At 34.1% G+C, this 142,710-nt stretch overlaps 15 protein-coding genes and 1 pseudogene across 21 annotated transcripts in view; 12 read left to right on the forward strand and 4 right to left on the reverse strand.

The window, feature by feature from the left end:
• Positions 1–1,469: 1,469 nt before the first annotated feature.
• Positions 1,470–9,302, forward strand: LOC120262497 (protein TPX2-like). Its single transcript, XM_039270629.1, has 18 exons — positions 1,470–1,788; positions 2,181–2,336; positions 2,993–3,161; positions 3,338–3,446; positions 4,220–4,270; positions 4,618–4,703; positions 4,785–4,863; positions 4,979–5,028; positions 5,094–5,145; positions 5,202–5,261; positions 5,814–5,911; positions 7,070–7,133; positions 7,411–7,476; positions 7,550–7,612; positions 7,818–7,895; positions 8,012–8,056; positions 8,210–8,298; positions 8,824–9,302. Exons 1-18 carry the CDS (start codon positions 1,605–1,607, stop codon positions 8,840–8,842), a joined length of 1,518 nt encoding a protein of 505 aa, XP_039126563.1. The 5' UTR covers positions 1,470–1,604; the 3' UTR covers positions 8,843–9,302.
• Positions 9,303–9,483: 181 nt separating this feature from the next.
• On the reverse strand, positions 9,484–14,958 carry LOC120264886 (LRR receptor-like serine/threonine-protein kinase SIK1). The gene is made up of 26 exons (XM_039272771.1): positions 14,498–14,958; positions 14,339–14,410; positions 14,175–14,246; positions 14,032–14,103; positions 13,883–13,954; positions 13,735–13,806; positions 13,569–13,640; positions 13,405–13,476; positions 13,242–13,310; positions 13,089–13,160; positions 12,936–13,007; positions 12,775–12,846; positions 12,622–12,693; positions 12,462–12,533; positions 12,321–12,392; positions 12,183–12,254; positions 12,027–12,098; positions 11,874–11,945; positions 11,713–11,784; positions 11,559–11,630; positions 11,404–11,475; positions 11,265–11,335; positions 11,053–11,184; positions 10,650–10,988; positions 10,203–10,573; positions 9,484–10,112 (listed from the first exon to the last, which is right to left on the reverse strand). Exons 1-26 carry the CDS (start codon positions 14,731–14,733, stop codon positions 9,738–9,740), a joined length of 2,961 nt encoding a protein of 986 aa, XP_039128705.1. The 5' UTR covers positions 14,734–14,958; the 3' UTR covers positions 9,484–9,737.
• Positions 14,959–28,863: 13,905 nt separating this feature from the next.
• LOC120262506 lies at positions 28,864–29,256 on the forward strand. The gene has a single exon (XM_039270642.1). The coding sequence runs from the start codon at positions 28,864–28,866 to the stop codon at positions 29,254–29,256; it is 393 nt and encodes a 130-aa protein (XP_039126576.1).
• Positions 29,257–32,295: 3,039 nt separating this feature from the next.
• Positions 32,296–34,049, forward strand: LOC120265720 (probable sugar phosphate/phosphate translocator At1g12500). Its single transcript, XM_039273677.1, has one exon. It carries the CDS (start codon positions 32,369–32,371, stop codon positions 33,482–33,484), a length of 1,116 nt encoding a protein of 371 aa, XP_039129611.1. The 5' UTR covers positions 32,296–32,368; the 3' UTR covers positions 33,485–34,049.
• Positions 34,050–41,107: 7,058 nt separating this feature from the next.
• LOC120264076 (triacylglycerol lipase 2-like) lies at positions 41,108–43,511 on the forward strand. Its single transcript, XM_039272011.1, has 8 exons — positions 41,108–41,351; positions 41,836–41,952; positions 42,034–42,174; positions 42,279–42,392; positions 42,471–42,617; positions 42,709–42,749; positions 42,833–43,008; positions 43,097–43,511. Exons 1-8 carry the CDS (start codon positions 41,139–41,141, stop codon positions 43,414–43,416), a joined length of 1,269 nt encoding a protein of 422 aa, XP_039127945.1. The 5' UTR covers positions 41,108–41,138; the 3' UTR covers positions 43,417–43,511.
• A 1,318-nt stretch (positions 43,512–44,829) lies between these two features.
• LOC120260844 (DEAD-box ATP-dependent RNA helicase 7) lies at positions 44,830–49,487 on the forward strand. Its single transcript, XM_039268422.1, has 14 exons — positions 44,830–45,415; positions 46,039–46,173; positions 46,251–46,391; positions 46,474–46,585; positions 47,139–47,209; positions 47,316–47,470; positions 47,555–47,666; positions 47,853–47,954; positions 48,059–48,119; positions 48,202–48,373; positions 48,455–48,551; positions 48,631–48,725; positions 48,833–48,966; positions 49,043–49,487. Exons 1-14 carry the CDS (start codon positions 44,894–44,896, stop codon positions 49,279–49,281), a joined length of 2,148 nt encoding a protein of 715 aa, XP_039124356.1. The 5' UTR covers positions 44,830–44,893; the 3' UTR covers positions 49,282–49,487.
• A 1,215-nt stretch (positions 49,488–50,702) lies between these two features.
• LOC120267073 lies at positions 50,703–53,953 on the forward strand. Its single transcript, XM_039274797.1, is given in 5 exon segments — positions 50,703–52,269; positions 52,332–52,482; positions 52,586–52,733; positions 52,814–53,059; positions 53,660–53,953. Coding segments are annotated over 5 exon segments (2,361 nt in total). The 5' UTR covers positions 50,703–50,708; the 3' UTR covers positions 53,915–53,953.
• An 18-nt stretch (positions 53,954–53,971) lies between these two features.
• On the reverse strand, positions 53,972–59,675 carry LOC120266989 (spastin). The gene is made up of 13 exons (XM_039274696.1): positions 59,219–59,675; positions 59,048–59,139; positions 58,884–58,903; positions 58,137–58,377; positions 57,961–58,056; positions 57,756–57,871; positions 57,569–57,649; positions 56,832–56,955; positions 56,613–56,662; positions 55,561–55,651; positions 54,926–54,961; positions 54,754–54,854; positions 53,972–54,527 (listed from the first exon to the last, which is right to left on the reverse strand). The coding sequence occupies exons 1-13, from the start codon at positions 59,527–59,529 to the stop codon at positions 54,411–54,413; spliced, it is 1,476 nt and encodes a 491-aa protein (XP_039130630.1). The 5' UTR covers positions 59,530–59,675; the 3' UTR covers positions 53,972–54,410.
• Positions 59,676–63,947: 4,272 nt separating this feature from the next.
• On the forward strand, positions 63,948–66,050 carry LOC120275819 (cytochrome P450 704C1-like). Its single transcript, XM_039282564.1, has 5 exons — positions 63,948–64,271; positions 64,381–64,878; positions 64,989–65,330; positions 65,409–65,609; positions 65,699–66,050. The coding sequence occupies exons 1-5, from the start codon at positions 63,951–63,953 to the stop codon at positions 65,876–65,878; spliced, it is 1,542 nt and encodes a 513-aa protein (XP_039138498.1). The 5' UTR covers positions 63,948–63,950; the 3' UTR covers positions 65,879–66,050.
• Positions 66,051–66,426: 376 nt separating this feature from the next.
• Positions 66,427–67,623, forward strand: LOC120259567 (cytochrome P450 704C1-like). The gene is made up of 2 exons (XM_039267203.1): positions 66,427–66,863; positions 67,407–67,623. The coding sequence occupies exons 1-2, from the start codon at positions 66,528–66,530 to the stop codon at positions 67,530–67,532; spliced, it is 462 nt and encodes a 153-aa protein (XP_039123137.1). The 5' UTR covers positions 66,427–66,527; the 3' UTR covers positions 67,533–67,623.
• A 144-nt stretch (positions 67,624–67,767) lies between these two features.
• Positions 67,768–93,243, forward strand: LOC120259528 (cytochrome P450 704C1-like). The gene is made up of 6 exons (XM_039267149.1): positions 67,768–68,123; positions 68,199–68,255; positions 91,343–91,567; positions 91,923–92,258; positions 92,648–92,848; positions 92,959–93,243. Exons 1-6 carry the CDS (start codon positions 68,109–68,111, stop codon positions 93,145–93,147), a joined length of 1,023 nt encoding a protein of 340 aa, XP_039123083.1. The 5' UTR covers positions 67,768–68,108; the 3' UTR covers positions 93,148–93,243.
• Positions 74,014–76,318, forward strand: LOC120259507 (cytochrome P450 704C1-like). Of its 3 annotated transcripts, none has more exons than XM_039267136.1 (6): positions 74,014–74,357; positions 74,455–74,670; positions 74,800–75,090; positions 75,188–75,523; positions 75,621–75,837; positions 75,920–76,318. In XM_039267136.1, exons 1-6 carry the CDS (start codon positions 74,040–74,042, stop codon positions 76,000–76,002), a joined length of 1,461 nt encoding a protein of 486 aa, XP_039123070.1. In that variant the 5' UTR covers positions 74,014–74,039; the 3' UTR covers positions 76,003–76,318. The 3 variants fall into 3 exon arrangements, with proteins under 3 accessions (XP_039123070.1, XP_039123056.1, XP_039123062.1); XM_039267122.1 differs by having other exon boundaries at positions 75,621–75,824; positions 75,920–76,166; XM_039267128.1 differs by having other exon boundaries at positions 75,699–75,824; positions 75,920–76,166.
• Positions 84,913–88,650, forward strand: LOC120259536 (VAMP-like protein YKT61). 5 transcript variants are annotated; one of them, XM_039267184.1, is made up of 6 exons: positions 84,913–85,390; positions 85,512–85,542; positions 86,891–86,940; positions 87,941–88,006; positions 88,212–88,334; positions 88,417–88,650. In XM_039267184.1, the coding sequence occupies exons 1-6, from the start codon at positions 85,373–85,375 to the stop codon at positions 88,426–88,428; spliced, it is 300 nt and encodes a 99-aa protein (XP_039123118.1). In that variant the 5' UTR covers positions 84,913–85,372; the 3' UTR covers positions 88,429–88,650. The 5 variants fall into 5 exon arrangements, with proteins under 5 accessions (XP_039123118.1, XP_039123125.1, XP_039123095.1 ...); XM_039267191.1 differs by having other exon boundaries at positions 88,248–88,334; XM_039267161.1 differs by having other exon boundaries at positions 88,212–88,650.
• Positions 93,244–115,086: 21,843 nt separating the features above from the next.
• LOC120262525 lies at positions 115,087–122,756 on the forward strand (annotated as a pseudogene).
• Positions 122,757–122,790: 34 nt separating this feature from the next.
• On the reverse strand, positions 122,791–126,213 carry LOC120263487 (subtilisin-like protease SBT4.3). The gene is made up of 10 exons (XM_039271445.1): positions 126,123–126,213; positions 125,935–126,029; positions 125,748–125,845; positions 125,514–125,657; positions 125,331–125,436; positions 124,575–125,082; positions 124,163–124,488; positions 123,967–124,078; positions 123,667–123,880; positions 122,791–123,584 (listed from the first exon to the last, which is right to left on the reverse strand). Exons 1-10 carry the CDS (start codon positions 126,210–126,212, stop codon positions 122,962–122,964), a joined length of 2,316 nt encoding a protein of 771 aa, XP_039127379.1. The 5' UTR covers position 126,213; the 3' UTR covers positions 122,791–122,961.
• Positions 126,214–141,641: 15,428 nt separating this feature from the next.
• The window catches only part of LOC120263247 (cucumisin-like), a 4,660-nt gene continuing 3,591 nt past the window's right edge, over positions 141,642–142,710 (reverse strand). Inside the window, exons 10-11 of the mRNA XM_039271118.1 lie at positions 142,501–142,605; positions 141,642–142,419 (exon numbers count right to left, since the gene is read on the reverse strand). Of these exons, the coding sequence (XP_039127052.1) occupies positions 141,797–142,419; positions 142,501–142,605 (728 nt within the window). The 3' untranslated portion in view covers positions 141,642–141,796. The remainder of the gene's footprint in view (positions 142,420–142,500; positions 142,606–142,710) is intronic.

Raw genomic sequence — 142,710 nt, forward strand, 5'->3', positions numbered from 1 at the left:
GCAAGAGAGTGACTTCATGAGAAGCCTATCTTTTTTATACAAAGTTTCTACTGCTCATTCTGAAAAATGTTGATGGGTAAAAACAGAACACACGTACACTTCATTTGTTATGACCAAACTCAGAGTCTCAAAGTAAAACAAAATGATGGAAAACCATCTAATCTAAGCATATGATGTTATTCACCAACTTTTTTTAAGCATTTTTGCAAGATCTCTCAATAGAGAAAAAAGAAAAAGAGCAACATAAGTCTTTGAGTCAGTGAGTGTGTCAGTGAGACTTGTTCAACAAAGTTAGGCAAGAACCTTAAATTTATGGTAAGATGAAACTAGACTAGACATGTGGGGGAGCCACTTAAGTACAAGCAAAGTAATAAAACTGGTAATAATAATCATAAATGAGTACTATTGTCTTGTTTCTATTTAAATTTAGAGACAAGGTGGGTTGCTTTTGATTCATTTCTCTGCCGACTTGTCTTAAAACTTGCTCATTGGTTCAGATATAATCTTGTCTTTAATATAAATTTCTATATATATATATATATATATATGTTTATTTATTTATTTGCCAACTTTTGAGAATGTTTAGATTATGATGTAAATATATATATATATGTGTGTGTGTGTGTGTGTGTGTGTGTGTGTGTGTGTGAAAAGATTAGGTTATGATGAAATGAGGTGCAAGCCTTTATATCACTTGATATTTTAAATTTTTAAATAAGGGCCTGCCACATATTCAAATATTATCATATGTGGATCATTTGTTATATTAAAAATAAATAAAATATTTGAAATTTGAATTCAAAATAATTCCTTAAAGAAATAAATAAATAAATAAATCACTTTGTTTTATTATAACATGGATTTTTATTTTTTTATATGAGATTGATATAATTATCTTCACATTGATTTTTTCTTAATTTTATCAATATTCCCATTTATGTTTAATAACTATTCCTTATATATATATATATATACATAAATCCAACTCAAACAAAATCTCATTTGATTAACTGAGCATAATTGCATTCAAGATACTTTGTCTGCATCTTCTTGCCATCTGATTCAAAATTTTTCAAAAATAAAAATAAAAAATATATATATATAATAATAAATCTCGGGGAAATTGCCAATTAAAATTTTTTAAAATTTCAAAAACTTAAAATAATATTAATAGAAAAATCATTATTCGAATTTTTTTTAAAAAAAATTAAGGAAATTCATAGGAAAACCCCCAAATTAATTCAAAATTCATGGGCAGTCCCTTTCAACGTCTCAAATCCATCACAACGCTCTCATCCGCAGCCCGAAACCAAAGCTCCAACGCCCCAAAAGAACAAACCCTTCTTTTTTACTATTATACCCTTCATTGTCTTTCAAATGACCATCGTGACCATCATACTGACCATCCCAGGTACAAAAATCCAAAAGGGTAATCTTGTCTTTTCACTCTTCCCATCCCGACCCCGCATTCAAATTTTCAGCGCTCTCTTCGCTCCGCTGCGAAGCCGCCCTAAATCCTAAATCCCTCGCTCACTCTCTCGCCGGTGAGTTCGCCGTCGCCGGAGTGGAGGGGGTGTCGGCGTTGCTTGGTGCTGAGATCGGAGATGGACTTTGAGATGGGGGAGGCTGATGGCGGAGCCGTCGAGGTTGATTTCCTTTGCGTGGAGGTCGATCTTGATTACGAGTTCGATGCCGCGCGGTTCTTTGATTTCTGCCGAGCTGAGTCCGATATGGAGTTTCGTGAGGCTGAACTCTGGTTTGAGTCCGCCGGGAGCTATCCTCCTTCTCGTACGTTCGCCTTGATTTCCATTCCCTTGTCGAAAACCCTAGCCTTTTTCTTGATTTGGTGTAGAATAGATCAAGAAAGGGAGCGAATCACGATTGATCACCTGATTTTGATTTGAAGGATGAAATTATTTTAATATCATTAAATGTTTATTTCTGTTTCTGATAATTCGGTTCAAAAATTTTTAGTTTCTTGAAGATAACACTTGTTGTTTTATGATAAATTCTTGTGGCAAAATTCCATATTTCTTGTTTAATATATTGCATTATCAAATGCCATCGCATTAATGCTCTTGTTTCTTATAATTGTAGAATTTGTTTTTGATTTGTTTGTAGTCTTTTTAGTATTTCAACCATGGCAATAATTAACTTGGCTATCAAACATTTTTCTCCAGCTTTTATTGCGACGATGAAGGCATGGACTGATGTGGCTGGGGAGAATGTAAATACTCTTCCGAAGTATAAAGATGAGGACAAGAGTAATACTCTAATTATTCAGGGAGAGTTCAATATGGGTGTTGAGTATTCTGAGCTAGACAAAAAAGATAAAGGTACTTATTCCTAAGTGCCTGTTTTCTGATGATCACTTTTCTGGTTAGTATTGAATTCTAATAATGCGGTGTGCTTGGATTACATCAAAGAATTTTCATATGAATTAAGCATTATGTTTGGTTTATATTTTATTTTTTTCAAGTGATGTGAACTTCAAAGTTAATCAAGCAAACAACTTCATATTAACAAATGTTGCTGGTGTTGGATATGTATATAATTTCTCATCCCTAACAATGTGGATTGTTTATCCTCAAAAGTTCAAGAATGAAGCAGGTATAAAAAAAATTGATTAAAAAGGTTTGGGTTTTTCAGGATCACAATTCAACTAAAAAAAAGATCCTGTATGCAGTATGCCTGGACTTTTTAAACTTGTCTAAGATTGTTAGATGCTAATACCAAGTCGAAAATGTGCCAGATATTGTGTCATAGTTAAAAAAAATATCAGGTGTCAGCCTTGGAGCATGAAACACTTGCTTTTATTCTTGGAAATTTAATGGTTTTATGTTTTTGGTATTTTAGTGTCCCTGCATAACAAGTTTATTCATTAGTGTGCCCTTTCAGGTGGCCCTTAGTTTGGTTATTTACCAAATGAATGAGATGAGGTTGATTTTCTACTGTTTTGTGCTGGATGCCTAACAACAATTTCAATCCACAGGCTTGGGAGTTCATCGTCATACTTCTCAAAGTATGCGAAAAGGCATGAAAAAGTCATTTGCTGCAGGACCTTTCTTAAGAGGCTCTACTTTGATGAAACCTACTGCAAGTCAATTGGCTAAGCAAAATAAACCACAGGAAGTCAAGAATAGCTCTGAGAGTTTTCTTAGGTAATATTTATGGTTCTGTATTTTTATTTTCTTTGTCTTCTATTTTTCCCCCAAAGATTTATCATTAGTGGAGTTTGAGATGTCTTATTTGCATTTCTTTCTTAAGATAATTATTATGGGCATTTGTTGATACTATTTTTATTTTTCTTTTGGTTGTGTCTTATTTACGTTGCAAGGCATCAAAAACTTTTGGTTGGGAAGAGTGAGAAATCTTCTGAGGATCCATTTGGTAATGTTTATCAGGCTGCCAAAAGACAAAAGTTGGAGGGTGGTCATTTGTTCAAGGTGCTTTTTGATCTTTCTTGTACATGCTCAAGTGCATGTATGTGATACTAAAATCAGAAAAAATAATATCCTGGATAACATGAATATGCCAATCGATTTTATATTTTGATGTGTTAATTTTTTATTTCTTTATTAGCTTGTATAAATATGAAATGTCAAACTACTTTACATGATTAAATTTGAGCGGAGGGAATGATTTTATATTTGAAAATGGTTGTAGGTTTTTAAAATGAGACAATATTAAAATGATTAACATGAGATATGAGTCTTACAGATGAGAGATTAAGGTGGTTACATGTCATGGAATGAATGGCTTAGTGAGTTTGATAAATGCCACTCCAAATTTTGGCAGTAGTTACTGGAGTGACATGAGGTATATATATTTGTGTTTCCTAATCATTGTTGATGTAGACAAGCTTGGGTAAAATATGAACACCAGTTGTTTACAGCAATTAAAACCTAGTGTTTTGAAAATGATAAAATGCACTAGTTGCTAGTTCATTTGATATTCCCCATTAGTTTTTGTGATGCTTGATTATTCTATAAGTTTTCATACCTCAGGTCCGAATTTGCTCTTTAGTGTTAAGTTCATTGAGATAGTGCTTTTGATCACATTCAGTTTTATTCTTGTTGACTTTTTCTGTCCTTTGTGTGTGTGTCTGTGTGTACGTGTGTCATGGGTTATGAATTTGGTTTGGTGTATAACTGCTAAGACTTAATGTAATTAGGAGTCAAGTCCCTTGTTATTCTAAAGTAGGTGTTTTGTAATGCAGGTTGCTGACTCTAAGCAACAAATGGATTTGATACACAAAGTTCCACAAAAGGTATCATTTGCCACAAGAACATCATTTTAATCTTTGAGTAAATATCTGTTCCTGTTGGTTATGCATTGCTGTGAAATGTATCCTGGTGTTTATGTCACTTTGGATTGCTCTGATGGTATATTTGGTTAATCAGAGTTCTGTATATTTTTTTCTTCTCTTGCTTGATCTTTATGATTTGCCTTTGACTACTTTGTTCATAAAATATTTCCACTTTTATGGAAGATTTTCCTTTATTTGTTTGTTAATTTTGTTTGCAATTAACACTTGTTCTTGAGTTTTAAATATCCCTGCCAATAGCCAAATTTATGGGTAATTGAAAGTATTTAATTGTTTATTGTGGTTCCCAGAATTCAAGGTTGAAACTGACAATTCCTAGAGAACCTGAGCTGGAAACAGCACAAAGGGCACAAAGAGTGAGGATCCAAGTTCACAGGTATAGTTGCTCATATTTGAATAAGGAATGTGTGTTTTGATGATGTAGAATCAGTCGCCAATCTCCTCTTCTATGATGCAGGACCAAAACTGCCAATCCTACACAAGATGGAATGACACCTGCATCATCCGCATTTAAAGCACGCCCTTTGAACAGAAAGGTAATATTTTTGCCATATCAGAACTAGTTTTATGAGGATGATAATTTTAGGATCTATGGATTTCTACTTTTTATTTTTATTTTTATTTTTTATTTTTTTCCTGTTCCTTCTGCAGATTCTTGAGGCTCCTTCTCTGCCCCTGCACCAGAAGAGCAAGCCACAATTGCCCTGAATTTCAAGTATATATTCTCAAGTTTCTTCTTGTTCTTTTTCTTTCTCTTTTAAGGAAGGGGTGTGGATAATAGCAGCAGCCACATCATGCAACACAGTTGCATATATGATGTAGAACAGTGAAGCAATTAACTGTTTCTTTTTGTTTTGATTTTATTGTATATTAGGAATTTAAACTAATGACATCAGAGAGGGCTATTCAGCATTCTTTGGCTGCGCCATCATCGGTATGCTTTAGTCCTTTTGTTTTTGTAGCTTGTTTTCAACTTTTCATTAAGAATTAAAGCCATTAATGTCACCTTAAGTTTGAGTCATTATATATTTTTGGCTTGTGAAAGTAATTAAAAAATAAAATAAAATAATTAAAAAAAAAAAACAAACCAAAAGAAAAAAGTGTTCATTTTAACCCCTGAACTACATGAATTTGTTCATTTTGGCCCCCACTATTTAACATGCCAACTGATGTGGTTAGACATTATGTACGGTACATTTGCGCAAGTACAAGTTGATGGGTCAAAACAAATAAATTTGTGTAGTTTATGGGCCTTTTTTTTTTTTTTAATTTTTTACTTGAAGGGCATGCAAATGATTACACTAACTTTTGCCTCCACTAGTGGATTTAACCCTTTTATTGTTCATCATGCAAGTTAGCATTGCAGTTTAGTCATGATAAAGATGAATATTGGCTTCTCATATGATAAGAGTTAATATGTAATTCTTCAAATGTGATTTTGTTTTAGTAACTTTCTTGGGTCTCAATTGGTGGCATTATGATGCAGATTGCAAACAGTTGTGCTTCCAATTGTGCTTCAGAGATTTGTTCTGTGGGTTCCAGGAGGTTGCCATGTCAGCATTCCAGCACTTTACAATTGCAGAAGTAGGCTAATTAAACGTGATGCAATGACGGCTTTTTTGTTCATGCATTGCAATTTTATTGTTTTATTAAGAAATATTTTACTTAATTAGGACCACTAATTTAATTTGCATTTAACCATAACTCATAGATGAAGATGTTACCTATATCTAAACCTTCTTTTTGTAATCGATTTGCATGATTATTGATTCATCATCAAGTGTTTCTTCTAAATCTCAATTTAATTAGAGATTTTGTGGGGATATGCAAGCTATGGTCAGTGCCCCTCATGGGTTTTCCTTTCTTTATTCTCAGTGTCATACTGTATTACCAGTTTTTACTTGCTAATAAATTGAATGAAGTATGAGATTATTTGTTTTTGGTGGAATGAAGCATTTAAGAGAAAACAATTTGTTACAGTTTTTCACTTCTCATATCTTGGAAGAGAAACCTTCTTATAATCATTGAAAATGCAATATTTTTAAATATACAATGAGATTGCATCACTGCATTCTGTTACAGGCAATTCATTTCATTTCTTAAACTAAACTAGGATAACAGGCTTCCCCTCTCAATTTGAGCATGAAGGATAATGGCTAACTTATACAATAGAGCAACTAAGTAGATAACATCCCAGATTGATAGAGTAGATAGCCACCACAACTAGCAAAGTAGATACCAGTTGAATATGTGAAATAGACGACACCCTAATAGGCAGAGTAGGTAGCAACCAAATAGGCAGACTAGATAGTGATGTTCAACATCAACTGCCAGAATGAAAATTATCACAGATGATATTGTTGAAATAATCCTGTTGGACTGATCAATGAGAACCTACTAATTATCTCATTAGGCAGGGAAATACTAAGAAAGTGATCCAGAGGTGTCCAAAAAGTACTCTTGTCAAGGCTGGGAAATGGTACGAAATAATCCTGAGTTGCCCAAAAGAAATACTGGGGAGTGCCTAAGTTAGACATTAGAATGTTTTGAAAAGCATAAAAAGTGACCAAGGCTATTGATTGCATTTTTTAGGATGTGATATATGCCGTTTACGATGTTAATATTGATGGCTGAACATAATCCAAATGGACTAAGGCTTTTATGACAAATTTCGATTTTTTTAATTTTAATTTTTATTATTATAACAAATTCCTCCTTGTTTGATCTGGTTGGTTTGCTTAGAAGTGCAAAACTGGATGGAAGTGGTGTGGTTGCCAAATTTAAAGCTCGTCCACTTGAGAAAAAGGTAAAAATTGTAGTTATCAGCTGAACGTTTTAATTTCCATGCAGGGTCATTTAAAATGCAAGGTATAATTTTGTATAATGTATCCCTTCTTAGAGATTTGTTATGCATCAACAGTGCATTTTGTCCAAGTTGATGAACAACTTCTAGTTGTCCTGTTTGTTCCTTCATTTTTGTTCAGAAAAACTGTTTCCTTGTGCCAAACTTTTTATTTTGCAGTTATTTTGGATACTTCACATAGCAATAGCAACACTCACATTGAGTATGTGCTCCATTGCAGATATTTTCTAGTAAAGGAGACATAGGTGTCTTTCGTAGCATCAAGCAGGAAACAACAACACCTAAGGTATTTGGAGTAGGTGGATTTTCTCAGTGCATGTGTGTTCCTTTATGGGGTCCCTTATATTTATTCTTTTCAGGAGTTCAACTTTGAAACAAACAAAAGGCTTCAGCAGAATCCACCAATAGATTTGTTTAGCAAGGTGGGCTTAATGTTTGGTTGCATTGTTCTTTCTCATTGATTACTCCCTCCGCAAGTTTTGCTATACTTATTTACAACATATTTAATATTTCTGATAGTCAAGTCTAAATCATTTGAATTAAAAAAAGAAAAAGAACAAGAAAAAGGGCCCTTTTGGTGTCACTAATTTTTTTTATCCATTGGTTTATCTTGTTTTAATGCTGCAGTTATCTTTGAATTCTGAGGCACAGCAGAGTAATGCATCTCTGGTGATCATTTCTCAGTCCATTCCTGTTATTAATAAGGTTTCTTTAGCTTCTTTTATTTTCTTGTAGTTTTCTATTTATTCCATAGATGTTTTTCATTATTTTATATTGGAAGTTTTTGAAAAACTTTTCAAGTTTTTACTATTGGATGCAAGGGTTCCAAAGAGAATATAATCAAACTGCCACGGCAAGAACCCAAGGTAAGCCACACAAGTGTTCATATAATTGCAACCTATGTTGTTTTCGTAACATCAGACTACAGTTGTTAGACTTAAAGTTGTTAGGTGCCTTCCTTTATGTTTGTTTATTTTGGAATTACATACATTGATCACTTTTGAATTATTATTGTGAAGAGGGAAACATTTCGAAATTTTGAGGGTCAGTGCACTCAAGCTGGAAGTGCGGTGTCTTCTAGTTTCAGAACGCAAGCAAATACATTCAGGTAGTTATAGTGGGCACTTACAATAAAAGTATGTCATTGAATCTGCTCAGTGTTATAACCTAATTACTATTATTAAACATGCTGGTCAGCTAATTTGCTGGAATCAATTTGCATGTCATGAATTGCTCGTCTCACCGGCCTAACTGTTCTAGCTTGGAAAGAAAATTTCCTTTTTTGCCCGTTCCTGCATTTGCAGTCATTCAGCATTTCTTTGCATACCCTGTTCTTCTGCTATGGTTCATGGAACCCAATATTTGATCTCCATATTCTTTGTTTTGGATGCTACCACATTCTGAATTATTTCTAATTTGCAAATTTTTTTTAAGTTCTCTGCATGTACAACTGCCAGTACACATCTCTGATAAGCTCTTCTACTACTTTATTTTAATGGTCACCGAAGTTACTAAAGAAAAGTTGACTTTAATGATCTTCTAATGCTATTGGTTTCATGTCATGAATACCCAAATTTTGCATGATTGAGACCATCCGCGCGCATCTTACCAAATGTTTATCGGATTGTAACAGGAGCTTGGGAATCCGTTGATAGGTGTGAAGATAACAGAGCTGCGTCAAAGGGCGATTAGTACTAATCTTCAGCATTTGTATACCCACAACAAAATCAAACCTTCATTCAATATCAATATTTTCACTCTTGGTATGGATGAAATCATCCTGATTTTCAAAGGATGATGCATATGAAATTTTCATTTGTACAGTTTTGTCATTCCTGGTTCTCCTGGAGCTTGAGCTTGTTTTGATGATCGCTTTACTGCAATCAAAGTAATTGCTGCTGTGAAGCTTGGATAAATAATAATGTTCCAGTGAAGTTATATGTGTGAAACCAGACAAGTCTTTGTGATATACAAGTCACCGAAAGTTGCATAGGAATGTAGCATGATATCATTGTACAGTGTTTCAACCCCAGAGCATATATTTTGTTGATCTGGTTTTTGTTATTCTGGTCAATCAATACATTCAATCTTGCAATATAGATGGCTTATTTTCTTTTGAGTTGTCTCTATTATTTATTTGATGTCTTGTCAATTATTTCAGATGCTTTGTTTGATATAACTTCACATTATCCATAATTTAGACTAAAACAATTTGTCAGTTTCACAACAAAGCACTACCACTTCCAAAGTTGGAGACAGAACTATTCATTCCATCAGAATGTACTATGCAACAGCCAAAGAAAATAAAGTTATACCAATGCAAAATATGACAAAGAATCAGAGCCACAAAGATTAGCTCCACCATCACCACCTTCACAACATTCAATTTCACATGGTGTGTTGGAATGGGGACCATTTAATTCATTTAAACCATTCACAAGTTTCACACAATGTCCCAAGAAAAAAGCCAAATCATCAGTGTCATTTCTCCAATCTTAGTTTGTCTATGTGTCACAAAACTTGGCAGCAGGCACAACACTTCAAACTTCACAGTGTGTTGTTAGATATGACTTCTCCAAATCTCACAAACCACTGACCATCTGATGAGCTGTTGCTGTTGTCATCATCGTTTTTGTCGTCATCTTGGTGGGAATTAGCAGTTACATTTTGATCAGTTAGGAGATGAGTGTAAGCGATTTTCTTCGAGGATATGAAGCCTGACTTTGTAGTCAAAGGGGCCGGCAGCAGCGAAACCAGGACTCGAACAACCTCATGCATGTTCGGTCTCTCGGCCGGGTGTTTCTTGGTACATAGCAATGCAAGCTGGAATGCTTTTCTGATAAGGCTTGAATCCATGCATGTTACTGACACTTCTGTGTCCACTGCTTCCATCACTGTGTTGCTATCTGCTTTGGACAGTATCTGATCATAAACAACATAACTATATCAGATCAATACATTAAGATTTATTAAAATTTAATTGAAAGAATTAATCTGAGTTTGAGGACAAACCAGTTGGTGCAAGTTTGATTCATTCTCGACGGCTTTCTTTCCTGTGAGAAGCTCCAAAAGAACGACACCGAAACTATATACATCAGACTTTTCACTGAGTCTCGAGGTCCTTGCATATTCTGGATCAATGTAGCCAATCGTGCCGAGCACGTAAGTTGAAGCATGTGTTTTGGCTGATGAAATGCATTTGGCAATGCCAAAATCTGAGACACGAGCTTCAAAGTTCTCGTCGAGAAGTATGTTTGATGATTTTACATCGCGGTGTATGATCCTTGGATCACAGTCATGGTGAAGATAGGTGAGTCCTTGTGCAGCACCGATTGCTATTTTCAGTCTCGCATCCCAATCAAGCTTTACTTTCTTCGAAGGTCCTGAGAAAGAAGATATAAGTATTGACAAGTAGTTGTTTATTATCTAGAGTCGATAAAAAATTAATGCTTAACCAACCATGTAGAAGATCCCAAAGTGATCCATTTTCCATGTAGTCATAGAAGAGCAGGTTTCCATGAGGGGAAAGAGAATAGCCATATAAAGTGACCAGGTTTCGGTGTCTAATGCTGCCAATTGTTTCGAGCTCTGTTTCGAATTCACGCAAATTATGAGCATATTGATTGTAGAGTCTTTTGACTGCAATTGCCTTTGAGTTCTTGAGCACACACTTGTAAACTGTGCTCGAGGAGCCGTAGCCAATAATGTATTTTTCGTTCAAGTTCTCTGTAATTCTCATTATGTCTTCATATGTGTGAATTGCCATTTCCATTCTAAGAACTACTAGTTTTGGAGGACCTGAGATGTAACAAATGATCAGAGCATATCACCATACGAGTGACGATGAATAATCTGGTTTTACCTTTGACAGTTTTGCTCGGTTCTTTAATAAATGATTTTGGTTGATTGGCTCGGTATACAGCCACCGATAAAACAGAAATTAGTGCAATGCAGCCTAATGCAATGCAGATAATTGCAACCCGAGAAATGGTAACTGAAACACAAGCAAAATCCAATTAGTTATTTTCTACATTAGTGAAAGACTAATTGTAAATCATCTTGTTATATGCATACCTCTTGACTTTTTACCATCTTGTTGACAAGAATCCAACCAATTACCACACAACATTGGATTTCCCATGAAACTGAATTCAATAAAATGAACATGTTAGTATACAAAATAAACAAGAGTTGTTAAGTGTTTATCACATACCTCTCAGGGGGGAACCTCGAAAAATTCTTAGACGATGGAATATCTCCTGATAAGTTGTTGAATGAGAGGTTCCTGAATGAAAATAACACCTGATAATGACCAAAAAATAAATGGCTTGAGGTAACTTGAATTCGAAACAAGTGTTGTAAACTCACAGGGAAGTAAGGCTATAACAATTGGTTAATTGCGCGGGAATTGTTCCATACAAATTGTTGTTATTTAAAATCCTACATAAAACACCACATCGTCAACAGACTTATCAATGTAAACAAGCTCAAGCAATGGAATATTTCAGAAAATGAAGCTTACAAAGCATCGATGTTTTGCAATTGCCCCAGTTCTTCCGGAATGAATCCAGATAGTTTGTTGTGTGACATATCACTAGTACAAGTTCAGATTGAATGTGTTATCAAGAAGAAGAAACCATGCAAAGACATGGAATTGTATCACTTAATTACTGAGTTACTTACACTATTTGAACACTTCTTAGATTTCCGAATTCCGATGGCACTGGTCCACTGAGACTGTTTCTGCTCAAATTCCTACACCAAAGAAAAACTATAACACAATTAAATATATCATTTCATCAGAAAATAAGGTTAATGAACAGTGATTTCACTCACAGTTCAAGGAGGTGCTCGAGATCTCCAATAGATTCTGGGATTGTGCCTGAGAAGTCATTATGGGAGAGATCCCTAGAAGACAATGCGGTTGAAATATTAACATGTAGAAATGACAAGTTTATCATGAACATACTAAAAGGTATACAGTACACTCACAATGTATCGAGATTGACAATCCGGCCTAACTCGACAGGTATTTCTCCCTTGAAAAGGTTCGATGAAAAGTTCCTGAAACATTAGAACTTGAATAAAGTTTTCATTTATAGTAACATCATAGAAGTTTCCCATACTTACAAATAAGTCAAGCTCTCTAACTTCTGAAACTCCAAAGGAATGGAACCACTCAGGTGATTACCGTGAACATTGCTGAAAACGGACACTAGAAAGTCAAAATCTTATGTCTGTTTTGCAGAGAATAGTAAGGAGAAAACTTACAGTTTGTTCAGAGCTGTGCAGGAGCTGATATTTTGTGGAATAGGGCCTTCAAGATTATTATTTGCAAGGTTTCTGCATATAAGAATTCGAATCAGACAAAAATACGAACTTATGAAACAGTCAATGTTCACTCAAAGACCACAAATAGTAAAAAGCTCACAACTCAAACAGCTCTCCTAGTTTTCCAAGTTCTGCAGGGATTTTTCCTACTAATTGGTTGTCATTCAGTTGCCTGTGATTAAAGATCAAGAAGATAAGTTACACTCAGAGAAAGAAACTATAAGTTGAGTGCTTGGATAATGAAACTACTTACAAGTAGCTAAGTTTTGACATGTTCCCCAACTCTGGTGGAATTGGACCTGTTAGCTTGTTACCATGCAGATAACTGATAGGCATCAAAGAAAGAGACATCAGTAAATATAGAACACAAGCATCAGAAAATAAGCAGGCAAAAATTAAGTGAATGAAACTCACAGCTTGCCAGTGTAGGAAAGATTCCCAAGTATCGGCGGGATTGTTCCCACAAGTTCATTTTCACTTAGATCCCTGAAAACAAAGCAAATGTGCGCTTCATGCAACTGCATTTTGCTTACTAATGTAAAAAATTTAAAGGCTGTAGAAACTCACAAAACTGCAAGAGCCTGCATTAGACCAATCACCTCTGGGATCTTCCCAGTCAGTCTATTCCCTTGTAGTGATCTAAACCATATAAAAAATACAACACGTCTTATAAATTCATTCGATTAGAAACTTTGACATTCATATAAGAGAGTCCCATACAGAGTTGCTACTTGTAGGAAGCCAATATTGTAAGGAATTTCTCCAGTGATTTGGTTATATGAAATATCCCTGAAACTCAACATTCAAAGAAATCAATCCATATTGCCAAAAATTAATCTCAGTCAAGTATATATATATATATATATATTAATATCAAACATACAGGATCTCAAAACTAGTACAGTTTCCAATGCTATCAGGAATAGTCCCTGTGAGGTTATTCCCCCTCACATCACTGCAAGAACAATGACAAAACAAGAACAAGGATTCAGAATCATAACTTTGTTAGAGAGTTTGAAGCTAAGGAGGAGGAAAAGAAACACTCACAAGTACCAGAGACCAGTCAACTGGCACATATCAGGAGACAAGGTCCCTGTAAGAGAGTTGCCTCTCAAGCCACTGTTCATATTCCATGAAGAGTTTCTTAGATAAAGGAAAAAAGAGCATTGAACGAAGAATGGATTACTGAAAACGAAGTTGGAATTATGCTTACAGGTATTGCAGCACTTCATTCCAGTAAATGATTCTGGGAATTTCACCAACAAGTTGGTTTTGTGCCAAATCCCTGTTCCACAGCATGATAACAAAATCAAAAACAGCAAAAGAGGACAGAAAAGGAGAAGCAGAAGAAGAAATCTCACAGAGTCTTCAGGTTTGGAATCTGGGACAATGTTGAAGGAATGGGACCAGTTAGCTGGTTGTTCTTCAGATTCCTGAACAAAAAGTACATATTTGAGTACATGAAGTTGAAACTATCTGGAAAGAAGAGAAGAGTTTGGATTCATCTCACAGTTCCTCCAACTGCTTCAGCTTGGAAATGGAGAATGGTATGTCTCCAGTGAGTGAGTTCCCAGATAAGTCTCTGCAATTATTTTAAACAACTCGCATCAATTAAAAACCTGCAAAAATCGATTGAATAAAGAAGATATTTACAAGAATGTCAGAGAAGTGCATTCTCCAATCTCATCCGGAATTTGTCCTGTGAGCTTGTTTCCTTTCAAATCTCTACACAAACACAAAAGAAAACTCAACAGAGTGTAGTGTTCACAAAATCAGAGGAAAAAACAGAAGCAAATTGGACAACAACAAAGGCTAACATGAACTGCAAGCTTTTGAGCAGACCAACAGCAGGAGAAATCTCTCCACCAAGATTCAAGTTTGATAAATTCCTACATTTCCAAACCAACAAAAGCAATCAAATCAAACAAGCAAAGCAAAACCCAAGCTCAAGATTCAAGTTTGAACGTGAAACCAACAGGGAAACAACAGAAGAAGTGAGATTGTCACAAAGAACTCCTCTCCATGAGCAGTAATCAAAAGAAACCGTATCCCAGTTGAGAAGCTCATTAGCAGAGTTAGTGAAAGCAGCCTTAATGGCAGCCAATGCCTGAGCCTCCCTCTGCTCAACTGGTTGGGAAACAACACAGAGAAACACAAAGGTGGTACTGGTACTAGCTAGCAAGAAGAAGATGAAGCTCCAAGCCACCTCCATGGCTGGTTTTTGAGAGAGATACTGAGAAAACTAGTAGTAAAAGTGGTTCATTTGGATGGAGAAGGAGATGGTGAAGTAGAGAAGAAGGTGATAGGTGCGATAAGAAGCGAAGAAGAAGAAGAAGAAGAAGAAGAAGAGAAAGAGAGAAAGAGAGGACAGCGACGTGACTGTTGCTTTTGGTATGGTACGCAGAGGTTGCAAAGAAGCAGAGCAGTAGTGGTAGTATCACAGTTACAGCTTAGACATCATACAGGGTGGTTGTGTGTTTTCTTTTTTTATTTGTTTATTTATTTATTTATTTATTTATTTTCAGATTATTGAGTTCTTTTTATTTTTTATTTTTATTTTTGTTTTTATGGGGTTTTTTAAAAAAAAAAAATGTAGGGAGATATTGGAAATAGGAATAAAGACAAGTTGGTTTTCTTTTGAGGTTAATTGAGTTTCTTAAAATTTAATGGAAAGAGGATTTTGTTTTATGGATTTTCCTTTTTGGGTGTATACATTGGAAATAGGAATAAAAAAAAAAAAATCTTTTTGTTATCATCTGGTTGACCAATGTAATATAAATATATATAATGTAGTGAAAAGGTTGATGTATTTGTGGTATTTAACAATATATATATTTATATAATTTCTTTGTCGTATTTAAATTTCATATTACCCATAAGGTGATTCAAACGCTATGCTTATAAACAATAACACGATAAAAAATGTGATGTACAGTATTTTAATCGAAAATCATTTTCAGTATAATAACCTGATCTAAAACTAATCAATCCCTTAATGAATTTATCTCTTTCAAATTTGGTCAATGTGCTTAATTATGAACATCACGGTTTACATTTTCCCGTATATATACATATATATCTTATAATTACAGATGAATTTACAAATTTGTGGACTTATACAACCTAGATTTTTATTTATTTATTTATTTTTTTTGCTTATAGTTTATTATTCACAAATTTTTACTTCATTTTAAAAAATATATAAATACAACCCTTACAAATACAATAGTTAGTATTTCATTCTTTTTATTATTTAAAGTTTTAGGGCTCAAATCCTATTCATAGTTTGCCCACAATTATATATATATATATGAGAATAATTTTTTAATTATATAAATAAATATTATATTTTGGTATGATTGTCTATATTTTGATTATTTTTCAATGTTTGTGAAAAACCCAACCTTCTGTTAGTGGTGCTAATTAAAGCAACAAACGCTTATTGAGGAAAAATAATGTCAATGCATGTTTTGGATTTTGTAACTTTATTTAATTTTATTATATTGTTATTTCACTATGTATTGATTCAAATTTGATGTTTTTTTAAGTGAGATGAAAATGAAATGTCATTTATTCTCTTGCACTTCATTGTTATCTACACAGCCATTATGTAAAATAAAACCCTTTAAAATTAAATAGAAAGAAATTAATATAATGAAAAATGGCAATTTAAATGAATCCAACCATGTATAAATAAAATACAGGGAAAGGAACCACCACCTGGTTTTTAAAACCTACCTCCTCATCAACTAATTTTCTTTTACAATTACTATTAATCCTTATTACTTTTTATTTATTTTTATTTTATTTTATTCATCTCCTCAATTTCAATTAATAGACATATGTGAAAAACTACAGCAATTAAACTTGCCTAACTCTAACAATAAAATATGAGAGAATAAATTTTTTGATTAAGCATCAAATTATAACCCTTTTTATATTTTTGGGGTTCAAACTTCAATTTGAATCAAAATAGTTATTTTATTTCAATTTTATTTCACCGAGTGGTCGAAATTTTAGCTTTATCTTTTATGATGTACATACTAAAAAATATTCGTCTTTATATATATAGCACGCTATCCATTCAGCTAATAATTTTATCTCACCTACTAATAAAAAATTTTTGACATTACATCATCAAAAATAGGATGAAATCTTGATGATCTCTATTAAAACAAAATTAAAATTGAATAATCATTTTAATTCAATTTTAAAATATATATATATATAAATATGTCAAATCCTATGGTTATACGGCTGGTAGCAGCGGTGCACTGATAAAAAAGCTGTAGGGTTTTTATCTCCCAACGACCTTAACAAAAGAATTTTATCTTTCTTCTTTCTCATAGTAACAAACAATGAATGTGATATCTAATCAATGCAGGGACTAAAATGAATAAAATCAAAATTAATAAAATAAATATTAAATACATCAATTCATGAACATCCTTTTTCCGTGAAAACCCTCATTAAGACCAGAATTTCCTATTAACGCCTCCTGACACTGTGGTCAACGTCATCCATTCATATCACTCTTTGACCCGCCACGTGTCTTCTCTCGCACGAATTTCAAAGCTCCTTTTCTATCTTTAGGATCTATAATTAATTGGATTTTTCTTTTTAGTTTTATTTTAAAAAATGAGATATCTATGCACTCATATTCAAATAGACCAAGTTTAATTTTAATTAAAACCAATGATTTCATAGATAAATCTAAAAAAAATTTCTTTTGCATGAAAGGCATGCTTTCGTAACCTAGTTGTTTATCTCAGTAAAAATGGTGAATCAGTATTCCAACCATTAAAATCTTTTGACTTCAGTATTACATTAAAAATACATTACAATATTATTTATTAGGTTTTTGTAAGTGAAGTTATATCTTCTACTCTTTTTAGGATGACATAGTACAGATATTTATCATCATGGAGATATAATATTAGTATTTATCATTATAAAACTATAATTTATGATATATTATTGTGGTTTTATATGGTAAATTTTTATTGTTTTATGTATTAACTCGTCATATATGGTAAATTTTTATGTCATTAAATTACTATAGCTGGTGTATCTTTATATATATTTATCCATTTAATTTAATTAATACATTTTTTATCTATATATGTCTTTTATTGTCAATTTGTAAAAAAAAATATTTATTCCACCTCGACACTATTTTATATTTTTGGGAATTAAACAAATTAAATTAAATAATCTGGCTTTGTTGTCACAGCAATAATTATCATTTTAGAAACAAAAAATCTATTTATACACATATACATAATAAATCCATATAAATGTGAGACTATGAGCAACACAACATAGTAGGGGTATTTATGTAACTTCAACACTGCAGCCGTACTCACAAATCAGATCGGGTGTATTACCGGAATTCCGGAAAAAGTATAGTTTCGCTTGGCGTGCCCGGTCTTCCCATTATATCCCTGCAAGTCGGCGGATCAATAAAGCCTTCTTTGACACGTGTCAGTTAACCACGACCATAAGTGGGCCCCCCTATCCTTCACAGTCATTCAAACGCCGTTACTGAGCCATGAACTCCGTTCCGTTAGGCCGACGGCAGACTGCTCCTAAAATTATTTAATTTATTTATTTAGAATTATTATGATTAATGCATCTCTTGGATTTTAGTGTCTATTATTAAAGTTATAATAAATTAATAAATGAATAATAAATTTTATATTGTGAAAAAAAGTTAATGATATGGGTGGTGATTATGGGATGGACCCACCACTAATCTCACTTTTATCATTGCTAGGTATACAAAGGGATTCGTAGCCAATGATTGAAATGGAGATCTTTCTATGGTTCTTTTAGTCCTATCTATTTAAAATAGATTTCATGGATTAAGTTCAAGTATAAACATAATAAAATAAAATAAAGATGACACAAATGGCGATGGTTCAAAACCCTACTTATGTGATACTATTTATCAAAACTATTTATATATTACTATTTATTTTACTCTATATTGAGTTTGAGTATGGCTCTTATGTGAAAAGAGTCGTAATTTTTGTATCTCTAAAATTTAATGTATGTAGCATATTTTTATTATCAGGTGTGTTAATTCATTCCATACAGTAAATCTTTTAAAAAAAATTAAGTCATTGTAATTGGTGCATCTTCATACCTGCATATCACTTTGACTTTGATTGTGCTTGTCACCCTTTATAAAAATAATGGAGAGAAAACTTTGCCTTTATTTTCATAACAACGATTTTCTTATATTGTTAAAAAATGGTATGTTTTCACTTATAAAATGCTCAATGAATTTTTTTCGATTTTAAGAGGGTGAGGACATGTGGTAATTCCCCTGTATATACCTTTGAGGATTGATGTTTGTTGCCCTATCTAAAAAAACAAAACAAAACAGAAACAAAATGTTTGATGATTGAAATTGTGAAAACTAGTGCATTATAAGGCAAAATATTAATAGCTTGGCAATCAGTCTTTGCATTAGATTAATTCGTATCTTAGGCTTTCACCAAGGTTTTAAATAAAAAAAATCTTAATCTTAATACTATTATAACAATTTATTTATATTTTTTTATGCAAACCAAATGATTGAGACAACATGTATAACTATCAAGCAGACATCAAATAAAAGTTTTATCTTTTTAATTCACAAGTCTAATTTTCCTCAAAACCCTAAATTATATGATTAATTGGAACTAGTTATTATATTATCCATCTCTAAATTTTACAATTATAAATATTGTTTTAATAAAAAATATAGATATTAAAATTTCACTTTTCTTTTTTATACCCTATTTTTAATTTTGATTGTGATTAGAACTATATACAAATGATCCACTAAACAATAATCCCATATCAAAATCAAACAAGAGGAAAAACAAATCATGAATATATATATATATATAACTTAAAAATAAGTGTATTTGAGAGAGCGGAATCACAAAACATGGAAAATGATGAAGATACATATACACACATACATACAAGAAAGAAAGAGTACTCATTCTTGTACCAACCCAATATATATCTACAACATTAAAACAACCTTGGAACATTAAGAGAGCTTGTCCAACCCCAAAAATAAAACCAAGAAAATAAAAAACCAACACCTTCTTGAACAATTAGTACTAGATTGTTTACAGAGAGTATTTATCTTAGGATAAATTTGAGATTGAATTTTAAAACTCACATGAGATGAAAATACAAATATTTATTAAATTTACTTCACATTCATATCTATATTTAACCCTATTTTATAAAATAAATAAATAAATAAAAGGGAAAAAAAAACATGAGGAAGGCACCACCGACAAAGTACTGCAACAACAACTGGGAACATTCTTCGGTGGCCCCATCCACTTCCCAAGGCCAGATAATAAGCCATATATATATATATATATATATATGCATAGGTTCTTGTTTAGCATTTATTATTAATATATAATAATAAATATTGAAGGAAATAGGAAGCCATGAGGGGGAAGAGGACCTACAACATAAATGGGAGGCATGAAGAGGAGGAGATTGATTGAACACATCATAGAATCCGTGACTCTCAAAAACCTCTTTGTTATTGTGTAATAAAGAGGAAAGAAAGAGAGTGTAAATGAGTTAATGAGTTACACCCATAATGGATTATGGTATTGTCCAACTTGTAATTGTGGGATGAGTTAGTGGTGGCCACTTTGATGCTATATATCCTTGGGCAACAACAAATATGTGTAAGGACTTGTCTCCTCCTGCCCCTTGAAGTAGTGTCTTGTCACACTATTTTTCATGTTCTTTGTGCATACTATTCTATTTTATTTTATTCAATATAATTAGATTTTTTTTTTTTAAGCCATTGACCAATTTAATTATATCCTCTTTTACTTAAGAGAGTTTAAATTAAGCATATGTTCGAAAACTTATGTTAATAGTATTGTAATAAGTCAACCATCAGATAGCCTAATGGTACGACATCAAAGTATAAATGGAAGGTCATACGTTCAAATCCATTTCCCGACAGTACTGTTCACTGTACTGTTTATACACTGTTCACCCGAGATTTTTATACTATTCTCATACTATATATATACTGTGCATCCGGGTTCCAGTATTGTTTAGTATTAATTATATTCATATAAAAAAGACGTTTATCGTCTATTATTCAAAAAAATAATATTATAATAATATTATTTATTTATTATTTTTTAAGTGAATCACAAATGAGTGTGTCGTGAGAAGAATCTAATCTCTCTCCTTCAAGAGGGAATTTTATTTCTTGACAAACCCTTAATCCGGGGAGGTTAGTATTTATATTGTAAAAAAAAATTAATCCACTTATTTTTTGAAAGTGTTTTTTAAATACAATTCAAACTCGAATAACCACATATTTAAAATTTTATGTTTTTACTATTTGAATACACCCGTGATTGATAAGTAAGATTTAAAATAAAAAATATACTTATATTCTAATAAAAATCTATATTTATGTGCATATATTTTGGTGAGAAATATAACTTTGTATACAAAATTTTATTTGAATAAATGTTTTGTTTTATTTCTATCCATTTTTAATTTAACTTTAAATATAGAGATATACAAGTAAAAATATGGAATTTATCCGAGGAGATATGTAACATGCTTAATTATCATGTAATTTAGTTTAATGGATCATTAAAGCTTTCATTAATTATATTGGGCTGGAAGAATTAAATATTTAATTGCAGTAAATGAATGTTTTTTTCATTGAGCTTTTCTTATAATAATAATAATAATAATAATAATATAAACACAGGATTTCATCTCATTCATACGGAAAGATAAAAAGCCACCTTTCTTTTCTTTGTCGATCAGTTTGACTGCATCTTGGAATACATTTTTGGTGGTCTTGGAACTATTTATTGCTAATAAATAATTAATCAAAATGCAAGACTATCTTGTCACACATAACTCTTGCTGTTCAATTCACTGAAAGTGATTTTCTTCTTTTAAAATTAAATAATATTAAAAATATAAAAAATCTATATATTAAGCACCAATATTATATATATATATATAAACAAATTAAGAGAAAAGAAACTATTATGTCTTTATTATTCATCAATTTTTTGAATTTTTCTAATAAATCTTTAAATAACTTGAACAAAAATATTAAAAACTGATTATTAACTAAAAAATAAATATTTAATCTTAAAATATCTAATTTTAATTAATATAAATTAAAATTATTAGCTCACCCATGATTTAAGAGAAAAAAATCTCTCTCAATCCTAACAAATTTTATTCAACCTACATGGGCGCCAAAAGGTTGCACCGCATAAAATATTATTGGTGCAAAAAAAATATATATATATTTTTATTATTATTATTATTTTTACTAAGATGAGCTACTAAGCTGCGTAGGGGCGTGTATATGTTTCGCCAGAGTAAATAGAGGTGGACCAGTGTATATACATAAACGCTTGAACCACCCAACACAATCACTATTCACACTCCCAAAATTATACCCCTCACTTGTGATTCAAATTCTCACCATTTATAAAGGGTTTTAATAAGACTCGGATTCTAATATACCACTAAGGCAATGATTAGTGTAGAGATTTAAGATCTCAATTTTAAAACCTATTGGATGTAGTGGTGATAATATATCTCTGTTTGTGAATGCAAATATACTATTTAAAACTTGTGTTTTTAGGTGAGGCACATTGGTAAAATGATCAAATTTTCCGTACTTGTGTGCATTCTGTAACTGTGTATATGATTGCATATTTGTTAAAGAAAAAAAAAAAGAGAAAGTGTTCATATCATCCCTCCAACTTTGTCACTTGATCAAAAAATGCTCCTCAATGATTTTAAACTTGAATACAAAATAATAAACAACAAACTAAAATATTAAACACCAACAACAAATATTAAACAAAAACATTATATTTTGAATGAAAACTTATGTAGTTACACATAAACACCAAATGCCAAATAAAGAATATAATTAATAAACGAGAAGTACATTTTATAAGAGGGGTAAAATTAAATTTTTAAATAAAATAAAATGATGTAGGAACTGAAAAATAAATAAACTGCAAAAAAAATAACAATTGAGAAAATTAAAATACCAAAAGTAGCGTAGGAGATATTTGAGAAGTTACAAGTAATAATAAATAATTTTCCCAAAAAAAATGCATGGGTATTATAGTAAATTCACTAATGAGAGTGATACTTACCAAAATAGTATCCATGCGAGTAGAGATGGAACGAGGGTATTATGGGAAACCCAAAAAGAGTATAGTTTTGGCTGCTGTGCACTGTCTTCCCATTATAGCCCTGCACGCCGAGGCTGCCTCCACCTGCCAAGCTACGCCGGCGGAACATCAGAGACCTTTTTCGTGACACGTGTCACTTAATCACGTGCGTTACTTCTCATGTGGGCCCCACGTAACTCTTTCACCGCTTTTCTAAACGCCGTTTTCCGTTCCGTTTTATTTTTTTTTTAAAAGATTTAATTTAAATAAAATTATCATTGGTATTATTAATGCAAGTGTTGTTGGACTTTGTGTTTATAATTTAAATTTTTAATAAATTATTAAATGAATGAATAATAAATATTTATGATATGGGTGGTGATTGTGGTATGGACCAATCTCACCTTTATGATTGCTATATATATATACAATGGCTTTTTAAGGACTTCATGACCAATGATTGATATGGAGATTTTTTTTTTTTTTTTAATTCCTAGTCAACACAATCTAATTATAATATTTCTTACATTTCTTTGAATATAGAAAAAGTGCAAACAAAAGAGGGAAAACTTTGCTTTTTTTAAAAAAATATATGTATAAAATAACAAATAAAAAATAAAAAATAACAATAATTCATAATATTTATCTTAAAGAAAATCATCAATCTATTATAGTCAAATCTTTAATTTTTAACTTTTAATTGTGCTATCAGGACATAATTGAGTGATGAATAAAAATTAATTAGAATTTATAAAGTTATCCATAAAATCAAGTTAATAAACAAACATCTTACATTTGATTGTGTATTTGTTTATATTGGAATTTTTTTTCCTTAAATAACGCACATTTGGTCTACATTTGCATATTAAACGTTAAACAAATAAATAATTTGAGAATTTTGTATCAAACTTAAATATTTAGTTCGATGTGAATACTTAAACTAAAGGATGAGAGACCAAAACCGAAACTTATATATTTTTATGTATATTTAGTTATTATTATTATTATTAATATTATTATTATTATTATTATTATTATTATTATTATTATTTTGATAAGATGTGGATAAGCCATGGGCTAGGAACGTACATAAAAAAACAATTAATTCCTTAAGCCTGTGCAAGAATGAAAACCTTATGTTAATAGATCAGGAAATCATTAGTTTTTTGACAAAAGCAACAAGTGGGCTTTGGATGTCGAAAATATAAATAGGTACAAAAGTACATCAATTATTGTGTTTAATAACTTTCTAGCGAAGAATTCCCTGTCATGCAACCATAGAAGGGAGTAATGTACAACTTTCATTGAAACCCACTGCGCATTTGCGAGTTGGGGGCTCAAACCCGAGGCTCCTCTAATGGCAAGGCACATGCGAACCGCTGGATTGCACCCCATTTTTGTTAACTAATTATTGTAATGTAAGAAAAATAAATAAATAAATAAAATGATTTTTTTTTATGAAATAAAAAATCATTGTTATCCAAGATATCCGTAACATTTAACAGACTTGAAAACAATAGAGAGAGATTGTTCCAATGCAAGAAAACTTTGGAGAAAGCACCACCGACCAAGTCATGCAACACCGAACATTCCTTTCACATTGGCCCCCAAACAAAATGCCTCCTCACTTTTAACCCATGGCTCTCTTCAACACTCACAACTCACTCATATAATAATAATAATAATAATAATAATAATAATAATAATAATGACAATAAATATTTTATATATACCGTATACGTTCTTCTTCACTTTTTAATTAATTAATATATGTATATATATATATATATATATAGTCTAAATAAAACAAGGGAAAATAAAGATGGTTGATTGAAGACATGAAAGAGTCCGTGACACAAAGGTGTGTCTGTTTTTGTGTATTAAAGAGGAAAGAAAAAGAGTTATTGTGGGTGAATTGTGAGTGGGTACTTTGGTGGCAGTGTCTTGTCACTGGATTTCATGCATTATTTCTGCATTTTTTGGGGCAGCTTATTGCAAATTTGGATAAGTTAATTAAACTTTTATTGGAAATTTATGAAACACTAGACGAGCTGAAATTGTAGTTTTTCAGAAAAATAGTCTGATATCTATCTGGACCATCATCATATCCAACTATGAACAAAGCCCAAACTAACAAAATAACTTTATATATATATATATATATTTTTTTAAATAATGTTTGACAAGTTATTCAATAACAACCTTTGGTAAGCATGCCCACCATCGGATAATCCAGTGATAAGTTATCTGATTAGTGGATGATTAATATATGGTCGAATCTGTTGTGACGCGATAATTTATAAATATTATAGTAGTACAGTTTATCCATTATTTACTGGGTCTTTTATAAGAGTGATATTCTCCACCCTTAAAAAGTTGCAATGTAGAGATTTACCATTTTAGGATTATGGTTTTTGATATATCATTTTGGGTATATGTGTTAAGGTACCATTATCCCATGTGTTAGGACGTCCCACAAGATAAATCTTTAGGGGGTCATCAAACCATCACAATTGGTTCATTATCGTATCTGCATGTCTCTTCGACAATCCCAAATTTGGAGCAGTACTTGTCGTCTTTGTAATATAAAAAGAAATCTTAGATAAGTATTTTCTTTTATAGGATTTATCCTTTTTATCATATTCAATCTTGTGTTATTTATTATTAAGTTTTTTACGATAGGCCGATAAGGAATCCAACATGGCGAGGAATGAAATACCAACTACTCTATTATAGGGCACTCATATATACTATACTATACTAGTGTTTTATTTTATTATTATTATTTTTAATTTATGGTTACATATTTTATTAAACACAACTATTTTACAAAAAAAAATCTTTAATATATATACTTGGATCTAGCTATTGGGATCAATATTTCAAGTGTTTACTTTGTGGATTTTTTTTTTAAAAAAAAACTTTAGAATTAGTTTTGGTATCTTTTGACTTACAAATATAATATATATATATATATATAACAACTAAAAATACAACATTTATTTGTACCTCACATAGACACTCAAATCATTTTCGTGAACCTGGCCCTTCATTTTGGGCCTAGTAATTTCAAGTCCATAATTGTTTCTTTATTGGGCTTTTCTTGCAACTGGGCCATACATATATATTATTGACGTGTAAGAAGTTTTTAAAGTTGAATGATTTTTTCCCCTTATTTTAAACAATCTAGAATGAGTTCGGATATGAAAATTTTAAACACATTTAAAAATTATCTCTTTCTCTAATGCTCACCAAATTACCATCTTTATCAATAATCAATAATGTTACGTGTTGACTGCTAAGATGGCCATAATACCTAATGTCATATATTACTATTTTGAATGCTAATGCTCATCCAGGATCAACCCTATAATGGGGGGTAGTGATGTGGAAAAGAATAACTTATGTTCTGAATTTTAAGTATTGTGTTACTTTGAGTTAATATCAAATTCTTAGATTAGTGTGATAAATTGAGACTATAGTCAAAATATTTAAGTACTTGAGGAATTTCCAAATTGAGTAGAAGTAGGAGTTTGAATAAGAGTTTGTCTAGAAGAAGGCTGTGAAACTTGTGAGCCCTATTTTATATATATATATATATGTGTGTGTGTGTGTGTGTGTAAATATCCTTTGAGTCTCTTGTTTCTATAGTCTATGTTCTTCATCTTTTGGAATACAAGGTAACAACCTCATTTTGTATGTTCTTATTAATCAGATATTTTTTTAATATATATATATATTGTTTTAATTCTTTTAAAAAGGGCAACAAGCGCATGTGTTGAATGGGATATGCACAGAGTTAATATCTCACACATCCTCACTTTGGCTTAATAGAGTTTGTGTGAGAAGTCTAAACTCTTGCGTAGAAAAACTTTGAAATAGTGCCATTAATCACACCAACTGCATGGCTTTGCCATTGTTTTGATATTTTTAAAACAAACATAATACATAATACGTAGATGAGTTAAGTGTTATATAAATTGTCTTGTAATTGATTTAAAAACCCTTTTCTTGCGTTCAAAAAATTTTATCTTTAACTAAATTTAATTAAGGACAAGGAATAGATACATTATTTTACCAACACTCATTGAAAGCAGTCAAACAATTAATACAAACTATGTGAGCTTTTATTTGGCCCTTTAGACCAAACTAATAAAATAACTTAAGCTTGAGTTATTTATTGTTAACTTTCATATATATATATACACACAAATTTTTTTTTTTATGGTTGTGTAATTTACTATTTTATTAATTCATATAAAATATAACTTTCAAAAACTATTACACATCATAAATTTCAATAAAAAAATATTTTCATAAGCACAACCCAAAATATTTTACAACAGAATGTTTTACATAGATGCATTTTGATCAAGGTCTTGGAATCTCTATTAGTTCAATCGTTTAATTTGTGGTATTTATTTTATTTATTTTTATAAAATTTTAGAATGAGATTTGGTGTCTTGACTTACAAATATATATATATATATATAGGAATACAACATATTTATTTGCCAAAGAAAAACATTGACCTCGCATAGACACATAATAATTTTTCTCGAACTTGGGCCGAAGTTTTTGTGGACCAAGTAATTTGAAGTACATAAATGTTTATTCATTTGGGCTGTTTTTTTTTTTTAACTTGGGCCATATATTTTATCAATGTGTATTAAATTTTTAAAGTTGAAATTAATATATATTTTTTGTTTTTAAAAAATAAGAATTAGTTCAGATTTAAAAATTTTAAACATATTTGAAATTTATGCTCTTTCTTGGTACTCTATAAATTATCGTCTAAAATATGGTGAAGAATAATCTTTGTTTGGCGTTTGTTACTTTGAGTTAAAATTGAATTAAAAAATTAGTGATAAATTAAATATTTAGAGAAAATTATCTCCCACTGTTGGGGTTTCGAGGAAGCCCGTTGTTTCCTCGTTTGATGTTGTATCTTTGTTTTTTGTTTGATTTGGTCTTTTGTAGTTGTTCCACATCTAGTGGACTGGTGTTTTGTTCTTTATTGTTCTTATGCCTTCTCCTTTCTTGGGTAGTGGAGGGTTGTTGTTATTTTTACTTGTTTTAATTGATGTGGTTTATCCACCTTTAAAAGAACATAAAAAAATAAATAAAAATAATTGAGGAATTCCTAGATTGATTAGTAGTGGGAGTTTGAGTGAAAAGTTTGTTTAGGAGATGGCTGTGAAACTTGTGAACCAATATATTAAGTCTTTTGGTCTCTCTTATCCTCTAATTTATGTTCTATAGATTTTGGCTTCAAAGGTAGCATCCCTGTTTTATGTGTTCATATATATAAGTGAGGTATCGTTTAAATTATATTGCATACTAATCTAATGTATAATGATCCATCCCTTTAACTTTATTTTGTGATCTTTGTAGTGTGCCATGATATTTTACTCTTCCAATTATCTTCTTGATTGAATTGAGCAATTATAAGTTACATTATATTATTTGCTGTCAGAAAACAAATAAACCAATTCTCCAGCCAACAATGCAAGCAATGACCAGTTTGAAATTGGCTTCCTCTATTTTGAACAACAATGTGCTGCTAAGAAGAAGCCCAAATCATAATTCCGTATTTTTGTCGTTGTCACACAGGATAGTTACCTTTCAGAAAAAGCCCATCAGGAATCTATCATTGCGTTGTACAGCAGCAATCCCATTGAATGCAACCTCACCATTTTTACCCAAAAATCATCACCAAAGCACCATGAAACGGTGCAATGATCCTTTTCCTTTGGATGTGCAAGAGAATGTTGCACTAGCACCGGACGATAATGCACCAAATGTAGGTGAGTTTGGCTCACAAGCACCTTCTAATTCTAGAGACGAAGAGGAAGAAGAGCCTTTCCGGCTATATAAATGGCCAATGCAGCTTATGGCACCTTCTGTTTTACTAATGACCGCGATGGCTCCTACATTGTGGCTACCATTACCTTCTGTATTCAAAGTGGTGGATCTCGCCGGATTTTTTTCACTACTCGGACTTGATTGCGTCTTCAACACAGGTGCTACATTGTTCTTTCTCGTCGCCGATGCCTATGGACGACCGAAGAGAAACTCGGAAGTAATTGAAACTCAAATACCATTTAAGCAATAAGGTGTGGAACATGATTGCTAACACGGCCGGCTTTGTGCTTCCTTTGATAATGCTATTGGCCTCATCGACGTACAATGTTCGACCACCATTACCGTTTATCTCATTTGTAGTGATGCTCGGACCTTATCTTTTAATGTTGGCTGTGCAAATTGCTGCTGAGGTGATGACATGGATGCAGAAATCTCCAACTTGGCTGGTTGTTCCTGTAGTTTATGAGATTTATAGGTTGTTTCAACTAAGGAGGGCAATAAGGTTGGCTGCTTTACTTGGAGCACCAGTATGGTCAATTGAAGGCCTTCTAGTTTTGATCTCAATGTGGCTCTTTGTTCTTGTTGTTCAGCTTCTCAGAGTTGCTTGGTTTTCTGGTTATGCTGCAAAGAGTCAGCAAAGACTTCCCTTTTGAAAGTTTTGTTAATTTATTTTTTATTTGTTATTTTTTTTTAAAAAAAAAATTGGCATGTCACCTGTTGAATAGCCCAATGGTATGACATCGAAGTATAAGAGGGAGGTTATGGGTTCAAATCCATCCTCAAATAGTACTGTTCATCGCACTGTTCATACACAGTTCACATGAGATTTTTATACTATTCTCATATTATATATATTCTATACATCCGGGGTACAGTACTGTTCCGTATTGTTTATATTCATATAAAAAAAAGGTGTTGTTGTCTATTATTAAAAAAAAAATTGGCTTCTAATTAAGACTGATACTAGTTATGTACATGTTTTATCTCTTGTTTTATTAAAGTATATGTCATAATTAATGGATAGTGTTCATTCCTTAATTCGGACTTTGCTGGATCAGTGCACGTGAAAATTATTGAATTTCATAAAATAAAAAATAATTACTGAATTACAGCTGAAGAAAACCAAGAACTAAAAAAAAAAATTATTATTAGTTAGAAAAATTAAATATGAAAAATTATAAATATTTAAATGAATATCTTTAAGGACTAGAAATCGTTTTTAGCTTACTGTTTCTTAAACGAGCATGTATTGGTTTTCGGATGGAGTATTTTTTTTCATTTAGCTTAAACATAAGATTACGGATTTGATGGTTAACTGCACTAATTTGAGCAATTTTGGAAATGAAAGAATTGAAAGTTTGAAATTCACATAAAAATATTGATTCTGTCAAAGTTTAGATTTTTGTATGGATTTTAAAAATCGGAACTGAGGATATATGAGGCATTAACTCCGGGACCAGGGCACATTTCTCAGGGCACTTTTCTCAGACAAAAAAACTCATTCTCTTGTATAAAAAAAAATCTTTCACACAGAGTCATTTTTGTTTTATTTATTTATTTATTTATTTATTTCAAACAACTTATTTTGACAATCCTGTTTTGCAATTAATATGATTGCTATGTCTCACTTGTCATCCTTCTGCTTTACCTCATGAAATACAAACAAATGTCATCTAACAACCAATTAATTAATGTATTTATTTAAGAAATGGAAAATTGATGTGATAACTCAAATTTAATAAAGGACTTGCCGACTTGGTGTTGATACTAAATCCATGTTAACTCTTATTTAAAGGTGATAAATCATGATAAAAATAAGTGTAATTTAATATAACAAAAAATTCTTCTTATTTTTTTAGAAAACAAGGTATGACAATTGACAAACAACAAACTTTAAATGTTCAGATAAATAAAGAGTTATTTTAAAGCACAAAAAAAACTTAAATAATAAAATATATGGAAATTATTTATTGAGGGAGAAAATATGTGAAGACCAAATTGAGTAGTATACATGTAATGTAGGGCTCACAAGTCACAATGAGGACCAGATTTGATTGGAATAAGTGCATACACGTACTTATGTCACTCTTTGGATCCACATCTACCATCAATTCCCATCCAATGTTTATTTCTCATTTATATATTATAAAAACTCATCTCATATTAAAAGGCCTTGAATGGCAGCTAATATCCTTAAATTATTATAAAATTAGTTATTTTATTTTTTGTTTAAAAATTATGTCATATATATTTTTTAATGCTAATAATCATTCAATATGGGTTGGTGACGAGGGGGAAAAAACTAAATTATGTTTTCATTTTTTTAATAAATTACTAATTTATTGAAAATATCACATGACTTAGACAGTAGGCCAAATAAATTGAATAAAATAAATAAAAAATAAACTATACAAATAAAGTAAAATAAAGAAAAATAATACAACAAAAACATAAATACAAAAAAAATCACCACGGGTGGATGAAAAATACAGATAAAATAGTTTAGATATTTATTATTTGAGATATACAAATTACCCAACACAGAGGTCATAGGTTCCACAAAAGTTGAGGCAAAAAAAAAAGTCATATAGATATCAGTTAAATATTTTGAATTTTAAGTGTTGTATTAGTTTTGACTTAAAAATTAAATGTGAAGAATTGACAAGATAAATTGAGATTATAATTAAAATATTTAAATACCAATTTTTTAAAGAATAAATCAGGAGAATCTATAGATTAAGTAACAACAGACATCTCAAAATAATATTCCCATTTTGTGTGTTTTGTATAAGTGAGGTATTGTTTCATTTATGTACATACTGTCTTATTATTTTTAAAGCAATCACAGAGAAACTGAAATTTATATTTTAGCTTCGATATACAGATAAGTCAACTTTTATATAAATTATTCAAAAGACCTCTTGTGACCCTTTACTAGTATATGTTTTCTCTCTTCTTTTATTAACGTATATGTCACAATGGAACAAATAAATAAAAGTATTTGTTAATGCTATAAAAGCAAACGTGACTTTCTAGAGGACATGCAAGCTATTTTGTCAATAATAAATAATTATTTAAATAATAAACAATTATACCATTCCATGATCAAATAAATTTTTTTCCAAAATCATAAAAAAAATCAAAATTAAATAATAAATTTTTTTATTATTTAAATTATTATCTCCAAAACGATCACTCGTTACTATTATTATTTCTAATAAATTTTAAAATCAAAATATTTTAATTATTTTACTGTCAAATACAGTTAAACCTTTTAGTATAACACTCATTTACCCTGTAAACTAAAAAAAACGATCACCAAGATTAATTTGAGTTTTTTATTTTTTATTTTCAAAATAATAAAATAAAATTTATCCAAACAAATAATCTAAACAAATAAAATAGTTACTCAAAATTTAAAATAAAAAACTTGCAAAAAAGTCCAAAAACAAAAACAAAAAGAAGTCAAGCACTTACAGTGAAAGAACACAAGACGTCCGTCCATTCGAATCTGGGACCTCTTTCGCTCGTTGTCAACACTACTACGCCGACACCTTTCCTTTTTTTCCCTTTTTTTTTTTAAAATTCAAATAATTCATTATTTATCTCTCAATCTAACGGTTCATCTCCACCGACCCCCATCTCCACCGTCCGATCAGATCTCTACTTATCCCTCAATAAAACCATAGCAACCCTCGAGATCTCTCTTCTCCTCCGAGCTCGATCTCGTCTCCGGCGACGTCGGTGGCGGAGACGGCGGCGGCAATGGTGGAGGGCAACTGGGCTACTCGCAGGGGAAGCAACCCTCGGCTGGATCCGATCATCGACATCCCGGCGACGCCACCCGGCGATGCACGACCTTCATCGAAGACCTCATTCCTCTCGCTCGTGATCCCGACGACGACGATCTCCTCCTCTCCGACCCTCACCACTGCGGCCATTATCGCATCCTGGTACTTCTCCAACATCGGCGTTCTCCTTCTCAACAAGTACCTTCTCAGCATCCATGGCTATCGGTACCCTATCTTCTTGACGATGCTCCATATGCTCGCCTGCGCGATCTACAGCACGGTGTTCGTCCACTGGTTCCGGATCGTCCCGCCTCAACCCCTCTCATCTCGGCGCCAGATCTTGAAGATCGCTCTTCTCTCCGCCATCTTCTGCTTCTCCGTCGTCTGCGGCAATACCTCGCTTCGTTACCTCCCGGTCTCGTTCAACCAGGCGATCGGCGCCACGACCCCGTTCTTCACCGCGGTGTTCGCTCTCCTCATCACCTGCCGTCGTGAATCAGCCGGCGTGTACCTCTCTCTTCTCCCCGTCGTCCTCGGCATCGTCGTCGCAAGCAACAGCGAACCCCTCTTCCACGCCTTCGGATTCCTCGTTTGCCTCGGCTCCACCGCCGCCCGCGCGCTCAAATCCGTCGTCCAGAGCATTCTCCTCACCTCCGAAGCCGAGAAGCTCAATTCTATGAATCTCTTGATGTACATGGCTCCCATGGCCGCCGCGATGCTTCTCCCCATCACCGTCTGGATGGAAGGCGACATCGCCGGCCTCACCGTCAATAAGGTACGCGACGATCCCCGCTTAGGTCTTCTTCTTCTCGGCAACGCCACCGTCGCCTATCTCGTCAATCTCACCAACTTCCTGGTAACCAAGCACACCAGCGCACTCACTCTCCAAGTCCTCGGCAACGCCAAGGCCGCCGTCGCCGCCGTCGTCTCCGTCCTGATCTTCCGGAATCCAGTGACGGTGATGGGCATGACCGGCTTCGGAATCACCATCATGGGCGTAGTCTTATACAGTGAAGCCAAGAAGAGGTCCAAAATCTCATCTTCTTCCTCCCTCTCCTCCTCTTCTTCTACAACCTCTTCCTCTTCGTGATTTTTTATTTATTTTTGTTGTGATTTTTGTAACCTCTTTTGATCCGTTGTTTTTTATTTTGTTTGTTGTTTCCGTGAATTCAATTTGGGGATTATAAAAAAAAAAAAACACTAAAATATCATGAAATATATTGAGAATAATTCAAGTAATTTGACATCTTGAAACTGAAGAGTTTCAAGTATAATTTCCTTTATATATAAATATAAATATATATATATATATTCTCCTGTGTGTTACTTTGTTTTTAAGTTTTAAAGTTTGATTGGTTTCTAAGAAATAAACAAACTTTGAGCTTTATTAGATCATTATTATTATTTTAAATAAATATTTTTAATTTCAGTGTTTTTATTGGATTATTATTGGTTGATTTTTAAATCATATATACAATAAATTTTAAATTTCGTGTTGGATTTGATTCATCTGGTGAGATTTATACAAATACGAGTGTACCACCCACACGCTATTTGTTCATTGGACAAAAATTCCGAATTCTATGGAAATACTAGATTTTGTACTTTACTAACAAATGTGCTTGATTTGGAATTTTATTTTTATTTTTATTTTTTATGGAAAGGGTGAAGTGTTATATGTATCACATGGGTCAGGAATTGATTATTAAGCTCAGCGCTCGCGCGCACACACACCCCGTCAATCTAGATGAGAGTTTTGGATTGTGATCTACACCCATTGTTGGTGTAACTGATGATTCGTTATCATTAATAGTTCTAATGAGTTTTAAATTTGAGACTTTTTAAATGTCACATTTCCAATTCACCTTTATTTTTTTATATGACATTAAATAATGTTAAGTTATTAGTCCTTTCTGAGTTATTTGGAAATCCATTCTACACTTGAGGTTATCCAAACATTTGAATTTAAACAGAGCCTAGTGGTTTTTTACCATATTTGTGTTTGAAAAAAATTTGAGTTTATTCAAATATTTGAATCTTGATAAACTAAGACAAAACCTAGTTGTTTTTTAATTTATTTGTGATTGAGAGATATTGAGTTCGAAATCTTTCAAACAATGTAAAAAAAAAAGTTTTAAAAAATTGCTTATTGCCAATTTTATTATAAAAGAAAAATTGGATTTTTTTCAAATAAAATTTATTGGTATAATAAAGAGAGACTAAACTGAATGAGTTACAAATGTGTACAACTTGGTTGTTTAAAAGTTACTAAATAGAAAATTAACGGAGAGATAGTATATTAAACATGGGATTATTCTTATATTTAATTTATTTTTCTAATTTAGTTATGTTTCTTAAATTATCTCTTTAACCCCTTTTAATTTGCTTATGACTCACATGTGTTAAAACAAAATCTAATTTGAAATTTAAATTTGCAAAGATTTTAGTAATTAAGAATTATCAGGGAGAGTTTCTCTGGATTTTTTTTATAATTATTTTGAAATAACAATGTCGTATATTTGAAAGTAATTTTTGTGGTTTGTTCTTCTAAGTAAAACTGTTTTTGTTAATTATAGTTAATGGGTTTAATTGCCGTACAGGTATTGTGTACTTTCTGCTTTTAAGTCCTCATATTTGATCGAGTTAGATCGTTTTAATCCACTCCACTGTAATATTTTTAGGAACAATTAAGTCCTTGCAATTTACATTTATCTATCTACACCGCAGACTAGAATGACCCAATTTAACTAAATATGAGGACTTAATTATATCTAAAAATATTACAAGGACTAAAAGGTCAAAAAATACATAATTACAAGGATTTGTATAGCAATTAAACCTAGTTAATGAGATGAGTAAGATTCATTATAAGAGTTTTGTTTTTGATAATTCTAGTTTATGTTGGATTTAGTTTGTTAATTTTTTTAAGTATATATATTTTTTATATTTTAAGAGATAATTGCTTATAAAAATAAATTAATATGCTAAATCCATATTTATCTACATAAATTTATTTGATTTATAGATCTTTTGGCAAAATAAAACTTTTAAGAATATCCAAAGTGGGTTAAATTTCTTTTTTCTTTTATTTATGAAGTGGTTCAGTGATTTAGTGTAATAAGTAATAACTCATTTATAGGTAATTTTTATAAAGTGTGTGTATATATATATATATCATATATGAATGTCCCTAAATATAAATTTTACTAACTTCTATCGGTCCTCCTCCCACCTTTGTCATTCTCTCTAAATTCTAACCCATCCGCAGCTATATATTTTTTTTTTTTATGTGGTAGTCCGTAAACATCCGTACATAGTGTTTAGTACATACATCCGCACATAATGTTTAGTAGATATGCGTATATATAAAGTTTTCATATATGATTTTGGTTAGTGTAATATCTATGCTTTGTTTGGATTGATTTATCAAAAAAGTGTTTTTTTTAGTTTAATAGAAGTGTTTCTGAAAAAAAGTGCTTCTCCATAGTAAGTTAAGCACTTTTTGTATTTTCTGTTTGGATTAGCTTTTATGCAAGGTTGTCAGACCCGGCCCGGGTAATAACCCGGCTAAGCCCGAGGGGTCAATAGATTCGACCGGGTCGAACCGGGGTTGAATCGGGGTCAATAATTAAATATAAAAATATTATAATAATTAATAATGAGCAAATATAATATTAAACCCATAATTATAATATAAAAACCTACTCAAATTTGATGTTTAAATTGATAAATGACTTTATATACAGTAGAGTTTTCTAATTATGTCATTTATTTATATATTTTTAAAATATTTATAAATTTAATATATTAATATATAATTATCAAACTTCTCTCGGTGTTATTTATTTATATATTTATTTATTTGTTTATTGGTTGATTTTATTAAAATAGATAAGAAATTTAATTCACTCATTCTTATAGTTTTTATTTTGTTTTAAATTTTCTTATATTTTTTATTTAATTAGAATACTTTAATTTTATATTTTTATAATAAAATTACACTCTTGTTTTATTTTCTTAATAAATTAAATTTTTAGAAAGTATTTACATAACACATTAATAGATTTTATTTTTAAATGTTAATTTTTGTTGGTATGTTTATGATATATATATATATATATATATATATTGTAATTCTATTTATTGTCTAATGAGAAAATAATAATAAATTATTAAATATTGTAAAAAAAATTAAACATTGTTACCCGATTGACCCGGCCGGGTCAATCGATTCCCGGTTGAACCACCCGATTCACCGGGTTAACACCGGGTTTTTTAATACCCGGTTCAATAGGGTATATCCGGGCCAGCCACATGGCAGGTTCCCTGTTTTTCCTGTTGAACTGACCGGGCCAGTCCGGGTCTAACAACCTTACTTTTTATGAGCAGGTTCGTAAAAATAGTTTAAAAATGCTTTTTTTCATGTTCGGTCATGACTACTTTTGAAAAAAACTGCTTTTCGCTTTTTACAAACTGCTTTTTTAAAAAAGCCAAAATAAACAACATTTTTGGAACTCAGAAGTGCTTAACTTATAAAAAAGCACTTCTGGGTTTTCCAAAAGTCAATCCAAACAAGGCCCTAATATGAGCTAACTTCGATTTGAGTTTCTCAAAACCTTTCATTTGAATTGGACCATTAAAAAAATTATCTTTAAAAATGAGGTTATATCTAAAAATACCAATAAATTTCTTGTATAATAATGTAAAAAAACTCAAATTATACGATTATATTTGCACTAATTATTTATCTATTTTTAATTTTTTTTTATTTTTTTATATAGTTTTAAGGGTTGAAATGAATAGCTTTTCAGAACAAATTACATTAGATTTTGGCAGTTTTATTATATATTTTTTAATTCTAATTACTTAACCCATTTTTTTATTTATTAGTTTTTACATGAGATTTTTCATAATTTGTTTTTAGTGTCCGCCTCTCAACGGTGGCCAACCGCTCTTGTTAACTTCTAATATCAGTTATTATAAACATATCATTTTACTATTTTAGGATGGAAAATAATAATAATTAGAACAAATAAGATATCACCAAATCAGATATGAACAAAAATGTCATAGTTTGGACCACATATTCCTTTAACACAAGGGAGAATTTTTTTTAAAAAAAAATTGCAATGCATAATAATAATTTTTTTTTTTTGAGGTAACATAATAATAATAAATAAAATTATATAAAATTATATATATATATATATGATAAATACAACAAACGCAATACCATTAGGAGCTTGAGCATAGGCAGAGAATTGATCGTCTGATCTGTACTCCTTTACCAAGTGACACGGTTTTTGATCTGCAAATCCATGCCTATAATTAAAGAGTAATTATCACCATTGTGCCAAGTGACATTTAAGTTTTATATACTAACTTTTTATAGTGGGGCCAATGTAGGTAGGATATGAACCTTTAGTTAAATAAATAATATTTTTCAAGTTAATATGATTATGTATATACTTATAAACAAATAACTTTTTTTTATTGTAATTCTTTTTAGGAAAGATCATCTAAGTCCCTACCAAATTTCAACAAGACTTTTAGGTCTCTTTAAATTTTCCATACTCATTTAATCCTTAAGCTTTTCAAAACAACTTGATCATCCCCTTTTGTTTTTTATCCCAATTCCGCCGAAAACATTTTTTTTTTTCAAAGTACCATACTGTCATATGCATAATGTACAAGAGCTTATGGGTCATTTCCCTTTTTTTTTAAAAAAAAATAAAAATATGAAATATAATATTAATGAATTGCTTAACTTAAATACATATGAATAAGAACATCTATGCATGATTTAAACAAACTTTTCTTCACACATCAAGTGTGAGGATCCTATGTATGTCACAAAGTGTAGTCCTCTTGCTTTTAACAAAAATTTCCCCCAATTCCTCCCATTATCTATGTGTACCATAAACCTTTTTCAATAAAACTTTTCCTCATCTTCTTGGTGCTGTATAATGTGTTAAAAATTCAATTTAAAAATTTAAACTAATAATGTTGCATGATATTTATTTAATTATTCAATATAAAACTATTATCTTTAATAATACCAATAGAAATAAAGAGAAAAAGTTAGCCGTTTTTAAATAAATTTCAAAAGAAATTACATCTATGTAACTTTAGACCATCTCCAACCTTACACCCAAATCCCACCCCAAATTTGGGATCACACTATTGCAACCCCAAATTTGGAGTCCCACATTATTTTTTATTTTTTAATTATATTTTTATATTTTTATTGTTTTTATTATTATAATGAAATATATAAAATTATTATTTCATTAATATAATTATAAGTATTTATTTATAATATTAATTTGTGTGTAATTAATTAATAATCAATAATAATTATTATTTAATTAATAACTAAAATTGATAATTATTAATATATAATAAATTAAATAATAAATTAAACAATATAGTTGTACAATATTCAAATTTTAAGTTATATTTTTAATAAATTATTTATAAATTGTAATTAATGTTTAGTTAATTTATTGTTAAAATGATTAATTTCAAATATCTTCATTAAATAATAATAAAATAATATATGAAAAAAATATCATAAGAATATTCTTTTTTGGGATAAAATTTGAGATTTGTGGTTGAAGTAAAATTTCCTGTAGTAAGACCAAATTTGGGATTTGGGATAGAAATTTGGGATTGTGGGTTGAGATGGTCTTATAGATATCTTAATTTTTTTTATCAAAATATACATGACAAATTTTAATTTTTAAAATTATTATTTTATTTTTTCATCAATTTTTTCCATGTGAGATCATTAATGAGCTCAATGAATCAACACAATGTTACCAGTCTAGAGGTGGGCACGGGCCGTCCGGCAACCCGGCCCGGCCCGTGCCCGGCCCGCCGGGTCACTGAACCGGCGGGCCGGTTCATTGACCCGTAACCGGCCCGTATTCTAGACGGGCCGATTACGGGTTGGGCTTCTGTCAACCCGTGGCCCGCCGGTCCAACCCGCCGGGCCAAGCCCATGTAAGAACCGGCGGGCCAACCCGCCGGCCAAGCCCATGTAAGAAATAAGCACTGTGCAACATGGTTTATTATTATTATTTAGTAAATGCATGTTGGTCATGGGATTTGAACCCATGACCTTAAACTTGGACAACAAAAACAAACCACTTGAGCTACTCTTTATTTTTGACATCAATTAGAAAATTATATATAGATAGATGTAGGATATGGATCAAAATATTTTACATATATATTTAATTTATAAAAAATTAAGAGACCATATAATAAATTAAAAAACTATATAAATCAATATGAAAATATCAAAGTATCAAAAAATAAATTTTTATAAATATTTTTCTTTAAAAAAATAATTATTTTTGTTAATCGTCTTTTGACTCATAAGCACTAATTCCTACACACTGCACACTCTTAAATTCTCTTAAATAGAGCACTCTTTATTTGTCACATATATATTAGATTATTTTGTTTCAATTTATAAAATAAAAAAATTAAATTACAAAAAAATTATTTTTTTAAATTATGTATATTAATTTATAAAAAAATATATTAGTAAAAAAAGGAATATCTTTGAATAATAGTTAACACCATATTATTTTTGATTAAGTAACTTTTTTTCAATGACAACATGAGGGAGCACAATAATAATCCCTATAGTTAAAAACCAAATTGAAATCTAGAGGCAACCTAAACTATAATAAATAAGTAAGTTGATGATAACTTTAATTTAAAATAAGAATACTACTTGATATGTAATTTTTTTGTTGAACTTAAAAAGGTGTGCTAATAATTTAATTTGATAGATAAACAAATAAAAATGTAACTTATTTTATCCTTTTTGAAATTATTTTGATATTTCTTAAAAAAAATTTAGTTATTATAAATTATTTTAATTTTTTTGTTGCTTGGAATTAAATTTTTTAAAAAAAATTTGTAAATTCTTTATATTTATTTATTGTGTTTATATTTAAACATGAAAGATGTGTAGATCAATTGGGTAATGTGATAATTCCTATGGTGATGGTCTGAATCTCATCTTTGGCATTATTTTTTAAAGTTTATTCATTTCATTTGTAAATAAAATATTATAATTTAGTAATAAAATATTATTTAATATAATAAAAATGATAAAAACCCGCCGGGTCAAACGGGCCTGGCCCGGACCCGGCGTTACTGTCATAAAACGGGCCGGGTCCGGTTCATTCTTTGAGTGAACCGGACCCGCGGTTCGCTGGTCAATCCGGCCCGGCGGGCCTTTACTGTAGCACGGGCCGGTTCCGGGTCCGATTTTCACCGAACCGGACCCGGCGGGCCCGGTTAACCGGCCCGTGCCCACCTCTAGTTACCACTCATGTGATTGAGCTTATCGAAGCTCAACCGACCCGCATGTGAGCTCATATACATCCACTCACGTAAAACATATTTTGATTTCGACCAATGCTAGTCTAATAGACAACATTTTTAGCGGACCAATATCATTGGACCAAAAGTTTTATAGCACAACTTAGCAAGTTGGCCGATTTGTAAAAAAAATGATGATTAAAAAAAATGATAATTATAAAAAAATAATATATATATATATCTTTTGGAAATATTGGAACTCTTAAATGAATATAAACACTTTTAAAAAAAAATGCCAGAAGCGTGAGTACGTTGCTTTTATATCAAGCATGGAGAGGAAAAGAGACATGATATCATTCACTGCCACAGGTTTGAATGAAAGAACCAAACAAAGAAAAGAAATGGCTACAAACTCATCCTTCATGTTTAAATGGCTGATTTGTTGTGCATTAGTGATCAATGTTGGTCTAATTAGTGCAAGAGAAGATGATGAATCAAGAGAAGGGAACATCACTTCCATGTCCTCTCCATCCCAATCCCCAACCCTTCCTGATGCCCCTTACATTTGTGAATTAAGAGTTAAAATTTTCGGCTATAAGTGCGAAGAACACGAGGTGCATTTTCCAATTTTACCCTTTCCGAGGATTTGTAAATAATATTTTGCATTGATATTCAAGTATTGTCTAGAAGGCGAATTAATTCCTGAGTTTTTTTTTCGATTTTCTTAAGTTGTTTTATCTAGTTTTATATTCTACTTCAAGTATAGTATTCAATAAAAAAAAACTTATTCATATATTCAATATGCTATAAGTAGCCGTTTCTGCAATAGCATAGTTGGTATTTTATTTTCTTTTTAAAGTCAAAAGTCGAGCGTTCAAATCTGTAGTATGTTCATATTTATAAAAAAAAAATTATGAATGACAAATAAAAACGTTTATTTGATTGTTATGTATATCTTTACAATAAGGAATAATAATAAAATTTCTTGCTTGCGCCATAATGTTCATGTTTTGCTAAGAATTCGAATTGTTTTTATTCGGTTGTATTTTTAGCATATATCTTTTTTAACAAAAATAGTAAGAATGAATAATTTCATAGGTGACAACCAAAGATGGTTACATTCTAAGCATTCAGAGAATCCCACAAGGCCTTTCAAGTTCAAAAATTGAAGGGGAAAAGAGGGAACCAGTTTTGTTAATACATGGACTTTTAATGGTAATCATTGAAAATTATCACAATCAGACAATGTTAATCTCATGTTTTTTCAAGCTTGTCACTGTGTTTCACTTTCATTAGGATGGAGTCATTTGGTTGATTAATCATCCAAATGAATCCTTAGGATTCATACTTGCAGATAAAGGATATGATGTATGGATTGCCAACACCCGCGGAACTTGGTCAAGTCGACGCCACACCTTTTTGTCGGCTTCTCATCGGGTTTTTAATTATTCTAGTTTTTTCTGCAAATAATGAGCTCAATTTTGTATTCTTTTCTGTTTTTCTTTTCTGCAATTCATTTCGATGACATTGTGTTTTTGTAGGACTATTGGGAATGGTCATGGGATGAACTTGTTTCCTTTGATCTCCCGGCGATTTTCAATTATATATACACAAATACTACTCAGCAGAAATTTCACTATGTCGGACATTCTCTGGTCATAATTTTCTTCATGTTCAGTTAATAGTCTTAATTTTTTTCGTATCGATTAATTAAACAATATCTAATCTTTCAGGGATCATTGATTGCCTTTGCATTGTTTAGTCAAAACAATTTACCAGCAAAAATGGTAAGATCCGCAGTCATGTTATGCCCAATTGCTTATATGAATCTCGAGAGATCGATACTTGTTCAATTCGCAGCCGCAACATTCACAGCTGAAGTACATTCTTCTCTTTGATTTGATTTGTCATATCTCGCCTTTAATTCATTTAAAAAACAATGTTAATCTTGCAATCTTTTATGTTTTGCAGACACATTACTGGTTAGGCCTCAAAGAGTTTATTCCAACTGGGTGAGTATTATCTTGCTTAAAATTCATCAATCTACACAAAACTCGACACGGTAAAATATATTTCAAACAACCGAACATTACAGGAAAAATGTGCTGAAGTTTCTCAAGAAGATTTGCAACGAACCCGGAGTCGATTGCTCTAATCTTCTAACTGCTTTAACCGGGAAAAACTGCTGCCTCAATATTTCTTCGATCCATGTTTTCACGAAATTCGAGCCTCAATCGACTTCTACAAAACTCATGATCCATTTATCACAAAGTAAATTTCTTACTTTGTCATCCATCTAACATGGTATCAGAGCTAATATTATCTTCTTCAATTTTTGTTTATTGTTTATGATGGTAAGTGATACGAAGAGGGACGGTTGCAAAATACGATTACAATGACGTGAAGAAGAACAGGGATCACTATGGACAACCAACTCCTCCGGCGTATAATTTATCGGCTATTCCTTTAGATTTACCTTTGTTTCTCGTCTACGGAGGCATGGATTGGCTAGCGGATGTTGGTGACCTTGATGAGCTCTTGTTTGAACTTAGATTTCACAAAAGTGACAAGTTGAAACTTCATTTTCAACCTGATTATTCACATGTTGATTTCATCATGGGTTTCAATGCAAAAGAAGAGATCTATGACCATGTACTTGAATTCATGAGTCTTCAATGATTGATTTCTTGTAAGTGAATATGAATTTCTTTGGTAAGTAAGAGCATAAGGTTGGTTTGTGTAGGTTCAATTGAAATATGTGAAAGTTTTATGCTAAGTTTTGGTTCGTCATTTTTGCGTCTCTTGTTCTATCTTGTGTTTGAAATGCACATTTGTGCAATTTCCTTAAGTTTATTTTTATATATATATATATATATATTTATCTTTCTAAAGCACAGGAATTTTAAAGGCAGGGGATTCTATAACAACAATCAAAAGTAATTAACTTTTTATGCACCTATACTAGTGATGATGGGAGTTCTTCTCCAACTAAAAACCTAATTAAAGATTTCTGACAAAATGGATTGATAAAGACGCCATACGGTGAATGATTCTTTTTAATGGTTATTTTTTGAAAATTTTGTCATATTTTTATTATTTTTTTATTGTAGAGTTATCTAATCATTTTTTGTGGTTCTATGTGTATTTGGTTTTTGTGCATTACATTGTTCTTATTCGGTTTTCTTATATTACATTATGTTTATTGAACATGTACTCCAACTCTTTATGTATTTATATTATATGTCTATGTTTCTGTACATGTGCATCTAATTTGCATGTCCAAGTTCATGTATTTATTGTTTTTTTTCTCTTTAATTAATTTTCAATGATTTATCCACTAGATCTAATGCTTTTTTTTTTCTTCATATAATTATAGTAATAAAAAATCCCAAGTTTTATTAGTTTTTTTAATATATATTTCATAGTGTTTTCCATCACTTTAAATTTATATTTTCAACTCATGCAGAATTTTTTTTTTGGAGCCTTGTGAATCTCAAACCATATTATTATTTTTAATTATTTATGTATTGATCATGAATTGGTGGTCATGTTCTCTTCGGGGAATTAGTAATTTTTTATTGTTAATATTTAATATTTATTTTTAACTTATATATATTTTGATAAATAATAAATAAACACTTTTTATTTGAGAAAAATCAGAAATATGTACAGATGTGATACACATGCCAATAAATTGAGGAGTCATTGTTGGTGATATATATTAACAATTATATTTATAAAATAAATTAAATTTATAATCTATAAATATATATAGATAAAAGCTAGAATTCGAGCAAACAAAGGGTTGATCCCTTTTAATTAAATTTATTAAAATAAACGGGTCGGATCTTAACCCGAATAGAGACAAACCCGTTAACACAAAACCACCCTCACTATAAATCTCAAAACCCTAGTGCATAAAATGTATACAATATTTTAATAAAACCTGGAAATATTCTAAAAAAAAAGGGTTATTATCTTTTAATTAAATTTATTAAAATAAACGGGTCGGATCTTTTGGATCCTAACCCGAATAGAAACAAACCCGTTAATACTCAACCCATTCACTATAAAGCTCAAAACCCTAGCTTTCTTTTTCCTTCTCTTCTCTCCTGCCGCGCTTCATCGATCCATAGCTCTCGCAGGAGCAGCCGCCATGCCTTCTCTTCCCCTCCTCTCTGACGCTGAGGAAGCCAAGGTTTTGCAGCTTAAGAAGCCCAAGAAGGTCGATTCCATGGCTGTCGACCTCCCCTTCGCCGCCTCTGCTGATGATGAGAAGAAGAGCGAGAAAAAGAAGAAGAAGAAGAAGCATAAGGAGATCGAATCTGATGAGCTGGAGATTGACGATATTGAGAAGAAGGTGATGAAGAAGAAGAGGAAGGCGAGTGATGAGGAGACGAGCGACACCAGTTTCGATGCTGGAGTGCCCGTCGTTGAGGATTCGAAGAAGAAAAAGAAGAAACTGAAGGTTGTGGAGGGTGATGATGGTGAGGTGAGTGGGAGTGGGGAAGAGGATAGCGGGAAGAACCCAAACGCTGTGTCGAATTTCAGAATTTCTGAGCCGTTGAGGGAGAAATTGAAATCTAAGGGCATTGGATCGCTGTTCCCGATCCAGGCTATGACCTTTGATGTTATCCTTGATGGGTCTGATTTGGTTGGTAGGGCACGAACGGGACAGGTAAAAACGATTTCCCCTTCTTTCTTTTCATGGTTGTATTGTTTTCAGTAAATATAATGGCACAGTCTGAATTTGAGCAGTTAAAGAAGGAAAAATCAGAGTAAAGTTCCAAACTTTGAGCTTCATTACTTGGGATTTTTTTCCCTTTGATTTTTCCAATGATTGCTTCAACCTGTGTTGTTTCTCGTGACATGTTTTCTTAAAAAAAAAAGAAAAAAAAGGTGACCAATTGCATGAACTCCTTGCAGTCTTGTTTCATGATATTTATGTTATTATAATTTATAGACACTCTTTCAAGTGATCCCGACGTTGGCCAATAGTTGGTTTGCTTAGGTGCATAGGTGATATATTGTCTGTTGAGTTCCTTTTAATGTTTAGACTGCTTATCCATTTTGATAGCCAGATCTGAATGCTGTAAATTAGCAGTGGTGGTAACTCTTTTTGTTAATAATACAATTTCTACTTGCATTATTGTCTTTTTGGGTAAGGACAATTTGTGATCTGGTGCTTTTATGAATATATAAAATCAAACCATAATTTCTTAAGTCATAGTTGCTTCCTCAGGTTAAGGAAATTGGTATAAGTTTTGTCACTTCCTCATAATCCAATTTTATTTCGGGCAGGGTAAAACCTTGGCTTTTGTGTTGCCTATTCTGGAGTCTTTAATAAATGGAAAACACAAAGCAACAAGGAAGACTGGTTATGGAAGGCCTCCAAGTGTTCTTGTACTGCTACCAACAAGGGAACTCGCAAAGCAGGTGGGATGAATACTAGAGTTTCCAACTTTACAATTATTTATTTATTTATTTATTAACACTTGGAGATGATCTTTTAGGTATCTTCAGACTTTGAAGTTTATGGTGGTGCTGTTGGCTTATCTGCATGTTGTGTATATGGAGGTGATCCTTTTCGAGGCCAAGAATTTGCCCTGAAAAAAGGGGTTGACATTGTAGTTGGGACGCCTGGACGAGTCAAGGTAATTTTTTGGTCTTGGATAAGTTACATTGTCTTCTTTGTAGTGGTTGCCATCTTAATTGTTTCATGACCCCTTTGTGTAGGATCACATCGAGCGAGGAACCATTGACCTGAAATCATTAAAGTTTCGTGTCCTTGATGAAGCTGATGAAATGCTGAATATGGGATTTGTTGATGATGTTGAACTTATTCTTGGTGAGTTTTCTCTTCAAACTTTATTGTGTCAGTTATAAACTAAATTATATAATGCCTCTTTTTGATTGCCAGCAAGATGAAATTTCAGTGTCATTGATTAACAAACATGTGTAACTTGAGGCATGCATTTTGTGCGATTGTTTTTTTAAAAGCCAGTTTGATCTTAATAAGCACATCTTTGATCAGCAAGATTAAGCTAGTAAAGTATGTGTAAATTCTTTTTCGGTAAAAAAAATCGCATCTGTTTTGGCAGACGTCAAACACAGCTGCAACCATTGTGCTAGTGTCAGATGTTCATGTTAGCTTACACTTGTAACCATGATCCATCTTATATAACCTGCTCTTAGATTTCCTGCTTCATTATGTGTAATGCTTGGAGTAGATTTGACAGAGAAAATATAATTTGACCCTGGGTATATAACTCATTTTTCAAAGAAATAGCTGTGAAGTCCAACTAGTGTAAGGGGATGCTGGTGCATTTTTAAGTAATGATTTTAAGTAAAAGGCTTGCTTTGAATTTTTAGATTCCTTATCTTTGACTTATTATGTGCAGGGAAAGTCGAGGACGTAAACAAAGTGCAAACACTTCTCTTTAGTGCCACCCTCCCTGATTGGGTTAAGAAGGTCTGCTTCAGAGTCTCTGAAAGTTGTAGATTTTTTGTTCATTGTGTTTATGGGAATCCTCTTGTATGGATTATCTAGATTTTTTTTTCTTATATTTCCATGTCAGATATCTGCAAGGTTTCTGAAACCTGATAAGAAGACTGCTGATCTTGTGGGAAATGAGAAACTGAAGGCTAGTGCCAATGTTCGACATCTTGTTCTTCCTTGTTCTCGTGCTGCAAGGCCACAACTCATTCCAGATATAGTTCGTTGTTACAGCCAGTATGTAGCTTTTGTTGAGACATCTTTTTTCTTATTATTCTTTACAGTTTTGGATTGATTTTTCTTTGTGCATTTCTTTTCTAGTGGGGGCCGCACCATTATATTCACTGAGACGAAGGAATCTGCATCTGAACTTGCTGGCTTGTTACCTGGAGCAAGGGCTTTGCATGGAGATATTATGCAGGCTCAACGTGAGGTAAGCAAACTGTCATTATATAAAATTGTGCTACTTTTATTGAGTATGTGTATATTTAAAAACTGGGTTCTTTTCTAAACTCTATCATGTTGCTCCTTATTTCCACCACACTCACCCTTTTTTTATTTTTTATTTTTTATGTTTTTTTATCATTTCCCCTGATATTTAGGAGCTGATTCTTTGCAGGTCATACTTGCTGGATTCCGATCTGGTCGATTTTTGCTTCTTGTGGCCACAAATGTAGCAGCACGAGGTTTGGACATTAATGATGTTCAATTAATTATCCAAGTATGAATTCTTTTGTTAGTCTGTGATTGTAATATTTGACGCTGTGTTTGTTCTTGCCAAACATTGGTGGTTTGAATTTACCCTTGTCTCTTTGCATTTGTTAGTGTGAGCCACCACGTGATGTTGAAGCTTATATTCATCGTTCGGGTCGCACTGGCAGGGCGGGTATGTACAAATAATTATTTTGTTGGTCTATCCTTTGACCAAGTGAGGTTTGATGAGTAATTAATAATGAATCCATATTCAGGCAATAGTGGAGTTGCTATCCTACTCTATGAACCAAAATTTAAGCACTGCATAACCAGAATAGAGAGAGAATCTGGTGTGAAGTTCGAGCATATTTCTGCACCCCAGCCTGCTGACATTGCTGAATCTGCTGGTTTTGAAGCTGCTGAAGCTATCACAACTGTCTCTGACAGGTACATTCACATTTCTCTTTCCTCAAATGCTCATAGTAAATTGCTTATTCTTTTAATGCCTTTACTTCATTATTAATGCAGTGTGATTCCTGTGTTCCGGTCCCAAGCAGAACAACTCTTAAATTCCTCTGGTTTGCCAGTGGTTGATCTTCTTGCAAAAGCACTTGCCAAGGCTGCTGTAAGACTTCTTATTACTCTCTGTGAAGTCACATTGAAGTATATCTTGCCAGCATCTCTGAGCTCTCTTTGTTTCACAGGGGTACACTGATATAAAGAAGAGGTCATTGCTATCTTCTTTGGAAAATTACGTGACTCTCCTTCTTCAAGCTGGAAAACCAATATACTCGCCATCGTAAGCACTCACAAATGCATGATCCCTCGGTTTTGAACTTGTTCCAATTATCACACTACTGGATTTGTCCCCAAATGTTAATGTTAAGCAAATGTTTATTTTCTCAGATTTGCTTTTAGTGCTCTGCGGAGATTCTTACCTGATGAAAAGATCGAAGGTGTTAAGGGTCTTGCTCTCACTGCTGATGGCATGGGGGCAGTATTTGATGTGCCTGCGGATGAGGTCTCCAACTTCATTGAAGGTAGTGTATTTGTTGAGTCATGTTACTAAATTGCTTATTATTTCATTAGCGTTCCCCTAATAATTCGTACATGCAGGCCAAGAAAATGCCAGTATGGTGACTATAGAGGTTTTGGAGAAGCTACCGGCCTTGCAAGAAAATGAACATTCTCGAGGCAATGGTGGAGGGCGAGGAAGGTTCGGAGGCGGAGGTGGTGGCCGGAGATTTTCTGGAGGCAGAGGTGGTGGAGGCGGAGGTGGTGGTCGGAGATTTTCTGGAGGCTCATCTGGTGGGGGACGCCGTGGTGGTGGTAATCGATTTAATAGGAGAAACTAATCTTCTATTTGATGATATTCTATGTTTTCAAAGTAACTTAAATTTACTGAGTTTGTCAAATGTGAGATTTTTGCAACCTTAGTAGAGAGAAATTATAGGTTGTATCATCCGGCAAAGGATCACTTAAACAAATACTCTGTTTCCTGAACCTTATTTTGTATTTTCTTTTATTAATTTGAATGAAGTTTTGGTTTTGATTGATAATATCTTTAATAAGAGAACAATTTTGGTTTGATGAGATTGTGCTTTTGGTTTCACAACTCTATACCACCATATTTATTTTAGCTATTTGGAATGGGTAATCAATGACCTTTAGAAAGGATGAATCTTTGGCTTTTAATTTCAAAATAGGTGGAATCTAGTTCTCAATTTTCTTTATGTTTTAAGAAATACATGTGCAATCCTTAAAATGTGAAAATAATTATAATTTTAATTTTTATTCAAATAATTGTTTTATTCTATACATCAAAAACATTTTTTTTTCTTTTTTTTCATTTTTGGTTTAAGAGAGCAACCATGCTTAAATCAAATTATTTTTTCATACCGGCCTTGACATGGACTCCTCAGTCCCTACTCCCTACAAGTTTATAATTATTTTTTATATATAGTCAGATGTGAAGTCCGTAGAAAAAAAACAATGGGTAGCAATGGGGGTAAATTTTTTATTAGGTCATTAAACTTTAGTTCATTTTTATTTTGATTATTGAACTTCAATTTGTATCAATTTTGTCACTCAATTTTAATTTGATTTCACCGGATAATAAATTAAGGATTTCAACCGCCAATTGATTACATAGTTGTCTAAAAGTCCAACTCAGTTTTCGCAATGACACATTATTAAGTTTATTGAAAGTGTCTATGCCATTGAAAAAAAAATCACATCATTTATTTTGGGTTGAAATTATTTGATTTACTATTCGATGAAATCAAATTAAAGTTGAGTGACTAAATTGATATAAATTGAATTTCAATGATTAAAGTAAAAATTAGCTAAAATTTAGTGACTTAGTAAAAAATTTTACCTTTTAGATTGAATTGGATTTAGAGAGAAAGAACATAAGAGCTTTTGGATAGTGATTTAATTGTCATGGGGACATATTTACAATTTGCAGACCTCTTAGATAATAAGGCCTTATATGTATATGTATATATATATATATATAGAGTTCATATGGATACTATACAATGGCTATTGCGCATGTAGATACTGTGAATATTTATTATGTAATACTATATAACACTATTTAGACTGTTTAAAACTGTTTATAAATAGATTATATCTATTTAATTAAAATCCAACGGCTGCGATTGATATATTTAAGATATTCATGGTTATATATTTATATATATTAACAAATTATTCATAAAATTAAAATAAATATATATATATTTCAAAAAGCACAAAATTTGCTCTACCCCAAAACCCCATGGCCGGAGTTCCAACCCCAACCGTCTTCCTAGAAGACCTTCTCCGCTCCTCCTCCTCGTCGTCGCCGTCGTCTCCATCCCCATCTCCGGCGCCACCATCTGCCCACTCGATCCTCCAAGCCTGGTCAGAGCTCCGCCACCCTTCCTCTTCCTCCACCCTCCTCTCTTCTCTCCTCACCCTCTCCTCCGTCCCCCGCCCTTCTCTCCATCTCTCCGATCCCCAAGCCAAGATCCTCCTTTCCCTTCTCTCCTCCTCCCCTTCCACCCCTCTCCTCCTCTCCCTCCTCTCCATCTGGCCTCGCAAATCCCTCCGCCCCTCCTCCTCTCTCCTCCTCTCCTCTCTCCCCCTTATCCCCTCCTCCCTTTCCCCTCAATCCCTCCTCTTCCTCGGCTCTCTCTCCCTCCATGCCTCCTCCCGCCCCGAAGCCCTCTCCCTCCTCTCCCGCCTCCTCGATTCCCCTGTTGCCGCTCCTCCCCCTGACCTCCTCCCCGACTTCCTCGCCGGCCTTGGTTATGCCCTATCTCGCTCTGATCCCAGTTTTTTCAAGAAAGGTTTCACCTTTCTCCTCTGACTTTGGAGTTTTTCCCCTGGTTCCAGCTTCAGCACTTCTCTCTCCAATGGCCTTATGGTTCTCAAACTCGTGGAGTGGCTTGTTGCTGGCTTCTTGAATTCTCGTTCTTTTGATATGGTTCAGATTCTCTGCAATGAGGTTTCGCCAGAGATGTGTGGAGAGAGGATGGAGAGTGGTGGTTTCCGGTTTGCTGTGGTGATGACTTGCGCTGGTGTTCTGAGGGCTTTTCGGATGGTTGGTTCAAGCAGCAAGCTTGGGATCAATCCTCAGATGAGGAGTTCAGTTGAAGGGTCTATTGCCCTTGTCGCTAAATCCCTGGTTACAGGTAGTAGTGATTCGGAGAAGCATCTCCTTCTGCAATGCTTAGCCATTGGTCTGACAAGATGCGGTCCGATCTCATTCAATGCCGATGTTTTTCGATGTCTATGCATTTCTTTGCTGGATGTGATCTTTCCTATAATGTATCTATGTAGAAGAGCGCTTGAGGTCCAAGATGGAAATTCAGAGGTGAAACAACACTTGGAGAGTATTCTTTTCAAAGAGGCTGGTGTTATAACTGGTGTTTTTTGCAACCAGTATGCATTGGCTGATGAGAAGAGTCGGGTTTTGATAGAGAGTGATATGTGGAGATACACGCAAGAGGTTTATTTGAATCTCCGCTTGGCCGTGTTTGTGCTTCGAGGAGTGAAGGATGAGCTACTTGGTGATTTGGAGAAGATTGCAGAGGCTGCATTTCTCATGGTTGTAGTGTTTGCAGCTGAGGTTACAAAACATAAGCTGAATGCTAAAGCTTCTTGTGAGACCCGGTCTGAGGTATCGGTTCATGTTCTTGTCTCATTTTCATGTGTCGAATACCTTAGGCGTGTTCGGCTATCAGAATATACAGATGCAATTCGGCAAGCCGTTCTGACTATTCAGGAGAATGCTTCCACTTGTGCATCCTTTATTGGTTCAATGCCGTCTTATGTTGAGCTAACAGAACAGCAAGGTGAATACTTTAACTGCACTATGCATGGTTGGTTTTGTATTCTGAAAATTTGTAATGCATAGGTCTGCCTCATTTGGAGGGGAAGAGATATGTATGGTGTAACGATGAGGTGCAAACTGCTCGCATTTTGTTTTACCTCAGAGTTATGCCAACTTGTATCGGCCTTGTACCTGGTTCTTTGTTTGCAAAAGTCGCAGCTCCCACTGTATTCCTGTATCCTTATGATAGTTACTACTTATATTGTGCTTGATTTGAATTTGGTTTGTTTGTAGATCTTTGTGATATCAGTAATTGTTCCTTAACTTGTTTTCCACAGTTATATGCAACATCCAAACGGAAAAGTAGCTCGAGCAGCACATTCTGTGTTTGTGGCTTTTATATCGTCTGGCCATGACTCTGAACAGGATGATCGATCAGCTCTAAAGGAACAGCTTACTTTCTATTACATCCAGAGAGCTTTGGAGGTTTCTTATCATGTTCTTGTTGATAAAATCTTTCCTTGTATCTCAGGATTTCATATTGTCGATATTTGAACTTAATGCAGGCATTTCCTGGGGTTACTCCCTTTGAAGGTTTGGCATCTGGAGTTGCAGCTTTAGTTCGGTATCTCCCTGCCGGAAGTCCAGCATTATTCTATTGTGTTCACAGCCTTGTTGAGAAAACTCATGATCTTTGCACAAAAGCAATGAGTCGGGATGCAAATATTTGGAAGAACTGGGAAAAGGACTCTGAACCATGTAAAAAGGTTGCCGAGTTGCTTCTGCGACTCATCTCTCTTGTAGATATACAGGTATTGTTACTCATCCCTTTTTACAGTAGTCCTTTTTATGCAAATTAACAGTTTTATCGACCTTATGCCTAGTGCATATAACTAGAGAACCTTTGGCAACTCAAATCAAATATAGATCTGTCTTTAATACTAGACAAAGCAAGCATGCTTTTCAAGAACAAGAAAAATGTCAGCAATTATTAGGAAACAAGTAGCAGAATAGTCTTGTTTGATTTTCTTGGATGTTTACTGGTTTAAATACAATACCAACTAGGTATGCTTCATTCTTATGAGGAAGTTCATCTTCATGGAAACTATAAACAAATTTCAAGTAATAACTCAATACTTAAGTTGCTGAACATCTGTCATAGAATAGGATATTAAGTATCTAGTGCTAGTTCAGGTGAATATGATGGTCTGTGTTTTCTTTGTCTACAGTTCACTGACATTTTAAGGATTTCGGTCCCTTTCTGGTTTTGGCTTCCATCATGATCTGTTATGACATGAACTAGATTGCTGGTGCCGAGGATGAACTTAAATATATATATATATATATTCAATTTTTACACGCAATCACTTGGCCAAAGACTGAATTGTTGGTTCTTATTCTTCATGCACCAGGTATTACCATATACTCTGAAGCAGCTAGCAGAGTTAATCACCGGGTTGCCGAAAGAAGGCCAGAATGTGCTACTTGGTCAACTGTATTCCCAAATTGCAGAATCTGATGATGTTGTGAGGAAACCGATTTTGGTGTCATGGTTGCAATCACTTTCTTATCTCTGCTCACAGAAAAAACCATTTGGTAGTTCTTCCTATGGTTCTTCGAGTACCAGTGACACTTTGAGCATGAATGCAACCATGTCGCGTCTCTGAGTATTTTTGTTCATTATAAGGTGAAGGAACATTTGAATGTATAAAATACACAATGTCTTAAAAAAAACTTTTATACCATACAAATGCCACCACGAAATAAGTTGAGATAAATAAACTCATCGAGTCCCAGCATTAAACATCATGTTCATTCCAAAGGGTAAAACTGTGATAGCACAACAGCTTATTGAGTTTTTTTGAAAAGAAAAACATTGAAATGAATGTGGCTTGTAAGCATGGAAACATATACAAATATCCTATGTTTTATAATAACTGGATACTAAGTGTATAGATATATATATACAGATCATCTCGAAGGCGTAACAGATTTGCAATTCTCATGTAAGTGCATGACCTTCCCAACTCTTGCAAAATTGTGCAGGATGAACAGGGAGCTTTTTTTTTCAACCAATTTTGGCTATTCATATTGTTTGGAGTGCACCAATTCGGCAGTCTAGGTTCATTTTACAACTGATGTGCTGAGGAACTTGGAATACCCTCAATTTGAACCAAATTCTCTATTCCATTCCTCGAGTTCTTCCCATTTGCTTTTCTGTAAGCTTGGTCGAATAACTGCCATCGCTTTTTGGAAATCTCCAAATCTCAAGGGTCTTAACTGGAAAGCCAGAACACATGTTATCATCAGAAGCATTGTTCAGAGACTGCAATGGTTATAGAAATGCCAAGTCTCTTTCAATTATGCATAGTGATTGTATTAAATAATGAATCGTGTATTCTGCATATTAGTTCAACTGCTTCAGCAAATAAAACAATTTTGGAAGAAACTTCTAAGATTTAATGCTTTGTAAGATTTCATCAAAATACAAACTTTTAAGTCTAACCTGATTAGCCTTTATGGTGAGAATGTTTTGTGGACCTAATTCTCTGATTGGCATCATGGCAGCTTCTTCACATAAGGCTTGCAAATCACTCCCAGAATACCCTAAGAATTAAAAGTTTAAAAAAAAGTTGAGGACCCAACAAGCATAGTTCGTGTCCAAAAAGTTAGCATACCTTCAGTCTCCTTGACAAGCCATTCTAAATCACCACCTGTTTAATTAAAAATACATATGTTTAGAGATGGGAAGGCTTACTGAAATAACCATTACATCAAGAATATCAGCAGTCCATTCACTCATTGAAAAAAGACACTAGTATTATGACAACTTCCATTCTTTACTTAGTGACAAAAGTAGATCTAGTGCTTGCTATCCTTTGCTAGGTTATGACCATGAAGGCAATAATCTATCTTATACTATTCCCACTACCAAGCAAAAGGTTCTAATAACAAGGAAATGAGAATAAATATCAATTGGATTGACTCAACAGACTGTTCATTACTATTTTGTGAGCATACACCAAACCACACCAACTTCTTAAAGTAGGGAAACTTTCTTTCAAGAACATGCGAAAACCAATGATCAGGTAAGTTCCAGGACATCATCAGATCAGCCCTAACTGAGCACAATTTTTTTCTCAAGTTGCATATAATCACACTAGATGATTACTGGAGCCAATGATCCAGGTCAAAATGATGTGGAATTCAAGAGTCAAAATCCCTGCCCTCTCAACATTTTCCCTTAAATAGTATGTGAGAAATTAATTTTGTGTAAAAAATTCTTAATAAGAGAAAATTCAATCAAACTTACCAGGCAACGAAAAAGCTTGACCTTTAAGCTGATTTTTGAGAAGCAACCTCCGAACATTGTGATCTGGTAAAGGGATATATATTCTCTTTACCTGGTTTAAGTGTATAATTTCTAATTGTTATTGACTGGTATGAAGTCCAAGCAAAATGGAAGGAAATATTAAGCAAAACATTAACCTATGTGATAATCATAGGCATCTCTGGAAGAAGAGAGGCTCTTATTATAAAAGACATGCTGGATTTTGAGTTAACATGGCATGTCCACAACTATGCACCGAAGCATGCGGCGCTAGGTAGTAAAATGACCATTCTATATATGCATTATGGAACAATCAATAAAACTAAATAAATGCTCCCATATCATGGTACAGACATTTACACTGAATTGCCACACTGCTAGCAAGGTAGAAAAGATGAAATTTCCATCACTCCTTATGATCTCAATGGGACAGATTCACATAATAGACACATAATAATGGGCATTATCCTTCAACGGGTCGTTATGCTTTAAATAATCCCTAATTTCAGTTCTCAGATACCCATGTCTCTACACTTGATTTTATCTAATCTATACCGTAACCATGGAACTTCAGCAACTTTAATTATATAGTATGAAACAATAAATTGAAATGGACAGTTAACAATTTGAGAACTGACAAAAATAGTGGAAAACAGAAGTATATTTGACTTCAAATGAAGAAAAATACAGCCTACTTACAATAAAATTTGGTCACCATGACAATTATATGGCTATCAAATATTAAAATATAATGCTTCTGTTTCAAGGTAAGTATAGGTCTCAATTACTAACTCCCAGAGATAATTTATCATTTTCATCGACTTTTTTTATCTAACAAAGACAAAGCAGTTTGTTTCAGAAATTTGTCTATTTCATGACTGAGATAAAAGTTTAAGGCTCAAAGAAAACTTTCATGTGAATTCAGAGGTTGGTTGTTGAGTTTATTTAATTTTTGGGTGCTTAAGGAGAAATAATTTTTGAATTTACAATTTGTCATCAGCCTACAGAATGTCAATATGTGGGTAGAAACACACCAATCTCCGGAGAACAGCATCATCTATTTCCTGTGGCTTATTGGTTGCACCTGCAGTAAAATGAGATCAACCATAAGGTATCAACAAATCAATGATATTTGCCAGCCCACAATATGCTAAGGAACCCAAGAGTTTTAAATACAACATAAGACCTAGAATGGCACAAACGTGATCTGAACTGGACAGGTAAGTGAATACAAATACACAAGAATAACACACCAATAACAATCACCAAGTCATTTGGATTAGAGGTCACCCCATCAAATTGCACCAAGAACTCTGACTTTAGCCTTCTACTTGCATCATTCTCATTAGCCATTCTTGTAGACATGATGCTATCAATCTGTTGAATACGGTTAAGGTAACGTTAACTACAAGGAAGAAATAAGTGTATTATATAGAATATACAAAGCAAGGATTATAACAATGACATTTATTGTAAGAATATAACTGCCAGTATCATGGTGGAAAATATGAAGCATGGCTTCATATAAAACAAACTACATGGAATTTGCTTCTTACTCCCAAAATGACTTATTAATGCTAGGTAAATATAACTAACGGTTTTCGTAGGTGAATCAAGAAATCCTATTGGACCCACTAAAGTCTGAGCCAACATAATGCTCAACCAAAATTGCAGTGTTATCAGAAGGGCATTTTCAGTGGATTTTAAATTGCATCTGCTAGTACTCTCGCAATGAAATTCTAAACTCTAACAAGCAACAAATATAACATAAGAAAGAAATAATCACTAAAAAAAATGTACGTATGCTAATTTTGGCCACGCAAGACACAGAGGTTCTCAACAAGAGAAGTATTAATCAGATTCAACAGAAACCAGATTTGAACAAGATGATAGCTGGAACTTGAAGAAGTCTATGTACACCAGAGATGCTAAGAATATGACATAAATTAAAGTGAATATAGGACAAATGGGATGGGTCAAAGTAGCAGACCTCGTCAATAAAAATTACGGATGGCTGTTTTGAAATGGCAACCATGAAAAGAGTTCGAACAAGCTTCTCAGCCTCTCCCACCTTTGTCATCGAAGGTAACAACAAACAAAAATGTCATAATTAAATTACCGATTTCACCATCTTAAATAGTAGCATTCGGTAACATGAATATACAACAAAAGCATACCCATTTAGATGTTAGAGAAGAGGCAGAAAGGTTAAAAAATGTGGCATCTGATTCAGATGCAACAGCTTTTGCGAGCATTGTTTTTCCATTACCAGGAGGACCAAATAGAAGCAATCCTGAAGAAAACATATAATGGCTCAAAAATAAAGAATATTTCATTAAAGTACATAACTTACCTAATAATAACAGTTCTCACAAAACCTACCTCTAGCTGGTTTCCGAAGTCCAGTAAATAAGTCTCTTCTTTTAGTTGGTAGGATAACCATTTCCAATAGAGCTTGTTTTGCTTTCTCCAGACCAGCTACAAAGATAAAAAGGAGACTTGCATCATACAACCTGGTCACTGAAATGTAATGATGCAAAATCTAATAAAATAATTACCAACATCATCCCATTTAACAGCAGGGCTTCTGTCTACGATGGCTGTATTTATAGTTTCAATTAATTTGCTGTCATAGTTATTAGCAGCAACTTCAGTGGGTCTTGAGAACCCATTACTGTTCTTTTGGTTCCCTGACACTGAGGTAGTACTTCTCTTTGAGCTGGGCAAACTCTGGAGAGGGGCTTTTGTTGTAGCACGGATAGATGAAGATGCTCTATCTAGGCTCTGGCCAAGAGTAGTCTATTAAAACAAGTCAAAAAGACATTGAGTAGAAAAGATTCAGTCTATTATTTATGATGAAGTAATATCACATTCAAACAATTATATTCTCACCTTAATATGATGAAGTACAGGAATGACTAACCATTTCGATAAACAAGGGTATAACCAGTGAAATAAAAATACGGAACCGAATTCATAACAAATTTAGTTGTAAAATATGGAAACATGATAGAAGGAAAGTATATAAAGAACCCCTAATTGTTAAACTTAATTTATCATACTGGAATAAAGAATGACTACTACAAATTAATTTTGTAAAGATACGGAGATATGCTCTATGCAATACCGATACTTAATATAAATCACTAAGTTCTCAAAGATTAAAACAAATCTAGTTGTAAAAAATAATTAAAAAAAAAAGGAATAACAATCATATGAAATGGAAAAAAACTAGGTTACATTTGGATATTGTCACTCGAAATCTAGAAGTGAAACACTTACTCCTGAGACAAATTACTTAGTACCTTCTTTGGCGGAACACCACCTAAGCAGCATAGAAAATAAAAAATGAAAAAAAAAAATTAACATCCTTCATTACAGAACAAATAACATAATTTTTGTCAATATAGAAGTGAAACTCATATCACCGTGAAAAAATCATGAAAAATTAAAAAAATAAAAATCATACCCGTTCTCTTGCTCAGCACCTGCAATCTCTCTGTAACATTCTCCTGCCATTTAGATATCTTCTGCTGATAAATTCTCACCTTTTCTTGATCACTGTCAAAAGAATCAATCCAAATAAACATTAAATTCATAAATTTTAACCCTAACTCCACAATCGCATTCAAGATGTGACCTAGAAGGCATCGCGGAAGGAACTCTGGCAGCCTTGGCTTCAAGCATGACTCTATGAGCGTTCTTATAGTGCGCAATGGCATCATCAGTAAGGCCCCATTCTTCAGCCCGGACAGCCTTATCGATCTCCTCCTTGGCCAAATCGAAGTAGCCTTTGAGCTTGTTGACGACCCTCTCGCTGACGACCGACGGCCCAGCGGCGGCGGAGGCGGAGGCGTCCATCAATTGGGGATCGTGATGGCGAGCCGAAGATGGATCAGAGACGGAGAAGAACTGAGAAAAGGAATCGATGAGGTTCCTGAAGAAGCTCATTCATGGAGGAGGGATTCAAGATCTAGAATGGATTGAAGAAGAACAAGATTGCATCTCATCATCGAGGGTTTCAGGATCGGCAAGAGGAATGCGAAAATGAGAAGAACTCCCCCGAATTTGATGAATTTAGGGTTTTATATTTTTTTGCTTCTTATTATCAAAATTTTCATTTGTGTTTGTGTATAATGTGTGTATAATATTAATTATATTAACCTTGATAGGGTTAATATTTTGATTTATCATGATAATTAATGTCATGAACCACATGGAATTACGGCTTTCGTTTATTGGTACATGATCTCCATTTAAAGTGTTCATTTTCGAAAAGATCCAAAATTGAAATATTTGTGGTTGTGCTTTATGCATATCCCTGACTTTTTCTAAAAGAGTACGGTACTTATCATTTAGTATTTATAGAGATTGATTTAGATGTAGTACAATAGATGTAGTTCGTGTAGTGTTTAATGAATTTTTGACATACATAACAAAAATATATTAAAATATAATAGTTTTTTCATAATATTCTTATTTTTTTTATTATTTATCCCAAAATAAGTGTCAAAAATCTAAAAAATTGAATATATTGCACTTCACTTAAATTCCCTCTTTTATTTATGGAAAAAAATAAACCACATGGGATAATAAAAAAAAAAATAGGGATGCGTATGAAAGGATTATATTACAGCTTCTATTTTAATAAAAAAATTATTATTTACTTAAATAAAAATTATAAATTAAAATAAATAATAACTTATATTAATTATATAATTTAAATATTTAATCATAATAATTAAAAATGAATAATGCTATTTAAAATATATTATAAATGAAATAGTTTATTTATTGTTTAATATATCTCACTATTTATACGTTAATACTAATACTAATACTAATTTTTTTATATTAACAGCATGAAAATAATATTTTATCATACTCTTTCATAATTTCTTCTTAATCTTTTCCATTAAACACTTTGGTTTTTATTCCCACTCCCATTTTGCGAACAAAGTGTGAGTTCCGATCATATCTAAATTGACTTCTAAGCCAAACAATCAACGAGTTATCAACAATAATATTCCAGTGCAACCTCCATAGCAACAATCTCAGATGGTAAGTAAAATTCAGCCATGATAGCTACAGAGTCTACAACCTCCATAGCAACAATCTCAGATGGTAAGTAAAATTCAGCCATGATAGCTACAGAGTCTATTAGGTATAATATTTTAATTGATCCTTTACTTTTCTCTCTCTTCCCTTTTAGTCTTTCTACTTAGAAATGCTCCCGACTAGTCCTTTTACTTTTGAAAATGTGCCCAATTAATTAAACTCTTTCCGGGAATTCTCTACTTTTAAAAACGCTCCCACTTAGCCTCTGGTTGGGCAGTTTTTTTAAAAATAGAGGGACTAGTTGGAGATTTTTTAACTAATTGGCAGCATTTTCAAAGTGAGAGGACTAATCGGAGCATTTCACAATAGAGGGATCAAAAAGAGAGAAAGATCTGACTATTTTGGTGATTATACCATTCTACTCATATAATAGTTTTCAAGCCAACAACAATGACAAGTCCAAGGATACTTAAAGCAAAGATTTATGTGTTCGGCTCTAGTCCATTACACCTCTTATTTATTACTTTCTAATACATATTTAGATATTTGACACATGTCATTTATGCTTTCAATGACCAGGATTTAAACTTCATTATTATCCCTCTTCACACTATTATTTAATTATTAATTTTTTATTATGTTTTAATAATATGCTCTTCCTTTGATTATTTGACAAAAATAAATCATATATATAATGATAGAAATTTTGATAAAGAAAAATTAAAGTTTGTTGCCATTGTTTTGATAAGAAAAAAAATAATAGAGTTTATTTTTTTATATGTAAAATCGATGTTAAAAATAATACAATTTATTTTTAAAAATCTCAAAAAAATAAAGAAAAGATAAATATAAAACACTATTTTTTTTTTGAAAAAAATTTGTTCAATATTTAGTTTAGATTTTAACACATGAAATGAGGATATTAATTATGTTTAAATCATGGCTATTGAAAGCATAAATGACATGTGTCAAACAGTTAAATATGTTTTGGATAGTAATGGATGGGAGGTGTAATGGACTGAAACTGGACTCATATTCCTTATCTAAAGGCTTTTAATAAAGTAGTACTGGTCTCATTTCAAAAAATATTTTATGGAGACTTTCATTATCTTGAGTTCGAAATGCACCAAGCGCAATGATGCCCAAAAAGATCTTCAGTTATGGGAATAGATTTGCAAACCAATCCCTATTTTCATCGGGTGAGTGCATTCAAGGTTGACAATTAGTTCTCAATTGTACACACACCTCTTACATTTAACTTGTCACTTTGTTAAGAAATAAAATAAAATAAGAGGAGTTTGTGAAAGGGACTCATATTTCTCCATATTTTAAGCGAGTTTTTTTTCATTGAGTATTTCATAACTTGTTAGAATCTCTCTTGAAAATAACATCTCTTATCTTATAATTAAGGCATTAACTTTATATTTATTTCTAAGTTAATTTAAAAATTATTATTATTATTATTATTAAACAAGGTTTGGTCAAAATAATAAAAATTTGGATTAAATCAAGTAGTTTTGAATTTAAATTTTTATATATGAAAAAATATACGTTTAAAAAAGTCTCCATTTTATAAGATGTGGTTTTAAATTTGAAATTTTACATATATAAAAAACAGGAAGTCTACTTTACAAGGTGTGGCCCAAAAAAATAAATAATATATATATATATATTATTTTTTTAAAATTTCCATATTTATTAAATATTTTATTATCTCATTTACTATTCAACAAGTAATTTTATAAAAGAAATAATTTGAACAAGTACCAATATATATATATATATATATTATTTTTTTAAAATTTCCATATTTATTAAATATTTTATTATCTCATTTACTATTCAACAAGTAATTTTATAAAAGAAATAATTTGAACAAGTACCAATATCTTGATTGATAAGTTCAACCAATCTAGAATCTCTTTTCAAATTTTATTGTTTAAGTAGACTTTGTCTACATTAGCCGTAAATATACACTACAACTTGATGGTGTGTTGGCATAATAATGTCATTTTGTCATATAACAATTTATTTTTCAAGGAAACTTTAAATTGACAATCAGACTAAGGCACAATAGAAAAAGTTAATGATAAAAAAAAAAAGTCTTTTAGGAAGTGTTTGGTTATATATAAGTGAAATTACAGTGTATCTAAAAAATGTTGTATTTCAATTTACTATTACTGCTATTTGGTTTGCTATAACTGAAAATGCTATAATAATAATAATAATAATAATAATAATAATAATAATAATAATAATAATAATAATAATAATTATTATTATTATTTTGTTTAGTTTCATATAAGTTTAAAGGTATAATTATCATGTAAGTGAATGGTGAGACTACCCCAATTATCTATTATTATTAATTATTTAATACTCTTCATAAAAATTTATTTAAAAAAATAATTAATTATATTAATAAAGTATTTATTAAATTTAAAATACTTAATATTTATTTAATTTTATTACTTGAAAAAATTATAATTAAATTTTAAAAACATTACTTTATTAATTATTTGTATAATATTTTCAATTATAAAAATATATTATGATAAAATTAATTAATTATATAAATATTTACGCTATAAAAATATAATTTTTATTTAATTTTATTACTAAAAAAATTATAATTATTTTTTTTAAATATAATATTTTTAATTTAAAAATATTTTTTAATAAAGTAAATTGTCTTTAAATTTAAATATGAGATGAATATGATGGTGAGTGGATACCACTTAAATTCCATTTCAACTTATAATAAATTTTACCATATAAGTTGAAATGATACAAAAATAACATAAACTATAAAATATTTTACATGAAAAACTCATTTTCAACAGAATTAAACAATATTTTACATATAAAACCAGTTATATTACAACTATTTACACTAAACAACCTTTTTATTTAGTGATACTGTCTCTATTGTGAAAAGTGTCTTAGAGAGATTTGTATTATCAAAGATTCAAAATGTGGCAGACATGATGTTAAAAAGAATTCCCTACTTTGGGAGTAGGCTTTGTAATTTAATCCTTGTATCCACCACTGTAATACATGAGCCAGACTATCTATAAAGTGGTGCACTCCCCTTCCACATGGTTTGTTATATATAAATAAAAGCAATTAATAAACCATGAAAACCACTCCATCAAACCAATTCAAATAGTGCTTAATTAAGGGGGTGGTTGGTCATATGTCATCCACATGATAGTGATTTTAATGCATTAAATAAAAATAAAGGGACAGTTTTCAAACATGGCTATAAAAAGAAATGCCAAGATAGCAGCCATCTTTGAAGAAACATTACTCCAATGGCCTCAATCTTCACATCCTTCATACTCTTCATGCTACTGCTCATCTTTGCAATGTTTTGTCTCTATGTCGTTCTTCCAATTCTCTCTTTGCTCATTTTTTACCTTAAAGAATCGATGAATAAGTCCGGTGGGCCACCGATCGCCGGCACCATCTTCCACCAACTCATGCACTTTGACACTCTTCTCGACTTTCATCTAGACATGCTTCACAAACATGGTACGTTTAGGCTCATCAAGCCTTCTTACATCGAACTTTTTACCACTGATCCTACCATCATTGAGCATGTACTCAAAACCCGCTTTTCCAGTTACAGTAAGGTATTGCCGATAGCTTCTTTTTGTACCGCCATTATTTATTTTAATATATATAATTTATCTATATATTTTTTTTAAAAAACATAATCTTGATTAGTTTATGTCTACTCAGGGCCAATATAATTATGAAATAGTTAGTGATTTATTTGGGGATGGAATTTTTGCTGTGGATGGTGAAAAATGGCGGCATCAAAGAAAACTTGCCAGCTTTGAGTTTTCAACAAAAGTTCTCAGGGAATTCAGCAGTGTTGTGTTTCGTTCTAATGCCGCAAAATTCTGCAAGACAATCTCCGATGCGGCTAGTTTTGGAAAGCAGATAGAAATGCAAGACCTTCTGATGAAATCTACTTTAGATTCAATCTTCAAAGTCGGGTTTGGTGTTGAGCTTGACACTCTCTCAGGATGCAATGAACAGGGGACTCTGTTTAGCAGAGCTTTTGATGATTCCAATCACATAGTTTTTCATAGATATTCTGATTTGTTTTGGAAGGTTAAGAGGTATTTGAACATTGGGATGGAGGCTAGACTAAAGAAGAACCTTAAAGTGATTGATGACTTTGTGTTTCAGTTGATTCATGAGAAGAGAGAGCTCATGAAAAGTGGATTAGAGGTAAAGTAGAGTATATTGGCTTTTTTTTTTTCTTTAAATTTTAATTATCAACTTTAAACTTTTTGGGTTGAACCGAGAACATTGTAATGGAAGTTCAAACATTTATGTAGAGAGACAAAGAGGATATATTGTCAAGATTTATATTGGAGAGCGAAAGGGATCCTGAGACGATGACCGATAAATACTTGAGAGACATAATATTGAATTTCTTGATAGCCGGAAAGGATACATCAGCGAATACACTGACTTGGTTCTTCTACATGCTCTGTAAGCATCCCTTGGTTCAAGAGAAGATTGCGGCGGAGATCAAAGAAGCAATGGGGGACGAAGGTTTGAATGGAGACATAAAGAGTTTCACAAGTAGTAGCCTCACTGATCAAGTGCTTGACAAGATGCAATATTTACATGCAGCCCTAACTGAGACTCTTCGGCTTTACCCGGCTGTCCCTGTGGTATATTGAAAAGTATTATGAGAAAAACTATCATTATTTGATTTGATCTGATTTTACTTGATTTGAGTTTATTAATAGGATGCGAAGTGTGCCGAAGAAGACGATGTTTTACCGAGTGGATTGAAGATGAAAAAGGGAGATGGAATAACTTACTTGATTTATGCCATGGCAAGGATGGTTGATCTTTGGGGTGATGATGCGGAGGAGTTTCGACCGGAAAGGTGGCTAAAGAACGGAAAATTTCAACCAGAAAGTCCATTCAAATTTGTGACCTTCAATGTAAGTCCTCGTGTTTTATCCATCTCTATGAAAAATATGAAAAAAAAATTTAAGTCATTATCAATGTTTTGTTTTATTTTGATGATTAGGCTGGACCAAGAATATGCCTAGGAAAGGAGTTTGCATATAGGCAGATGAAGATCTTGGCTGCAGTTGTTCTCAATTTCTTCAAATTTAAGCTTGGTGATGAGTCTTATGTGGCTAGATATAGAACCATGTTCACTCTTCACATGGATAAGGGTCTTCCTCTATTGGCCTTCCATAGATGATGATCGAACTAAGAAGTGTCTTTCTTTTGTTCCCTTAATCACCGAGTCTCATACTATAACTTGGTTGTATGATCCATTCTGAATCTATGATCCATAATTAGGTGTTGTTTGATGAAAATACATAGATAGAGATTGTACATGATATGATTGGTTGCTTTAATAAAATTGTGATTTATCCAATTTTTTTTTTTTTAAAAATTGTATATGATAGCCTTTGTTTAAGTGATAATAAATCAATAATTTTTTTTTTAATTTTTAATTGGAGAGATGTGAATGGTGGTTTATGGAAATGGAAGGACATGTGCAACATGAAGATGGATGAGCTCCCTTCCAAAGGATAAGCACCCATAATTAAGTAAATCATTGTTCACTCCAAGTTAAGAAACAAAACAGAGTTGAAAGCAACCTGAAAGCAACCTTGAGAAATAACTTTTTATTAGAAGTCAAACATTTAAGAAACTAAAAAAAGAAAAAAGAAAAAAGAAAAGCAAGCTTGATTACAATGCACCTCCTAACAAGGAATCACAATTTCTTAATGTGATTGGAATATTCTAATTGGCTGTATTTATTTATTGTAACCACAAACTTTTAATTTTCTTCAAGCCTTATCTAACCTAGACTTCTTTCAGCAACATCATACATTACAACCATGGCCATGGAACTAGTCACAAGAACTCTAATACCCTTCACACTCTACTCACTGTTCTTCCTCTTTGCACTCATATTTCTCTTTATCACTTCATCCATTGCATCCATATTCATCATCTTCATCAAGGAGTCCCTCCGAAACTCCGGCCAAGCGCCGATCTTCGGCACCATCTTCAACCATCTCATCAACTTCAACTCTCTCCTAGATTGTCATTTGAATAACGCTCGCAAAAACCTAACTTTCCAGTTTCTCCGATCATCTCATAGTGAGATCGTCACTGCTGACTCCGTTATCGTTGAATATATACTCAAAGGAAGCTTCACAAAATATAACAAGGTGAACTTTATTTATTTAACTCTTTAATTTTTTATTTTGATTTAAGTATAAAATGAAATATCAACTCTTTTATTTTTATTTTTATGAATAATAGATAATGACATTTCTTTTTTATGAATATAAATAGACTCAAACAAGATCTTTGGACCCGACGAGTTGTATGAGCAGATCTGAGGAGCAGTCTTGATGAGGGAGAGATTTGAACCCATGACCTCCCCCTTAACTCTCTTATTTTGGGATTGTTTGTTTTCATTAATGAAGTAATAAAATTATTTTCATGATTTTTGTTTTAACGATTGATGGTTTTATCGAAACATATTTGATAAATAGTTTGTGATTTTTCTTGTTCTCCCTAGTGTCCATAAATTTGTTCTTATGATTTTTCAACTTTGCGAAATCTTTTGGTGAAGCATTGGTGGTTTTATATATATATATATATATATATATATTTAGAAAAGTGGATAAATCACTGAATTATTGGATGGTGGTTTATGTTCACTTACTTGAAAATAACTCGAGATTTTTTCTTCTAACTTTTCATAGGGTAAATATAATCATGAAATCATGTATGATCTTTTTGGCGATGGAATCTTTGCGGTGGATGGCAAGAAATGGCGTCACCAAAGGGAACTTGCAAGCTATGAATTCTCTGTTAAAGATCGAAAGTAAGGATGAGCAAAATCTCACTCTCACTTATCTGCAGGAATACTGAAGCTAAATGTCTAGACTGTGAACAAGCTAACCAGAATTTTACTCAATTCTCACAAGATGTTATCACTCCAATTTCATATAACAAGAAGTAGAAATGAAAAAGCAAGAGAACACTGGTTTTCACACTCAAAATAATTGCCTTGTTTCATTCATTCAGTTACCAGGCATTTAAACAAACACTTAGCAGACCAACCATTATATATGGTTGTACAGTACATACATAGAGAACATTCGAATTAAGCAAACATTACAACCAAACACAGTGAAAAATAAATTAAAGCATCCCCAGGCGCAGCACAAACAACTGCAACCTGATAAACAACTTTCTATCCTATCTTGATTTGAGTCCCCAGTTGTAGAGCAACATTGCTGAATTTCTGGAGAGTTCCTGGAGCTGCAGCATCTCTTGACAGGTTCTGATCAATATCTTCAACATTCTCCACTAGAGTTCTTAGAGACTTTAGTAGTGTTGTTTTTCAATCCAATGCTACTAAAATCTCTAAGAAGATCTCTGATGTTGCGAGAGATGAAACTATGATTGATATACAGGTTTTTGCTCATGTCGTGGAGCACTTTAAATTTAACATAAAAACTTAAGCTAATAAGATGAAAGATCTCATGTAGGATTGGCTGATGAAGTCAACTTTAGATTCGATTTTCAAAGTTGGTTTTGGAGTAGATCTTGATTTTCAGAGTTGTAGGGACTCGGTTTTAGTAGGGCATTTGATGATTCTAACTTCATCATCTTCCGTCGCTTTGTCGATCTTTTTTGGGAGGCGAAGAGGTACCTAAACATCGGCCTTGAAGCACAACTTCAAAGGAACCTCAAAGTCATTGATGACTTTGTTTTTCAAATGATTCACCATAAGCGAGAGCTCATGAATAGTGGATTCGAAGTAAGTGAAGAGAATAGTAATCAAAAAGTATTTTAGTGATTGTTATACATATAGCACAAGTATTTTAATTATATTAGAAAACTACAATTAAACAGAATATTTATAAATTATTAATAATAGAAAATTATGTTCTAGGCATATACAATTAAATATCTAAAAAAATATTATGTGATCATATCAATAAAGCTCTAACATATGATGCCTATTGTGCCCAAAAAGAATTTTTTATTTTTATTTTTATTTTTGAAAAGGTGCCCAAAAAGAATGAATCTATATATCAAGTTATTCTATGTGCGGATATTGAAATACAGTAATTATAGGTTAAATGTATGAATAATAACACATCGATTAATTAAATTTATGTTGCAGAGAAGCAAGGAAGATATACTATATATCAAGGTTTCTAATGGCAAGTATTGAGGACCCAGAGAACATGATTGATAAATATCTAAGAGACATAATACTGAACTTCTTGATTGCCGGAAAAGATACATCTGCAAACACACTGACTTGGTTCTTCTACATGCTATGCAAACATCCTTTTGTGCAGGAGAAAATAGCAATGGAGATCAAAGAAGTGACTGCAATGCTGGAGAATCAAAACATCGAAGGATTCGCAGAATGCCTGACCAATGAAGTTCTTGACAAAATGCATTATCACCATGCATCATCGCTCACCGAGACTCTCCGATTATATCCAGCAGTGCCATTGGTAATGTGTTTATTTTTTTTTTCTATTAATTTAACCCATTTAGATTTTCTTTAGATTATTCTTACAAAAAGATAGTTGATATTTCATTGCTTTTCCTGCTCAATGGTGTGGAAATCTTTCTGCTGAGCAATTGTTTTCTTACAAGAAATACCAAATTCTAAGGTTATGACAAAAACATAAGAACGACCTATTTTATAAATTATACATCTTGGGTTAAAAAAAAATACAAAAGCTTATATGATGTATGACACAATGCTGCCTTAATATCCGATTCTGCGTCGGTTTATCTTGTTCCAGTTAGTTATATATCTTGTACTTTCTATCTCAGTGTATTTTATTTTATATTTAACGAAATTATGATTTATCTACTTTTATTACACATGCGATAGGATGGAAAGAGTGCCGAAGAAGACGATGTTCTACCGAATGGGATGAAAGTGAGGAAGGGAGATGGAATAAGTTACGTGGCTTATGCAATGGGAAGGTTAACTGAAATTTGGGGAGAAAATGCAGAGGAATTCATGCCTGAAAGATGGTTGGATAATGGCAAGTTTTTGCCACAAAGTTCATTCAAATTTGTCGCCTTTCATGTAAGCATCGACAATTAATTATCGAATTTTTTTATCTGAAATACATTCTTTAATTTTTCAAAGTGGAAAATTTTCTGATTTTTGATTTGTTTAATCTTTGATTTTGATTAGGCTGGCCCCAGAATATGTTTGGGCAAAGAATTTGCATACAGGCAGATGAAGATTTTGGCTGCTGTTCTTATCTTTTTCTTTAGGTTCAAACTTGGAGATGAGTCCTACATTGCAAGATATAGGACCAATGTTTACTCTTCATATGGACAAAGGCCTCCATCTCTTGGCATTTCACAGATCATGCCCTTAAAATTATTAGCTTGTAATAAACTTAAAATATTAAATATATTTCGACAATATTAATGAAAAAGATAAAATAAAAGAAGTGTGCATTGTTGTATTAATTATGATTGTTTTCTTGAAATTGTGCATTTTAAGCGTGTATATCTTTAAACTAAGATATGGAGTAAAAAAAAATTAAATTGGGAAAAATAATTAACTCCTTTAGATTTTTTTTTTAATTTTTATTTTTAATCTTCAAAACGGATATTATAGCTAATAGTTTATGAAGCTAAACAACCATTAAGGTATTTTTTTTTTAAAATCAAAATATGATACTAACTAATTAGCTAATGTTATATATATATATATATATATGTATGTATGTACGTATTTTCAAGACATGAATTCGCCATTTAACATGTAAGAGAATGTAACTTAACATGGAATAAAAAAAATACTATTAGACAGAAAGTTATTGAAATAGTAGGAAAAGTGTCCTTAGTGCTACGAGGATCATTTTTTGAAAATAGTAAATGCATCAATTATCAAGTGGTTTATTGATAGTCGGGTTCTCATTAGAACTCTTTATAAGTGGTGAGAGTTCGAATAATGAGTGAGAGCACATTTCTGAGAGTGTGAGTAATGGTTGTGTGCGGGTTGTGAGTAATGGTTGCTCCCCTGAGGCTCGTGCATGTCTCTGTCTTTTTTAGTGGCCTAACTGCTTATCTTAGCAAAAATAAAAAATAAAAAATAAATGGCAATGCATCATTGCTGCAATAAACAAGTGGTTTAACAAAAGCGAATTTGTAACACTAACTCTTGTGTTCCATGCGGAAAATCGAGAGTTCGACTCCCTTTAAAAACATGTTTGAGGAATTAGTGTGTGTGAGAGTTTTTTTTTTTTTTAACTAAAGAAACAAGAGTTGTTGAAAGGACAAAAAGGTACCTAGATATACTAGTTACAATGCCTTTGTAATGAACAACAAACTGTACTGATGAACAATATTAAGCTTTAGTCTACAATGTATGAATAGTACTACAGGAGCAAAGTTTCAAACTCTCATGCAATTTGTGATCAGTTACCACTGTATTATCAATTATTTCTCTATATTGTGTGTGTATATATAAGATAAATTATAAAATTCCCACTTTTCTGGTAGTCATGAAGAATCCAAGCCAACAACAAAATTCAATAATGATGATTTCATTTTCTGTCTATATATTTTATTAACCTGTCATAACATATTCTTGTAGGGATATTTTCTTTTCTTACCCTCTTACTCCTAAGCTTCATTTTCTTAATGTTCTTTTTTTTTAATTCTTTTTTAAGCCTACTCCCCACCCATACTAGTGGGGGTTGTGTTGATCTTTCACGGTGTTATATCATTTATAGCATTAATTTTCAAGTTGAGACAACGAAATTTAACAACCAATAAAGTAAGGACATCAATTATTTTGTATTATTTTATATTATTTTTATTTAAAAAAATTAATTAGTGAATTTATTAAAATCAGTGATGAGTACAATTTACATTTAATATATACGACCTTCTTTAACTCATAATGAATTAAATTTGAATTATTTTGAACCAATTTTACTCCTAATCTTATTGTTATTGCATTGTAGGAAAGAAAGAAAATGATTTGAAGGAAGAACATATAAAAGGCACAAAATTGGAGGAAGAAGAGCAAAGTTTCAATAAAGAGGGAACAAGCAAAACAGAAAATCTAGCGCCTAGGCGCTATCATGCAGTGCTTAGGCGCTACAACATTAAGAGGTGCAAAACAGAAACTATAGCGCCTAGGCGCTACCCCGATTTTTATGTTATAAAAAGGGCTAGGGTTGAGACGTAAAAGGAGGAGAATTTCAGAGATCAAGAGACCGGGAGCGAAGATTCGGCGCGGATTCATTGCCAGGCTTTAGTTTTTAGTTTTTCTTTGTTTATTTTATTATGAACCTTATTCATATGTCAAACTTTGCAATTATTATGTTCTAAATGCTTTTTCTAGGGCTACGATGTAGCCAGAATATGAAACCCTAGATTCATCTTTGTTTAATTTAATTGATGCTTGTTTCAAGACTATGTTGGATATTTTAATCTATGCTTAATGCTTGTGATTGCTTGATCACCAATTGCATGATTATTAATTTGATTTGAGACAGAGGTGATAATTGAATTAGGTCTTGGTTGAAATATCATACAATCATCATAAGATAGAGATATTTATGAGGTTGTATGCATCATTATAAATTTTCTAGAGCTTAATGAGTTCCATAGGTTCACAGTTATCTCAGAGATGATGTTAACTTATCTAATGGAATATGCTATTGATGCTTGAGAAAGATCAATATGTAATTTAGGGAAATTTGATGACAATATAAGAAACAAACATTGATTGATTGAATTAGATGATCTAGGTGGAATTAGTCTAGGTGAACTCGAAAACCCTAGAATCTCTTGACATTGATTTCTCCTTATCTCTCTCTCTCTCTCTCTCTCTCTCTCTATAGTCCTTGAACTAGATTTTCCAAATTAAACCTCTTCAATCTCATTAATCAAGTAGAATTAGGGTTAGTAATTTTGGTAATTAATAAGCTCAATCCTCATGGGAACGATTCTCTCTTATCATTATATTACTTGTTTGCGATAGTGTATACTTGCGTTATATAAATCACAACCAACAATCAGAAAGTACAAAATAGATGGATACAATAGGCCTAATGAAAAACGAAACCAACACAAGACAAGAAAAGAAGAAAAGCAACAAGAACGAGCAAACAAAAAATCCGCAAAGTTTAAAATATTCCAGAACTAAGAGGGAATAAAAAAATTAAAAAAGATGGGGAATTACAAAGTAAACATAAAACGGGACAACAATTATTAACTTATTCTCAAGCTAGATGTTCCAACAAAATTAGTTGCTTGCTTTGTTTCTTTTTCGTCATGTTGTTAGGTTTAGGTGGTGCTTCACTTCTGGTGAGTGATCCCTAAACCTGGTTGGTTTGTTCCTTTGTTATTCACTCGTCTGTTAGTTTGTTGTTTTCATACTTTTATTTCAATAAATTCATGGTTTATCCACTTTATTCAAAAACAATACGAGAAATCAAACATTTTGACACTTTTTTTATAAGTGAATAAATCATAATTTTGTTTACATATATTTTTACTTTATAATAAGTATTTTATTTTATTTTCTATTTTTATATAAAAATAAATTATGTATTAAAAAACATATCGAAACGACCTCCATAAATGAATTTTTTTGAAAATTTTAAAACCGTCGTTCTCATACTTCTGTAAGTTACAATCGCATTTAGTGAGGACCACAAAATAAAACTTACCAATGCCACTTTTCTTTACGTGTCCTTCTTCATGTTGTGATTTAATTGTAAATAAATTAATATTAATTGAGATACTCCACTTATTAAGTTGTCAATTTTAGTACCAACATCCACATGTGTATGGGTCTACTCGCAATTACTCCGTTAAAACTCATGCACGTCTCTTTCTTTCGGCTTAATGGCATATCTTGGCACAAAAATATGCCAACCTTGGTTTTTTACTTATATATACCCTTAGTTTTTCGTGTAATTATTATTGTTGTTATTACTATTATTATAATTATTATCAAAATAATATAAAAAAGCCAAGGGAGTAGACTCTCATCTTTTGATTTCATACACAAATAAAATACCAATTCTACATGAGTCTTATATTACAATTTTTTTATTATTCTCAAAATAAAACAAAATATCATTACATATATAGCACTAATTTATCAATTTTTTCAAGTCATAGCCCCAATAATTTGAGGGTGAGGAAGGATGATAGTTTCCCCATGTTTGCGTACACCTCTTCGGGTCAGTGCCAGGTGCTTATCAACCTACCTCAATAAAATAAAATTAAATATATTTTTCTCACAAAGGTAAAAAAGTAATTTTTGCTGATATAAATATGCATACCTTCCCTCCATTCCAATCTCACAAGCACTGATGGAGTTGTCCTCCAATCTCATGGCCTCTCTTGTTAGCATAATAATCTCTTTACTTGTGTTCTTAGCTCTCTATTTTATTAGAATTATCTCAAGGGAGAAGAAACAATGGGGAAGTGTCAAGAAGAAGTACCCACCCATTGCTGCCACTCTTCTCCATCAGCTCTTCTACATAAGGAGGCTTCACCATTACCAAACCAAGCTCTCTCTCATCTACAAAACTTTTCGGATTCTTGATCCCATCCGCAATCAGATCTACACAACCGATGCAACTAATATCGAGTATATTCTCCATAACAATTTCAAGAATTACGGCAAGGTATCATATGTTAAAATCCAAATCATATATACATATATACATTCATTCATATATATATATATATATATATATAAGAGATTAAAACTTGTGTTTGTAGGGGGATTACAATTATGAGAATTTAAAAGAATTGTTTGGAGATGGAATTTTTGCTGTTGATGGCGAAAAATGGCGGCATCAGAGAAAGCTTGCTAGCTATGAGTTTACGAAGAAGAATTTGCGGGAATGTAGTAACATAATTTTTCAAAAAAATGCATCAAAACTTGTTGCTATTGTTTGTCAAGGAGCTAATTCCATTGAGTCAATGGACATTCAGGTGAATTATTTGATAGTACTTAACATTTCATTGAGATATCAAAGTGAAAACTGTTTCAATATATTATTGTTTTGAAAGATTACATTTCTTCAGATCAACAAAATAATATATGTATTTATGCATTTACAGGAATTGTTCATGAGAGCAACAATGGACTCGATTTTTGAAATCGGGTTTGGATTAGAGTTAAACAGTCTTGAAGGGCAAAGCGAAGGGAGTCAGTTCACGAAAGCATTCGATAATTCAAGCGAATTCATCATGCTTCGGTACTTCAATCCTTTTTGGAAGATCAAGAGGTTTCTCAACATTGGATCTGAGGCAAAACTCAAGGAAAACATCAAAGTTGTCGATGATTTTGTGTACCACTTGATTCACACCAAGATGAGGCAAATGTCAGATTACCAACAAAAAGATTTTCTGGTCAGTTTAAAATCCGGTCACTTTAATTTGGTCTCTGAACTATACTCGAATATGTTGTGAAACAAGTATTATCGGTTTTAATTATTTACTGATGCAGATGAAAAAAGAAGACATATTGTCAAGATTTTTAGAGGAAAGAAACAAGGATCCTGAAAACATGACAGACAAATACCTAAGAGACATCATACTGAATTTTCTCATTGCTGGCAAGGATACAACAGCAGGAACACTATCTTGGTTCATCTACATGCTCTGCAAACATCCATTAGTACAAGAGAGAGTCTATCAAGATATTATAGATGCAACTGAAGCAGGGGAAAAGGCGAACTTTACTGAATTTTCACAGAGCATAACTGATGAAGTTCTTAACAAGATGCACTACCTTCATGCAGCCTTATCAGAGACTTTGAGACTTTACCCTGCTGTTCCTTTGGTTAGTAATAATAATAATAATAATAATAATAATAATATATATATATATATATAACAATGATCGATTTCGAATACCTATGGAAACTATTGTGTTTCAGGACTCCAAAGTATGTTTTTCTGATGATATTCTGCCTGATGGGTTTAGTGTAAACAAGGGTGACATTGTTTTTTACCAGCCTTATGCAATGGGAAGAATGAAGTATTTATGGGGGGATGATGCAGAGGTTTTTAGACCAGAAAGATGGTTGGATTGTCATGGCGTTTTCCAGCATGAAAGTCCATTCAAATTTACTGCATTTCAAGTAAGAAGAATATGTAAAAATCAAGTTAAAAATTCTATATGTAAATTGGAGTTATTAATTTTTTTTTTTTCTTACTTTGTGTCTTTGTTATGTAGGGTGGACCAAGGATTTGCTTGGGAAAAGACTTTGCTTACAGGCAAATGAAGATCTTTGCTGCTGTTCTTCTCAACTTCTTTAGATTCAAGCTCAGTGAAAAGAATAAGGTTGTCAATTATAGAGTGACGATCACTCTTCACATTGATCATGGCCTTCATGTTCATATATTTCACAGATGAAGATGAAAACTAAGGTGAACAACAAAGTATATGTACTCATTCAATTATTAATTGATGGATTTGGAGATGCAAAGAATTTTTTTTTTTTTTTTAAATAAGGTGGATAAACCACTAATTTATTAAAAAAGAGAGATGCAAAGAATTGCAAGTGTAGTGATGATAAAAGCAAAGTGGGAAAAAAAGAAATCATTAAAAAGATGACTTATTTATTAAAAAAAAAATAAGAAAAATAATACACCACATGGATTAAAAAAAAAAAAGGATATAATGGGGAATACCTATGAAAGTATTATTTTACAGCTTCCATCTTAATAAAAAAATATTATTTAATTAAATAAAAATATTAATTTAAATAAATAATAACTTATATTAATTATATAATTTAAATATTTAGTCATAATAATTAAAAGTGAATAATACTATTTAAAATATTTTATAAATGAAATATTTTATTTATTGTTTAATATCTCACTATTTATACATTAATGCTAATTTTTTACATTAAAAGTACAAAATAATATTTTTTAAAAATAAATAAATTACGAATATCATTACTTAGAGGAACAACAACAAGAAAAAGAACAGAAAATAACAAAAATAATTTTACAACACTTCCTCCAAACTTCTTCCTGATCCCATTGAACACTTTGTTTTTGTTCTCATTCCCATTTTGCATATCAAGCGTGAGTTCCGTTGATATTTATAAATAGACTTCCAAGTGTGGGTTCTATTAATGGAACTTGGAAGGAAGCCAAACAATCAACAAGTGAACCATCAACAATAATATTCCAATGCAACCCCCATAGCGAGTCTCAGTTTGTAAGTAAAATTCCGCCGTGTTGGCCATAAAGTCTGCGAATATAATAGTTTTAAAGCCAACAACAATGACAAATCCAAGGCTTCTAAACAATGATCCTCTTTCATTAATGACCAAGTGATCTATTGGTAGCCGGATTCCTATTAGATCCCTTCATAAATGGTGAGAGTTAGAATCGTAGGTGAGGGTACATTTCTAGAAATGTGAGTAGTGGTTATATATGAGTGATCCCAGCACCCAAATGTGCATAGGTCCTGCCCCCATTTACTCTGCTGAGACTTGTGCGTGCCCTTATTTTTCTTGACGGCCTAGCCACTCATCTTGACAAAAAGAAAAAAAAAATAGCAATCCTCTATTCAAGAATTTTTGATTTAGTTATACTAATTCTATACCAAGTGATTGTGTATAACCGAACAATTAATTTTTCGGTGATACACACACTCCTGCAGTTGGTGAACAGTTGGTGAAGTAAGAAGACTCTTTATATTTCCCAGTATTTTAAGTGAGCTTTTTTCTTTGAGTATTTCATGACTTGTTAGAATCCTTGTTGAAAATAACATCTCCCTTATCTTATAATTAAGACATTAACATTATATTGGGCCTGGTGGGAGAAACAGTAGTTTCACCCTTCTAAGATTGTAGGGCATAGGGATTTTTTAAGAAGGTCTATAAACTATTATAACTGGTATATCTCCATACCTATCTATTCCTTTGACAATCTCTTAAATAAAGAGTGCTTGTCTCCTAATAATAATAATAATAATAATAATAATAATAATAATAATAATATTGTTATTATTATTATTACTATTATTACCAAACTAGATTTTGGTCAAGTAATAAAAGTTTGGGTCACTAAATTAAATATTTTTGGATCTAAATTTTTGTATACATAAAAAATAACGGTCCAAATAGACTGATCTATTTTATATGAAGTGTGATTTTAAATTTGAAGTTTTACATTTGCAAAAAGCACCCATTTAGAAAAGGTCTATTTTATAAGGCGTGGGTCAAAAGACTCAAAACTGTATATATATATATATATATGTATATTTATTTATTTATATAGTTTTAATATTTAGTGAATATCTCATTTACCATTCAACAGGTAATTTAATAAAAGAAATAATTTGAACAAGTATCAATATCTGCTAAGTTCAACCAATCTAGAAACTCTTTTCATAATTTGCTGTTTAAGAAGACTTTGTCTACATTAGTAGTAAATGTACACTAGAACTTGATGGCGTGTTGGTATAATAATGTTATTTTGTTTTTCTTTTGTTTTTTGAAAAAATGGATAAACCACATATATTAATAGTCAACAAAACATCTACTATCTGTGGACAAACAAATAAACCCAACGAAACAACAAAACAACAACACCACACACACTGAGGAACAAAGGGCCTCCTCACAAACCAAAAAAAGACAAAAGATCTAGTCTAAGCACCCATCATGAGCCTCCTCAGTCGTGAGAACGACACTAGCCGTCTCTGCACGAGATCTAATGAACTCCAAACTACGCCGAATAGTAGAGCAAGCATCATCCAAGATCTCCGCATGAGATCTATGCGTGTTGGTATAATAATGTCATTTTGTCATATAACAATTTATTTTCTTAGAAAACTTTAAGCATGTACTCAAACCCGGTTTTCATTTACAGTAAGGTATTGCCGATCACTTCCCATTTGTATCTTTGTTATTTTTTTTAATATATATATATATATATATATATATGTGATTTATCCACTTTTTACCTACCGAAACAGGAATTTGATTATCTTATTTTCTGCTTAGGGCTAATATATTTATGAAATAGTTAGTGATTTATTTGGGGATGGAATTTTTGCTGTGGACGGTGAAAAATGGCGGCATCAAAGAAAACTTGCTAACTTTGAGTTTTCAACAAAAGTTCTCACGGGATTCAACAGTGTCATGTTTCTCTAATGCCGCAAAATTTTGCAAGACAATCTCCGATGCAGCGAGTGTTGGAAAACTAATAGATATGCAAGATGTTCAAAGTCGGGTTTGGTGTTGAGCTTGACACTCTCTCAGGATGCAATGAATAGGGGAATCTGTTTAGCAGAGCCTTTGATGATTCAAATCTCATAGTTTTTCATAAATATTCTGATTTGGAAGGCTAAGAGGTATTTGAACATTGGGATGAAGGCCAGACTAAAGAAGAACCTTAAAGTGATTGATGACTTTGTGTTTCAGTTGATTCATGAGAAGAGAGAGCTCATGAAAAGTGGATTAGAGGTAAAGTAGAGTATTTGCTTTTTTTCTTTTAATTTTAATTATTAACTTAAACTTTTGGGTTGAAATCGAGAGCATTGTCATGGAAGTTCAATCATTTATGTAGAGAGACAAAGAGGATATATTGTCAAGATTTATATTGGAGAGCGAAAGGGATCCTGAGACGATGACCGATAAATACTTGAGAGACATAATATTGAATTTCTTGATAGCCGGAAAGGATACATCGGCGAATACACTGACTTGGTTCTTCTACATGCTCTGTAAGCATCACTTTGGTTCAAGAGAAGATTGCGGAGAGAAGATTGTGGTGGAGATCAAAGAAGCAATGGGGGAGGAAGGTTTGAATGGAGACATAAAGAGTTTCACAAGTAGCCTCACTGATCAAGTGCTTGACAAGTGCAATATTTACATGCAGCTCTAACTGAGACTCTTTGGCTTTACCCGGCTATCCTTGTGGTATATTGAAAAGTATTACAAGAAAAACTATCACTATTTGATTTGATCTGATTTTACTTGATTTGAGTTTATTAATAGGATGCGAAGTGTGCCTTACTTGATTTATGCCATGGCAAGGATGGTTGATCTTTGGGGTGATGATGCAGGGGAGTTTCGACAGGAAAGGTGGCTAAAGAATGGAAAATTTCAACCAGAAAGTCCATTCAAATCTGTGACGTTCAATGTAAGTGCTCGTGTTGCACCCATCTCTCTGTAAAATACGAAAAACAGATTTAAGTTATTACCAATGTTTTGTTTTATTTTGATGATTAGGCTGGTCCAAGAATATGCCTAGGAAAGGAGTTTGCATATAGGCAGATGAAGATCTTGGCTGCAGTTGTTCTCAATTTCTTCAAATTTAAGCTTGGTGATGAGTCTTATGTTGCTAGATATAGAACCATGTTCACCCTTCACATGGATAAAGGTCTTCATCTTTTGGCCTTTCATAGATGATGATTGAACTAGTAAGTGTCTTCCTTTTTTTCCCCCTTAATCACCAAGTCTTATACTATAACTTGGTTGTATGATCCATTCTGAATCTATGATCCATATTTAGATGTTTTTTGATGAAAATACATGGATAGAGGTTGTACATGATATGTTGTTTAATTAAATTGTGGTTTATCCACTTTTCCAAAAACAAAAAAAAGTTGTACATGATGTGTTGGGAAATCGTATTCCCAATGGTGATCGAAAGAGAAAAAAAAAGGAAGGCAAGATTTACGTGGTTCGGCAAGATTGCCTACGTCCACGGCCGCACTAGGGTTTTATTTCAATATCAGAAGCACCTTACATCTAACAAGGGATTGTCTATATATAGAAAAATCTGAGGCATATCTAGATTAGTACTCTGAGGCATATCTGGAAGATGGTAAATCATATCTGGATCCTAACCCTATCTGGATTCTAAACTTATCTAGATCCTAAACATGTTTGGATACAAATCTTATTTGGGTACAATTTACAAGATGATCAAACTATAATCCTAGCCAAATACAAATTACCCTTGTATCCTATTGGGGAGCATTGTCCCCACACCTTCAACCTAAACCGATGCTCTCCCTCATCCCCTGTCAACTCAGTGCTGAGTTGGATCTGCGCCTTAGGGGTGCCACACAATCAGGGTTCTACATACCCAATAATCTCCTACTTGGAGACTAATTTTCTAATATAAGCAGCTGTCTTATAACTCTCATCTTTGTAGTTTAGATGATGCTCCTAGTGCAGCGCCTCCTCTTCATCAAGTAACTTGGAGGCCAATTGATGGTTACACTCTTTGTCAACATATCTGTTGGATTCTCTACACCAAGTATCTTCTTCGATGCTAGTCTATCATCCTTAATCAACCACTAAAAGCTCTTCACCACTAGTCTGGCCTTGTACCTTTTCTTGTTATCATGCTCTTCCTTGACATGGTACACCCATTTGTTCTGTGAGGCTTTCTTTCTTTTTGGCAACTTAGTCAGCACCCAAGTCTGATTCTTCTTTAGGGAGTTCATCTCCTCTTTTCATGACTAACTCCCACTTGATAGAATCTTTCCACTTACATAGCTTCTGCATAGTACTCTGGCTCACCACCATTGTCTATTCTCAAACTCTTTCTAGTGGAATCATCAATGAAGCTGATATAGTAGCGTGAGCCTCCAAAAGATCTTACTGGAACTGGCCCCCATACATCATTGTGCACCAACTGTAGCTTTTCTGCCTTTGATACTCTTACAGACTTTGAGAAACTGACTCTTTTATATTTCCCATAAATACAGTCTTCACAAAGACCTACATCAACTATCTTCAAACCTGGCAACTTTCCTCTTAATGCTAACAGTTTCATGCCTTTTTTGCTCATGTCCCCAAGTCTTCTATGCCATAACTTTGAATCAACTGAAGAATCTGCAACTGATATTGTATATCTGCTTTCTAAAGTCATATTTAATTTTCCCCACCTTTATGTCTCGTGCCACAATCCTTACACCCTTGGTTATTTTCTATGATCCTCCTCCAAACACAGTAGTATACCCGGCACTGTCAATCTGACTCATGGAAATCAAGTTCTTTGTCAGGCCTAGGACATGCCTGACTTCTTGCAACTTCCACTGTATTCCATTGGCAGTCCTTATATGAACTTCACCCTTCCCTGAGTCTAGAATCCATGACTCAATAGGATTGTCAACACAACAAACAAAAGCATCCTCAACATCTTCGCTGGTTAAATTTGTAGAATCATCATTTTTTGATTGATTCTTCTTATTCTTCTTTGGTACCTTGCACTGACTGTTGAAATGATCCTTCTTATCGCAATTCCAGCAGACAATATCTTTGCAATCCTTTTTCTGACACTTCTATTGCCTTTTTCCTCTGCTTTGTGTGCTTAAAGCTGATCCCGACGATTTTCCTGATTCTTTCCTGCAAATATTCTAGCTTAGAATCAAATCTCAGATATCATCCATCTTCTCTGGCTTATTCCTTGATAGTGGTTCATGCAGTTTCTTTAGGTCGAGATAGTCCTCTATCTGCTTCTTCCAGAATCTGAAGTCATTGCCATCTAATTTCTCAATTCGAACCTTGCCTTCTTCCGCCATTGCTCCCACTCTTCTTCTTAAATCTTACTCTAATACCAATTGTTGGGAAATCAAATTTTCAATGGTGATCGAGAGATCGCACTACAAGAAAAACATATTTTTGCGACGAATGTTTTTGCGATGGCTTAAAATGTCATCACAAAATAAGTTTTTGCGACCATTTAAAATCCTTGTCGCAAAAGAATAATTTTTTGCAACCAACACAAACATCCGTCACAAAAACTATAAGTTTTTGCGACCAACACATGCACTCATTGCAAAAACCATCACTATTTGGGACCAAGAAAAATATTTGTCGCAAAAACTATAAGCTTTTGTGACCAATTCATACATCCGTTGCTAAAACTATGGCCTTTTGCGACAACCAAATATAGCCGTCACAAACACTATTAGCTTTTGCTACCAACACAAATAACGTCGCAAAAACAAGTTTTGGGGTTTTTGCTACCAAAACAAATGTTGTCGCAAAAAATATGAGGTTTGTGTGAAAAATTGTGGGCTTTTATAACCAAATTGCATTTTGTTGCAAATACTCTCTCAAATTTTGTAAAAATAGAAATTAATTAGTTTTTGGGAAATTTTTTTTTGCCCCAATATATATTAGTGAAAAATGATTTGATTTTGATTAATAAATACTATAACAATATAAAAATAATATTAATTAATAAATATTTAGTATTGATTTTTTTTTCATAATTTGAATATGTTAATAAACATTATAATTTAAAAACTGTTGCTTTAAAGATAAAATCTCTAATTAGATATCTAATTAGTAAACATTATTTTTAATTTCCTCGTCACAAGGCTTTCTAAGTTTTCTATAATGATAGATTAGATAGAGAGCTCTTCATCCTCTCCATCTTTGTCGACTTCTCTGTCATCAGTCTCTTCTTCCCCTTCTCTCCAAACCCTAACCCTAACCCCTAATCCATCTCCTCTTCCAACCCACATCCCTGCCTCGTCGCCATTGGAGGCCTCCATGGCGACCTTCCCAAATCCCTCGCCGCTCTCTCTCTTGGCAGCTGATGAGTGCTTGAGTAGACATATTTTTATATATGTTTTACATGCATTGAGCATCATTTTTACTGTGGTTTATGTCTCATATTGTGTATTTGGTGTTCTTTTATGCATATAGGTTGTGAATGCTTTAAAGAGTAAAAAGGAAGCAAAGATAGGCTATAAAGACACAATGTTGGGAGTTCTTGTTCAATTCAAGGATCAAGACACGAGAGCAGTTCATAAACGTGGAGATGTGTGCCAACTTCTAAGAAGATTCAAGTCAATTCACTATTTGGAAGGGCATAAAGGCAGCCACATCTTCAAGTCAATTTCACTGTAACATTACTGTAGCAAAATTGCTGTTCACGCCGCTGCGTGAAATTCCGCAGCGCCCAGCGTGAAATTCTTGCGACCGCAGCGCTGCGTGGAAAAATCCACAGGGCGCGTGAGGGCACGTGACGGACGCGATCTAAGGCCTATAAATAGCCGTTTTGCCCTATTCTTTCTCATCTTTTGTGCGGCTCTTGAGGGTGAGGCGGCTAGGGGTTTGGAGAGGAGGTCTTTGCGGCTTTGAGGTGCTTCGTCACCAACTTTGATCGATTCCTCCTCCGTCATAGCATCAAGGAAGCCACCGGTGAACCTAGCTCGGAGTGGGTCATTTCAAGACGTCGAAGCTCTCCGTCAAGGCCATCGGTTCATATATAAGGGGTTTATTTCTATGGTTTTTAATGTACTTTCATTCATTGATGGTGTGTTTTTGTATGTTGCTCCATGGAGGGCTAAAACCCTAGAGGGTATTTGGGCTTGTGAACCCTAGGATTCTCATCTTTTGTGGATTTGCTTAGTGTTTCTATTTAATCCGAGTTTGATTAAGTTTTTAATCTTGTATTCTCCTTGCTTGCTTGTTTAATTAATCCTTGTGGTTGATTGGATTTGCATGATTTGTTGCCTTGGTGGGAGAGAGATCTCCATTAGGGTTAGAACCTCAAGATTGAAGAGGGTTGAGAGGGTAAATCATGAGATAGTGAAGTATCTCCTTTCCCCTCCGATTGGTGTATTTTATCTCCATTCCCTAAGCTCTATGCAACCATATTTGGTGGGAGGCGTGAGATTGCTCGATTTCTCCGCCTGGGACCTTGTAGGGGGTTAGGATCCTTCAGCGGGAATTAGGGTCGGATCAATCTTTAGGAATTGGATACACAATTTGGAATCCCTAGAGTGCTTTGCGGTCATATGTGGTGTGAGGTGTTGAGATTGAGTGATTTCTCCACGGGACCTCGTAGGGGGACTAGTATCAGTAATCTAGAGATAGACCCGATTATGTTTGGATTTCCACGACTTAACTTACTCATCATAGAAACATTTTGCTTATCCGGTACCTAATACCTGAATCCTAGGAGGAGCAATGCCCGAATACCCCATTTTTACTGATTGAGATTCTTCTTCCATTTTACCCTTGCATATTCGTCTCCGGTGTTCATCTCTTCGCACATTAGATCACCACACTATCCCATTATCATTAGGCTAGATAGCAGAGAAGAAGTTAGTACTAGTAGTCCTGTTCCCTGTGGATTCGACTACCCGACTCACCGGGTATTTATTACTTCGACACCCGTGCACTTGCGGTACACACACGCATATTCGGACGTGTCAGCAGCCTCATTGACTCCACCTGCCGCTAGACTAGTGGCCACATTGTCGCCGTACTCCTTAGTGACTTGCTTGACCGTGGTGGCGATGAGCTCTGTCTCATACACCTCCTCCATTGTCTCTCCATCGAAGCCTCTCGCTCTGGCGGTGCCATTCACTCCGTTCTCGGTCATGACCACAAGGTCATGAACATCGACGGAGATTTCCGCTATGTCCTAAGGGAAGGCCTCGACGAATTCCGGCGCTGGGCGATCTGGTTCGGCGCCGGCCTCTAATTGTGCAGCCATGAACCAAAATTAGTGGCATTAAGAGAGAGAGATGATGTTAAAAAGTTGAAATTCTAAACCTATGGATTGTGATATTTGGCCGTATTTTCTCTTATATGGTTGAATCTACTCTTTGAAATTTGGGAATTTTTCTGTTTTTAAAGTAATATCAAAATTTTTGTTCTTGATTTTCAGGATCATTCTGGTGATGATTAGAGAAATAAAGGTATGTTCTTTTCTAATTATTGCTATGTTGTTGTTGTTGTTGTTGGTTGAATTTACTCTTTGAAATTTGGGAATTTTTCTGTTTTTAAAGTAATATCAAAATTTTTGTTTTTGATTTTCAGGATCATTCTAGCGATGATAAGAGAAATAAAGGTATGTTCTTTTCTAATTATTGCTATTTTTATTGGATCTATTGTTGTTGTTGTTGTTGTTGTTCTTGGCTTCTTATAAATGATGGATTCTTTGCTGATGTTTACCATTCTGAACATCTAGTTCTCATTGTTATGCTTGCAATTGTGGAATAAAGAGTAGCTAATCACCTGGGTAACATTTTGAATAAAAAGAGTATATATATATGTATGTATAAAGATTAGAACAATAAATATATGTGTTGAAGTTTACTTGAAAGTCATCTTTAAATTTTGTTGTTTTTTTTACATCTAGGCCAAGAAACTTCAGTAATTTACTTCAATGAATAATAGTTTGACATCATGGGTTATACACTGCTGTGAGTTTGTGCTGATGGCCTTTTCTCATATCTTGTGTCTTGTTTGATAAACCCTAAAGATGGAACATTATCTTTTGTGCCCGATTAGTTGTGGTGTTTATGTTTAATGTTTGCTTTAGTCTGGAGTCAGGAATGATGACAAGCTGGCAGTATTGGTTTTACTTGAGAGGAGTCCTTTGATATGATCATGCTGAAGTTGTTGAAGTTGATATTGAGAGCGCAAAATAGATTAAAATTCTTCAGGTTTTACTTAATTTAACATGCAGAATGTTTTGGAAGTAGGAATTGTTGTAGCATGTTAAACCATAGGAACATTTATTTTGGTGTAGCCCAAGTTTGTGGGTATTTTAACTGTGTATCGCAGGTTGTTGTGTAGGTTTTCGATCTCCTCATTCTGAACATAACTGCAAGATTCAATAAAGTTCAAAACCCAGTGGCTAAGATTTTAATGCTATTGGATTAGTAGAATTTTGATTGATTCTCAAATTCTTATTAAGTCAGGAGAAGGCTTGTTCAGTCAAGGTTTATATTAAGATAAAAATTCCTGTATATCCTTTGATCAATACGAAAATTTGCATATATTTTCTTGAATTTTGTAAGTATAATCTTCAATAACAGTTGCATATGAGCCTCCTACTAAGACATTTTCAGCAATCATGATTAAACCAAACAGAAAAATATGATGTTTTTAACACTTCGATTATTTGATAATTTCTGTGCATTTGGCACATACAAAATAGAAGATTGGTTAGTTGTTGCAGAGTATTTCAACAACAATTACTTTGGGATTAAAGTTAGAAAGAGTTTTAGGAGAAGCCAATGTTTGTGACACTTAGTAAGGAATGAATATCAATCTACTAGATGTTCTTGAATAATGAATAATCAATTTAATTTACATGCAAAAAAAATTACAAATTAGCTTTATAGGGCTATGATAATGATATTTCGAAATTCCTTTTTTTAATTCTTTTCTATGGTCTCCTTGTTTACTAGATGTTCTCAATTTTTTGGATTTCAAAATTCCATGCTGCCACATGGAACATGTATGAACAATTGCAACAAGTTCCTTAAATTAAACTTTATTTCACTCAGGTCATGCAATCAATAGAGCTCTCAATTACTTATTTAGAATAAGAAGAGTAAATAAAGAACTATTACACTATGATCTGTGACTAGTTTTGATATTGACCTCTATTAATTAGGAAGTAAAGAAGTCATAATTGACATGGTGCTTTCTTTTATTCAATTTAAAATACAAAACTTAAATGAAGCTCAGATATATACCTTTCCATCTCAATTTCAGTCAAGCTATGGCATTGTAAAACTCTTCTTCTTCTTTATTTTTTCCTTTTTTTTTTGTTTATAAACAGGGCATTGTAAAACTTAGACGCATGGATGATAACAAGCCCCATAATTGAAAACCTAAACCAACCTTGTTTTCGTGCCATGTTTTATATATCAATAAAGACCATCTATTTCGCAGCATGGTAGCAATAAAAATGAAAATAACACCAGAACAAATAGCTTACATGATTAATTACATGCACATCATTTGATTAACTGAATATATACATTTAACAAGCTCGTGAACACAACAACCAAACAGATTCTACTATGAAAACCAGAATTTATTGTTATCAATAAATTCTTAACAATATTGACTTGTTATCAATGCATAGACTTGCCATCATGCAAAAGTTGGCAACATAATTTATTGCAAATAGATTCTGCAAAAATTGGCAACATTAACTTGTTATCAATACATTGACTTGTCGTCATGCTTGTGACAACTGTTCTGATCATCAATTGTTCTTGGTGACTTTGAGTTGACAAAACTCTTTAACAATAATGCTTGTGGCAATTTTTCTCACCACTCTCTTGAGGCTTTAGACAAAAGGCTAAATAATATGTCAACCGAAGTTTGGTATTATGTTCCATTGTGTTATCATGACAGACTTTTTATTTAGTTTAAATTAACTATGAAATATGCTGAAAAGTTTTTATTTGAAAGACCTAAACTCACCCTATCCTTTATATTTCAAGGATCCGGCCGAGGCTGACAAGTTGTTGAGAATCCAGAGGGACTTGGATGAGACCAAAATTATTCTTGTAAGGATTCATCTCTATGATCATTCATTTTATCATTTTATCTTGTTTGATGTTTGATGTCTTTCATCATTCTGCAACACTCGTTTTTCTGGTAACCACAAACTAAAGACTATGCTATCATGGTAATTGTATCAAGAATGGTGAGTTTTTGTTTTGATTTTGATTGTGAAGTAGGTATGCTTATGACATTATGATTTTATACTAGGTCGTGCATGTTTCTTTTACCTCAAACATAATGCAGCATAAGACTATCGATGGTGTGCTGGCACAAGGGGAAAAGCTAGATAGTTTAGTCGAGAAGAACTCAGACTTAAGTGTTGCATCCCAGGTAAGCCCATACATGTTAATTGGTCGGAAACTACATGCAAAATGTGTTTTCTGGCCTAGCAAACAGAATTTCATGAGTCCAGGTCCGACATTGAACTATGCATATGGCAATGCTGATGAAAAAGATGACAATGAGAACAGCTTGGAGGAAGATTCCGAAAAAAATGATGATGACAATGAAAATGAAGATAGTGGTGAAGATGACGATGATGACAATGATTGAAGATTTAAATGTTTTGATTGTTTTCAATTCTTATTGAATTTCATTTTTAAAACTTTTATCGAGATAATGTTTTGTAAAAATCTATAACACTTAATTTTGTACACTTATTTAGTTTCATGTTTTGAACTTTTATTGTGTCGTTGTTTTGTAGAAGTTTATAATATTTAATTATGTTAGACATAAGTCAATGTTAACCTACTATTAGGTTCATATGTTAAATTGAGTCAATGTTGTGGTGAATGAGTTTATTGTGTGTGAGCTTGTTATTATATAATTTAAATTATATTGTAATATATGATTCTAATTAATTAGGTGTATGCTACCCATTTTTCCATATAACATTTGCGATGACTTGGTCACAATAGGGCACCAAATCATAGTAAAAATATTCTTTGCGACCAATTGATATTGGTCGCAAATAACACTTATTTGTGATGATACAAAGCTAGTCGTAAAAAATATTAATTCCCGACGGATAGTAGTTAGTCGCAAATAATAATCCGTTGCGACGGCTTACTCTTTGTTGCAAATAATATCTTTTGCGATGAACAATATTTCATTGCAAATAATACCTTTTGCGACAACTAGTTGTCGTTGCAAAAACAATTCGTCGACTTAATTCGTCGCATTATTAATGTTTTTGTGACAAGATTTTAATATTTTTTGCGACGGCTTTTTGTTGTCGCAATAACTAGTTTTTGCGACAGTTGGTTGCAAAAATTATCTTTTGCGATGGAAGCAGATACAACGACATGCGACGGTCATATGCCGTCGCAAAAAATCTTTTGCGACGACATTTAAGTTTTTGCGACGGTAACTGGTCATAGCAAAAAGTAGTTTTTCTTGTAGCTAGAGAAAACAGAGTAGAAAACAATCACAAGTAAAACAAGACAAGATTTACGTGGTTCGACAAGATTGCCTACGTCCACGGCCACACTAGGGTTTTATTTCAATATCAAAAGCTCCTTACATCTTACAAGGGATTGTTTATATATAGAAAAAAAACTGAGGCATATCTTCATTAGTACTCTTAGGTATATCTGGATTAGAACTCTAAGGCATATTTGGAAGAGAATAAATCATATATGGATCCTAAACCTATCTGGATTCTAAACCTATCCAGATAATAAACCTATCTGGATATAAATCCTATGTGGATACAATTTATAAGATTACCAAACTATAATCCTAACCAGATACAAATTACTCTTGTATCCTACTACGGGGACATTGTCCCTGCACCTCCAGCCTAAACCGATGCTCTCCTGCAACCCCTGCCAACTCAGCACTGAGTTGGATCCACGCCTCAGGGTGTCACACAATCAAGGCTCAACATACCCAACATGATGAAGGCCTTCGTTTAAGCGATAATAAATCAATAATAATTTTTAATTGGGGAGATGTGAATGGTGGTTTATGGAAATGGAAAGGCATGTGCAACATGAAGATGGATGAGCTCCCTTCCAAAGGATAAGCACCAATAATTAAATCATTGTCCACTCCAAGTTGAGAAATAAAGCAGAGCTGAAAACAACCGAAAGCAACCTTGAGAAAAAACTATATATTAGAAGCCAAACATTCATATTATGAATAAAAAACTAAAAATAAAAATAAAAAAGAAAAGCAAACTTGATTACAATGCACCTCCTAACAAGCAATCACAATTCTTAATATGATTAGAATATTCTACTTGGCTGCATTTATTTATGGTAACAACTACCTTTTAATTTTCTTAAAGCCTTATCTAACCTTGACTTCTTTCAGCCACATCATAGACAACAACCATGGCCATGGAACTAGTCACAAGAACTCTAATTCCCTACACACTCTACTCACTGTTCTTCCTCTTTGCACTCATATTTCTCTTTATCACTTCATCCATTGCCTCCATATTCATCGTCTTCATCAAGGAGTCCCTCCGAAACTCCGGCCAAAGCGCCAATCTTCGGCACCATCTTTGACCTTCTCATCAACTTCAACTCTCTCCTAGATTATCATTTGAATAACGCTCGCAAAAACTCAACTTTCCGGTTTCTCCGATCATCCCATAGTGAGATCTTCACTGCTGACCCGGTTATCGTTGAATATATACTCAAAGGAAGCTTCACAAAATATAACAAGGTGAGTTTCATTTGTTTAAATTTTCAACTTTCGATTTAGGTAGGAAATGATTTAGGTAGGAAATGAGATACCAACTCTCCTGTTATGAGAATAGTTCATTTTTATCAACAAAATAATAAAATTATTTTCATGAAGTTTGTTTTAACGAATGATGGTTTATCCAAACTTGATAAATAGTTTGTGATTTTTCTTGTTCTCCCTAATGTTCATAAATTTGTTCTTATGATATTTTACCAAATCTTTTGGTGAAGCAATGGTGATTTATATTCACATACTTGAAAATAACTTGAGATTTTTTTCCTTTTGACTTTTCCCAGGGTAAATATAATCATGAAATCATGTATGATCTTTTTGGCGATGGAATCTTTGCGGTGGACGGCGAGAAATGGCGTCACCAAAGGAAACTTGCAAGCTATGAATTCTCCACTAGAGTTCTTAGAGACTTTAGCAGTGTTGTTTTCCGATCTAACGCTGCTAAATTCTCCAAGAAGATCTCTGATGTCGCGAGAGATGGAACTATGATTGATATACAGGTTTTTGCTTATGTTTTAGAGCTCGTTAAATTTAACATAAAAACTTAAGCTAATAAGATGAAAGATCTTATGCAGGATTGGCTGATGAAATCAACTTTAGATTCGATTTTCAAAGTTGGTTTTGGAGTAGATCTTGATACACTATCAGGATCCAAAGAGCAAGGGACTCGGTTTAGTAAAGCATTTGATGACTCTAACTTCATCATCTTCCATCGCTTTGTCGATCTTTTTTGGGAGGTAAAGAGGTACCTAAACATCGGCCTTGAAGCGCAACTTAAGAGGAACCTCAAAGTCATTGATGACTTTGTTTTTCAATTGATTCACAGTAAGCGAGAGCTCATGAATACTGGATTTGAAGTAAGTGAAAGAGAATAGTAATCTAAAAGTATTTTAGTGATTATTATACATGTAGTATTAATATATAGATTTCTTTATGCACAAGTATTTTTAATTATATTAGAAAAAAACAGAATATTTGTAAATTATTAATAATAGAAAATTATGTTCTAGGCATATAAAATTAAATCTCTTAAAAAATATGTAAATAATCATTTAAAGATATTCTGTGATATCAATAAGGCTCTAACATATGATGCCTATTGTGCCCAAAAAGAATAAATCTATCAAGTTATTCTATTTGCGGATATTGAAATACAGTAATAGCTTAAATGTATGAATATTAACACATCGATTAATTAAACAAATGTTGCAGAGAAGCAAGGAAGACATGCTATCAAGGTTTCTAATGGCAAGTATTGAGGACCCAGAGAACATGACTGATAAATATCTAAGAGACATAATACTGAACTTCTTGATTGCCGGAAAAGATACATCTGCAAACACACTGACTTGGTTCTTCTACATGCTATGCAAACATCCTTTTGTGCAAGAGAAAATAGCAATGGAGATCAAAGAAGTGACTGCAATGCCGGAGAATCAAAACATTGAAGGATTCGCAGAATGCCTGACCGATGAAGTTCTTGACAAAATGCATTATCTTCATGCAGCGCTCACCGAGACTCTCCGGTTATATCCAGCAGTGCCATTGGTAATGTGTTTATTTTTTTTCTATTAATTTAACCCATTTAGATTTTCTTGAGAATATTCTTACAATAAAATAGTTGATATTTCATTGCTCTTGTTGCTCAATGGTGTGGAAATATTTCTGCTGAGTAATTGTTTGCTTACAAGAAATACCAAATTCTAAGGTTATGAAAAAAAAATATAAAAATGGCCTATTTTATAAATTATACATCTTGGGGAAAAAATACAAAAGCTTATATATATATGTATGTATGACACAATGCTGCCTTAATATCCTATTCTGCATCGGTTTATCTTGTTCCAGTTAGTTATATATCTTGTACTTTTTATCTCGGTGGTTTTATTTTATATTTAATTAAATTGTGATTTATCTATTTTTATTACACATAACAGGATGGAAAGAGTGCCGAAGAGGACGATGTTCTACCGAATGGGATGAAAGTGAAGAAGGGAGATGGAATAAGTTACATGGCTTACGCAATGGGAAGGCTAACTGAAATTTGGGGAGAAAATGCGGAGGAATTTATACCTGAAAGATGGTTGGATAATGGCAAGTTTTTGCCACAAAGTTCATTCAAATTTGTCGCCTTTCATGTAAGCATCAACAATTATCAAATTTTCATTTGAAATATATATATATTGTTTGATTTTTCAAAGGGGATCATTTCTAATTCTTGACACGTTTAATCTTTGATTTTGATTAGGCTGGTCCAAGAATATGTTTGGGCAAAGAATTTGCATATAGGCAGATGAAGATTTTGGCTGCTGTTCTTATCTTTTTCTTTAAGTTCAAACTTGGAGATGAGTCCTACATTGCAAGATATAGGACAATGTTTACTCTTCATATGGACAAAGGCCTCCATCTCTTGGCATTTCACAGATCATGCCCTTAAAATTATTAGCATGTAATAATCTTAAAATATTAAATATATTTCAACAATATTAATGGAAAAGATAAATAAAAGAAGTGTGCATTGTTATATTAATTATGATTGTTTTCTTGAAATTGTGCATCTTAAGCTTTGTATATCTTTAAACTAAGCTAAGGAGTAAAAAAATAATAATAAATTCGGGAAAATAATTAACTACTTTAGATTTTTCTTCTTAATTTTTATTTTTAATAATCAAAATGAATATGAAGAATAGTTTATGGAACTAAACTACCATTAAGGTATTTTTTAAATCAAAATATCATACTAAGTAATTGTCTAATGTTATATATATATATATATATATATATATATATATGTATGTATGTATTTTCAAGACATGAATGCGCCATGTAACATGTAAGAGAATGTAGGTTAAGATGGAATAAAACATACTATTAACAGAAGTTATTGAAATGGTAGTAAAAAGTATTCTTAGTGTTACGATGATCCTTCTTGCAATAAAGATGTGGTTTAACAAAAGCGTATCAATAACGCTAACTCTCATGTTGAATAATGTGGGAAAGTTGAGGAACAAACAGGTACCGAAATGTACTAATTACGGTGACTTTGTACTATTGAATAATACTGAGTTTTGGTGTGCACTGTGTGAATAGTACTGCATGAGCAAGGTTTCGAACTCTCACCCTCTTCAGTACTTTGTAATGAGTTACTACTGAATTATCAGTTATTTCTCTATATTGTGTGTGTGTATATATAAGATAAATTATAAAATCTCACTTTCAGGTAGTCATCAAGATTTCAAGCCAACAACAAAACTCAATAATGGAGGTCCCCTTTTCCGTTGGTATATTTTATCAACATGTCATAACAAATTCTTATAGTGATTTTTTTTCCTTGCCCTCTTACTCCTAAGCTTTATTTTTTAGCCTAGTCCCCACCAATAACAGCAAGGTTATCTACGACATATTTTCTTTCACTATTTTTGCAGTTGTGTTGAACTATCACGGTTACTTTTTTTTTAGCCTAGTTTTAACCAATACCAGCAGGGCTATCTACCACATGTTTCCTTCCATCATCTTTGCGGTTGTGTTGATCTTTTACTGTTACATTTATTATTAGCCTAGTCCCCACAAGTACCAGCAGAGTTATTTACGACATGTTTCCATCCATCATTTTTGTGGTTGTGTTGATCTTTCCCAATTACTTTCCTTGGGTATAAAACTTAACATTGGTTGTTATATCATTTATAGCATTAACTTTCAAGTTGTGACAAAGAAATTTAACAACCTTTCAAGTTGTGACAAAGAAATTTAACAACCAAAGTTGAGACAAAGAAACTTAACAACCAATGTTAAAGTAAGGACAACAGTTTGTATTATTTTATATTATTTTATTTAAAAAAATAAATTACTGAATTTATTAAAATTAGAAAGTACAAAATAGATGGATACACTAGGCCTAATTAAAACCTAAACCAAAAAAGACAAGAAAAGAAGAAAAGCAACAAGAACAAGCAAACAAAAAACCCGCGGAGTTTATCAATAACAATGAAGTACTTCAGAACTAAGAGGGAACAAAGAAATTAAAAAGACGGAATTACAAAGTAAACATAAAATAAAACGGGGGGACAACAATTATGAACTCATTGTCTTTTAATCTTTAATAAGCACAATAATCTCAAAAAATAATTCATACGATCCATTAATTTTGATGATTTTTTTTATAAATAACACTGTATTTGATTAGGCCTGTAGTCACTAACGTGTGTGCGCCGCAAAAAAGTTCTCCTAAAGAACCTATTTCTATCACAAAGAGCACACCCAACTATCATGTGCTCTCACCTTCCCGAAAAGTGGAGATTCGAACTTGATTCTCACCCGAGTTAAGCTGACTAAAATGCCCATTGGCAAGGGGTCTTTAGTATTTATATTGTTTATACATAAACATGCAATTTCAATTTTCTCAAAAACCAATGTATTTCTTCTCTAAATAAATGATTTATAAAGCCACTATAACAATATGAGAAATCAAATATTATGCATTTTGACATGTTTTTTAATAAAAATGAATAAATTATAATTTTATTGACACATATTTTTACTTTATAAGAAGTATTTTAATTTTTTTCTATTTTTATATAAAAATAAATTATGTACTTCAAAATTACATTAGTTCCTCAGGGTGTGGTTTGTGGGTATTAAGTAGCACTTAAGCACTCATAGAAGTCTCACACAAATCAATAAAGAAAAAGCACACAAACAAACACAAGGAGACACACAACGTTGGTAACCTGGGTTCAGGCGTCCACTCGCCTACGTGCGGGGGCCAAGCCCGGAGATAAACAATCCACTAAAAGAGGTAAAAAAATAGATGAGTACAAACAGCTGTCACTCACACTCTCAACAATAAAAGCTCACTACCCTCTCTAGATTGTTTGGTGCTCACACACTCTCCTCAAAGAGTTACTCAAGAGTCACACAAGAGTCACACCTTACAATCTACGAGCAAGGTAGCTTATATAGACGCCTCAACGCCCCAAATATAGCACATACCTCTTTTAGAATCTCCAGGCTACTAATTTAAAAACACCTCAGAAATTAGCATTTGCTGCAACTCCCATTTGTAACATAAGTTGCAACATGGCCACGACTGACGACTTGAGCGAGTTACGGTTACGTTGCGGACGACCCTCAAGACCCATCAACCTCCCGGTCATGCTTAGTCCGAGTCGATGCGACCAAATCTCCCGATCCCGATGCCGGCACTAGCCTACCTCCTCGGTTCCTCATCACGCGGTCCCCTCGCAAAGGGGCACGCGTCCTTGTCGTCTTGCATGAAACTTGCCAAATTCTCCTAAATTTGGTCTTCAAAGATTCTCCAAACTTGATCTTCGATTCACCCAAGTTTGGTCCCTCAAATCTTCGGTTAATAGACTTGATGATTCTCATCAAGGATTCTTCAAATCATATCTCCTTCATTCACACCATGAATAGATCTTTCTTTAATTAAGCTCCACCATATTTAGTCTTCAATCAAATCACCCTAAATATGGTCTTGATATAATCTTGTCTTCAAATGTAATGCATTGCCAAAAAAATAACTCCACCAAGATCTTTAAGATAGCTTCACGCATGATCTTGAAGATATTTGGCCACATGTTGTAGACTTACTAAAAAAATATCTCCACCATGATGTTCAAGATATTTGCCTTGCACTCAAGTCTCCATGCCATGTCACCATGCTTGCCACATCATCAATTATGCTTTGTCACCTTATTTGCCACGTCACTTGGTCTAGGTGTCAAATCATGCCAATAAATAGTGCGGTTGCACTAACAATCTCCCCCTTTGGCATAATTTGACACAGCCTGCTGCACCCAGGGCTCGACTCCTGTTACAACATTACTGTTACAACACCGACACGGACACGAGACTAAAGCGACGTAGTTACAATTTCCGGGGAACAACATCAAGCTGGAGAGCGAAACTAGGGGTCGACACAAGATATCATCTAGTTGCGTACAAAATACTTGAGAACATATTACAAACTGCAACTAGTGAGACAAAATACGATTAACCATAATGAACTGACAAACATAACAATGTTCAACACAATAAGACTAAATGTTCAAATGCCCAAGAAATGAAAAACAAATAACTAGTCAGTCTGGTGCAAGCACACGTCTCCCCCTTTGTGACATAATTGATGCCGAAGTCTTTATGAACTGTTGCAAGCTTTGTTATACCATCTTCAGCAACTCCCCCTATCTTCAGGTTTCCTGGTCTTCATCTCCCCCTGAGTCGTGGCCATCGTCTTCTCTCTTCTTCTTCTTCTCAAGAATTTCCAGACGAGATAGAATCTTACGCTTTTTGTTTGGCGATGATGAACAATTCTGCGAGATAATGCTCGTTGCCTCCTCTCCCACATCTTCTAGTTGCTCTTTCAACATCTTCTCATATTCTTCTTCTACCCGATAGATTTTTCCTCTTCTTCATCTTGAGGCATTGATGGTGGAGACACCCTTCCTGAGGTAAATCAATCTTCTTACACAGGGTGAGCAGTTTCGAGAAATCTTTAGCTTCTTGATCTTTCGTAGTGCTTCTCCCTTCTGAGTTGTACTCCATGTTGTAACAAATCTTTGCGGCGATGATGCGGGATACAAGTGATGTCGAGGGAGCTTGTACGATCGACTTCTTTCACAATATTACGGAAAATCGGCCTTCCCAGTTGAACTTCTTGCCGGTACCAGCGACGAACAATAAAAGTGCGAGCTCCTTCGCTATGCTAGAATTGTGCGTGGTGGTAACCAGTCTCGAATGCCAAGTCTAAGCAGAACATTGTACTTGGCAGTGAGGTTTGATCTTTGGGAGTCTTGTTTCTACTCCCCCATAACTCCGTTCTTCCTCCGATGATCTCTTTCGGAGCTTCTTCATTCAATTCAAGCCCTTCTTCATGAGTTTCCTTTCACCTCTGGTTTTAAACTCCAAAAATTTATTGAGACAAGTGGGAGTAAAAGGGATCCACTTACTTCGAACATAAACTCTAGAGATCCCTTTGTCAGAAGGCAGCAAATTACTGTAAAATTCCTGCACTAAAGACAAACTATAGCTTTCTGGAAAAGTGGCAAACTTATATAAACTTCTTTGTTGCGGCGACTTCGAGTCGAGCCCATACTTCTCAAAAGCTCCTTCATCGATCATTCTTTCAACCACAACTCCTCTCCCTTCAGCAGATTCAAACTTCTTCTTGGATGCTTTGTCATAAAATCATCTTCATCAGCTATCTTTTCGCGGTTGGGTTGCTTTCTTCTTCTTTTCTTTCTTAGAGCTTCTTGATGGTTTCTCCCCTGTTTTTGTTGCTTGATACATCTTCTCTTGTGCCTAGGGGAAGCTTCTACTTGGGTTCGAGAAAGACTTTCTTTTGCTAACCTTCTCCTTCTTACGGGTTTTTCTTCCTTGGTGGGCCTTCTTTTTCGAGGCGCTACTTTCTTCCCTTTAGCAATCCCGAGCAACTTCGATCTTTGAGTGGGATCTCGCCGAACTATGTGAGCTGTCGGATGTTGCGGAAGATGTTATAACCCGGGATTACGTGACATATTACATTTCTATAGGTGCTTGACATGTCGGTGTAGATCACCCGAACTTCACTTAGAATAGTAGCGACCTCTTCTTGACACTAGTGGGAGCATCGTACTCCTTTTCTCCAATAGTTTCTTACGCTTGTGCTTAGTGCGCTTCGTTTTTACTGCGGTATCTTCATCCCTAACTTTGTTGCTCTTACGAACCTTCTCCTACTAGAGCGAGTGGTGGAGTCCTCCTGATTCATCTTCCTCTGTTCTCGGAACATAGGCTCTGGGAAAAAGACTCACGAACCCATCTCAAAAGATCATCTACATCTTTGACACTCGAAGGCAAGTCTTGAGGCGATGTTCCCGCTTCTCTTACTTGACATCACGAGAAGAAACATAAGGGACAATCGCTTTCCCCAAATCTTCTGATTCTTCTCTCCTTGGTGGGCTTCCTCCAGAATCAGTCCCTCTCATCCTTACTTCCGCAATTCGGGCAGCAATTTCTTGTGGGGTCGGTGGAGCACGGCGGGCCATCCTCTTTGTCCTCATCTTTTCTTCTCTGTCTTCGTTTCTTTCTTCTCTCTCTCTCCTGATTTCAAAAACAATCTTTGGAAACAATTTGGGATATTAGGGTTTTTATGCCCCCATTAAGTAGTTATAACTTCCAAGGTACCCCTTAAAAAAAAATCTCTTTTCAAAAATAATCCCTCTCCTTTTTGAATATTTTCCCTCCTTTTTATTTCCCCTTTTTTTTTGTTTTTGATTTTTTTATTTTATTTTATTTTTTTAACTTTGAGAGACATCAAGAGATTTTCACTCCTTGGAGTGTTTTGCTTGTTGACTTCATAGGACCTCGGTCATCATATTGATTGTTGTACCATAATGTTGTACCTGTCTGATTTATCACCATCTTCAAACCTGAATTGGAGGACTCTTCTTCTTCTCTTGGTACTTCACCTTTTCGAATCCACAATTTCTTGATTACAATAGTCTTCCCTCGACTTTTCTTTTTAATGATTGCTTCTTCATGTCCAATTATTCTTTCACTTTTTCAAGTCTTCTTTCAATTTGTTGCACTTGGGTCTTATGTGGCGGTTTCTCCACAATGAAAGCATGTAGGCGCTTCACTTTTTGGTTCTTCCCTTGCTTTGACTTGTTTTTTTCTTTAACGTTTTTGTTGGGCGGTTGACTTGACAAACACAACTCCCACGAATCTTCTGTCTTGACACTTGAGCTTTCTCCAATATACCCAATACCATGGCGGGTTTTACTAGTTCTTCCAAGTGAAAGAATCTCGTCAAGTTTGGCAGTACCCTTGTTCATGGAGTCCAAGGTCTTCTCAGTATTGAACAGCTTTTCTTTACATATACTCAATTCTTCCTCCAAGCGTTGGTTTTGCAACATCATATCATTAAATCTGTTCATTATGAGTTTATAGCTTGTGAGAAGATCATTTTCTGTTACCTCATTGTACTCATCGTCGGTTTCAATGGATGTTGTAGGCGATGTTGCAACATATTCGCAGCAGCGTGGATCCATTCATCACGAGCAGAAATGACGTATGATGGTTGCTCGGACTTCCTTCATCGTCTTCTTGATTACTACCATCGAGTCATCACTCCATCTAGCATTCGGTGATTTTTCCTTTCTTTCGAGAGTATTAGCACAATCGGCTTGATAGTGCCCAAAGCCTCCACATTCTCTACACTTGATCTTTATGAGGGCGATCTTCAATTTCTTCCTTTTTTTGTGATGATCTTCGACTTCTTCCTTTTCTTTATTTAGACCATCTTTTCTTTGAAATTTCTTGCCTTGTGTCTTGTATCTTCTGAGCATGTCATGCATCTTTCTTGACAAGAAAACAATTTCTCTATCCTCTTCGTCTTCATCCTCAGTTATAACGACGATGTTGTAACTCCTTCTGTTTTATTGCTTCAACCTTCAAGGCTATATCTTCTATTCTTCTTTTAGGATTGAGGTTCATCTCATATGCTTGCAAAGACCCCATCGGCTCAGTCCAGTTTCATAGTTGAGATGTCTCTAGCTTCTTCTATTGCTTGAGATTTTTTTGCATCAAATCTTCTTGGGAGAGATCTAAGTGTCTTCGGACTAGCTTCTTATCCCGAATACTCCTTGCCGAGCTGGTAGGCTTGATTTGCAATGTCCATCAATTTGGCATTGAACATGGCTATCGTCTCATCTTCTCCCATCCTGAGATTTTCGAACATAGTTGTTAACATTTGAAGTTTGGATTCTCTTACCAAGTTGGTACCTTCATGTATGGTTTGAAGAATCTCCCAAGCTTTCTTAGCACACTCGCATGTTGCAATATATTTGAGCTGGTTCTCATCAACTCCTCCAAAGATTGCATTGAGAGCTTTCCCATTAGCGTTAGCTGCGCATGTCTTCGACACTCCAACGACTTTTTCTTCTTCATAATCACGTTCTCATCTTCATCAACTAGAGTAGGAGGAGACCATCCTTCTTCTACTGACACTCCATGCACTTTCATCAATGGACTTGATAAAGCGCCTTCATGCGAGCCTTCCAATATGGATAGTTGGATCCATTAAGCAACGGTGGTCGTGTGACGGAAGCTCCTTCTTTTCCGGCCATCAATGGAACTTGTTAGGACCTCGCCGACTTTGAAACCAAAGTGAAAACGGCGACCAAGGCTCTGAATAAATGATTTATAAAGCCACTATAACAATATGAGAAATCAAATATTATGCATTTTGACATGTTTTTTAATAAAAATGAATAAATTATAATTTTATTGACACATATTTTTACTTTATAAGAAGTATTTTAATTTTTTTCTATTTTTATATAAAAATAAATTATGTACTTCAAATTACATTAGTTCCTCCGGTGTGGTTTGTGGGTATTAAGTAGCACTTAAGCACTCATAGAAGTCTCACACAAATCAATAAAGAAAAAGCACACAAACAAACACAAGGAGACACACAACGTTGGTAACCCAGTTCGGCGTCCACTCGCCTACGTCTGGGGGGCCAAGCCCGGAGATAAACAATCCACTAAAAGAGGTAAAAATAGATGAGTACAAACACTTGTCACTCACACTCTCAACAATAAAGCTCACTACCCTCTCTAGATTGTTTGGTGCTCACACACTCTCCTCAAAGAGTTACTCAAGAGTCACACAAGAGTCACACCTTACAATCTACGAGCAAGGTAGCTTATATAGACGCCTCAACGCCCCAAATATAGCACATACCTCTTTTAGAATCTCCGCGGCTACTAATTTAAAAACCTGCCGAAATTAGCTGTTGCAACTCCTGTTGTAACATAAGTTGCAACATGGCCCTGACTGCTGACTTGACTGAGTTCTGGTTACGTTGCGGACGACCTCAAGACCCATCAACCTCCCGGTCATGCTTAGTCCGAGTCGATGCAGCCAAATCTCCCGATCCCGACTGCCGACAACTAGCCTACCTCCTCAGTTCCTCATCACGCAGTCCCCTCGCAAGGGCGCGACGTCCTCAGTAGCGTCTTCCATGAAACTTGCCAAATTCTCCTAAATTTGGTCTTCAAAGATTCTCCAAACTTGATCTTCAATTCACCCAAGTTTGGTCCTCAAATCTTGCCGTTAATAGACTTCAATGATTCTCATCAAGGATTCTTCAAATCATATCTCCTTCATTCACACCATGAATAGATCTTTCTTTAATTAAGCTCCACCATATTTAGTCTTCAATCAAATCACCTAAATATGGTCTTGATATGATCTTGTCTTCAAATGTAATGCATTGCCAAAAATAACTCCACCAAGATCTTTAAGATAGCTTCACCATGATCTTCAAGATATTTGGCCACATGTTGTAGACTTACTAAAAATATCTCCACCATGATGTTCAAGATATTTGCCTTGCACTCCAAGTCTCCATGCCATGTCACCATGCTTGCCACATCATCAATTATGCTTTGTCACCTTATTTGCCACGTCACTTGGTCTAGGTGTCAAATCATGCCAATAAATAGTGCGGTTGCACTAACAAATTCAAAACCACCTTCATAAATGAATTTTTTTGAAAATTTAAAAGCTGTTGTTCTCATGCTTCCATAAGTTGCAATTGCATTCATTGAGGACCACAAAATAAGGCTTCACACTGCCACTTTTCTTTACGTGTCCTTCTTCATGTAATGATTTGGTAAATAAATTAATATTAATTGAGATACTCCGCTTGTCAAGTTGTCAACTTGAGTACCAACACCTACTTGTGTAGGGTCCGATTTCATTTATTCCGCTAAAACTTGAGTATATCTGTGTCTTTGGGCCTAATGGCTCAACTTGGTAAAAAAAAAATCACCAACTTTAATTTTTTTACATATATACCCTTAGCTCATCTTGACATTATTAATGTTGTTATTGTTATTATAATTATTATCAAAATAATATAAAAAAAGTTAAGGGATTAGACACTCAACTTTTTATTTCATATACAAATAAAATACTAATTCTCTTACTGTAGGAGTCTTATATTATAATTTTTTTATTTTTCTCAAAATAAAATAAAATATCATTACATATATAACACTAATTTGTCATTTGTTTTTCAGTCATAACCCTAATAATTTGAGGGTGAGGAAGTATAGTAGTTTCCCCACAGCGTACTCCTCTGAGGGTCGGTGGCCGGTGCTTATCAACTTACCTCAAAAAAATAAAATAAAACAAAATAAAATATATTTTTTTCTCAAAAGTACAAAGGTAATTTTATCCAATATAATAATCTCGCAAGCACTGATGGAGTTGTCCTCCAATCTCATGGCCTCTCTTGTTAGTATAATAATCGATCTCTTTATTTGTGTTCTTATCTCTCTATTTTATTAGAATTATCTCAAGGGAGAAGAAACTATGGAGAAGTTGTTAGTTTAAATTCTATTCTGAATTAACTTCGTGATGATATTAATCCAATCTGAATTCAAACTGAATAAAGTGGTCTATGACTTTATCTAATGGAATCCTAAGTTAACTCTAATTGGCACTTTGGATAATGATCTACTTAAACTTTGAGTGGAGTTAATCATTTGATGGTAAGAATTATATATAGTACAATACCAAGGATCCTCAATGTATCGTTCTCAAGAATACTGAGCCCCATTGATGTGAGAGAACGGGATAGATTGGAAAAGCCCTTAATTTCTTCAAGCATGGACTTAAAAAACTCTCATCGTCTTTTACAACTTGCTATGGCTTGAGGTAAGTGATCTTGTTTCAGCATATGATAGTACGACATAGATGTCGTAATTAAGTTCTAATGAAAATTCTAATAGTTGGCATCGGAGCCAGTTTTTCATACCTTTGCCTAGCTTGATTATATTTGGACATGTAATTTTCGTAATTACATATCATTTGAATCTTTTACATTATATTGTGCATTATTTTCATATATATATTCATAATTATATGTTGATGAACATGCATGGAGTCTAGGTTTGTATGACTTAAATCCTCTTGATGTTTAGGCATGTTTTACAAAATAAATTATGGATGTTTTAGGGTTTGAAAGAATTGGGTATTAGGCCTAACCAATCGTGCAAGGCGGATCTGATGTTGCAATGTGTTGCAATTGGCTGCCTTGCATGGCATAGGAAAACGATTACTGGACTTGGGCAGGCCAAGGTTGGGCTAGTGCACATGGCGTGCTACTAGACAGGCCACCGCTAGGCTACGGGTATCCATTTTGGGTGAGCACATGGCGGGCTGTTGGGCCGTGAGCACATCCAGTCATGCTCGCGGGTCAGTGAGAGCCACAACTCTTGGCCGCGCATCTGACCAGTCGCCGGCCAAGACCCGATCCTACAGCGGAAAGTGGCCGGTAGCCAGACGTCAGGCAAGGCGCGCACACTGCTGAGCAAGCCAAGGATACCTCCCACGTGTGCTAGCCTAGCCCTGCATCCTGTTAACTTCCAAGCATGGCGAGGTCTTTCCACCGCCGGTTGGCCATGGGAAAAGGATAAAAACACTATGTTTTATTTTATTTATTTTGTAATTTCAATTTATTATATTTTATTTTTATTCATCATTTTGAATATCTTTAAATAAAATAGAATAATGTGTGTTTGTGCAAAATTCTTTTGCATAAACAAATTTAGTGTTCTCTCGCATGTTAAAACCAGTCTTTTTATTTATTCATTTTCTGAGGGTTTGTTTGCATGAATTATTGATATATTAAGTGGATTAATTATAATTTATATAATTAATTATTTACATTGAATTTGTTCATGTGTATGGTTGGCATGTCATGTGATTGATTAATTTTTTTGTTAATTATGGAGTGACCACAACATCCATGATTTTATTTTATTTTATTTTATTTTTAAATTACACATTATGGGTGCATTTGGATTGCGAAATATGAAGGGAATGAAATGAATGGTAATGGTATTGGGAAGGAATAATAATGGTAATGAAAATAGTGTTTGGTTGCAATAAAATTCATTGGAAATGGAACAAGGGGAAAGGGGAAATATGATAAATTACTATTTTGGCCTTAGTACTAATAAATAATATTGAGATATTATTTATGACAAATTTTATTTTGTAAAATATTTTGTATATCTTATATACTTAAATTTTTATCAAATATAAATTAAATAATTCACTTCAATTATTAGTAATTTTAATTAGTATAATTAGGTATTATAAATGAATATTTGGTGTATTTAAAAAAATGAAACTACTTCATTTTAAATAATTTAGATATTATTATCCATTTTAATAATTATAATTAAATATTTATATTAAATAGTTCATATTATTATTATTTTTACAAATAAAAAAAATGTCAAAATGATGAGCAATTATAGAGGGGGCAGATATGTCAAATCGCATCAATTCCTCCCCCGTTAGCCTCATATTTGTGATAATGGAAATTATTCCGGACGTCCGGATTTAATTCTTATTCCTATACTTAATTCCTATACTAATCCAAATGTACCCTAAATGACATGAATTGTATTTAATTATGATTAGTATAATGATTTTTCCCTATAGATTTTGTTATATTACTCACAATTAATTAGGATAAAGTAATAAATAATTGTTATTACTTAAGTCGCGCACATGTATTAAGTAGTTTTAATTATTTATTACTTTTATCATATGGCAAGTTGTGATTAATTATATTTGATATAACGATTTTGCCCCACAACGATTTTGTCCCACAACGATTTGTTATATTTATATCATTAATCATGATAAAATAATGGTTATTTTTTTATTTCTTAAGTCGTCTACAGGTATTAAGGAATTTTAATTATCCATTAGTTTTATTGGTGGTTGTGAATCTAATTTTGTATCTATATCTTAGCCCTCAAGCAAATTGTGATGATAAATTGATTCATGTTTTCTTTTTGTTGTGACTTACATTTGTAAGGATACCAATTAGCTTGTTTTATTTGCATTGAATTTGTTTATGCATATTGGTATATGTCACCTGATCGTATAAACTTGATGATCTGGAAGTGCCACATCATCCATAATCATGTAAATTATACATTAAGACTTTATAAAATTACATTTAGGATTGTTGACATATATTGTGATTAATTATAATTAATAAAAATACCTTGTTTGCATCAATTTTGTTTATGTTATTGAACTTCACTTGTGCGTAAGGTTATCTATCATGTGATCATACAATTTTCATTTATTATGGAGTTATCGCAACACCTATGATTATGAATAACTTTACATTAAGCGTTCTTATAAGATCACATCTAGATTGAATGACATAAATTTTTATTAATTATAATTGATATTTAGTCTCTTGTTTGTATTAAACATGGTTTATATTTGTGTTGTTAAATTTTTATTTGCGTGTAAGGTTTCATGTCATGTGATTGTATATCTTTGATTGACTCTAGATTAACTACAATAACTATGATTATGAAAAACTATACATTAAGAGTTTTTACATTGTCATATTTAGATTAATGACATTTGGAGATGCTTTCTTTCTGCGTTAAATTGATTTATATTTTGTACACAATTATTGAACCTTGTTTATGCATAAAGTTGGATGTCATGTGATTGTGTGGATTCGCCTAATTGTGGAGTTGTCATGATTATGTAAAATCACACATTAAGAGTGCATATATGATCACATTAAGATTAAATGACATAAGTTGTAATTAATCATGATTAATATGATGATTTTGCCCCACATATATTTTATTGTATTTTCATGAATAATTAGGATAAAATAATGAATAATTCTTATTTCTTAAGTCGCCCACACGTATTAAGAAATTTTATTTATCCATTAGTTTTATCAAATGGTAATTAATTATGAGTAATGTAATAATTTTTTGTCCACAGGGATTTTATTATATTTTCATAATTAATTAGGATAAAATAATGGATAATTTTTATCTCTTAAGTCTCCTACAGGTATTAAAAAAATTTTGATTATCCATTAGGCTTATCAATAAATATGAATCTAATGTGTGTTTATTTCTTCCCCCACAAACAGATTATGAATGACACTTGATTCATATTTTAGGTATGGCTTGCTTTAGAAAGCATACCAATTTGTTTCTATACCTCAAATTTTATTGTATAAGTATGGTTATTTTATTTGTAATAGTTTTAGTTCCAAGATTTTCATATGATCATTGAATGTTCTCTATTTAAGTGATGATGACTATATAGTTTGAAAAGATGAATTTTTCTCTATTTAAGTATATGGGCAATGTTTTCACTATTATGAACTGACGCATCGGATACGCAGTTCTAATCCAAGAACTCACACTTAGATAAGAGCAAACAAGAAAACCAATTTCAATTCATCGATCCTCTTTTATAAACCCTAAAACAAATATTTATAGAGGCCTAGACCAAGGACAAAATAGTAAATAAAACTAAAATAATTAAAATAATTACAAAATACTAGATAATTAAATAAAACTAAAATAGCTAATAAAGCTAAGATAATTTAAAATTCTAAAATATTAGGCCTCATACTGTGTCATTCACCCCAACTCGCGAGAAACTCGACCTCGAGTTTTAAACTGTGCAATTAAGCTTGTGATTGGATATTTCATCAAACCATCACCATTCAAAAATTTCACTTTCTTGATCTTGAAATCTTTCCATTTTGTAGCTTTATTTTTCTTCCTCTTCGAAAATAATCACATCCTTAGCTTGGATTCTTTAAGAAGCTCTGAGAAATCCTTCTCATTTGTCTTCTTTCTTTCATCAACATTTTTCCAATCAACTTTTTCATCTTTTCATCATCAATAATAGTATTGAACGCCTTATTTTTAATCAACTAATGGCTTTGAATCTGCTCCTCATGTTTGGGAGTTGACATTATCTGTCTTATAAGATAAATTTGTCTTTCATCTGCTTCAAATTCATCTTCCTCATCGCCATCTGGCTCACAAATAATTTCTTTATTCTTCTCTATAATGTTTACGGTTTTTCTCGAAGGGCATTCATTTGATTTGTGTCCAGGTTGATTACACCTAAAACACTTACCTACAGCAGGTTTCGTATAGGGATTTTCTGTTTTCCATATTTCTTTATCTTTCCCTTCTGGATATTTCCCTATCGTCTCTGCTATCTTGTTCCTTCTGTATTGATTGTTGTTTTTATTGGTACGATCTTCAAACTCTTCTGTGGACTCTTCCGCTTTATAATCTTCATGGTTCCTCCAACCTATCTCTTGTTGCATTAACTCTGCCTTTAAAGCCATATTCTTCGCCTCAGATAAGGTTCGGATAACTTGTACGCCAATTCTATCTCTGAGTACCGGCCTCATAACCCCTCCAAATATCTTGCAACATGCTGCCCTTCTGACTCTAGGATGTTGTTTCTTTCAGCTAGTCTCATAAATTCTACAATGTATTCATGGACAGACCGACTGCCCTGTTGACAATGCTGGTATTGTTGAAACAAGATTTGCTCAAAATTTGGGGGTAGAAACTCCCTCTTCAATAAATACTTCATCATGTACCAAGTTCATACAGGACCTTTACCTTCCCTTTCTCTCCTAGATTGAATCTGTTCCCACCATGCGGATGCTCCCCCTTTCAAATGGCATGCTACCAATCTAACTCGTTTCTCTAGAGGGGTCTCCATGTAGTTAAAGAATCTGTCAATTTCTGCAATCCAATCCAAAAATTCTTCTATGGACAAACTTCCGTTGAAAGACGAGATATCCATCCTTAACTGGAAATCTTCACCATCCCTTTCAACAAGGCCATAATTATTTCTTGCCCTCTGGCCTTCATATGGTTGATGACGTCCGAACCAATTTGGGTCAAAATCGTCTTCATCCTCTGAATCTTCATCATAGACATATTGTCTATGAATTGGGGCAGGACGACGTCTGTCAATAGGAACACCACGGGCCAACTCCACCCCTGGCCTTCTATTATCATTCCATCTCCTGTGTGTATCCATTTGTAGAGCATCCAGACGATCAACAATTTCTTCAAAGCGCTCATCAAAATGCTGGAATCTGATATCCATCCGTTGCTCCAAACGTCGCTCCAATCGTTGCAACACTTTGTCCCCCAGAGGGGCTCTAGCCTCCTGATCACCTTCACGAAAACCATCACCGTCGCCACCTGTTGACATCCTCTCTCTGATACCACCTGACACAGCGGATACACAATTCTAATCCAAGAACTCACACTCAAATAAGAGCAAACAAGAAAATCAATTTCAATTCATCGATCCCTTTTTACAAACCCTAAAACAAATATTTATAGAGGCCTGGACTAAGGATAAAATAGTAAATAAAACTAAAATAATTAAAAAAATTAAAAAATACTAGATAATTAAATAAAACTAAAATAGCTAATAAAGCTAAGATAATTTAAAATTCTAAAATATTAGGCCCCATACTGTGCCATGAACTTTGAACCACATTATTTTGGATACTAGTATTTAGAGGATGATTGTCTTGTATAATTTTTATAAGTGATGTGATTACTTGAGAATAATATTTATTGAAATCACATGACTATTGGTATACATAGTTCAATTCTTAAGTGTGAACATATTAAGGATTTGCTAAAGACTATTGATTTCTAATTTAGAACTTTGGATAAGTCATTTCTAGTATACTAATATTAGAGTTATCATCAATAAAGTTCACTATTAATAAATGTGTAAAATAGCATATTATTAAGAAGGATAATTGCTCATTTGAATCTCTTGAGGTTGAGTTAATCTAGCTTTTTTTTATGTATCTTTCCATCAATAACTCTCTTATTATTACTTTAAAATCTCCTATAACACATATAAAGGTAAATAGTTAATTATTGTTTTTGACCATATGTGTTTATAAGGAAAGAAGTTTGATAATACAGAATTGTGAAAGTGCATAAGCAAAGAATAAAGGACAATACCTATTAAAATAATAAATAATAATGAATCCTACATGTTTCTTACGGTAAATTGAGACATATAAAGAAGGATTATTCTAAATATAGTGTGTGTATACTTCTCACATATATGAAATTCTTCTATATTGTGGCATTAGAGATTAGGATAATCTCCATAAGGAAAATCAAAGATTATGAGTAATTGATACTCCTGATATATAAACTTTGAATTTTAGTATAGATTACATAATGGGAAGATAAACCAATAAAGTGATGTTAAAATGCCAAGAGGAATTTAGTTTGCAAATTTTGTTTGTAACATATGTGCATTTGGGTTTCTTATATCTGATAAGGTTTCTAATCCATATGAGAGAAAATTTAGACCCAATGACTGTTACGTGTATTCTTTTAAAGATTACCTAAAAGTCTATGGATTATAAAGTTTGTTATTTAATTTATATCACTAGAATTTCAAATTCGACAAATGTAAATTGTTATGAATGACTTGATCAGTAGGAGTGATTAACCTATCAAGTTTTGAGGGAAATCATGTGGTTGTTATAAATAACATCTTTCAAGTTGAGATGAACATTGAATAACTTCTATTAAGGATCTAAGTCATAATCTAGTAGATCGATTTATGTTACATCTAGCAGAAGTTGTTGACTAATTTGTTAGGAAACAACCTCTTTAAGGTTATGGTGATGTTTAAACATATCAACTAGAATAAGTGTTATCCGGTGATAATGTTGTGTATGTATAATTTTGAGCCAATTGTAACTTTAAAATTTTTCACAAACATTAATTAATTTTAGTAAAACTAAAATGTTGTATAAAGCTATAAAGTATGATATTGATTCTATAACATGTTATGGTATTTGGGATCTAGTTGAGTTGCCATATAGGGTATAGACTATTTGTTTTGAAAAATAAATGAACTCGTTATGCAACATTAAGTGATACAAGATAATATTATTTTGCTAAGGGATGTACTCATATAAATGGAATGGATTGCAAGAGATTGTCTCATGTTTTCTATTGGTTTTTGTGTTGTTATGACATTTGTTGCTCATTTTACCTTAGATGTGAAAATTGACCTTTTAATAAAGAATTTGTAAAAGAGGTATATGACCTCTAGGATTCCTCTTTATTAACGGTAAAGTTTTAGATGTACAATTTAAGAAATCCGCATAATTCTACAATAAGTCTCTCGCTGGTGGTATTTAAAATTTCATGATTTATCTCTTCATTTAGTTTTGCAAAAAATAATGCGAATCATGTATATACCATAATAGTGGGAGCACATATATGTTTTAGTTATATTTAAGATTATGTAAATATATTATAGGTGTATTAGGTGAAGTAATTATTCTCTAAACATTTTGGTTTGAATGATATTATTAAGGTGTCTTATGTCATTGACATTGAGATCATAAAGTGTTATTTTGAGGCATTGTAGTTTGGTCTCAAGAAATCTATATCTATAAAGTTTGTGAGAGATATCGGATGAAAATTTATTTATCTAATGCATAGTTTATTATTAATAGCTGTGTGTTTGAAAGAGAGCAATTTGAAAATATTCTGTTTGCTTAAGTTTGAGAAACCCTATTTATGTTCAAATTTGTTGAAAGTCTGGCATTGCAGTTATTATTGGAATGTTATGAAGATGTCATTATGATCTTTAGATTTTGAGAAATCATAAAGAAAATGATGAGGTACTGGTAATGATCTATGACTACATGCTTATATTTATCAACTTTGATATTGTTGATTACTTGGGTTAAGATTTTTGTTGGCCTTGTTGATCTTCTCAAATCAACATTTAGTTATCTCTTATAGCTGCCAACAGAGCTATCTTTTGAAAAAATATATTTCTTCGGTTGTTATATCTTCTATTGATGTTGAGTATGTTGAGGTAATGTTGTTTGGGTCTATAGTTGAAGAGTTTCGTGTTTGGGCTAAGATAGAGAATTTTTATCTTCAGGCCATTAAGTTTGATAATTCAGTTATTATGTTTTGGAACACATTAGCAATGAATTGATGTATGTCGATCCTTATATGAAATGTATGCACTTAAGTTATTTAAGGATCATATGCACTTAACAAATAGAACTTGGTTTTTTCTGTAAACTTTTATTTGATAAGCTATATTGGATAGCATGGATTTTTATTGAAACTCTTGATCATGTTTGGTTGTCTTCTCGTCAAGTGTATACATTAAGTTTGAGAAATGAGAATTATTAAGTATATACGCAGGGACGGAACCAGGACTTATTGATTGGGGGGGGGGGCTAATGGCAAAATGTAAAAAAAAAAATTAGTCAACATAAATTGTATTCAATACAAAATAGTGCGATATTGTGAATAATCACAAAAAAACATAAAATATTTATCTATGCACACTCGAACTAGAATTGGCATCTGTGCGACGCATACTACTCAGAGAAGGTAATCGAATATGACGAGTTTACATTTTTTAATTATAGACTATAAAAAATAACAAACAAAATATTAAAGGTGCTAACATTACATTACCAACTAGTCAACTACCAAGATCATTAGAAGAATCAAGCACACAAAATTGTTTGAACATGGTTGTGCTAACATTAATGCATCTAAATGATTGAATTTGTCTTATGAAACCAATTTTGTTACGTCATTGAATCCAATTTTATTATGTGTTAATGAATATTTATGATTCTATGAATATGAAACCTTTGGTATAGCTAGTCTTATTGAAAGTTTGAAACCTATTTTATTATGTATTTTACTATATAGATTTAACACTAAACATTATTTACTTAAACATATATACATTATGATACATATTAATATTTGATATTTGATATTTTCAACATTTTAACTCATCAAGGCATTTAATTAAACACATTGTAGGCATATTTATAAAAATGAAGTTTATCATTCATGTTCTATTCATTTCACCCATAAATTTAATACATTAATTCTCTCATTTTCAATAAGAAGTAATACTTGATCATTGATTGTATGATCCAATAATCAAAAATAAATAAATACTAAAGTATACATACTCAATGAAAAGTAGAGAGGATGCAGTGAAGAAGCAGCCAAGCAGGTTGATAAGTGATAACTTAATGCTGTTAAGTGTTATGGTGGAAACCTGGAAATAGATATTGATTACAGGGTAAAACTGATATTTCAAATGTTTGAATGTTGGTTAGGTTTGAGAGGGAAAGAATGAACGGCAGAGATTAATTTCATCAATATAATTGGTTTAAGTTCGAGGCAACCTCAAGAGTCAAAATTGGTTTTCTAATGAACGGCCAGGATGCAATCATCAAATGGATGCATATTAGTTCGAGGCAATAGTTAGTTGGTTTGGTTTAACCAGAATGCAATTGACTCATACTCTCAATGCACTAGTTTCATTTTAGTTACTGAAGTTTCTGTAACTTATAAAAGCATAGTTTCTGTTAACTTGGCTAGTTTTTTTTTTTTCTGTTTTTCTTTGAACATCTCATCTTCTATGAATTATCCCGCCTTGTAGAAATGTTTTCTGAGGTCAAGTTGAATACAAAAGTTCTTCCTCATGGTCTTTAGTATCTATGTAGTGATTATCAAAGCGGATGAGGGGTTGCTGGCGGGGCAGTAGAGATGGCAATAATACCCATACCCGACCCAACCTGACCCGACCCGACCCGAGTTTGACGGGTAAAACCCGATTTGACCGGGTTTCGGGTCGGGTCCGGGTAAAACCCGACTTGTATGAAACGGGTGCGGGTGCGGGTGCGGGTATGGGAATTCTAATACCCGACCCGTACCCGAACCCGTACCCGACCCGAAATTAAAATTACTAGAATATTTATAATATTTATATATATACACACACACATATATATACACTAATATGTTCTACAACTTAACAATTTAGGGTTTTTTATTTTTCCTCTTTGTTTGGTCATGTAATTTTATAATTATTTTATTTTATTTTATTTTATAAAAAAATTATAATTACTTTTAAGTTATTTTTTTATAAAAATAATATATTTTTTTATTAATTTTTTTAATATTAGGGGGGCAGGGTATACTCATGGTGCACCGATTACCAGTCGGTTGCGGGTGTGGGTTGGGGTTTTAAAACCCGTCGGGTTCGGGTTCCTGTTCGGGTAGAGATGGCAATTTGTACCCTACCAGACGGGTATACCCGTACCCATACCCGGTCAAAGAGGGTATATCCCTCTTTGACCGGGTACGGGTATGGGTATTACCCGTTAGTTTTTGAGCGGGTACGGGTCAAGTAATGGTATGCCCCTACCCTACCCGTACCCTTACCCTTACCCTTACCCGTTGAAGAGGGTACGGGTTCATATATATATATTTATAAAACTAAACATTTACTCACAATTTACTCAATATCTATTTTCATAGTGATTAATTTGAAAATAATACTTCAAATTTTCTCTTAATATATTACTTAAAATTTTATTTAATTTCTATATTTATATTTGATAATATTATCAAAATTGAATTTTAGATATATATTAAGAATCATAATTAAATTAAAAAATAAACAAATATAAAAATTATAAGAACATCCTGAAAAATAAGATACTAATAAAAAATCAATTGGATATAACTTATGAGAATTACTTATAATGTTTTTTATATTCAAAATATTACTAGATATTTATAAAATTTGAAGCTATATAAAATGTAAATAGTAGATATATGAAAAAATTTTAAACAAAAACCAAGATGGTTAAACATGAACAAAACAAAAGGTAGAGTTACCATTGAGTCCTAAATAGGCGTCATTTTTATGTGATTATATAATTTAAGATAAACAAATATATATCAACTTGTAATTTTGAATTTATGAACATGTGTTTAAAGATTGTAATATAATGTATAATTAATTTATTTTTATTATTATTTAAATTTAATTCGATAATTTGAACAACGGGTAAGTGGGTACCCTGTGGGTATACCCGTACCCTGCGGGTAAGGTTAAGGGTATGATTTTTTTTACCTTGAAGGGTACGGGTAAGGGTACGGGTATGGGGTAGGGGTTACGGGTACGGGTAAGGGTTTTGGCATACCCTACCCATACCCTACCCGTTGCCATCCCTATGTTCGGGTATACTAGCTTGGTATCGAGTATGGGTACGGGTATGGTAATACCCGCACCCGACCCGACTCGTTGCCATCCATACGGGGCAGGCATAGCCGGAGGAGGGGCTGGTTTGCATGGTTCTATAACTTCTATATTTTCTGGCCAAACAAAAAAAAACCTTGCCGATGCCGAGGGGGACTGAAGCCCCTTCTAGCCCCCCTTGGTCCCGTCCCTGTATATACATATTTATTTATGCGTTGGACCCAAATAAGCATCTAGCTTATTCATTATAATAAAATGTCATATATAGGTTTGCATTAAAGAGAGAGATTACATCATAATGCATGGAAGGGTAATACTCAATTTATAATGATGACTTATTGCTATGATCGTGTAATTTATGTTTTTTGATGTAGACATGCGGATTTATGGGTTAATGTGAATAGATATTAAGTTACCTATGATAAAGTTGGACCAAGTAGGAGAATGTTAGTTTGAATTCTATTCTAAATTAACTTCATGATGGTATTAATCCAATTTGAATTCAAACTGCATAAAGTGGTCTATGATGATCTAATTAAACTTTGAGTGGAGTTAATCCTTTGATGGTAAGAATTATATATAGTACAACACTAAGGGTCCCCAATCTAACATTCTCGAGAATACCCAGACCCATCGATGTAGAGAACGGGATAGATTGAAAAGCCTTTGATTTCTTCAAGAGTGGATTTAAAGACTCTCGTCGTCTTTTACAATTTGCTATTGCTGAAGGCATGTGATCCTGTTTTCGCATATGATAGTACGACATAGATGTTATAATTAAGTTTTGATGAAAATTCTAACATAAGTGTCAAGAAGAAGTACCCACCCATTACCACCACTCTTTTCCATCAGATCTTCTACATAAGGAGGCTTTACCATTACTAAACCAAGCTCTCTCTCATCTACAAAACTTTTCAGCTTCTTGATCCCATCCGCAATCAAATCTACACAACCGATCCGACTAATATCGAGTATATTCTTCGTAACAATTTCAAGAATTACGGCAAGGTATCATATGTTCAAATCCAAATCTTATATACACATACACATTCATTCATTCATATATATATATATATATAAGAGATTAAATTTTGTGTTTGTAGGGGGATTACAATTATGAGAATATAAAAGAACTGTTTGGAGATGAAATTTGTACGATTGATGGTGAAAAATGGCTACATCAGAGAAAGCTTGCTAGCTATGAGTTTACGAAGAAGAATTTGCAGGAATTTAGTAACAAAATTTTTCAAAAAAATGCATCAAAACTTGTTGCCATTGTTTGTCTAGGAGCTAATTCCATTCAGTCAATGGACATTCAGGTGAATTATTTGATAGTACTTAACATTTCATTGCGATGTCAAAGTGAAAAACTGGCAAGTTAACTTATGGGTTCCTGATGTTAAGCAATGCTTGATCGATGCGGGCAGTCCTAGCATTCATGAAAATCCTAAATGGTGGTCCTCTCCGGCAATTCGTTTGGCTTCACATGGCGCCAATTTGCATGCCCCTTCTTTGTATTTTCAGGGTCGCGATTTACCCTATTGGATTATGAAGGGCTTTTGTAATACTGGTTTTGTCCTTTAGAACTCTTAGTTTGATCTAGTCCTTTGTATTTCTTTGCTTGTTTTTTTTTTCTAATAAATAAGGCTCCTTTTCTTAAAAAAAGTGAAAACTGTTTCAATATATTATTGTTTTGTAGAGTACATTTTTTCAGATCAACAAAATAATATTTGTATCTATGTATTTATGTATTTATGCATTTAAAGGAATTGTTCATGAGAGCAACAATGGACTCAATTTTTGAAATTGGGTTTGGATTAGAGTTAAACAGTCTTGAAGGACAAAGCGAAGGGAGTCGGTTCGCGAAAGCATTCGATAATTCAAGCAAATTCATCTTGCTTCGGTACTTCAATCTTTTTTGGAAGATCAAGAGGTTTCTCAACATTGGATCTGAGGCAAAACTCAAGGAAAACATTAAAGTTGTTGATGACTTTGTGTATCGCTTGATTCACACCAAGATGAAGCAAATGTTAGATTACCAACAAAAAGTTTAGGTCAGTTTAAAATCCGGTCACTTTCGGTCACTGAACTATACTCAAATATGTTATGAAACAAGTTATTGGTTTTAATTATTCCTAATGCAGATGAAAGAACAAGACTTACTGTCAAGATTTTTAGAGGAAAGAAACAAGGATCCTGATAACATGACAGACAAGTACCTAAGAGACATCATACTAAATTTTCTCATAGCTGGAAATGATACAACAGCAGGAGCACTATCTTGGTTCATCTACATGCTCTGCAAACATCCATTAGTACAAGAGAGTGTTTGGATCGAGAGCAAGAATAAGCAGCCAGCACACTTGAGATGGATGTGAATTTTTGGAATTGACACTCGAACCTCACACAATTGTATCACAACTTAATCATACACTGATAACAGAATGAATGATAAAGAAGTCTGATGTATTTCACACTCAATAATTCACTGCTTTTTATTTGATTAAGCATCAGGCATTTATACAAACACCTAGCAGACCAACTATCATGGTCGCACAGTACATAGCTAGAGAACATTCAAATTAACCAAACATTACAAACAAACACAATTACATATAAGTTTAAGCATCCCTAGATGCAATACAAACAAATGCATTCAGTTTGGTTGAGTCCTGATGATGCGCATCAAAGCCTGGAATCCTGGAGAAGAGACGCGCACCAAAGCCTGGAATGCTGGAGAAGAGCTGGAGCTGCAGTGGTGTGTTCATTGGGATCTGATCAACAATCTCCAACATACTCCCCTTGATCAGATAATTCTCCAACTCCTAGCTTCTCTGTGAATGAGCTGAACTTGATTCTTGACAAGGCTTTAGTAAATACATCAGCCAACTGATCATCAGTACCACAATGCTTCACATTAATTAAGCCACTCTTTATAAGGTCCCGAATAAAATGAAAACGGGTATCAATGTGTTTTGTTCGCCCATGGTGTATAGGATTCCTGGCGATAGAGAGTGCTGATGAATTATCACAGAGAATCACACTTGAGTCCTCCTGCTTCTCATTTAGATCTTCTAGTAGACGACGAAGCCACACAACCTCGCATGCGGCAGCTGTCAATGAAATGTACTCTGCTTAAGTGCTTGAAAGAGCAGTGATTGACTGCTTCTTCGAACACCAAGCTATAACTCCAGACCCAAGTGAAAATACCCACCCTGAGGTGCTTTTTCGGTCGTCTTGAGATCCTCCCCAGTCACTGTCAGAGTATCCCAACAACCTGAAATTTTCTCCCTTCTTGTAATGAATCCCAAAGCCGATTGTTCCTTTAACATAACGAAGGATTCGCTTTACTGCCCCTAAATGATGTGCACTCGGTGAATGCATAAACCGAGCAACCATTGAAACAGCAAACATAATATCGGGTCGTGAGTGGGTGAGGTAGAGCAGAGCACCAACTAATTTCCTATATCTTTGTGGATCTGTTTTCTCAGAATTGTCCTGAAGACAGAGTTTTTCATTTGAATTCATTGGGGTATCCACTTCCCTGCAATTTTCCATCCCTGACCTGAGCAATAGATCCCCAGCATACTTCTTTTGTGATATGAAAACATATCCTTTCCTCTGTATCACCTCCAACCCGAGAAAGAACCTCATCGGTCCCATGTCAGTCATCTCAAAAGTTTTCAACATATTTTCTTTGAACTCAATCAAAGACTCCTTTGAAGACCCCATGTATAAAATATCATCAACATATAAGCAAAGTAAGAGAACATCAGAATTACCTTGCATCTTGGAGTATACAGTGGGTTCATTGTTACTTCGAGTGAAACCCAATTGTGAAAAATGAGTGTCAATACGACTATACCAAGCCCTGGGTGCTTGACGTAATCCATATAGAGATTTATGAAGATGATACACATCTTCCTTCTTCTCGCTTACAGCGAACCCCTCCGGTTGCATGACGTATACCTCTTCCATGAGATCTCCATTTAGAAATGCGGATTTTACATCAAGTTGATAGATTCTCCATTCCTTTTGTGCTCCTATGGATAAGAACAGTCGCACAGTCTCCATTCGAGCGACTGGAGAGAAAACTTCTTCGAAATCAATTCCCTCTCGCTGCGAGTAGCCTTTAGCCACGATACGAGCTTTTCTTTTTAATAGTGAGCCATCTGGATTGAATTTTGACTTGAAGATCCACTTCAGTCCTATTGCTTTCTTTCCTTCTGGAAGAGCAGTTAGATGCCATGTTTGATTCTTTGTTATGGCGTTCATCTCCTCCTTCATGGCCGTAATCCACTCCTCACTCCTTGCAGCTTCTTCGTAAGATGAAGGGTCCTCTCCAGAAAGGGCTAGAGAGCAAGAGTTATAGAGATCACTGAGATTTGTGTACCTCGTCGGAGCGCCACCGTCTTCTCCAGCCACTGCTTCTTCTTCTCTGAAATTAGAAGAGAACTGATGATGTGAATCAGCCCGTTCATTAGTCTGATCGAAAGGTTGAGATAGATTCTTTTCTCTGTTAAGAGATGTCACTCGCTCCTCACGTGCTGGTGCATAAGTTGAGGCAGCTGAGTCAGCACAGCTGGACCAATCCCAGCTCTTTTCTTCAAAGAACCGGATATCCTTGCTAACCTGTACGCGCTTCGAATCAGGATCAATGATCTGATAGGCCTTCGAACGATCGCAGTATCCAATCAACACACCGGGTCGTGACTTGGCGTCAAACTTGGTCCGCTGCATCGGGTCAACGAAGGCGTAGACCAAACAGCCAAACACCTTGAAATGGTCAACAGAGGGATTCTCACCGGTCAAAGCTTCAAACGGAGTTCGTAGCTTCACCGCCGATGTTGTAGAGCGATTGAGGATGTGAACCGCCGTTGCCACGGCCTCTGCCCAATACTCTAATGGCATCTTCTTCTCTTTCAGCATGGTACGAGCCATCTCCGTCACTGTTCTGTTCTTGCGTTCGGCGACGCCATTTTGCTGGGGGGTTTGAGGAGCAGAGAGTTGGTGGTGTACTCCGGCGAGCTTGCAGAAAGCTTCAAATTCATTAGATATAAACTCGCCTCCACGATCAGTGCGCAAGACTTTGACTTGGGATGAGAACTGCTTCTCCACCAAAAGTTTGAACTGTTTGAAGAGGTGAAATGTCTCTGATTTTCGCTGCATAAAGTATACCCAACTATATCTGGAGTAATCGTCAGTTAGAAGGAGAAAGTATGAGTTACCTCCGATGGATGTTGCTCTGATTGGGCCTACAAGGTCGCCATGGATTAATTCTAATGGTGCTGATGCTCGCTTTGCTTGGCCTTTGGGAAACACAGAGCGAGCTTGCTTCCCTTGTGAGCATGCTTCACAAGAATTCACACTTGTGATCTTCGGTAAGCCAAACACCAGACCCTGTTCTGATATTTGTTTCAGGTATTTTATGTTTATATGCCCATACCTCTTATGCCAGAGATCAGAGGCTACATCTTCTCCTTGTGCTAAGTTTGCACAATCAACGTCATTAGCTTGTAGAGGAAACAGCCTGTTTGGAGTCATGGCCACCTGAGCGACCTGTGCCTTGGTTTCAGTCTCCTTGATATTACAGATTCCTCTAGTGAACTCAATGTCAAACCCAGCATTCATCATTTGACCGACACTCAAAAGGTTATGAGTTAAATTTGGCACATACTGGACATCGTTCAAGGTAGTGGTCTTACCTCTGCTTGAATAGAGAGTCACCTTGCCAATGCCTTCAACTTTGAGTGCATTTCCGTCTCCAATTCTAATGGAATGGCTTGGTGTGGTGGTCATGTTCTGGAACAGACCTTTCTCCCCTGACATGTGGTTGGAACAACCGCTGTCAATTAACCACAGTCCTCCACTTCGTATTAATTCTTCTGAGATTGCCATAAAAGCCACTTCTTCTCCTTCCTTTGGCTTTTCTTCTTTCACAACGTTCGCTTCCCTGTTTCTATACCAACATTGGGATTTTACATGTCCAAATTTCTTACAAACAAAGCATTGTACTCCCTTATGGGATTTATTAATTTCTGCAGAGAAACCTGGTTCAGTGCGAGCTGGGTCACTACTCCTGCCGCGCCCGCGTCCCCTTCCTCTGGGAGAGAAGCCTCGGCCTCTGCCTCTCCCTCTGTTTGAATGCTCAGAAGTGTGAGCACCTCCTCTGCCTGCATACAATGCCTTATCTCCTTCATGTTGATTTGCTTCAATATTTAATATAGTTTCATGATTTTTCAGTGAGCTGCTCAATTGCTCAACTGATATTGTATTCAAATCCTTCGCTTCTATGATTGAGTGAACGGCCTGTGAGAACTTGGGAGTCAAACTTCTAAGTATTTTGGATACTACAGCCTTCTGAGGGAGGTCTTGCTTCAAGACTCTAATTTGGTAGACTATGTCTAATACCCTGCTCACGAAGTCCTGAACACTCTCACCATGCTTCATTTTGATGACATCAAACTCTCTTTGAAGAGCATGAAGTTGCATAGTGGAGTTGTCTGAGTCTCCCTGGAACTCAGTCTTTATAGTGTCCCATGCTTCCTTGGCTGTCTTAGCTTCAGAGATCCTTACCAGTATCCTTGCATCGAGTGCTCGCTGGATTAAATACATGGCTTTGGCATCCTTTTTGAGGCTATCATTGATTGTAGTAGCATCTCCTTCTTCACTGAATCCCTTCTCCACTAGTTTCCATAGATCCTTTGATCTAAACATGGTTTTCATCATCAATGCCCAAAGGTTGTAGTTTTCACCTTTGAAATAAGGAACTTCAGAATCTTTAGCTGAAGAGGAGCTAGACATCCTTGCCTGAATTTAATAACTATCTCTGATACCACTGTTTGGATCGAGAGCAAGAATAAGCAGCCAACACACTTGAGATGGATGTGAATTTTTGGAATTGACACTCGAACCTCACACAATTGTATCACAACTTAATCATACACTGATAACAGAATGAATGAGAAAGAAGTCTGATGTATTTCACACTCAATAATTCACTGCTTTTCATTTGATTAAGCATCAGGCATTTATACAAACACCTAGCAGACCGACTATCATGGTCGCACACTACATAGCTAGAGAACATTCAAATTAACCAAACATTACAAACAAACACAATTACATATAAGTTTAAGCATCCCTAGATGCAATACAAACAAATGTATTCAGTTTGGTTGAGTCCTGATGATGCGCATCAAAGCCTGGAATCCTGGAGAAGAGACGCGCACCAAAGCCTGGAATGCTGGAGAAGAGCTGGAGCTGCAGTGGTGTGTTCATTGGGATCTGATCAACAATCTCCAACAGAGAGAGTCTATCAAGATATTAAAGATGCAACAGAAGCAGGGGAAAAGGCGAACTTTTCTGAATTTTCACAGAGCATAACTGATGAAGTCCTTAGCAAGATGCACTACCTTCATGCATATATATATATAACAATGATCAATTTCGAATACTTATTGAAACTATTGTGTTTCAGGACTCCAAAGTATGTTTTTCTGCTGATATTCTTCCTAATGGGTTTAGTGTAAACAAGGGTGACATTGTTTTTTACCAAGCCTTACGCAATGGGGAGAATGAAGTATTTGTGGGGGGATGATGCAGATGTTTTTAGGCCAGAAAGATGATTGGATTGTGATGGGGTTTCCCAGCCTGAAAGTCCATTCAAATTTACTGCATTTCAAGTGAGAACATGTAAAAATTAAGTTAAAAAGTATAAATATATATTGGAGTTATTAATATTTTTTTTTTCTTATTTTGTGTCTTTGTTATGTAGGGTGGACCAAGGATTTGCTTGGGAAAAGACTTTGCTTACAGGCAAATGAAGATCTTTGCTGCTGTTCTTCTCAACTTCTTTAGATTCAAGCTCAGTGAAAAGAATAAGGTTGCCAATTATAGAGTGATGATCACTCTTCACATTGATCATGGCCTTCATGTTCATGCATTTCACAGATGAAAATGAAAACTAAGGTGAACAACAAAGTATATGTACTCATTCAATTATGATGGATTTGGAGATGCAAAGAATTGCAAGCGTAGTGATGATAAAAGCAAAGTGGAAAAAAAAAAAAAGAAATCATTAAAAAGATGACTTTGAGATGCTACATTAATGTTGATAAATTAAACAAGTCCACACTTTGAAATACGATAATCGAACACAGATAAATATCCACCAAGCCAAGCTCGGTTACATTTTATTCAATTGAATAATAAAGAGATCTTGTCCTTTCTCATGATCAAATCCTTGAAGTTAGTTTCCTCCAATTCTTCCCTTCTTTTTGTGAGCTAAATTGGGACGGCCAAGAGAACTCAATGCAGTTACATCAGTATCCATATCAAAAGGCAAGATTGTTGTGTACACAACTAGAGGACTTCTCACACTGTGCTTTCCATCAAACCATGTAATGCATGCAGACATTATTGGTTGTTGGAACAACCTGCCACCGTTCACCTTCACAACAAATGATTTCTTTTCTCCAACTTGCGAGAATGTCAGAGTCGATGGCACGACGGAGATTGTAAGGTTTGCTGGTGAGAAGACAATGGCATTGTATGTCGAGTTTGGGGGTCCTACATTTGTAACAGTTCTGTAGAAGGATCCGGTTGCATAGCCACCGTCCGGAACCGAGAGAGCAAATGAAGGGTAGTTTAGATTCCAAGCTTTACCGAGACCAATGCCATTACAAGTGCTGTTATCACCAGTGACTTGACGGAGTGTGGTTGTGTTGTATCCTTGTGCACAGAGAAATGTAATGTAGTCTTGAGCAGATGCATCATAGACAAGACCTGGATCTACAGCTTGCACAGGATTGATATGGCCGGAGCCATAAGCAAACTCTGCATCCTCATTCTTCCTTGGGTCCATAGGAATGGCTATGAACAGAAATAAATTAAACAAATATCGATTTGAATATATAAGTATGAGTTTTGTGTATTTATTGTCTCGACAATATACCTGTAGTCATGAGAGCAGACTTAATGGCAGCAGGTGACCAATTAGGATGGAAGGATTTCACATAAGCAGCGGCTCCGGTAACATGAGGGCAAGACATGGATGTGCCGGAGATAATATTAAAATTAACACTCCTTTTGTCTTCTTCGTATCCGGTGGGGCTAGCCATCGGCGACCAAGATGCAATAATATCAACTCCAGGAGCAGTTAAATCCGGCTGCCCATACAATATTAGTCACTAAGATTTGATAAAAAAAAAAATTGGTAAATCCAATCTTTTATTTTCACATAAATATACCATACCTTGAGAATATCAGGAGTAATCGGATTCGGACCTCTAGAAGAGAAAGAAACTACTGTCGGAGCCAACGGATCAGACCACTCATCACTAACTTTGATCACTGCAACAGGGTTGCTGCAAACAAGAATATGTTCTGTTTGAGTTCAATTTTAAGTAAGAGAACTGACTGAATGCTATTAGTATTTAGTACTAACTTACCTAGTACTCTTAATGTAGGCAAGGATCTCTCTGGCATCGTCAGTAGTTATAATGGTGACCGGGAACATGAAACTGAAGGCAACATCTTGGAGATTATCATCAACACTCATGATCATACCCAACCCTTTTGCATTATATATCGTTTCGTCTCCATCGCCATAGTTACATAAAACAAGGTTTCCTTCTATCTTCTCCGTGTTCATGGATCCATCGATGCAATAGCTTGATATAAGCTCTGTACTCCCGGCCGACACATTCACTGCTTGCCCTCCGTAAATCAAAGGATACACGGAATTTCCCATGTTGAAGTTGTTGATTGAAATTCCCTGCCGATAACAAGAGGATGCTCAACTATGTTAGGATTTGATATTAAAAATTGGTCTACTATAATGTGAAACTTCTTTGCTCTCACAATGTAAGTGTTGCCGTTTCCGAGAACGACATTGGAGACGAACTTTCTATCGATGCTGCTAGCGGCTACTGTCAGACTCCACGGAGCATAGTTTGATACACTGATAGGGAAAGGGCCGCCATTCCCTGCGGAGTTGGAGGTGAGGATACCTTTCTTCATAGCATGGTATGATCCGATTGCTATCGGATCCTCAAAGTATTGCGAAGGGAAGTCACTTCCCAGTGAGACAGAAATAATGTCGACCCCATCGGCTATGGCATCATCGAAAGCAGCGAGAATGTCGGCCGACCAGCAACCTGATAGCCAACAGACTTTGTACATTGCTATCCTGGCTTCCGGAACCGCTCCTCTTGCTATACCTTCGGCGAGGCCAAAGTAGCTTGCATCACCAACCGGGCGGCCGGCTGCCGTGGAGGAGGTGTGAGTTCCATGGCCTTCTACGTCTCTTGGAGATTTGATTTCTGAAGGATCATTCTCACTGTTGTAGTATCTCGCTCCGATGAGTTTACTGCAAATCACAACTCATTAGCGGTATTTTTTTAAAAGAGCTCATTAGCTGTATTTGAAATTTCAGAGTATTTAATGGTAGTGTTATTTATCATTGTCAGTAAGTTTACTGTAATACCTCCTCTGCAACAAGAGAGTTCGTATTTCATTCTCCACCCAGATAAAGGTTGAGAACTCGAAATTTTGATTCCATAAATTATATATTTCTAAAAATTTTCTAACGAAAGCCAAAATTTTACTAAAATTTACTTGTTGCAAGTGAAGTTTGTTCCTCCTGTTTGACATTTGCCTTTCCATTTCGACGGTGGAGGACTCATCCCAGAATCACTAAAACTCTCCGACTCAGGCCAAATTCCTACATATTAAATCAAGATTTCATTTAACATGGTATCAAAACTGAAGATGGATTTGGAATTAATCAAACATTCTTACCTGTATCTAGAACACCAACAATGACATCACTTTCAGTAGGAAGCCTCAGCGTCCTGTTCTGAGTGAGACCAATAAAGTCCCATGATCTAGTAGTGTGAAGCTTGAGCTTGGTGTTTGGAAGAACAGATACCACCTCACCCATCTCTGCCATTACATTGTGTCACTCATTCAAAATTACATTTTATATATGTATGCGTGTATGTATGTATGTATGTACTGGATAGTGAATATAACCTGAAAATTTTTTGACTTCATCGTCGGTCAGCCTTGCTGCAAACCCCTTAAAACTTCTGCCATAATTGTATACGAGCTTATCCGTCGCGCTAACACCACTGAAATAATCGGCGAATGATAAGCATTTGTAAATAAATTAATGCAGTATTGATTTTTCTTCTTCTGAAAAGCTAAAGAGGATCTCAACCTTGGTAGTACTTTCTTAAGCATTCCAAGATGAGAAGATAGCGATGATGATGATACACCTTCTGATGTATGTCCTCCCATGTAAACAATATAAACCTACGCATCAAAATTTTTTTGTAATAAATGATGGAGAGTTAGTATTTGATTTCTCTCATGATCAAAGAAAAGACGATGTCTTATTTTACTCACCTTTCTCTCTTCTCCATAGCTTTGAGAACCCAATAAGAGGAATGAAATGAAGAGTAAGGAGAACAAAGAGTTCATCTTGGCAATGGCCATTGGTGTGTTGGTGGGTTGCATTGCCATTGTTATTGAAGTACTTATACACACACACACACACAAATGAAACATTAGAGAAATTGGGAAGTCCGGAAGGAGAACATTATTGCCGTTTTATATGGGATTGTCCGTCAGGTGTTTTGGATATATATATATGCTTGCATGGGTTTTAAGTTCAATGTATAACTGTTGTTCTTGTGTAGAGATTTGAAAATTTTGAAGGGCGGCAACGAGCATCCGGCTTGAAACAGACAAGCAAGTCTATGGACTTTTACTCTTTTACCATCAAAATCACTGATGATAGTGCCCCAATACTATTGATCACCATCACTCAATTAAAATTAATTCCTAATTTAATACTAATGACTAGGGACTAATGAACAATTCTGCCTCATTAATGTTTATTGTATTAATTTGTAGAAAGTATTTCTAATAATATGTTTAAGATATAATTCTAAACATGGTTCCTCTGGATGTCCCGCTCTATTTTTTTAGTCTTTCTATTCTAATTTGTATCGTTTGACTCCGTCTATTATTTTCATTAGGAAATTTTAATCCAAAGTGCAAAGTTTGTTACTTTTATCATATGTGGGATACTAATATGGATTATTTTAATGATAACATGGCATACTTTATACTTTAAAACTTATAAATAAAAAATTGATTGAGAGGAAAGAATTCTTAAAATAAACAATCGGATTCGAATCCTTTCATTTGTATCCAAACTCTAGGCACGATCACCCGCATAATCATCCTCATTCATCTCCGCTCACTCCTCAATATTCTTCACACTGGGATGCTACCACAGTGTCCCTTGTAGAACCCTCGCCATTGCGCTCCAGGCACCAGTTAAGCCAAATGCTCTTTGATCAGCCTGATAAAATACTCTTCTCTTCCAATGTCATTCTATGGTGGCATTTCTTTAATTTCTCTATCAGTGGACATTAATTTGCCATTATGAATCTGTTGTTGTGTTTACCCCTAACTAATATATATATATATATATATATATATATATATTTTTGAGGTAGGGTGACAAGCAGCAACCCTCAGGGGCGTACGTGGGGCAGGAGTATCGCCGCCACGTCTTCACCCTCTCGAAAGGGGGGAGCGCGGTTCATGGGAATCGAACTCGCGTCTCCCCAATACGAGAGGACCCGGGGTACCCGCTGGGCTCCTCACCCGTTGGTCCCTAACTAATATATTTTTTTTTTGAAATAAATGTGGATAAACCACAGCTTTATTGAAAAAAAGAGACAGAGAGTACAAGATAAAATCTCTCACCAGAAGTGAAGAGAGGAACTAGAAACAACAGGGAAAAAAAAAAAAGGAGAGAAGGAGCAAGGAAGGAGGAAGGCACCGTCTGGTCCCTCAGGCCTGTCCAAGCCATCAAAAGGAGCAACTACTCCTGCGCATGGTCAGAGTCCGATTCTCCAACAGGGTTTGAGTCTCTAGCGCTGTAGAAGTTAAGAGAGCGCTTGATTTTCAGTGAAGCTTCAGTAAGGACTGGTTGCTGACTATCTCCTGTAATCGAGAACCAAGAGAGGAGCATATTAGCAGTTTTAATAAAAATATTGTAAACCGGTAAAGCAGTCAAATGGAAAATACGAGTGTTTCGTTCAATCCAGATATTCCACAAGATTGCACGGGAAATAAGATCCCAGAGGGTTCGGTGTTGTGGGATAAGAGATGGAATCCAAGAAGTCCAAAGAGTGGGAATTGAATGTGGAGAAAGGTTGATACCAAGGACCTGTGAAAAAAAACCCCAGAGACGATTGGAGAAATCACATTCAAGAAAAAGATGGTTAACATTTTCTGAAGCTTTGTGACATAGAACACAGGTGTCTGTGGAGCTTTGAGTGTTGCACCCTCTTTTGAAGAGATTTGTGAGAGTGAGAATTTTATCTTCCCCAGCGAGCCAGCAGAAAAGAGTTATTTTGCTAGGACAGCGGGTTTTCCAGAATTGAGAATAAAGTGGGCTACGCATTCCACCATCAATGAGGAATTTATAAAATGATTTGACAGTGAATTTTCCACTTTTTTCCAATGCCCAGGAATAGAAATCTTCCTGACTATGAGAGCAATCTGGAATGATCTCTAAAAGATAGGATAGCATGTCTGAGGGAGCAGAGTAGAAGAGAACCTCTGGACAATTAATAAGTTGGATGAATTGTCTAATATTTATCCAAGGAGATGTACATTCCGAAAAAAGTATTGGCCAGAGGTCTTTGAGCAATAGTTCATCATGCCAACGGGATGTGTTTGAGCCATTTCTGATGATTTTGTGTATACAGGATCGGAAGGGAAGTAAAATAGAGTTCACTCCTGCCCAAAAGAAAGATTTGTTTCTAGGTGGGTTGTGGAACAGGATTCCATTTGGGCTACCAATTGAGTAATTATAATGAATGATTTTAGCCCAACTACTGTCAGGATTACAAGATAATTTCCACCACCACTTCCCAAGTAAAGCTTTATTAAATTCCTGAAGGTTGAGGATTCCCCAATCTCCCATTTCGCGGGGTCTGGTGATTCTATTCCAGGCAACCTGTCACACCCACCCCTTCTACCGAGGTAAATGTGGCACCCATCAGTTAAAAATTCCTTTTTAACTGGAAACCTGACACCTCTCAGAAACCAAACCAGGCTTACAAATTACAATTTACAACTTTACACCAACTGTAGGATTCAAATACATAAATACAACAAATATAATAACTCAAATTTGTGGGTACAACCGCTACAAGATCACGATACCAACAAATATAAAGAAAAGTATGGGACCCATCGCAGCTCTTGGACTTAACCCCGACTAGCTCTAAACTTGAACAGTGCAATCTAGGGTCTTGCTCCCGCAGATTACAGAGACATTCGATTGGTCAGTAGTGGCTTAATAATTTCAAATACTCAAATACAAGATATATAAAAGTATATAAATACCAACTTTTTTTCAAATAACTTTTCCAACTTTTCCGAAAATACCGTAATTCTAGCAAAAATACATTTTTTTAAAGAACTTTTGAAACATAAATTCATCACAAATCAATATCAAATCAATTTTCTAAGAAAATCCAAATTGTTGTGAGAGACTCGCCTCCTAAGAGCGACAATGGGCTTCGCCCTCATCACAAACCCAAAAATAACAAGTAATATAAAAATCCATTCTCAATTCCACGACTGGAAAAACTCTCCCCCACTTAGCCGCGTCGCGACTAGGGTTGGGAGCCGCCAAGGTCTTCGCACCTCGACGCTGGCCCATCGGGTCCCATGTGGTGACTCGGGATCCCGATGTATAATCCAATCGTGGGCTCTACGCTCCCACCGATCCGGACAAATCAACACTCGTGTCCACCACGCCACCTCTAAAGGTCGGCCCGTGGGGACCCACTATCGCAGAGTCGGGCCTTAGCCCCGTCACCATCCAAACCAACATGTAAATGTAGCAATAATACAATCTGTATAAATCACATCACATGGTCCTTATCCAGGACAAGCATTCACATCACGAAAATAAACATCATTTCCACAAAGCCCAATGTCAAAAGTATAACAATGCATAAAACCAAGAAAAATCCAGATCCATGATACCATTCCTATTCCGGGAATGAAAACCAATTCCACAAATATTGTCGGTAGAAACATTTTAAAACGCTCACATGATTTCACAAATCATTCCAAATCAAAAGCATATATAACCATCAAAAAAATAAATACATGAATTGAATAATTAAATCACATATACATGTATTTTTCACTATTCACAAATACGTATAATTATACTGAACCCGATGTATCAATACGATTGTCGTGAACATCAACGGCAAAGTAAATATACATATATTTTTAACCTTATACGCAAATTAAACATGATAAAAATGAAATACTTAAATAATTATTTCCAAAAATACTAGTTATTAAACAATTATTTCAAAATAATAATAATTAATCAATTAAATAATAGCCACTACTAACTCACCCGGTGTCCCTTGGGTTCCTTCCTAGACCCGAAACTCCCTCCCAAGACCGAACAACACCCTAATGTAATAATATAATAAAAAAATAAATAACATATTTAAACTCAAAAAGAAAAATACTAGAAACAATAATAGACTTCTATCGGGCCCACTCACTCCAATCTGCTAAAAATCGACCTTGCATAATCCAACCTGGCTTTCAATTGCACTTTAAACCAACTCAATTTAGACTAAACACGCTTAAACCAATCGAACCAATCTCAATTCCATTGAACCAATCTCAATTGCACTGAACCAAGCTTAATTGCACTGAACCAAACTCAATCAAACTGAACCAGCTTGAACCAACTCAATTCTTATTCAAAAATCCATTGAACCAACTTGGTTCAGTCCAAAAACCCTTAACCCAAAATCAACTGAACCAAACCCAAACCATCTCAACTCGATTTGATCAAGCCCCAACTCAACCAAATCAACTCAACTCAACCAACCAAATCAATTCAACTTGGTTTGATCAAATCAAATCAATTGGACTAACTCAACCCATTTCAATCCAACAATCATCATTAACACCTTAATCATCATAATCATCAATTTAATTAACTAAACCAAATTTTTAATCTCGTTGCTACAGAATGTCACGAAAGAAACCGAAAAATCTCATCCTCCATTTTAAACAAAAATTCAACTCAAATACAAGATTTTTTTCCAAACAACTTCAAGATTCATCATCAATCAACAATAAACCATGCTTTTACCATTCAAAACCAAGCTAAACTCATAAAAACAAGCTTTAAGATTTAGCATGGTTGCTCAAGTTCATTTCAACCAAATATCATGCATTATTTCAACCAAATAAAACTCTTACCAAGCAAAGTCAAACACTCCCGATGAACTTTCTCCCAAGATTCTCCAAGCTCCAAACTCCTTCAAGCCCTCCCATTTTTCCTTTTTCATTTTCATTTTTCATTTTTTTAATCTCTCCCAAGTTATCAGAAGCGGTATGAATGAGAAGGAGATGAAGAAGACCATCAACTCTAGATTTTTTTCTCCAACTTATGATTCAGCCGAAATTCAATTTCAGTCCCTAGAAATATAATTTCTTACAAAAAGAGTCCCTGAAAAAAACTCACAAATAGTCCCTGAATTATGAAATAGTATTCTCAAAAAGGTCCTTTTAAAATTATCCAATGGTCCCTGAAGTATAACACAATATTTCAAAAAGGTCCCTACCGCCTTACCTTTCAGTCCTTGGTTTCCGAAATATTTTTATATCAATCCTTTTTCTATTACTCTTTAACCCAAAATCTTTTAAAAAAACTTTTTACACTTAAGTCCTTGTTCTCGTCCCACTTGGGGTTTCTCAACAAGATTACTCAGTAGAAAAATTTTATCAGCAACTCGTAGTAATACCCTGAATATATTTTCCAACAGATATCTAAAGGTTCAGGGTATTACACAACCAGTCTGATTCCTTTGGAGCTTAGATCAGGACCTTTCCAAAGAAAATCTCTTCGAATTTGATCAATATCTTTGATTACCCAGGTAGGAAGTTTGAATACCGACATCCAATAAACTGGGACAGTTGAGAGCACAGAATTAATGAGAGTTAGGCGACCTCCAAGGGATAGGTAGTTTGTTTTCCAAGGACTGAGCCTAGCTCGAACCATTCCAATGAGTTTTGCCCAATCAATACGTCTTGGTCTTCTTCCGGAAAGAGGAATCCCTAAATAAGTGATTGGTAAACAGTTTCTGGAACAGTTAAGGATTCTGGCGGAAGTGTGATGAGGTTGGAAACCATAGTGAGTAGAATACAAGCAGCTTTTCGAAAAGTTGATGGAAAGACCAGAAGACCCCTCAAAGAGGTAAAGAATTAATTTGATGATTTGTAGATCTTCTTGTCCTCCGGCTGAGAATATTAAGAGGTCATCAGCATATTGCAAATGGCAGAAATTGATTAAGTGATCCAAAGAAACACCCACTAACACTTTAGATCTAAGAGCATGGAAGAACATGGCGCTTAGGACATCTGCAGCAAGGGCAAATAGCAGAGGTGATAGAGGATCGCCTTGTCTCAGACCTCTTTTACATCTAATGTAACCTTGAATGGAACCATTTATGATGAACTGAGTTTTGGCAGTACTAAGGATGGTATGAATCCAGGAAAGCCATCTAGATCCGAATCCTCTAGCAGCAAGGACGTCAAGAAGAAAGTTTCAATCTAAAGAATCGAAAGCTTTAGCGAAGTCCACTTTGAAGACATAACCGAGAATTTTTCGCTTTTGCAAGATTGAAAATTACTTCCTGGGCGCCAATAATGTTATCCGCAATGCATCTTCCTTTAATAAAGCCAGATTGTGAGTCGTCCACCAGATTACTTATCACAGCGCTAAGCCGGGAAGCAAGGATTTTTGAAATAATTTTACAAGTGGAATTGATTAGACTTATGGGACGATAATTCAAAACATCCTCTGACTCATTATTTTTAGCAATGAGAGCAATGTGAATCCAATTTAGACGTTCGAAGTTAATGGTGCCCTCATAAAAGCCCTCACAAAGATTGACTAAGGAGTCCTGAAGAGTGGTCCAGTGTTTCTGAAAGAAGAAAATGGGAAAGCCGTCTGGACCAGGAGCTTTATCAGGGTTTAGATCAAAAACAGCTTGTTTTATTTCTTCAAGAGTAAAGGGTGTTTCAAGCTGAGAGAGATCAACATTTTCCTTGTAATCAAAGAGATACTGCCAGTCGAATAAAAATCTATTAGGGATAGAAGTGCCAAAGAGGGAATGAAAGTGATCATTGAAGATCCTACCAATTTGTTTGTTATCATCAAACCAATGTCCATTATGACAAATACGAGGAATATGATTTTTGTTCCTTCTTCCATTAAATATTTGATGAAAAAATTTTGTATTAGAATCACCATCTCGAAGCCAAGTGATTCTAGATCTCTGTTTTCAGTAAATTTCTTCTTGATTTAAAATGGTGTAAAGCTCAGAATGAATTTGGGAGAGTCGGTTGGATTCATCCTCAGATAGAGATCTACTTTCACCAATGATGTCAAGGGAGCTTAATTCAGTGAGGAGGCAACTTTTTAAAAGCTTCGAGGCTCCAAAGGAATTTTTGGACCAAGATCGAAGATTGATTTTCAAGTGAGCGAGCTTTTTGGAGAAGATAAAGGCTCCGCAACCGGCATGATTAATTTCCGTCCACCAATTATGAATTAAATTCGCTAATTGAGGATTGGTGTACCAGAATTTCTCAAATCGAAAGATTCGGGAACGATGTTTATGATCTCCAAAGTCAAGACAAATAGGAGAGTGATCAGAACCAAATCTGGGGAGGACAAATTGAGTAGTTCTAGGATAGAGGGAAGACCAATTATGGGAGTATAGAAATCGGTCTAGGCGAATCCAGATTGGTTCAGATTGACCATTAGTCCAAGTAAATTTTCTCCCACTAATGGGTGGGTCAATAAGATCAAGGTCACTTAGAATAGATTGGGAAGTAGAAATGTCTCTTGTGTTGAAAATTCCATTGTTTTTGTCATCAAAATTGAAAATAGTGTTGAAATCCCCGCAGATTACCCAAGGGGTAGTAATGAGATTTCTCAAGTGGCGAAGTTCATTCCAAAAATCGGGTCTGATGGATCTAGTATTTGGGCCGTAAACACTAGTGCAAATCCAGGAGTGGTTGTTTGTCCTGTTGGAAAATCCAATGGTGATGGAAAAGGATCCTTTATGAAATAAAGTTCCATGGACAAGGGAGCTATCCCAAGCAATAATAATGCCACCAGCAGTACCTACCGCTGGCAAGTAATCAAAGGCATCAAAACGCTTGCCTCCAATCAATCTCCAGTAGGATCTATGGAGATCATGAATTTTGGATTCTTGAAAACAAACAATGTCTGCTTGAGAATTTAAAATGACATCATGAACTAAGTGACATTTTGAAGGTTTGCCAAGACCTCTAACATTCCAGTTTAAAATTTTCATTAATAAACAAAATAGGTCTAGGAGTTTGATCTCGGAGGAGATCCAGGAGGATTAGAGTCATTGGAGGCTCTTTCCTTTTCAAGGGAACGAATTTTATCTAGGCATTTTGACTTATGAGTAGGAGATCCAAGAAATTTAATACCAAAAGAATTGCTATATTTAATAAGTTGAGCATCAATCCAAGTAGAAAATACTGAATTTATAGGATTAGGCGTACCTTCTCTTGGATCTTCAGGTATTTTCTTCTTAGAGGATCGAGGAGGAAGAGAAACAAACCATGTCTCTTCATTCCAGCGACCAGAAGGTTTCTTGGGCCTATCACTTCTTTGAATTTGCATAGGTGCAATGGATTGAAGTGAGGAGTTATTTTCCAAGGTTCTTGTTTCTTCATGGTCAGGAATATCTGTCAAAGGATTTGCAATAGTATCTATCATTTGAGCATCGCCCATATCATCAGACGAATGGAGATCATGCTCAAATTGATTAAGATTACCTTCTTCAAGAAAAGTGTCATCATCTGCCACATCATTATCAAGAATGTCATCATCATCACCCCAGTCTAGAAGTTCTTCATCAGAGGGGACATCTGATGGATCATTCTGGGGTAAAGGATCTTCAGAATAAAATTTATCAGAATTAATGCTTGGGATCAATGTCCAACCCCCATGAACAAAAATCCATTTATAACCATCTGGAATTAGAATTGATGGAGGGAGGATTTTCAGGTGTGAGGGTAAAATCCCCTGCATGTTGGAGTCAGTTGGATCATCCTTAGGAGAGGAGTGAGACACCTTCCCTGATCCAGAATCAAGGGAAGATTTGTTTAATTTGGTAATATCCAAGTTGGTGAAAGTAAGGTGCTTATCATGAGACAAGAGATCCTTGGTAGATGAGGGAAGAACATTGTTAGAGGAGTGCTTATCATGAGGTAATAAATCACCATCAGGAGGGATATCAGATTTGTGAGGATCTCGAGGCAAGCTCTCCAAGATGGGAGGTGAGGTGGAGATGATCGAAGGTTGATTATCTCGAGGCATCGGATCAATATTCATCAATGTAATGGAGTCAGAAACCTGATCTCGAGATGGAATTAAATCAAATGAGACCATATCACGAGACATGATCGGGGGTTTACGAGTGGGTTCAGTGTTTGAAATAATGCAAGAATCTTGGGAGTTACTATCTCGAGGCAGGAGGGATGAATGCAAGGTTCCAAACATAAATTCAGCTTCCCCATCTCGAGGCAAATCAACGGCCGAGGATTGGCCAGCTTTTACGTTGCCACTGCATGGCAATAGTAAGGCCACTCCTCGGGTTTCTCACGAGAAACCGGAAGAGTTAATGGATCTCCGGCTATCGGCCGATCAACGGGAGGAGGGGGATCTCCATGATGTCCGTAGGTGTCAATCCTCGTCGAGTGGCTGAGACCGGAGCTACGCTCAACGGTCTCTCCAGGATTATCATCGATGAGAGGTTGAGAGATGGGATCTTTACCTTTTGAAGCCTTTGAGACTTGATGAGTGCTGCGGCGAATTGGATCTAGTGAACGACGAGGTTGAATATCAGTGATCTGTGAATAATGGGAACCTGGTGGAATGATCGGAGATCGGCGAGGTGGTAAGTGAGAAATCTGAATATTTTGAGAAGAGGCCTGAATTACTGGTCCTTGTACAACCTTAGAGCGAATAAGATGAGCTCCATCGTCTTCCAGCTTAACTAAGAAGCTCCTAACACCGACGTCCACCGTAACCTCCAACGGGAACCTGATTGAAGGTTTTAGTCTAACCAGTGTTCTTAGATGCTCGAGAGTAATGTGCTCATTTTTTTGAACATAAATAAGATCCCCGATCGGTCTGAGGACATCTACGATTGAATCCCAGTTCCAGCAATGGAGAGGGAGATTTGAGATTCTAATCCAGTTGTAATTTCCCGTAGCAATCGCTTGCGACCCGAATTCGGCAGTCCAATGGGAGAGGCTTAGTTTGCAAGGCCCATGAAAGGAGTTCAGGGAGATTGGGCTTCTCTTAACTATCATTGCAGCATCTCTTGCAGAGGTCATAGTGAGCACAAAGTCATTGTTAAAAGGGGTAATATGCTCACAAAGGCCAGTATCCAAGCATTGAGATAGAGAGGAGTGGAGAGACCGGACACTTGCATTACCAGATAGAACCCTAAGTATCACCATTTTTTTGAGATCCTCTTTGGATTTAAGGATGGCTTCAGTGATGGGAAGGGATACTCGAAGGGAAGCAGAAGAGGTTCGAACGGGCACATGAAGAAGAGGCCTAAGTTCAGAAGAATTATCCAGTGAAGGATGTTTGGTTCTCACTCTAGCCTTCTTCGAGTCCGGGCGATGAGGGAGGGTGCGCAGAGGGCATCGGATCACAAAGTGTCCAACACCAGAGCATCTCTTACATGTGAGTTGATGTCTGCATTCTTCTATCTTATGTCCTGGTCTTAAACACTTTTTGCAGATTTCACCGGAATCCGGCGAGCGATGACGTTTCAAAGTAGGTTGATCTGTAGGAAGGCTGGTCTCAGAAGATGGTGGAGAGCGAACCACTTCAGCGAAGGAGACTTCCTCCCTCACCGGAGAAGCTTTGGTGTCCGGTTTAAGTTGAGAAGAGGGATGAGGAGGCCTGGAAAATGAGGAGTAGGAGCCAGGATGTCTTCTAGGTTTACCACGAAAACTGCCACGAGCTCCGCCGCGGGGGTGTCGATAATCACCTGAGCTGTCGCTGGCGCCGCCATGACCTTCACGTGAGCTTCCGAGAAATCTCATCCAGAGAGAGGTTACTGTTCACCGTTCCTCATCCAAGCCGTTGTTCCCTAACTAATATATTAATAAGCATTATTCTCTCTTTATTCTTTTTGTAAATATAATTTAATAAAAAAAAAATATAACTATTTAACACAAATGTTTGGAAATGAATGGTTGAGGTCAACATAGGTCTAACATGCTGATGACCTGCTCCTTATTACAATGGGAGGACTCGAACATCTAAGGATTTTCAAAATGATTATTTATCTCTTTGAAAGCTTTTATGAATTGTTGATTAACTTCCATAAAAGTTATCCATACTCCTCAAAATTGCAATAGGTTACCAAACCCAATTGGAACCCTCACCATTAACTCCATAACTGATCAACTTCTATTCACCTACTTTGTTGTTCTTATTTCAAAGAGAAGCCCTCGCCTTGCTAATGGAAGCTTCAACATATGTCTATTGGTGGTACATGTTAGTGGAGATGATTCTTTGAGGAATAAAGTGGAAGAGATTAGAAAGAAAATAGTGCACATATCTTCAAGGCGTGAGAAACACTTTTCTTTAGACTTAATTCGCCCCCACCTAATTTCAAACCTTGGATGCTAAATGAATTGAATGACGAATTTCCTTTAAGATACAATGAAGACCCTTGAGGAGATTATTTTTATAGGAATGAAGCGGTGTTTAGTAAAAAGACACACCACTTCAATAATGAGTGTCATTTAAAAAGACACATCACTTCATTATACAACTTCAATAAAAAAACACGTTATTTTATTAATGAGACACCACTTCATTAAATAGACACACCACTTTACTAATGAGACACTATTTCATTAATTAGATATCTTTTCAAATAATATAAAACAATCATTCATTAATTAATGAAATTACAAATGACAAGCTCTCATTAGTTGTATTACAAGTGGTGTTTATTACATTAGTGTCTTTTCATTTTTAAAATCCCTTCACAGTAGATTAACGCTAGTCAATTTGGTATTCGCCACTATCCCCATTTATTGGATTTTAGTGTTCGAGCTTTAGGGCCCGTTTGGATTGCGGAATAGGAATGGGAATAGGGGGAATGAAAAAAGAAGAGGAATGTGAATGAGAATAAGGGGAATGAGAATAATGCGTTTGGTTTAAGGGAATAAGGATTGAGAATAAAAAAAGTGAAAAGGTAGGATGTAATAAAATTACATCAATACCCTTGTATATAAATAATATGATATTATATAAAATAATATATTATGTTTAATGAAAATATTTAACATTATTTATTATTAATTATTTTTATAATATAAATATATATTTCAATATATTATAATTATATAATTAATCTTAATAATTTATTTAACAATTATATATTTATTAAATTAGTTAATATCATTAAATACGTTTAATTAAATTAATTAAATTTTATTTATTTTAATTTTAATTTCCCAAAATAATTTAATTAAATTATTTTAATAAACAAAGCTAAAATATATAAATATGTAATTATATATGCTAGGGGTATATTAGTAATTTTATAACTAAGGCATACTTTTCCCCCCATTTTTGGGTGGAATAGGATGCCTCTCCTAGGAGTAATCCTTTTCCCATGCATGGAGGCAACTCATACCTTTCCTGATTACCAAACAAGGGCTTGGGAATGAGATTCTCATTCCCAAGCCCTCAATCCGTGATCCAAACGCCCCCTTAGAAATGAGTTATTCAATAAATAAACAAAATATATAGAGATTTTTTTGTGGAAAGGAAAAGAGCTTGCATGCTAAGAATGCTAGCTTGCGTTTTGGGTGTCTTGGTCTTGCAATTGCAAATTAAAAAAAAAAAACCAAAGAGGATGAAGTGTCTTAAATTTACAAGACGTCAATCATGCCTTTCTTAAGAAATGGAGGTGGAAGATCTCCAAAAGCAACACATCATGTTGCTAAAGATTTGCTAAGGGAACATCATAACCATTCTAGCCTTATGGTAAGGAGCTTACCAACTCAAAGTTAAAATCTTCAACTAAATTGCCTTGGACAACAAGACTTTTAACTATGGATAACCTAATGAAACATGGCTAAAATAGAGTTCCACGACCACTTGCGTACTTTACCATGCCATAATGGAAACAATGGACCACTTGCTATAAATTAATTATTCACTTCTGGGATTTGAGTGCATTACTCTACATTATTTAATATCCCGAACACTTCAACCACTTTTATGGAGGTCTGAACCTTCTAGGGGATCAATAGTGTACTACGCTCTTAGGGCCTAAGAAACCTCATTTCTAGAGAAATTTGTTGGACTATTTGGCTTTAACATAATAATTGCATTTTCTCTTACATGGCATCATTTTTTTTTTTTTTGAGTTAAATGTGGATAAACCACAAATTTATTGAAATAAAAATAGAAGTACAGGGGTAGAGTCATCTCTCACCAGTGGTGAGAAAGTATGAAGAAGCAGTAAAGGAGAAACAGAAAGTACAGAGAAATAACAGAAAATACTAAGGAGACGGAAGATGCCGTCTGACATCTCAAGCCTGCTTAGATGGATGTAAGGAACACCTACTCCTGTGCGGCACTATAGTCGGGATCACCAGCTGAGGTAGATTCTTTGGCGCTGAGGAAGTTGAGAGAGTGCTTAATTTTCTACGAGGCTTCATTGAGAGATTGCTGGTGCCTATCAGCAGCTGTTGAGAACCAAGACAAAAGCATGTTAACAATTTTAGAAATGATATTGTAAGGCGGTAAAGCATTCATTTGAAAAATACGAGTATTTCGTTTAATCCAGATGTTCCACAAGACAGCTCGGGAGATGAGATCCCAGAGGGTTTGGTGCTGAGAGATAAGGGATGGTAACCAAGAGGTCCAAAGTGAAGGAATTGACTGTGGTGGGGGATTGAGGTTTAAGGTATAAGTAAAGAAATCCCAGATTCGTTTAGAAAAAGCCCAGTTGAGGAAAAGGTGATTCAGATTTTTGGTGGCATTGTGACAGAGAACACAGGTGTCTGAGGTGTTATGAGATAAGCACCCTTTCTTGAAAAGATTTGCAAGAGTAAGGATCTTATCCTCCCCGGCGAGCCAGTAAAAAAGGGTAATTTTACTAGGGCAACGGATTTTCTAGAAACAAGGGTAGTGCAGGCTTCGCAATCCACCATCAATAAGGAATTTGTAGAATAATTTGACAGTGAAAGTTCCGCTTTTTTCTGGGGCCCAAGAAGTAAAGTCGTCCTGGTTAAGAGAACAATCAGGAATGATCTCAAGAAAAGAAGATAACATATTAGGAGAGTCAAAGTAAAAAAACAATCTCCGGATTATTTAGAAGTTGAGAAAATTGTCTGATAGTAATCCAAGGAGTGATGCATTAGGAAAAAAGGGACGGCCAGAGGTCTTTGAGGGGAAGGCCAGTATGCCAATGATCGTACCAGAGAAAAGTGTTAGACCCACTTCTAATAGATTTAATAAGGCAGGAACAGAATGCAGGTAAAATGGAGATCACTCCTGCCCAAAAGAAAGATTTATTTCTAGGTGGGGAAAGAATTTTATCTCTCATCTATTTGCAAAATTGGTCATATTATTATTGATTGAATAAATGCAACTCCAACCTCTCAAAAAACCAAACTTGATGAGTCCATTCCAATTATCAAAATAAGCTTCAGCTTTTTGGAAGAGCTACAAGAGTAGCTAATTATTATTAAAATAAACAAAAAGGTTTACAAAAAAACACAAAAACAAACAAACAAACCAACCAACCAACCCAAACCAAACCAAAATACAAAAGCTACCAAGCAAGAAACAAAAAGCAAACTAAAAGACAATTAACATAAGTCAGCTTGAGAAATAAGCTTCATCAGCCAATGTGGTATCTCCATTCCCATGTGGAATAGAGATAATTGAGTTGAATGAATGCCATAACCTGTCAAACTAGCAGTAATGCGGTTCCAGTGATATGGGATGAGTTCAACCTGTGGATGATTCATGAGATGTAACATCTTCTTTACTTCAACAATGAAATCCGGTGGAAACCAGCCTGCCGAGTCCTCATCCAGATGGATCGATTTCCATAACTTCTCCGAGCTGATGTAAATGTTGGAAACCTTTGCCCGAGCATCCTTGGACTGATGGAGAGCTAGAAGAAGAGCCTTTAATTCAATCTCCATTGTATCCTTAAATTGACAAAGACCAAATCCTGCATAGCAAACAGTCGCTTTAGAATCCAAAATAAGCTTCAACTTTGTGGGACCCCTGACTTCCACTTGTGGAGGACCTAATAGCTTCTAGGCAATCCTCTTGATCCACCCACCTGACAATGGCCACATCTATCATGTTTTTCCTAATTAATCTGTGGTTATTTAGTTCTGTCTATTCACCTTTAATGGACATGTCCCCATAGAGTTCTCATTATTGTTTATATTTGTTTTGTTTCTCTCATTTGTTTGTATATTGTTGTTTTCCTTTCGGTTATCTACTTGGAAGAAAAGAAAAAAAATAGTGGAAACCAATAAATATCCAATCTTTAAAAGGGTTTTATACAAAATATCCCACCTTTAAATTAAGTTTTTGTTTAAGAATAGATTAAATTTTCTTTTTATTTGGTTGACTTAATTGTTTAGCTAGTAATTCACTTTTTCTAAATTTTCTAAACTAGGAGCTGAGAACTTGAAAATTTAACAAAAAATTATCCTTTATTCATATAGAAGAAATTAAAAAAAAAAACACATGACAATTATATTAATGATCATTAAGACAACACAAGAAAGAGCTTGACCATACATAGCATAGGTCAATAATCAAGTCCAGACAGACTTTATTTTCCACAGAACAACTCAAAATAAGCTAAAAAGATCACCAAAACCAACTAATTTCCCATCAAATTCCCATTCAAGCGAGGGAAGTTTGCTTTGCCAATGGACCTCAAATCAGCACCCTGATCAACATTGAAAGGAAGAGGAAGAACAGTTGTGAACACAACAACAGGAGTTCTCACACTGTGCACTCCATCAAACCAAGTTATACATGCAGACATGATAGGTTGCTGAAACAACTTCCCACCATCAACCTTCACAACAAATGATTTCTTCTCCCCAACTTGGGTGAATGAAAGACTTGCAGGCTCAACTGAAATCTTGAGATTTTCTGGTGCAAAAACAGTGGCATAATATGTGGAGTTTGGAAATCCAACATTAGTAACAGTTCTATAAAAGGATCCAAGTGCATAGCCATTGTCTGGCACAGAGAGGGAGAAGGAAGGGTAGTTGAGGTTCCAAGCTTTCCCTGGTGCAATACCATTGCAAGTGCAGTTGTCACCTGTGAGACGTTGGAGTGTGCTTGTGTTGTAACCTTGTTTGCAAAGGAATGTGATGTAATCTTGCTCTGATGCATCAAATATGAGTCCTGGGTCAACAGCTTTTACAGGATTGATGTGGCCAGCTCCATATGCAAACTCTGCATCTTCATTCTTTCTTGAATCCATTGGTGTTGCTGCATTCTCATCCAATTGGTACCAATTATTCATTAATTGGAATTCACGTATTTATATATATATATTAAGTTTTGATTTACCTGTGGTCATGAGAGCAGACTTGATTGCTGCAGGAGACCAGGAAGGGTGGGCAGACTTGACATAGGCGGCAGCACCAGTAGCATGAGGGCAAGACATCGAGGTGCCTGATATTATTGTATGCAAATCAAACATGTTATCGGAATTTGAATTTGATTCAATTCAAAAGCTTAAACTAACCGTATGAAAAACCTCAGCTTCTTTATTCATAT

Source organism: Dioscorea cayenensis, chromosome 1 (genome assembly GCF_009730915.1).
Source record: "Dioscorea cayenensis subsp. rotundata cultivar TDr96_F1 chromosome 1, TDr96_F1_v2_PseudoChromosome.rev07_lg8_w22 25.fasta, whole genome shotgun sequence".
NCBI lineage: Eukaryota > Viridiplantae > Streptophyta > Magnoliopsida > Dioscoreales > Dioscoreaceae > Dioscorea > Dioscorea cayenensis.

Bases quoted from the DNA above. Each gene is read 5' to 3' on its own strand.
- LOC120262497 (XM_039270629.1), top strand. From the start codon at position 1,605: ATGGACTTTGAGATGGGGGAGGCTGATGGCGGAGCCGTCGAGGTTGAT. The intron at 3,447-4,219 runs GTGCTTTTTGAT...TTTGTAATGCAG, and splicing joins AGGGTGGTCATTTGTTCAAG to GTTGCTGACTCTAAGCAACA. The intron at 8,057-8,209 runs GTAAGCCACACA...ATTATTGTGAAG, and splicing joins TGCCACGGCAAGAACCCAAG to AGGGAAACATTTCGAAATTT.
- LOC120264886 (XM_039272771.1), bottom strand. From the start codon at position 14,733: ATGGAGGTGGCTTGGAGCTTCATCTTCTTCTTGCTAGCTAGTACCAGT. The intron at 13,807-13,882 runs GTGAGATTTCTT...GCTGTGGAACAG, and splicing joins ATTCCAAACCTGAAGACTCT to GGATTTGGCACAAAACCAAC. The intron at 10,989-11,052 runs GTAAAACCAGAT...GTTACATCTCAG, and splicing joins ACCGAGCAAAACTGTCAAAG to GTCCTCCAAAACTAGTAGTT.
- LOC120262506 (XM_039270642.1), top strand. From the start codon at position 28,864: ATGATTGCTAACACGGCCGGCTTTGTGCTTCCTTTGATAATGCTATTG.
- LOC120265720 (XM_039273677.1), top strand. From the start codon at position 32,369: ATGGTGGAGGGCAACTGGGCTACTCGCAGGGGAAGCAACCCTCGGCTG.
- LOC120264076 (XM_039272011.1), top strand. From the start codon at position 41,139: ATGGCTACAAACTCATCCTTCATGTTTAAATGGCTGATTTGTTGTGCA. The intron at 42,393-42,470 runs GTCATAATTTTC...CTAATCTTTCAG, and splicing joins ACTATGTCGGACATTCTCTG to GGATCATTGATTGCCTTTGC. The intron at 42,618-42,708 runs GTACATTCTTCT...TATGTTTTGCAG, and splicing joins CCGCAACATTCACAGCTGAA to ACACATTACTGGTTAGGCCT.
- LOC120260844 (XM_039268422.1), top strand. From the start codon at position 44,894: ATGCCTTCTCTTCCCCTCCTCTCTGACGCTGAGGAAGCCAAGGTTTTG. The intron at 47,210-47,315 runs GTCTGCTTCAGA...TTTCCATGTCAG, and splicing joins TCCCTGATTGGGTTAAGAAG to ATATCTGCAAGGTTTCTGAA. The intron at 47,667-47,852 runs GTAAGCAAACTG...GATTCTTTGCAG, and splicing joins TTATGCAGGCTCAACGTGAG to GTCATACTTGCTGGATTCCG.
- LOC120266989 (XM_039274696.1), bottom strand. From the start codon at position 59,529: ATGAGCTTCTTCAGGAACCTCATCGATTCCTTTTCTCAGTTCTTCTCC. The intron at 59,140-59,218 runs GTCACATCTTGA...TTCTTTTGACAG, and splicing joins CCTTCCGCGATGCCTTCTAG to TGATCAAGAAAAGGTGAGAA. The intron at 58,378-58,883 runs GTACTAAGTAAT...TTGTTTTAATAG, and splicing joins GTGGTGTTCCGCCAAAGAAG to ACTACTCTTGGCCAGAGCCT.
- LOC120275819 (XM_039282564.1), top strand. From the start codon at position 63,951: ATGGCCTCAATCTTCACATCCTTCATACTCTTCATGCTACTGCTCATC. The intron at 65,331-65,408 runs GTATATTGAAAA...GTTTATTAATAG, and splicing joins TTTACCCGGCTGTCCCTGTG to GATGCGAAGTGTGCCGAAGA. The intron at 65,610-65,698 runs GTAAGTCCTCGT...TTTGATGATTAG, and splicing joins TCAAATTTGTGACCTTCAAT to GCTGGACCAAGAATATGCCT.
- LOC120259567 (XM_039267203.1), top strand. From the start codon at position 66,528: ATGGCCATGGAACTAGTCACAAGAACTCTAATACCCTTCACACTCTAC. The intron at 66,864-67,406 runs GTGAACTTTATT...AACTTTTCATAG, and splicing joins GCTTCACAAAATATAACAAG to GGTAAATATAATCATGAAAT.
- LOC120259528 (XM_039267149.1), top strand. The intron at 91,568-91,922 runs GTAAGTGAAAGA...CAAATGTTGCAG, and splicing joins TCATGAATACTGGATTTGAA to AGAAGCAAGGAAGACATGCT. The intron at 92,259-92,647 runs GTAATGTGTTTA...TACACATAACAG, and splicing joins TATATCCAGCAGTGCCATTG to GATGGAAAGAGTGCCGAAGA.
- LOC120259507 (XM_039267122.1), top strand. From the start codon at position 74,040: ATGGAGTTGTCCTCCAATCTCATGGCCTCTCTTGTTAGCATAATAATC. The intron at 74,358-74,454 runs GTATCATATGTT...TTGTGTTTGTAG, and splicing joins ATTTCAAGAATTACGGCAAG to GGGGATTACAATTATGAGAA. The intron at 75,825-75,919 runs GTAAGAAGAATA...TTTGTTATGTAG, and splicing joins TCAAATTTACTGCATTTCAA to GGTGGACCAAGGATTTGCTT.
- LOC120259536 (XM_039267161.1), top strand. The intron at 86,941-87,940 runs GTATGAACAATT...TTATATTTCAAG, and splicing joins CATGCTGCCACATGGAACAT to GATCCGGCCGAGGCTGACAA. The intron at 88,007-88,211 runs GTAAGGATTCAT...ATTTTATACTAG, and splicing joins ATGAGACCAAAATTATTCTT to GTCGTGCATGTTTCTTTTAC.
- LOC120263487 (XM_039271445.1), bottom strand. From the start codon at position 126,212: ATGGCCATTGCCAAGATGAACTCTTTGTTCTCCTTACTCTTCATTTCA. The intron at 125,846-125,934 runs GTTGAGATCCTC...CGATTATTTCAG, and splicing joins CTTAAGAAAGTACTACCAAG to TGGTGTTAGCGCGACGGATA. The intron at 124,489-124,574 runs GTGAGAGCAAAG...TGTTATCGGCAG, and splicing joins GAAACGGCAACACTTACATT to GGAATTTCAATCAACAACTT.